This window comes from Eucyclogobius newberryi, unplaced genomic scaffold, assembly GCF_026437365.1.
Source record: "Eucyclogobius newberryi isolate DKJ021-1_F unplaced genomic scaffold, fEucNew1.0.hap1 SCAF_11, whole genome shotgun sequence".
NCBI classification, from domain to species: Eukaryota; Metazoa; Chordata; class Actinopteri; order Gobiiformes; family Gobiidae; genus Eucyclogobius; species Eucyclogobius newberryi.
This window is the reverse complement of record NW_027315735.1, coordinates 17,555,452-17,699,630: the sequence shown is the minus strand read 5'-3', so window position 1 is coordinate 17,699,630 and position 144,179 is coordinate 17,555,452. Positions and strand designations below refer to the sequence as shown.

The following is a 144,179-nucleotide window of genomic DNA, read 5'->3' as shown; positions in this document are numbered from 1 at the left end:
CCTCGGTAGAAGAAATGCCCTTTACCTTGGGGAAAAAAAGGAAGTTGGAGTGAAAAGTTTACCAATTAAAAATCTGCTGAATATCTAGTACCAGAGAGCCAAGCATTTATGAACAGGACACCAACTGCAATATTGTATCTCAACCCATTCAGAGTGACTCCTCCCTAAATACAAAAACATGTAATTGGTTTTATTTTAGATGTTGAAATGGCTTAGTAATGGTAGAAGGTGATGAGCGCATTACTCACCGATGGCATGGACAGTAAGTCGGTTGAAGTCACCACAACATCCTTACGAAGTTGCTGAAGTTGATTTTCACTTTCAGTGTGCATTTGAAAGAGCTGCAATAACAATGGAAAAGGTACCCATAATTTAATGTTTGTATCAGTTACTATTTACTTGTATTTGAAATAGCATTAAATTAACCCATAATTTATTGAATTATATGAATTACATGGACACATTTTGTCATAATGTGGCCACCTTGATGACCATGGATTCCACCTGTAGATTGTGTTGTAAATTATACATACTGCATCATTATTTGTGATTGTTTTTTTTAGAATTTGAGCAACTTGGTACGTACTTTTTGCATAGGTTTGATCAAGTTCAGGTCATACACCATGAAACCATCCACACCAGCTTTGATTTCCAATAATTTAAGTCTGTAAAAGAATGCCAAAGACTGGAAGATGCTGATTGCATGGATACCACAAATGTAAAATGTAGTTTGTACCTGGTGACAGTGTCCAACACGGTCTTGTAGGCCTGACTCTGTGTGTCGTGGGGCAGCAGCAGCGCAGCCATCCCGCCTGTGGCCAGAGCTCCACGTCTGTGACACGTCTGAACCAGCAAGTCCATGTAGCTCCGCAGAAAACGCTTCTCCATGTTCACATACTTACTGCGGTCGGGCAACATGAACGCCTTACGGTGACCTACAAAGGAATATGTGTGTGAAAACACATACCTTTATGATTTACCACTGGATGAACTCTGTCTAGATTAAAACATAAATAGAGTGGTTAGGGTAAACAAAGTGAACTGCACTTAATGCTAATCCTGTACATGTGATTTTGACATTTGACTTTTCTGGTTGAGCGTCTGCCACCTGCTTGTCTTTATATGGATGCTATTGCTTTGCTCGGAATGTTCCACAGTATGACATTAAACTTATCTATCTCCATGAAGCAGGCGACACCACAAGACCAGGTTACAGGTCAAATCAGTGGAGGGGCGAGCCCTACGAATGCATGTTTTTCAAGCATTCATTTTGGTCATTAAAACACCCGTCATTGCATTAAGGTAGATCAGTTTAATAATGGCATTCTAGTTACCACCAGAACAGTTACACAGCGCAGCTTTAACCTACCGGTATATTATATTTCATAGGTTACTTAATAACATAACACATGCTCGTTTATCCACCTACCAAACTTATTGACAAAAGAGGCAGAATAGTCCCAGATTCCGCAGTTGAGGCCAGCTGAATGCTCTCTCAGCTCATACACGATCTCCTCCATTTCAAAAGCAGCAAGTACATTCTCTATAAGGACTGTTGCTTTGATGGTGCCCACTGAAAGTCCAAGCTGCACAGAAAAACAACAAGATTAAATTCCTCAATTTTATAAACAATTTTACAGACTTTTTTTTGGTGTGTGAACCTTATGTTGAGTCCAAACAAATATCTTATTCCACAGTCTCGCTTCCATGAAACTCTCTACCTAAAAATATATAATAAATTAACTTTACACTGACAACACAGTGGTTCAACAGTGTCTGTTTGTATATCTTACTTTGGATAAATAGAAAAATGGACCACTTTTGTTTTCAAAAAGTGTCTTGCCAAAGTGAAACATAAGCAGTCCAAAGTCAAAGAGAGGCCCTGGAACTTGTCTTCCCTCCACCTAAGAAACACAAACAGCTAAATCACTATATTAAAGGTGCACTATGTCATTTTCTGATGGAAGGTGTGCCACCGGCTTGTCTCCATAATACACATTTAAAGTATTTTTTTTTCTATTTATAAAGATTTGAGACATAAAACTCCACCATCATGTTATGTTCCACCATGTTCCAGGCTCGTGGGCGGAGCATCAGGATTGGGGCCTTTGATATATGAGGAACATCTAAAGAAAATGTCAGACTGTTAATACAATTTCTAAGCATCATTGTGAATATGAGGGGGAAAACGCACTGGGAAACTGGTTGTGCACTGCCTTCCACACATTGTGAATGCCCTTGATCTGGTTGTGGAAAGTTGGGCAGTTTCCATCATCAAAGTCTACCTGTAATAATAATCATAATTCAGAATCTGCTCTGTGTGTGTTTTTACAAGAGACTGCATGGCACAAACAATTTGTTTCTCATTGGCTGGATAGTATTACTCAAATATTTGTGAAGTCAGAGATCCCATTTATTCGATGCAATAACATGTTCTTATTCTTCGTATCATGGTCCAAACCTGTATGCCTTGTGCTGGAGACTGCAGAGCCTTAATAAAACGCTGGCTGTCACATGGAGCTAAATCTCCGATGTCCACGTGTCTTTTCTGGAGCCGTGGGGGGACAGGGGGCACAGTCCAGTTTGGGTCACTCCTAATGTGGGCTGTGTCCTGTCTGAAACCTGGCAGTTCTCCTGTCTGATCCAAGTGGGCTTTTTTTGACACTCGTAAACTAAGGACCTGTCAGAGCAAATAGAAAGAGTGAGAAGCCGTTACAATGTTTTAGATGTTTTGAAGTTACAATTTAGCATACTACCTGATCAACTTCTCCCTCAAATGTGGAGATAAACTGATGGAGGAAATGTAGGCAGTCAGAGGTGAAAAGTGTCTCATATTCTGCTTTCAAATCAGAGGGAGGTGGGCACAGCTCCAGGCCTAAATGATCCTGCAAAAGAAAATGTCACCAGTACCAGCAATTAAGCATTCATGGTGTAAAGTAATCAATGTTGACTTAATTAGGGTATTTTATAAAATATAACAAGAATAAAATAGATGTAGAAATAATATAGACTTAAATACAGTGCAAACAAGGTCAGTTCAAGTCCAGGACAGTTTAGGTTTATGTCAACACAAATATATTCAAATTAATCAACAGCATAAAATAACTATTAATATTACTATTATTAGTTAATGTCTAACACATTAGGAATTAGAACAATCCATGTTAAGCTCCTGTACTCACAGACATGGTGTTTCAACCTCACTTCACCCAGCACTGTTGGACTTTGGTAGTACACAAACTGTAAGTGAACAGAACAGTGTTTACTTACGAGCAGAAAGAGTTGTTATTGTTGTAGAAATTACACTTTAATAGTTGTAGTACACTAATAAAACATTTAACCGTACAGTATTGATGAAATAATTTGAAATAGTTTTATTTAGTACACAAATGGGAAAATAACACAAACTCCATGAGACAGCTTTGGCTTTTAATGTGAAATGACAGAGAATCGGTCTGATTTCACTTCCTCTTCCGCCCTCTCCTGTCTCACAGCGGTAATGCTGTAACTAGTGGTGAATGTGCTAAGATTTTACAATTAAAAAAGACATGGACGACAAAACGCAGATACAAGAAGCTATCAAAACCCAGGGTGAAGTGGTCCGGAAGCTGAAGACGGAGAAGGCGAGCAAAGATCAGGTCGGTCTATTATCCCTGGGCACTTTAAACATGTGCTGCTGCAAATAAAAGGCATTGCTAGCTTCTAGCACTGCGCCATTCATTCAGTCTATGCAGACGATACATTTTATCTTACATCTGGGCTCGTTACATACTTACCAGGTGGGAAAGGGATCTTTATTCTCCTGACATGAGACTGATGCAACACCATCATCTTACTGTCAGCTGCACTGGCTAGGACGTGACTCACTCACTCACAACTACAAATGTTGGCCTGAACCAAAGGGAAGTTTGAGCAGATACAACTTTAGTAATTCACAATACAAACAACAGAGTTTAAAAAAATGAACCTTTCCCGATTAACAGAAATGCAAATGTAATGGCCTACTGTCTGAAATTCATATATGAAATGATTGGAAAATAAGTATTGACTGTATGAATATATTTGAGCAACTATGTTACCATTCTGTTCAGTTATAACCATTGTGATGCTTACTACTTACTAACATCTGTGAACACCAGAATACATTGAGTCAGGAGCAGTGTTTTATGTTGTTCTGGAAGGCCTCTTTGATTGACCTGGTACGTTTCATGTTCTATCCTCCACGCTGTGCTGATGGCGCATCATGCCTCGTCCCTCCCTAGTGCTAGGGTTGCTTACAATTTTCTCCTGTTCTTCCTGCCTGATCTGGATGACCATCGGCTGTGTGGACCTGCATCACCGTCCTCTTCACTTGTGGGGGATCTGAACTGTTCTGGAACGGTCACTTCCTGCCTCAATACCCATGATCCTCGGCTGACTCCCAATACAAATGGATGCTAATTATCGTCTTGAATGACATATTTGTTTGAAACGCCTCTTTTGCTGTGAACAACATGCTGGCCATGTTTGGTGTCCGTGTATGCTGTGGCTTATTGGGTTTGGGGACTGTGTCACGGGTCCGACTCCTGCGTTCTCTCTCTGGGATAACTGTTGCTCAGGTTTGCTCACACACATCCTTTTTCATGTTTGTACAGAACAGACTTATTTTACATTTGTCATTTTCCTCTGCATTACAGATTGATGAGGAAGTAGCAAAACTCCTGGAGCTGAAAGCTAAATTAGGAGGAGATGATGGCAAACATCAGTTTGTACTCAAGACACCAAAGGTAAACACCAAAGGTCCTTCTTCAATAAGTATCAGTGATCTTTAATGTCCTTATGGTTCATTGTGTTCCAAGGCTTTGTTTTGATGTGGTTGTGGGTTTCACAGTCACTATTTATACAATGCTTTCTATCCACATTCATTCACCTTGGAGAAAAAAAGATTAAATTTGTAGAATCGGTGTAACCAACTAACGAGTTTCCTTTTCCAGGGAACTCGGGATTACAATCCCAAACAGATGGCCATCAGAGAGAAGGTCTTTCACACCATCATCCACTGCTTCAAACGCCATGGAGCTGAGACCATTGATACTCCTGTTTTTGAACTGAAGGTAAATGTGTGTGTTTTTTATGTATGAGCAATGTAGTGCAATTATTAATGGTCTTCATGTGCAGGAAACATTGACTGGGAAATATGGAGAAGACTCGAAGCTCATCTACGACTTGAAAGATCAGGGAGGAGAGCTGCTGTCCCTCAGATATGACCTCACTGTATCCTTGTTATCAATACTTCCTTGAAACATGTTACTTTAGCAAAAATCCATATTCCTGATTGGTCAAAATATTACAAATACTATTCCACTGCTTGCACATTGGAGCCAAGCAGGCCACATGGTTTCCTTAATTGTTACTCAGGTCCCGTTTGCTCGTTATCTGGCCATGAACAAAATAACCAACATAAAGCGTTATCACATTGCAAAAGTCTATCGTCGGGACAACCCCGCCATGACCCGAGGGCGCTACAGGGAGTTTTACCAGTGTGTAAGTGCCACTTTAATATCCCCTCCACCTGCATACTGGGATTTATTTCTGATGACTAACTACTTATGTCCTCACAGGATTTTGACATTGCAGGGCAGTATGACGCCATGATCCCAGATGCTGAATGCCTGAAAATTGTCTATGAAATCCTTAGTGAACTGGACCTTGGAGACTTTCGCATTAAGGTCAATCATATTGCTTTGTCTTATACGTAGAGTTCTGTTGGCTTTAACTTATGACTTACATTTTGTTTCAATCCTCTTATTTTAGGTCAATGACAGACGAATCCTCGATGGAATGTTTTCAGTCTGTGGCGTTCCAGATGATAAATTCCGCACAATTTGTTCCACTGTGGACAAACTGGACAAGGTATAAGATAAGATAAGATATTCCTTTATTGTCCCACATAGGGAAATTTCATTGATGCAACAGTACTGTGGGGACCCAAGCAGAGAGCTTCTTTGAGTCAATAACAAGAGTGGACCATTTTTATATGGAAGACCTCTCTTTTCAAATACTAAAGTTTAATTCAGGGCAAACCTCCTGACTCCTGAGTACCTGCACTCAGTGAAGCTATTTAATAGTTCTCACATGTTTGTTTTGATATGAGACCGCCTATAATTTTCTCTTGATTGGCTGGGGGTCTGGCCTGGCCACAATAATGCCACAAATGTGTCTTTGTGCAGATGCTTTGGCAGGATGTGAAGAAGGAGATGGTGAATGAAAAGGGCCTGTCTGAGGAGGCTGCAGACCAGATTGGGGCTTATGTCAGTATGCAGGGTAAGACATGCTAGCTCCTTTGTCTTTCATGTACATTTGAACACCATGGATTTTTTTATGGGCTTGGTCTAGAAAGATATTTGTGTTGTAGGAGGAATGGACCTTGCTGAGCGACTTCTGCAGGATCCCAAAATGTCTCAGAGTAAGCAGGCCTGTGCTGGTCTGACCGACATAAAGCTGCTCTTCAGTTACCTGCAGCTCTTCCAGATCACAGACAAAGTGAGACATAACATTTTATAGAAATTAAGGAATCATTTAGTACATGTATCTTATTATTTGACAAGGCCCCTGTGCACATATTAATAATTCATTATCATATTGATAAAATCATGTGTGTAGTCTTTCAAGTTGTCTTTGTTTTTAAAATCCTCTCATATATAAACATTGGCTATATTAATTTGCAACTTTTAGGTCTTCTCTGTCTTGGTTCTATTTTTAGGTACATATTTCCATTGTTTCATATGAAAGGCAAAATGTCATCCTTCGTTGCAGGTGGTGTTTGACCTGAGTCTAGCTCGTGGCTTGGACTATTACACAGGGATTATCTATGAAGCAGTGCTGACACAGGCAGGAGTTTCCCCAGTGGTTGTTGAGGCTCAGAACGGGGCTCCGGGCTCCACAGAGGAGAGTGTGAGTGTGGGCAGTGTGGCAGGAGGAGGACGGTACGATGGACTGGTGGGCATGTTCGACCCCAAGGGAAGGAAAGTGCCTTGTGTCGGCGTCAGCATCGGCATAGAGCGGGTCTTCTCCATCATGGAACAGAAAGCCGAGGTAAGGCAGCAGTGTGGTCCCAACTTGTGTTATGGTGTACCATGATTAGATACTATCATGTTGTTTTAGGCCTGTGCAGAGAAAGTTCGTACCACAGAGGTGCAGGTCATGGTGGCCTCTGCACAGAAGAACCTGCTGGAGGAAAGACTCAAACTTGTCACTGAGCTCTGGAATGCTGGCATTAAAGTACAGTATATTTGTAATCTGGTTCAATAATTGTGAACTCAAACCCTTTTCATTTGGAAGTTAATGCATATTCATGTACATTCTTGTGTAAAACAGTCTCCACTACTTTCTACCATAGAACGCATCAGACAACCATCCAATCACAGCCAGATTTGAATCTGATCTGACAATGAATGTGCCTCTTTAACGCTGAAGACGTCTCCTTTTCAAATATACAAAAATAAACTCCGATTTGCAGATTAGTGCTATTTGTGTTGTTGCATAAATATTTTGACACAAACAGACCATGCATTTCTCTAATTAGTTAAGTCCCCTGTCAATCATGCCTATTGGAAATCGGGAAGATGGCATATGGCACCAAACCATACAAACATACAAATTATTTTAAAAGTGTGGGGTCTTGGCTGGACAGGCAATTTATCACCATGTTTAATTGCACATGTATTTCAAGGTGTTAAAATTGGACACTAGAACCTGATATAGTAAACTAGCCATTGTTTTTTTCAGGCAGAGGTGATGTACAAGAAGAATCCCAAGCTTCTGAGTCAGTTACAACACTGCGAGGAGTCTGGGATCCCCCTAGTGGCCATACTGGGAGAACAGGAGCTAAAGGACGGAGTGGTCAAACTTCGAGTTGTTGCCAATAGAGAAGAGGTACATTCACTGCAAGTACTTTTCTGAACCTTCATTATTTGTATACCTTTATTTTAAAACTATGTATACATTTCTCTGCAGGTGGACATCTCCAGAGGTGACCTAGTTGAAGAAATTAAAAGAAGAGCCTCATAAGACTATCTGGGTTGGAGACATTCTGCAAATGATATAAGAACTCTTAAGATCATGACAGATACACACTTGGCCAAGAAAAATAATTATAACCCTGGGCTCAGTTTTTCAGACAAAACAGAGCTCAAATTCTGTATCTGGTATAATCAATCAAATGTTGCAAAGCCAAGTCAAGCTTATGAATGACAATTAAGTAATTTCCGCTTGTACCATGTCTTTTTTTGTCCAAGAATCCAAATAAAAATGTTTTGAGTTTAAATGTGAAATGTAAGTGTTTTTAGGCCACACCAAGTGACTTTATTTAATTAGCATTTTTATAACATCAAACCAAATGAATAAGTTGCCTAGCTCAAGAGTAGGGAATTTCAGGGTGAAATGATTTAGTTTATATGGTTTATGTTGATTAAAGTAGGAATGTATTTGAACAGCAGTCAAGTACATATATTCTCCCTACGCGCCAGGATTAATTCAAGATACAATTATTCCCAGGGCCAATAAAACATACATTTTCTTAAAAAAAGACTTGCTAAAACTAGGCAGTTTTTATTAATTCTTAAACAACCATCTTTTTAAATCTTTTCACAAATATAACCACTTTTCACCAATGGCGTGAATATTTTTTTGCCTGCCTGGTTTACAGAAAGAACTACATAAAACATCTTAATAAAACAAAGTGTGTAGATATTTGAATAAGTACAAAGCTGCATCATTACAAATGTTATTTTAATTAAAAAGGAACACACAATGAAAGCCATGCAAAGGAACACAATCAAAAACATGCACAGGAGAGAAACAAAACCAACAAACATGACAAACGCATGCATCAGAAAAACAAGACAAAATACTGATAAAAACAACTACAGAATAACTTTTTTTTTAAACAATGATAAATGTAAGCCGTAATCAGCTCATGAACTGGAGGTTCTTTAGTGGTAGAGCGGCAGACGGTCTAATAGAGGAGGATGGGGAAGAGAGAAGAAACCAGGGGGCAGTGGGATCTGGAGCTGGGCAGTAGGACCTCCTACTGTCCGGCAGAACCCTGGAGGGATGGACGGAGTGTAGCGATACTGAGAGGGCAGAGAGGGGGGCTGCTGCCGGGCCAGCAGACGAGGAGGCTTCATGGGAGAGGTAGAGTAAACTTTCTGAGCGACCATAGGCTCATTTGGACTCGGCTTTCCTGACGATTGCCACCTGATTGAAATTGACACGGCAAAGTGCTTCTTGAATGCTGGAGAAAGACAAAAGAGTCAAATTACAGGGGAGGTAATTCATGCCATTATTGGATGACATAAAATGGTGCCAGTGTTCAGTGCTGCTACATCTGCTCTTGTCTTTGCGACTGACTCTTTTGCAACATGAACTGCAGTCTTGTTTACTCGAGTAACTTGCACGAGTTCCCTTCTCAAAATGTTCAGCTGGATTTTATCATAAAGGAATTAAGAGTACACCGGTTTCATCAAACATTAACATAGGCCTTTTTGGGTGAAATTACAGTGAAACTAACTAAAAGTATCTGGCATTGATCAAGTTCTAAACATGGAAATAACAAACAATGTTGAGGCTTTGACCACTGCCCTCCTTGCATGAAATATGGTGCATTAAAAAGGAGGGCCACCTCACCTTCAACCAACACTTTTTTGGCCATGGAGGCAGCATGATGCGATGTGAAGCCCACAATGGCAGACACACCTTCTATACCAGGTCCAGCTTTCAGAGAGACCCTCTCCACACCCTCAACCATTCCCTGGAGAACCTTAGCCAATGACACATGAAGCAGAGGGTAATCAGAAGTCAGAAGTCATTAGTGCAGGATATAGGTGAAGTTATAAAGCCTCACACAGTACCTGCAGAAGCTTCTCTTGCGGGGTGACCGGGGGCAGACCTCCAATGCACAGTTGCCTCTTCTCAGTGCTGCGTCTGACGGACAGGCAGCAGTCTGGCTCCAGCATGTAGCCGTTAAGGGTGCGGATGGCCTCAGTGGCTACAGTTGCGGATCCATATTTGGCATATGCAAATCCTCGATTCTGTCCACTGAAGTTCATCATGAGGCGGAACTCCCACAGCGGGCCCACCGAGCTGAACAGGGGGATAAGCAAGTCCTCATACACGTCCCGGGGAATTTGGTTGATGAATACCTCACAGCGATCTCCGGGCATGGGGCCATCCCAGCCTGAAAGTGCACGAGAAAGAACTTTTCTATCTTGTTCTATCATCGGTAATCTAGAACATCACGATACAATCACAAATAGGATGTACTCACCTTCAGGTGGCCCTCCATACCTCCTCTGGCCATTGACCTGTGTCAGTTGGATGTTGGTTTGCTTCACCCAGGTCTCCAGAGCCTGGACACGCACCGGGTTCAGCACCTGCAGAGAAACCAATAATAAATTCTATATGACAATACTTTTGATCCATGATAAAAGCCTCATTTTAAAGTAACTAGGCCTTAAGTGTAATGGTGTGCATCACTCTACACAGGCAGCCCACACTGTATTTAGAGGAACAGCTACATCTGTATCACATTTGAAGAAAGTAGACCCATGTTAAATCATTTAGCATGGATTTGAGTTGCCTTCTATTTTTAGACTCTGTGAAGGTTGGGCCTGAAAAAAAAAAATCAACAAATCAAAGTGAAACGATGTGATCATTGTGCAATAAGTTGTACAGCGCCTGCAGCAGAACAAAGGCCGTAGTTCAGAGAAAGTGTTTACTAAAGTCACACTTAAGTAAACAGTTACAAAATAAGGCGCCGCGAGTCGCGGGCGCCATCGCTGCTCCGCCGAGGATCAGCTCAACTCTGCATTTTCATCCCCAGAGTTTTCCCTTGACGCTTCACGGGTAAATGTGACACACTTAGACACATCTGTCTGAGGAAAGTGATTTTACCTGACTCCGTTCGCAATCCATGTTGTCGTCCGCTAGTTCGTGTTCGCGGGCAGTGACGCCACAATGAGGCCGGGCTCGCACCTGAGCTCCGCTCCTGCTCCACCGCTGCTCCACCTGCTCCACCCGCCGCAGGGGCGCCATGTGGGCCAAGGCCAGGGAGTTAGGACCACACCAACTGGAACCACTCATCATTTAGGGACATTAAGAGATTAATGATCGTGTCTTTTAGCCTACCACATGGCTCCTGAGATTGTAGGCCTTGACCTGGACCTTGTGAGTGCAAAGTGCTCTAGGATATGGAAATTATGAAAGCATCTTTTCTCTCTAAATGCCCTTTAAATTCTAATTACAGTTTGTCCAAATTTGATTCAGACCCATCGAACCTTTCATAGTCCTCAATCCAGACAGAAGTCCCCTACATGGAAATGACAGTGACTGTGGTTTTATAGAGTTAAGATCTAATAGAAGGAGTAGGCCTACATATTTCTTTGTTCTGAAAGTGTTATGCTTGCCCTGTTGATACAACAGGATGTTGTGACCGTAGGCCTAGGTTAAATAGGTTATTTTTCCAGACCTACTGACTATAGTCTAGACATATTACACTACTGAATCATTATCTAGATAAGACAATGTCAGGAGAGTCTACAAAATACAAAACAAGAGACACAAAATGGAATAAAACGACTTAACAACACTTGATGGAGCTGGTCTGTCTAGAGGAGGTAAAACACATTCTTGACAATTTCAGCCCAGAAACGTTAAGTGAGCGGCTCTTTGTCTAGAGCCACTGCTCTCACTGCCTCCACTGTGTTTAATGACTTTACTCACGCACTGTTATTACAGGTTATTGGTCATCCAAGTACAATTCTAATTCAAATAGTGATTTAACCTAAACTAGGTTTATTAGAAGGCATACATGCCTCTATATAGCCACGGCCAAATTCTAAAGAGTACACACATTAAACTAAATGTCTATTGTCATACATTTCATGCAGTTATTGGGAAATCCCATTGTTTTAGTTGGCCAGCTAGTTTCTAAAATATTCTGTTTGTACTACTTACTAACAAATTGACCAAAGACCTAAAATGAACTGAAAACACAAAAAAATGCAAATTAAAAACGTAGTCTTTGGTAAAAACTGAAAACAGTAATAATTCATTTATATGACACAATTTACATTGTGTCATATTATCATCATGTCTTTAAATTTGTGGCTGAAGGTCCTTTACCTGTGATTCATTGTCAAATCCACAAGGTGTCACTGTTGTATTGTGCATGTTTCCTTTACAGCAGTAGAGCAGTTGTACATGTACACCTAACCATCATTTTATTACTTTTATTGTTTTGAGTTTTGATTCATTTATTATGTATTTTATGTTATGTCTCTGTGTGCAGTTACTGTAGGCTTTTTGACAACATTGATTCAAGCAGTAATTTAAAATATCTGTTTCACATAAACACATACTTTGACAATCTTTGGGCTGAGGATGCATTATTCCCAAAGACAAACCTGTAAGTGTTGTGGCGCCTGTCGCTTGTTACAGTCCAGGTCTGGTGCACGGATGGGCTGCTTTGTCAGCATGGCTAACATTAGTTTCTCAATGCAAAATGCTGAATTACACAGTGGCTTATGGGAAAGTGAAATGCATTTGGATAACGCTGACTTTGATTTTTACTGAAGCTATTTGTTTTAGTTACAGGCTGGAACCCCACATGTGTCTCCCTGCTCAGTCTGGAACAGTGAGCACTGGAAGTCCGGCTTATCTGATACAAGAGCCAGGACTGCATGAGGAAGAGGACCTCCACAGGGTACAGTTCATCTTATGATGGTTAATGACTTTGTCTGCAAAGTTTGGATTTGAGGGTACTTCACTCTTTGCACATGCATCACATTTATGATTCTGAAACTATTCGAATAGTGAACTACTATCACTACAGAACTAAACCTGGTCTTACCCATGTAAATCAGGACTAAACCAGGTGCACAACTAGAACTAAATTCCAAACCCTGAATACCAAGTATACTTAGAGATATAAAATAACAATAATACATTTTATTTATGTATTTATGTGTTAACCTTTATTTCATTTGTATTCTAATTATAAATGATGTAAGAAAACCCGGATAAATATTAGTTTTTCAAGGGTGACCTGGCCAAAGGATCATAAAAACATTTACACACAAGCACTAAAAAAAAACCTGTAGGTGAGTAATAGGACTGCATTTAAAAGCACAGACCAAGTTCTTTGCTTTTTTAAAATAGAGCAAAAAACATTATTATTTAAAAACAAAACAAAGAACAAGAACCCTATGAACATTGTCTGTGCTTTTAAATGTTGTCCTGTTTGAATGTACTTTTCAGGCAAAGAGATGTACTTCAATCCTACTTTCCATTTGCTTCCGCTTGATCCGATGTAACAAGCCAGAATAACCCCGGGTATAGTTTGGCCAAGGATAAACTGTACTCGGGGGGTAAACTGTCCTAAAACAAATTATACCAGGGGTGATAAATTAGCCTAGGCCAAACTAAATCCCTCTGGGCCAGAGTATACTCCTCAGTTTGCCAAATGTATTATTTATTTATTTACACACACGCACACGCAGGTCATCATAATTATTATATAATTTAAATGGACTTTGGCTCTTGTTTACGATCTGGTTGCTTAGTAACAGTTGTGGGATTACCTCTGTCTACGTCATTTGCTGACCATGTCAAACCAGGAAGTAACATTATAAACATCATCAAAATTGCCAAATTTGAGAAAAAAAGGCAAAATGTTTGGTAAAATCTTAAACATAATCATATTCCCTTTGTTCTACTGAAAAAGTGTAGTCGAATGTGTCATATAGACTTTAATAATGCAATAAACCCATATGAGCTGCTATGATGTGTCCTCAGTTTGTCAGTTCACATCCCAGGTTCAATTATGACGGCATTGTCATTTCATACCACTAGGAGCCCTGATTACAGCAATTAAGTTAGCTTACCAGAACAAACTTGGCTCAGGAACAAGTGTGACTCAGAGGTCATGATCATAAAGGTGAGAGTAGGAATGTAGGTGACTGAAAAACTGGAACATAATTTCTGATCCGTCCGTCAGTCTTACTCTCCATCTTTTCCTCAAGAACAAGACTCGAGGCAGCGTACCTCTTAATAGTGTTGTCATTATACTAAAATATATAATTTGATTTCAATACTAAGGAATATACTTGATTCTCGTTACCAATTTTGATACCAGGATAAGACACTTTTTTTCTTTTTTAGTGAATGTTTCAGACAATGAACTGACACAAAATCATAATACTTTCTTTATGTTATCATGTTTTCTTGTTCTGGTTTTGATATAGTTCTTCCCAAAAAAAAATAAGGAAAGTTCAAATTTGTCCTGTTTATAAGATATTTTTCTATATTTATACTTGCTCAAATGAGTATCTAGTTACCATACAATTATTTGTATCAATTGGTATCTGATTTTCAGTACTTTTAGCAACCTTACCTCAGAGAGAGAGAGAAACCAGCCTATTGAAAATTTGACCAGCCTGATGTAACTTTAATTCATTCAAAATGCATAACGTTTTATGCAGCACGTCTTATTGTTTACATTGTATGCACAGCAATGCACAATAACCACACTGAACAGAAATTGATTATACTATATATATATAGTTGATGCTGGCTTAGTATACAAATTTAGTTCTTTAAAAAAAACCTCCCCCATTACAAACACCAATTTCAAGTGCCAAATGCATTCACTTTAGTGGCACAATGTCATAACTGAAACGCTTTGTCAGTGTGATACATTTCTATGCACCATAACATCCCAGCTGTGCTCTACTCTTTCAGCTCTTACTGCAATGTGATAATGAATGTTAGTGATGCCACGCCATTTCAGCTTAAGCGTGGGACGATCCCCTTTTAAATGTACAGGAGCGCTGTTTCCTAGTGATGTAAGCACAGGACTCTCTCACATAATGGAGACACTTGGTAGAGGGAACCAATCTGCTTTGAATGCTCCTGAAAGGATGGTGCATGCCAACGTGGCCGGCAGGAGGATGTCATTCATTTGGCTTCTGCGCTCAGAGAGATGACTGTGTGTCGTCAGCTCAGAGTGCACCGGCACGAGCAGCTGCACTCAGGTGAACCTTAAACTTGAACTTCTACAGTTACTTTCAGCGAGTTCTGTTAAAGTTACCAATCGGACCTGCAGTGTGGGGGCGCCCCAGGGCACTGTCCTCGCGCCCTTTCTCTTCACCCTTTACACTGCAGACTTCAGACATGACACGGACAGCTGTGTCCTGCAGAAGTTCTCTGATGACTCTGCTATCATCGGACTCATCACGGACGACGATGACGAGGAGTACAGAGGACTGGAGCAGGACTTTGTGGACTGGTGTCAGCGGAACCACCTCCTCATCAACGCGGGGAAGACCAAGGAGATGGTGGTGGATTTCCGCAGACGCCACCCCACTGCCCCCTCACCAGTGAACATCCAGGGACGGGACATTGAGAGAGTGGACTCATACAAGTACCTGGGTGTTCATCTGAACCACAAACTGGACTGGACTCATAACACAGACGCACTGTACAGGAAGAGCCAGAGTCGGCTCTACCTCCTGAGGAGACTCAGGTCTTTTGGAGTGACAGGGCCACTCCTGAAGACCTTCTACGACTCTGTGGTGGCATCAGCCCTCCTGTACGGTGTGGCCTGCTGGAGCAGCAGCATCACAGAGAGGGAGAGGAAGAGGCTGGACAGAGTCATCAAGAAGTCCAGCTCCGTCCTGGGTTGTGCTCTGGACTCGGTGCAGGAGGTGGGGGACAGGAGGGTCCTGGCTAGATTCACATCTATGCTGGACCATGAGTGTCGCACCCTGCAGGACACTCTCTCCGCTCTGGAGAGCAGCTTCAGTGAGAGACTGATCCACCCTCGCTGTGTGAAGGAAAGGTTCCGTAGGTCTTTCCTTCCTGCTGCTGTCAGACTTTATAACAAAAACTGTTAGTACTGAACACTCGCAATACTGACCTAACCTAATACTGATGTGCAATTCTGTCATATGTGCAATTGCTGTTGGAATTCATGTGCAATTCATGTGCAATTACTGTGAAATTCATGTGCAATCTATGTGCTGTCGTGACACATATTCATGTGCAATTACTGTCGTGATCACATGCAATGGTATTTATGTATTTATTTATTTACTTATTTGTCTATGGGAGTTTTTATTTATTTATTTATAGGAGATCTTCTACTGAAAGTGTTTTTCAGACTTCCTATAAGTGATCTGTTCTTTTCTTCTGTATCTACCTCTGTATCTACCTGCGTTGCACCAATGAAATTTCCCCATGTGGGACAATAAAGGAATATCTTATCTTATCTTATCAGCGTCACACGACCAAGGACACAATGGCAGTAAAGTGAAAACACCTGGGTTTGAACCCTATCGACCTTACTACATGAGTAAGGATGTATGTATGTATGAACGATGATTAGAATAAGGAAACAAAATACAGAATAAAGAAAAGAGACCACAGACAAAAGTAAGAGCCAGGTTGGCCCAATCTCACAACTGTCATATGATCAAATGAATCTACCCAAAATTCTGTCTAACGCTTATGATATAAAGCTAAATGAAACCAGGATAATAGGTTTTGTTTAATATCTGCATTAAATAAAAACTCTCAAACAAGAGACCACAAGGAATTCCTAATTTACAAAAGTGATAGCACAAAAGAGGACAAGAGGAGAGGTGGTGTGAGTGAGAAACAATAGGATTGGAGGGCAGTTGACTCTGTGTGACATCAGAGTGAATAGAATAGCTGCATCTGGAGTGTAACTGCACACAGCGCCTTGAAGCACAGAGTTGAACTAGAAAATCTGCAATGGCTGAAGCCATTGCTGGAGTGCCTGCATCTCTCCCTCTCCCTCACTCTCTCCCTCTCTCCCCCCCTCTCTCTCTCTCTCTCTCTCTCGCTCTCCCCCCTCTCTCTCCCTCTCTCGCTCGACTGGCTCCGTCCCAAAATTCTAAAGAATAAAGCCTAAAGAATAAAGCCTAAAGAATAAAGGCTAAAGAATTCCGCTGACACTCATAATGCCCAAATTCATTTTAAAATATTTTCCATGATTTTCCATTTAGCCAGTTTCAACTCCTTAACGCTTCAACCGATTTCAACATGGTATACCTCATTGTGATCGCTTTCACAGTAGTACGTGTGCTATTACTTTTGACATTTGAACAACTTGTACTTTTTGCAGAATCTTCAAAAGTATTAGTACTTTTTCCCCATTTAATAATAAAAAATATGTGAAATACAAGAACATATAGTGCCTGCGTGACATCACGCAGACACTCAATGAGTCGCTGACCACGGCGACGCTCTGCATGGAAGGGGACCTCATGGCTCTTTTAACAGCTCTTTTCTCAGTGCAATCATTTGCTCTAGAATTCAGAACTTGAGGAGAGAACGCTCCCAGTATTTGTATAACATAGAAAAAGCGTAAAGCCTTGGCTAGCCAATCTAAGAGTTGGTGCTATCTACAGTCATGTCTATAGCTTTTTACAGACATATTCCCCTTGCCTTACTAGGACTTGCCGTGCTAGATGCTTCTAGAGAAGAAAATGCATCCATCAGACGTTGCCTAATAGCTTCAGTCAGATTCATTTGGTGACCTGACTTTGATAAAAGTGCTTGAATAATATTTGTTGGGGCTTAATATTTATCGTCTTAGCAACTGAGCTGCAGAGTGTTGAATATAAACATCTAGGCCTCTTTCATTCTTCCATTTATTTTAATGTAGCTCATATTTTTATACGGTTCATTTAAAATGGTTTAGCAGTATTATCCTGCTTTAAAGTTATTATGTCACTGACATTAAAGATGTACCGTGTAACTTTTCACCTAAATATGTGGGTTATATCGAGGTTTTTTGTTGTGTTTCTTTGAGCAATTATAAGGCCTCTCCCCTACAGAAAAACTGCCCTCGCAACTTTGCCAGAGCGCCCCGCTCCGTCACGTGACACTATGAAAACTCACAAACAATTTACCGACTTATAGGCCTACTGCAAGTACTGGATAACATCTAACGTTATAATCATTTCGAAGCCAAACTTTTGATGGTCATTTTGTGCAAAATGCCATTGCTCACGATCATTCATGCTCATGTAATTATATGCTTATTAGGCACTTTTACTTATTTGATTACTATTACAACAAGCCCTGACAAAATGTAAAAGAAACTGCAAAAAACTAACTAAGCAATAGTAACTTTATTGTGATATTTTCTACAGCAATATATTTGCCTGACCAGCCAAAACCACACACATTGACAATACTTTACAATGACTTATGGTCTGCCTCCCCAATCTCAAAAGGTAGTGACCAATGGCAGGATTAACCAATGAGAAAAACACATGGGCTGAAGATGTATTCTGCATTTGAGAGACACGTGCTACAAATTAGCGGCTGTGGTTGGATAATCCCAAGTTATCGCCATTCAAAATGTGACAGACACACAATCCCGTGCTCTCACAAACTGGGGTTGGTCTGTGAGGTAGTCCAGGATCCACTCTGCCAGGTCATACTCCACACCAGCCGTCTCCAGCTTGTCCCTCAGGAGCAGCGGCTGGATGGTGTTGAAGGCGCTGGAAAGATCGAAGAACAGAATCCTCACAGAGCTGCCAGGCTTTTCCAGGTGAGAGAGAGAGCGGTGCAGCAGGGAGATGACAGCGTCCTCCACTCCGATGCCAGACCGATATGCAAACTGCAGCGGGTCCATGGCTGAGCTCACGGTGGAGCGGAGGTGGTCCAGGACCAGCCGCTCCAGTGTCTTCATCAGGTGGGACGTGAGAGCCACTGGCCTGAAGCTGTTGAGGTCTTTGGGGCGCGGTGTCTTAGGCACAGGTACCAGACAGGAGGTCTTCCGGACCTGTGGTACCATCCTCAGCTTCAGGCTCATGTTGAAGACATGCTCCATAACTCCACACAGTTCATCTGCGCAGGACTTAAGGAGCCTGGGGCTGATGCAATCAGGTCCTGCTGCCTTCCTCACTTTAATCCTCTTCAGCTCACTCCTCACCTGTGCTGCTGTGACAGTCAGTGGTTGGCAGGGGGACCGTGTGCTGGGGGGATGGGTGAGTCCAGGCGAAGTGGGGAGCTGATGGTCCGGGGCAGATAAGCGAAGAGGAACAGATGCAGGGCATTGTCCAGCTGTGGAAGAGGGAGCATGCAGCTGTGCAGGGGGAGGGACGGGTGACCGATCAAACCTCAAGAAGTGAGCATTTAAATCATTCACCCACTGTAGATCCCCCTCTGTCTGGGCAGGGGGGATTTTGAAGCCCGAGATGGTTTTCAGGCTCCTCCACACTCCCTGAATGTTCTTTTGCTGCAGCTGCTCCTCCATCCTCCTCTTGTAGCCGGCCTCAGCCTGCCTGATCTTCCTCCTCAGCTCCTTCTGCACAGTCCTCAGCTCCTCCTTGTTCCCTGACCTGAAGGCTCTCTTCTTCTCCTTCAGCAGAGCCTTCAGTTCACGGTTAATCCATGGCTTGTTGTTTGGAAAACACCGCACCGGTCAGTCAGCCTCTAGCCCTTTGAAAAGCTTGTCATAATTGCAATGTCACTGCTAGACATTACTTTAGAATCAAGAAAAGTGAGGAAAAAGGGAACAGTGAAGGTCTCAGGACAGGGCCAAAGATGTTGAGTTTTTCTTTATTCACAAAAATAAATAAATAATATATAATAATATATAATTTGATAGTTTATACATTTTTACAATTGATTGCTGTGGTTGAGACAAAGTGGTAGAGAAAGAACCTAAAAAGATATTCAGTATTGAATGTGTGAACCAGGAAATCTATGAAAAGGTTTGTTAAATAAAGTAGGACAGCTCTGCTTTGATACAACAGATCAAAAGTGACCAAACTAGTTTACAAATTAGCTCATGAAGTTTGTAAAGCAGAATATAAAGGGCGTTGTCTAACACTTGCATGAGATGAAGAGGCTGAAGTTGCGGGTTTAAAATAGGGCCTTCACACCCAGATAATTGCCCCTCTGCACGTTTTGACATTTTGCACAGCCCCTTTTTATCATCAGATGATTTGTCGAAGTGTAGCCTTGAACAACCTCCAGAGCTAGTTCAGTGGAAGAGCACCCAGAAGACCCATCAGTGGGAGAGATGTGTAAATGCTGTTCACATACAACCACCACAGGTTTATTCTACAGCAGGGCTATTCAAACCCGGCTCCCTAAGCGATACCTGGCAAACACATAATGGCCTACAGAGAAAAGCAGCAGAGATGCCACTATTTCTGCCCATCATGGTAAAATGGAGGCCTGACCTTATTGCTTGGTAAGCGGAGTTTGTTGCTCTGTTTGCTCTGTTACTGAGTATCCTACTGTACTATGCTTTTAACATCAATTTAATCAGATGTTGTAATGCCATTAATATTCAAGATCTAATAGTCCTGGTTCAGATTCTGTGGTCTAGTCTTTCAAACAATAGCCCTGCGAAAAATCTGGCCCCATTGAAAATATAACTGAATAGCCCTGTTCTAAAGGATTTGAATTATGAAGTGCATATGACACTTATTCAAATATATATTTTTGTGCAAATGTGTTGCATAACTAGAAAGTATACAGTTTATTTTATCCATTAAAAAAGGGTTACGCTCTTAGCTTGTTCTGCAGTCATTTTTACCTCCCTTGACAATTGAAGGTATTTCTAACTTTTAACAGTTAATCAGGGATTTTAACCAACATGAAGAAAACCAACTTAAATGTGACTGTGACTGGATTTAAATTAATATTTAGGAATCTTGCTAGTCCCTTGAAAGCTTCTATTTAGGGAAAAATCCAAGTCTTATTTTAAATAAGTTCACAAGCTATTAGATGCCAGTTGTTGTCACATACAGCTAGATTGAAAAAAGCTTTTGCTTCACAGCAAGAAGGTCCTGGGATCGATACCTGGGAGGTGCGGGGCCTTTCTGTGTGGAGTCTGCATATTATTCCCGTGCCTGTGTTGGTTTCCCCTACCACTAAAAATATGTCCAATAGACTCCACTCCTCTCCTTGAGATTCTTGCAACTGGCCTATACGATCAACCACTGAGAAGGTTTAGTATCTGGCATTTTTTGTTTTGGTGCACCGTCAGTTTGAACAAATGTTTGTTCCAAACTGATTTCTCCCATAGATAGTTTTAACACTTGTGTAATTTATAGATTCTCTTTTATGCCGCCTTTTCTAGCATCAATACTCAAAGATATTTTCACCTCTAAATCTGCCTCTGAATGTTTGTGATGAGCAGCCCAATGTCACACATTTGCTGCAGCCTATTCACCTCCCCACGACACCCACACCTTGTCGATTTGGATTTAACACTCCAAACTGTGGGATTGATTACAAATTTGACCTCTTCTTCTGTAATCTTAATTTTTAATGAATCATGAGCTGTTTCGTTATTATGTCATTTATCTGCCTTGCTTAAGAAAACAAAAAATGTTGTTAACGATTCAAACTGAAAGAGATACTCACTACAAACAAAACATTTTTGAAGTTATTTGGTGACGAATATCACAAATATGTTTTATATGAGTGTATAAAACATTTCTAAAGTCATCAAAAGTGGTCCAATCGGAACAAAACTCTCTACAGAGATGGTACAGTCCAATGAGGCTTTGGCTCAAAAATAAATTATGTCTGTATTGGATTTTTGGGGATAATGCTTTACCTGCAGAATCTGTTCCCCAAAGTTCAGTGAGTGGCACTTAAACGGCAGGCATGGAGATAGAAAAAACACAATTTGGAGAAAATAATTTTCCTGCACACTGTGAAAAATATTTTGGAATAAGTTACTGAAAAGATAGTAAATAGCAAATGTTTTTCCACATTTTAATCTTGACTCTAAAGTTTTAACGCATTCCCCATTTTAATTTAAATTCGAATATATTCCTTTTAACATAAATGCCACTACAGACCACACAGACTCAATAGTCACAACTTTAATCTGTGGCACATTACTAATTCATTACTGAAGGCCTCACTATGACATGTGGTGTCTTTGTAATGTCTTTGTAAATTATTTGCGATGGTTATGTTTAATTCATTAATTCTTCATTTTCTACCGCTTGTTCCGGTTGGTGACGAGCCTATCCCAGTGACTTTGGGCCTTAGGCGGGGGACACCGTGGACCGGGGCCAGCTCATTGCAGGGTTAACATTCACTCTCACATTTATTCAGTAATCACATTTCACTTCACATTTATTTAGAGTTGCCATTTTTGCCTGACATATGCATGTGTTTGGACGGTGGGAAGAAGCAATATTTGAGAGAAATTGGTCTTATGTTTGTATAGAAAAAGTTTAATATTTTTTAATTCAGCTCATGAAACATGGCAGCAAAAAGTGTTGTTTAAACACTTTTTGGACAAAGGTTAAAAGTCAAACCGTGTTAATAATTCTGTGTGTGGAGTTTAGGGGATATTTTTACCAGGCCATATTGAGTTGGGAATCCTCTGCCCCTTTTGCACAGGCTTGTCTTGTTGTTTTGTTCCCAGCAGAGGATTTTATCTCAAGTATCCTGGATCTAAGTGAATTACTGTTGGCCATCTCCAGCACACAGATAAGCTAGTCCGGGGGCCACTCTCAGGACAATCTGATCAACATCAAGGTCCCGGGGCCGTTTTATTGAGCAATGGGTCAATGGAGGGTCCCCAGCGGAGTTAATATAAAGCTAGATTTACCTATATGGCTTCGTGCATGTTTGATTCTGCCTCTTTTCAGATTGTTACCAAGTTACTCCTGGTATGACCTTGTATCAACACCTTTTATTGCAGCTTGTATGCGCATGGCCAGACAAACATGAATGCCCTGCGTTCAGTGACCCTGTAATTCACCATAAGAGGGGCCCGTCAGTGAATGGAGGGTTTGATGTTGGTCAAGTGTGTGTCTGGCCTATTGAATGTCTGTTTATGGCCTTGGTGATGGAGAGGTAAAAGAGGACCACAATCCAAGTGAAGTAGATTTTAAAAAAAGAAGATTAGACAAAAACATATCCACAAGGGCGTTCCTTGGAGTGTCTCAAGGTTGTTCTGTAGATTTGTTCAGTTTGATTGGTGAGGACGTTAAAAGCGGTGTAACTCCACTCTTCATAATATTATGCTGTCCTAATCAAGAAACATATCTAAGTTGTATTATGTTTGTTCAAGTCAAACATGTTTGAGTAAACCATCAAATTTAAGCTGCCTTTCTTTTGAGAACATAAGACAATCAAGAAGTGTCCATCACTTCACCAGACTTTCACCAGACTGACTGTGTCAAATCCATTTCTTGCTGTTATTTTTGTCTGATCAGGTGGAGTCTGTCCATCATCATTTGGCCACAACAAAACGTGTATGTTTAAAATTCTTTTGCTTTTACTTATTTAAGACCATGGTTTTCAAAAGTAATTCTAAAAGCTTGAACAATGCATGATACAACACATTCAATTCCAATTCAGTTCTATTTATTTTTGTAAGGTCCAAAATCACAACAACGGTTGCCTCTGAGGGCCACAGTGAGAAATGAATCAACAATGTCTGTGGTGGCGATGGAGTCAAACAATGTCTGTGGTGGCGAGGGACGATGTCCCAGAGTCCTCTGTCCGTAGACCCTCCTTCTCGGCCAGGAAAAACTACAAAAAACCTCCTTGGGAAAAAGTAGAAACCTGGAGGAGTTCCAGAGTGAAGGAGAGATCCGACTCTCACAGACGGACAGACGGACGCGAGGGAGACTGGAGCTGGACCCACTCTTCAGGCAGATGAGGGACCGTCTGAGTCGAGCTGGACCCACTCTTCAGGCAGATGAGGGACCGTCTGAGTCGAGCTGGACCCACTCCTCAGGCAGATGAGGGACCGTCTGAGTCGAGCTGGACCCACTCTTCAGGCAGATGAGGGACCGTCCATACGGGGCAGGGACCACTTCACCAGGAGAGGGGCATCTGGGTCCACAGGTCCTCAGGAGTGAGAAAAAGAAAAAGAAGGCGGTCAACAGTTTGCAAGTGGAATTAAAAATTAAATATTGTTAGATAGAATAAGTAGTCAGAAGAAGAGGATAGTGCTCAAGCTGCCATACTTCCCCCAGCACAGTTGCTCCTAGGGCAGCATAGCTAAAGCTGTGGGTTTATATTTCTGTTCCTAACTGGTCTGACCATAAGCGATTTCAAAGAGGAACATTTTAAGCCTGGACTTAAATGAAGAGACTGTGTCAGCTAATTTAACATGGGTCGGGAGCTGATTCCATAACACAGGAGCTTGGTAGCTAAACACTCTACCTCCTACAATACTTTTAGAGACTCTTGGGACTACCAGAAGGCCGGCATTCTGAGAGCGAAGAGCTCTGTTTGGATGATATGGTTCTATAGCATCTTTGAGGTAGGATGGGGCCATGTCATTTATGGCTTTGTAGGTCAGGAGTAAAATTTTAAATTTGATTCTAGACTCGACGGGGAGCCAGTGAAGAGACTCCAGCACTGGCGTGATGTGCTTCACATCTTATCCAATAAACAAGACAAGAGAGCAGATAAACCTTTGACGCATCTAGCTTCCAAGTAAAAATGGTAACTGCTTCTACTGTATTTTGCAAACTATACATTTGTGATCTATCATCTAACCATATGCATCATAACTCTTACCATAACCCCTATCCTTACAGAGGCAGGGTCATAGATCAAAGTTTTTGCACGTCTCTTCTTCAACACGTCTCACACTTTGTTTTTATAGGCTGGTGGTAACTGCCTCAAGTGGTTCAATTATTGCTCCATTGTTATCTGACTTTAAGTGCTCATAGGATAGACATATAATTATATACATTTGGAGCTATCTAATATTTAGACCACAACCAGAAACATGCAACATGTAAGGCATTACAATAGATCTTATTAATGCTCATTATAGCACTCTTACTTGCCATATATTCTTAAACCTGGAGAGAGCTGCTTTTCATTTGTTTAAGTTGATTTGACTAATAAATTGCACCAAACATCTGGGAAACTTTGAAGTGAGCTGGATTGTTACACACATTTCATATCAGGAGACAGTAGCTGTCCCTAAAATAACATCTAAGTCTAAATGTGTCAAGTGGCTGCGTTTGTCATGATTTTTGTCAAAAAGCGTGATCACACCACATAGCATATCATTGCTTGCATTTTGACGACTTACTCTGTCCCTTCACCTTTTTTCCCTCCACTGACAGCATATGAAAAGTTTTGGTGAGTATCTTTGGAATTTGTTTGTGAAAAAAATCTGTCAGTCTATTGCTGAGAAGTGTCAGCTGCTTAGCGACAGCAGATCCAAAGCCGCAGGCCCTATTCTGACAAACACACGCACACACCCCTCTCTCGCACAAATACAGGATCGACATAGGCACACTTGTGTACATGCGGCAGCTGTGGCCCCGCCCCTCCAGCCCCAGATGTCAGCGGGGGCGGCGTGTCTTTCCTCCGTCTCACCTGAGGGCCGACCGTGAGCACTTGCCAATCTGTCGTCTGTCACTCTCTATCATGTATCCAGCCCTCGGTTCACGCGGCTTCACACAACTCCTTAAACTTTACTCCAACAGCTGTTTACTAATGAATCAGAATCAAGAGATTGTGCTCCTACCCTGCGTCTTCTCACTTTTTTTATTCTTGACATTGTCACCTTTGTACAAATAAAAAGTATGTATTGTTTTTGTAGAAGTTGGATGTGATATGTGGCATACCTGTGGAGCTCAGCTGTGGTGTGGGGAAACACAGCAGTGGAGCGGGAAGATTTGTGACAGATCATTGTGCAGCTGGAAAGAACCATTAAGGGCAACGAGGGGGCTTTTCATTCAATTCTGGCTTTGTATGCAAATTGTACCTGTGTTAATTAGGACAGTGATGTGCTAAGAACAGTATGGTTTTGTCCCGAGGTAGTTTTTCGGTATTTTCTGTAGCAACACACTCGTTCCCCTTCAGGTTGTGCACAAAGGTAAACCCAAATCAGACCAATGACAGGGTCAGCACAGTGACCTTTCCTGTGGGGACTAAAAACCTTACACCCATGTGAAGGGCAGATTCAGGCTGAATATCATGGCATGCAGCATTTATGTCATTATTTGTAGAGATGGATGATATATCGGTTCAAGATATAAAACTCTGATATTTTTTGTTTCAATGTGTCATTCCTAGATTGTCGTTTTGAACACACTAATAAGTAAAAATGGAAAAAGAAGAGCAATTAAGCTAAAGTTTGTTAATATGTTTGTAGCTAAGAATTGTTTATCCCCGACATTCTGTTTATTTTTACTAAACTTAAAAAATGATGATTTCTGGTTTTGGTTATCGATTTTAAAATGTAAATATCGGAATCTGCAAATATCAAATATCAGCCACAACAAGCTGCCAAATATCGGATATTAGTATCTGTTAAAAGAAAAATGCATATCGGACCATCCCCAATGTTTTTTTTGTTAATGTTATTTCCTCCTTTCCTCAAAGAACTGTGCAGCAGACGTTACAGATTGTGCCCACGCCATTCTCAAATAAACATTGTGCTCTTTGTACATTAATCTGTACCTATATGTGTAAAGAACATAGAGAGCATTTTTTTGAAAGCAAGTCTTATCTCTGCAAGGTGCCCTTTCCAATCCCTGTGGTTTTCCTACGCTTTTAAATACATAAAAGTCAAGTGTTTCAACGAATCCTGCGTCTCTCTGATCTCATTAGGTACCCTCCATTTGATTTCAGGAAATGCTAAATTGGCTTTTGTTTCCCTTCTAACGTAATTAGTTCAATCTTTTAAAATACAATTACGCGGCACACTCCAAGGGTGCTTGACTTCTCCTTATTACCAATGTCTGAAATAATGGCCCACCGCATAAATCAGTGACCGAGGCTTATCTGTATTTCCCCCGTGAAACACAACACTGAAATCCGCAAATATCCTGGACTGTTTTTGATCAATACAGGCAAAATGCCGAGAGGTCACACCACATTTTTGCTTTTTGATGCTAGAGTGACTTTTCAATACAACAAAGATTTGCTGTGGGAATTGATGGCTAATTCCCACACCATGCAGCATATTTGTACCCCTGCAGTTGTACTTCTTTGTGGCCTCAGTTAACTTGTGCCTTCTCTCTGATTTGTTTGTCTTTGGAATTACGCATGTCTTGCTTGAAACTGCTCTGTTCAATTAGCAGTGGTAATAAGCTCCACTCAGGGGACTTGGTGTCTCTGCATACTAACGCAAGCAAAATGAGAATTTCGCTGGCTTGATGTCTTTAGTAGAAGGATGATTTATCTCCTTTTCAGATATAATCGCTTAGTTCTCTATAATACCCTTGCAGTGATTTATAGTGAATGATTTGCCAGCTTTCTGTCACCACAAATGTTGATTGGACCCTTCTTTCTTTGAACCAATATAATAGATGATGACTCGTGACTCGACTGGACTTAAACACATACTTGACAAGTTCAAGTACTTATACTGCCGACCTCTGCATATATGCTGTTATGAACATGTTTTTAAAGGATGGTTTTAAGTTCAAAGCTTGTTTAAAATTGTTGGAATTCACAGTAGGGAATGTGCCCTGAGAGTGAAATAGTGACAAACTCTTCTCGACTTGACTCAGACTCAGACTTGGGCTGAGACTCAAAAAGGTTTAACTCTACTACATCCTTGATTAGCGATGTAACAATAACTGAAATATTGTGATATTGTCACTAGTCATAATCTATTGAAATTGAGCTTCTTTGTTTAAATGCATTGTTTGGTTTCAGCAACAGTAAAACTACACAGACTGTGATCGTTTGCTCAATTTCAGTGCAGACAACATCAAGAAATAACTGTAATTAAGCACTTTTATATCTTAATTTTTGGTAATATGACAGTAATGATTCACACCAAAGGCTTGTCAAGGCATTTTAAAAGGAAAATGTATCAATTCTCCAAACCTCTCCACAATATTGCAACAAATAGCGTATTGTAAAATTAATATCATATGATGCTATGATTTTGCATATTGTTACATACCTCATTGAACCCATGACCTCCTGCACTGCTGCACCAGGGTCCTGTCTTGCAACAAGAAGGCTTTAAATTCTCACACCGTGTAGTTTGGAGTTTGGATTCCCACAATTCAAGTTCCAGGACTGCACTGTGTTTCTGCCCCTTTGCCACGATGCCACTTTTATATTATTATAAATTTGTATAATTATATTATAACAATGTAAAGACTATTACAATAATCCTAGTTATTTTTTAAATAATTTAAATTATTCAATAAATAATGTACCAATTAATTATATTTTATATCAAACAGTCTAATTATTGTTTTAAAATGAATTTAAAGTTTTATTGCTAATTTATACGTTGATTTTCGGTAGAATATAACGCTGACATGAGATGTGGAGCAGAAGTCTGCTTTTGTTCTGATCAGAACATACCACACGGGACTCTAACTTTACTCAGCACAAAAAAAAATGCTGAAAAGTTAAGTGTTGCAAAGTGAACTCCTTCATCAGTCAGGGCTGCACTTCTTTATTCTTTAGTCGGAATAAAACAGACTTCATAAATCAAGTTTGATCACCGGCAGTGTAAAAATGTTCTCACAATGCCTGGTGATGCACGGTGACTAGAGTCCACTTTTAAGTGACCTGGGATCATAAGTTATTATACATTTTTTAATGAATGTTCTCTCCCATCAATATTTCGGCTCATCTCTACCAAGACATTGCAACACACATTGGGAGAAATTTTAAACTTCAGTGCAAGATTTTATGGCCTAACACAAAGCCTTAAATTAGACCTTGTGCACATTGCCACTCCCTGAGCATATTTTATGGTGTTATTGACAAATCTGACTCAAGTTTATGTTGCACATTTCTGTTATTACCCTCTCTGTTTATGCCAGATTTATACAACTACTATTATCTTGTCCCGCTCATGTTTAGACTCGCTTCAGTGACTTTCAATAGTTACCAACCCAACCTGAACATCTACTGTGTGCAGGAAACAGCCCACGTCAGTCTGAGTGATGAAATATACCACTATTAAATATAGTGTAACAAAGAGAAAAGTTTTTTCTTGTTTCTGTTTGAAGTTAGTTTGGTAGCAGTTTTGCAACCATAATTGTCCATGAATTTTATATGTTGTCATTCATTTACACTTTTTTTACTAAGGTCTTATAGTGTATAATGCAGAACTGACTTTTGGTTTTACTTTTCTACTTTCCTACTGTTATTCTGTTTCCTACTCTGTTAGTAATACACCTTATGTATTGGTAACTGTGTCGCACTGGAACCTATAACTAGAACCAGGAAGTACCATCACATTAGTCCTGTTCTCAGGTCTCTGCACTGGCTCCTGTGGCTCAGAGAATAGACTTTAAAGCAGCTCTGCTTGTGTGCAAGTCTCTCCATGGCCTAGCACCAAAGTACATCTCGGACATGGGGACCGGCCTCCTGCTGGTGCCAGAGTCAGGACTAAACATGGACCGGCCTCCTGGTGGTGCCAGAGTCAGGACTAAACATGGACCGGCCTCCTGGTGGTGCCAGAGTCAGGACTAAACATGGACCGGCCTCCTGCTGGTGCCAGAGTCAGGACTAAACATGGACCGGCCTCCTGCTGGTGCCAGAGTCAGGACTAAACATGGACCGGCCTCCTGCTGGTGCCAGAGTCAGGACTAAACATGGACCGGCCTCCTGCTGGTGCCAGAGTCAGGACTAAACATGGACCGGCCTCCTGCTGGTGCCAGAGTCAGGACTAAACATGAACCGGCCTCCTGCTGGTGCCAGAGTCAGGACTAAACATGGACCGGCCTCCTGCTGGTGCCAGAGTCAGGACTAAATATGGACCGGCTTCCTGCTGGTGCCAGAGTCAGGACTAAACATGGACCGGCCTCCTGCTGGTGCCAGAGTCAGGACTAAACATGGACCGGCCTCCTGCTGGTGCCAGAGTCAGGACTAAACATGGGGAATCTGCGTTTCAGTTTTATGCAGCTAAAATCTGGAACAGTCTTCCTGAAGATGTGAGACAGGCTTCTATACTGACAATGTTCAAATCTAAGCTAAAAAGTTTTGTTTAGCTGTGCATATGACTGAAAGGATTTTCTTTGCACTCTTCTCTTTTATTTCTGTTTTGTAATTTCTGTCATGTCTTTGTGATTTTACTACTTTTTACTACTACAGAAAATAGCACCTTTAAATGTCTTTAAGTTAAAAGGTATCTTTGGAGAAATTCTTTACAATTCTAAAAGTGCTCTTTAGACACAATTACAGTTGAACATGTAAATAATTCCGCTGGACACAATAGTCCATTGTGCCGGTGTCCAAGTGCAGCTGCATAGCAGGAGCCTGGGGAGAGGGTCAGAACACACGCTGGTCAGATTGTCAGTCGGCACCTACCCACTGATCAAGCGCCAGTTTTAACACTAAAAGCTTTGGTCAAATTAGTTTAGCGAAAGCTAAATCTAGGGAGGGGGCAGACGAGTTGGGTCCGTCGTTAAAGATACAAAAGCGTCACACATAAGGTGTGGGTCTCGTAGACGAGAGAGTCGTTGTAAAAGATGGATACGCTCAGCACAGACGTGTGCAGAGGCAGATAGCGCATTGACGTCTAGGGACGGTCAAACATGGGAAAGAATCAATCTAAAAGTGATGTGTCCATCCCGGAGTCACGCTGGCAATGTCAAATAAATATGGGAAAGAGTGTCAGGAGTGTCTGCCAGTGTGGTCCAATAGATTTGGTTTTCCATCTGGCGGATCGCTAAGCACGGACAAAATGTATGATTCATGTCAGCAACACTGTTATTTTTTTTTCCTGTTGCGTGAAGCACTTTGAATTGCCTTGTATACGAATTGTGCTCTACAAATAAACTTGCCTTGCCTTTAGAATTGGTGCTCAAATTCAACTCAAATATCAACTTCTATGCCAGGTGCCATGCTTTTAGCCTAAGTAGAATGCTTCACTCTTCAGTGCAACAGGGCTGTAGTCGAGCCTCGAGTTTTTGAGTCTGAGTGACACCAAAGTCCTCATTGTTTGAGTCCAAGTCTGAGTCACTTAGGACTAGTCCAAATCTTGTTCATGTGAAGTCCTTAGGTCTCCCAGTGTCCAAAAGTCCAAATCCATGTCCTTGTTCGATTCATTCACATTAGGTTTCAGTACGAGTCATTATCATCTAAACCGAGCACAGGTTTAGTTACTGGAATGTCACTCAGTGTGTCCTCCTGTGAATACTCACAGCTTTGGACTGAATGGGGACTTTAAAATATATATATTTTTAAAAAACAGATATACAGAGGTTGGCAGTATAAGGACTTGAGTTGGAACTACGAGTCCAAGTCCCGATGTGTAAAGCTCAAGTCAAGTCTCTGCAATCACAAACTCACAAGTCAAGTCCCAAATCATCAGTCATTATGGTCATGTCCCGAGTCCCGAGTCCAGAGTCCCTGTCGAATGTGTTTCTTCAGCAGAAACGAGTCAACCTGCTGTGATACTTGTGACTTGTTTCTGCTGAAGTTTCAAAGATGCAAATGTAGCTTATTTTACTTAACTTTTACTTTAAATTCATCATTCATCAATCATTCCTTTTAAGTTATATTATGACTAAGGTGTTCAAAAGTTCAAAATTATTGTTTACAAAGTCTGAACAGTAAATAATTTAAGAGCTTCATTTATTCCAACTTTTACTGTAGTTTTCATTGAAAGGATTGTTTCTTCTCATGCCAGATAATCCTCATTTTACCCAAAACAACAAGCACCTAAACCTTGAAACTCATATCTTTAAGTTCAGAAAGCACATTGTTTTTCCGCCTCCCTACGTTCCTTTTCCGCCTTGTGTGTTCGCAGTCACTCTGACAGGCTGAGGGTAATTGGTACAGGTGATAAGGCATGTCAGTGGGCTTTTGTGTGCTCGCTGTTGGCACTGTTGCTTAATTCAACCGCCTGCCTGCTGCAGGTCAATATTAGTTTTGCGGCGAGAGACAGACTCAAAGGCACATGTTTGTTCACGGAGCTCCATAGAAAATAAACACGCTTCCGACACGCGCTGGAGTCACATAACAGCGAGGGCCAATAGGTTGAAGCAGATGGTGAGAAAGAAAAGGAGGAGGGGAGGAGGAGGAGGAGGAGGTGCAGCTGTGTTTTTACATCTGACCTTTTTAAATGACGAGAATTACACCTGACTCATAGACCATAAACCAAACTAGTCTTACTGTGATTTTGCTAGTTCTTCTGCGTAAAACATTCATCATTAAATGTGGAGGGTTGGTCAGCTTGATTATGGAAAAAATAGAAAAATACAATCCGTGAGCCCCTTTGCTCTGTGTTTGAGCTTTCATGCACATGGTCTAATTAACACCATTCCTTATAAATAACTTTTCTTCTAGTATGTGACCAGCTTTGTAAAATAAAACTTTCTAAATGAAAAAGTTCAGTTTTTGTGACTTATGTCTATGTAAGGTGCTATACAAATAAAATGTACTTACTTACTTACTTACATACACTGACAGATAAACAAAAAACAAGACACTTTACATTAGGTTTACTAAACTATTCTGAAGTGTGTTGAAGTGAAGTGTTGAATTTCAAATTACTTTTTTTTTTGCTTTTAAAATTGTCACAATTCTATTTTTTTAATTTTGGATAATTAAGATGATCAATTAACTGAATAATCTTGACATCTCTAGTTGTGACATCTACGAAAGTTGTCTCTGGGCACAAACAGCTACAGAGGTGAACTGAGCAGAGCAGGTTAATCTACATAAGACTATGGTTTTATGACATCATAAAACTGTAAGAGGCAGGACAGACTGTGTTATCAGCTGATTTATATTGTGGGTTTGGGATAGAGAGTCCCTTTCAGCTGCTGTCATCCCATCTGCATCCAACTCTTTACTGACACCACTTTCTCTATGTGGGCTTGAGATTGACACAAGATGGGGCAGTTGGTAAATGTGTATTTATAATCTTATTTTCTTGTTAGTCAATAGATAAATCAGTAAAATATATACCGGTGTGTGTGTACATACATATTTATTATCTTATTTTATTATTAGTTGGTGTTTTCTTCTATTCATCTCCTTGCTACTGCTACTGTTAGTAATCTACATGTTTCCTTGCCTTTTTCCCGCCACCATCTTGTATCTTTTATTGCATCGCTGTAGACCAGAGAGGGAAAAAAAAAAAAAATTAAAAACACAGCACCATTTGGCAGGACAGGTGATAATAATTGTACTGTATAAGAATAATAGGGTAGAACACGCCCGGTGGTCGAGTGGTTAAAGGACAACACACTTATACCAGGCTCCAAGTGCAGCCGGCTGCAGTGTCGTGATTTTGAGTCCCGACTTTGATGTCCTCCCTTCTCTCTTATCCCCATTTCACGCTCTCCTCTCCTGTCTAATAAAGCCTACGGGCAACAAAAAAAGAATAAAAGGAAACTGTTATATATATTGTATATTGTCACCCTTTTTAACAAAGTAATTGGCTTCACCTGTTAATTAATATATAAAATTTGTTAAAAATTAATCACAGCAGAAGCAAAGTGTTTTAGGCTTCATTACACCGAAATGGTAAAGGAAACAGCCATTGTTCCACACGGTTACTCATTTTCATCTAGTTCCTTCAGCACAGTGTAAATGAAGTGCCTCGCACTGCATTTGTGAGTGGAAACCCTGAACACAGCGAGCGATCAAAGAACGTCCACAGGAAAATGGCCCTGAATGATTTTGCTTCTCAGTGTCTAAATCCTAGATGAGGATTTATTGTGGGCAGACGGGGGCGGCACCGTGCCCCTGTTACCACTCATATCCTGTTTGCTTTGGACTCGGCGGCACGACAGGAACAGCAAGGTAGCGGCTGACTGCCTTTAAATTGTTTGTCATTTGGCATTTGAAGTGGAACTAACAAGCCTTTAAAACGGTAACGAGAAAAAAGAAAATTCAGGGGGAGGGTTTGAAAAGATTGGTGGGGGTTTTGAAGAGGAGAGAAAGATGCAAGTGATGAAAGAAGTAGAGAGGCTCCTCATGGAATTCTTTGTGGGATTTGGTGACAGTATATGGTTATTTAAAGCTTTTATAGGCATAAGTCCCCTTCACCTACAATCACGGTTATTTTTATGTTACAGTTGGAACTTACAAGAATGTGGTTTGAATGAAATTGAAAAAATACACAGAGTTAGTGTCATACTTTCTTAAATTGTTTGCAAGAATGTGAGCAGACCTATGAATATGTTGTAGTGCAACTGCCCATTTAAGTGTCCTCTACTCTCCTCTTTTAGACACAGGGGAAGATATTTGCCCACATCTACCACACTACCTACATTACATTGCAGACAGTGTCTTTTTTAGTTTGCTGCTATAGCAACGCAATGCATTTAGGCACTGGAGCCTGCAATTTGATCTATTGTAATCTTTCTTGTTTATTACGGTTTGGATATTGTGAAATCCAAGTCATTCTTTTGTCACCAGTGGTAGAAATGGGAGTGGTTACAGAATGGCAGCTACAATTTAGTCAAGCAATGTATATACTGTATGTATGTGTGACAGAACTCTGTGTCTATAATGCACAATATTTAGACTTCTCACAGGTCATGAGAGTTCATACTGAGTTCATCCGGGTGAAGACTAAAGCACTGTGGGAAAATCATATGTTAGAAATGGATGAGTCAACTATGGAGGTGTGCAGAAGGCAAGATAAAAGTGTAGGTAATTCATATGCAAGTTTTAGATACATCTCAAACTTTAAACCAAACATACAAATGCGATTTAATTCTAACCCCCATAAATTGTATTTATTAGCAAGTTGGAAATCTGTGTAAAACCAGTGAATGCCACTATTTTTGGATTCTGTTGAAAGGACACAGGCTGACATTACAAAATACAAAAACCCTAATCCATTTCTAAAGACTCACTTTAGTTTGGGCTGTTTTATGAACCGGCAGAACCTTTATAAGAAATGTTACCTCTCATATAGGGCTTATGAAGACTAATGTGTAAAAGCAGTATTTGTAAAATATTGGAGTATTATTATCAGAACAGCATCCATTTCTCTGGCGTGACATGTTTGGAAGAGGTGTGTCTAAATGCCCAGAATAGATTAATTTCTTTATAGCAGCTGCAAAAGCAACAGCGAAATACAAATACACTTTCGTAATGTGTCTTTTCATTCAAACAAAGGACATAAAATATTCTATCACGCACAATAGATTACATTTCAGCCTCTAGCGCAAAAGGAGTGTGATGGCTGTCAAAAACTATATTTTTAACTCAAGGTGACCCATTTGGTTCCTTTGCTCCAGACTCTAATGTGCTGACAGGACATGGGGTTGTGGAATTAAAAACGTGCTAGTTTAAACTGCTGAGAATTTAGATAACATTAAGTAATTTTAGTGTGAGCCGGGCGATTGAGGTTTGTAATGCCAGACGAGGCAGACGACAGATGTTCTATAAATTGTGTAGTCACTTTGACATTTCTCCCTCAGCTCTTTTAATCAAGTTGCTTTTATAATTGGAACAATGTAACAATTTTGCCGATATTGTGGTAAAAAGGTTCTTGCAGCTCAGATGAAAGACGACTTATGATTAATATTGTATTCAAGTACAATTATTGACAAAATGAACTGAATCCTGACAATTCCTCTACTCTCCTGATTTGCTCTTTTAATATCTTGTACCTTTTAATTATTTATTTCACAAAAACAGAACCAAACAGAACCAAAGAGAGCAAGATATAAGGAAATTGCATAAGATGAATATTAAGGGATAATATCCAAATTTAAAGTCTCATTTCGTCCAAAGTTTTTCCACATTTTTAAATGAACGTTTTGTCTACAGTCCTCAAATTTCAGTCCAGTCCTTGGTTGTTGTTGCATCCACTTTTTCGTGATGGCCTTCTACCCCTCCAAGGATGGTCCAAAGGTAGCCATTCGTATTGTCCATGGCAGGAGTTTTGAGGCCCAAAGTGTTGCTTTATTTAATTTTTTGATTGTAATAACTTCTTACTTGTAAACAAAAAATATTAACAAAGCTTTTCTTCAGATTTTCTTCTACAATATGGTAAAAAAAAAAAATTATGTTAAAAAAAAAAACAAAAAAAAACAGTGGTCTACAACAACAGACTTGACCATTAAAAGCAAATCTGAAAAATCTAAGTATCTTAAAAGGAGTGTTGATTACATTTGAGCATCATTTCTTTATTTCATATAGAAATCAAACATAACATGCTTGTTGTATCTTGTTGAATTGAGTGAAATAAGATTGTATGATTATAATATTTACCAAATGCATATATCCAGGTCACAGCTGCAGCTCTGCCCATGCACATTATGGATGACCTCAGGTGGAAGTAAAGGACGTCTTAAAGAACTACACTTCACATCTGTCACTTATAACTCTTTTTTATGTGTTATTTTTTTCTTTCTCTGCCTACACATTTGATTGTATCCTTACTCGTGACTGACAACTCATCATTTTAATGAAGAAAGAAATGTCTTTTGTCCTCTCCTTGAAATTGATCTTAATAGGTCAGCTTGTTCCATTAGATTTCATTGTTGTAAGATGTTTAAGTGAATCCAATACCAGCATGGGGCTTTGAATAAAAAACAAAACAAAAAACTCCACAAGGATTATCACAGTATCCCATTTCTGACAACCAATTTCTGCAAAATTAATGTGAACCTATTATAAACAGGAACAGAGTATTTGAAGTCAATAGAATTTTTAAATTAGGCCTATCACTTTGAAAGTCTGATACACAAAGACAGTAAGACCCAATGGGTGATTGTGTCTGTTGGTTTTAAGGGAATGAAAAAGAGTGCATGATTTATGAATTAAGTGCAAGATAAATATTTGTTACGAAGATTGTTGGCAAAGTTGGTATGTATTCATATAAAAAAGAAAAGATGTATAACACGTTGGTGTGCTAGCCGTAAAGAAAGTGGCATGTATTATATAAAAACACATATGAATGTTCAAGTGTTGTGCCTTTGGGGTCAAGTCAGATTCATTTTTCAGTAGCTGTATTTCTCAAAGGACTAATTATGCCTAATTTATTTTTGCCCTCACAAATGGATGACTGTATAATGAGATTGATGATTAGCTCACGTTAGCATGTTAAGTAGAGAGCAGCATTCAGAATTGGTACCATCTAACTCACATTCACACTACAAAGCACTACTTAAAGAATATGTGTAACCAACAGTAATTGGCAACTTTTAGCCATGTTAAATTCCTCCATCATTCTTATTTCAACTACTTTTCAGCTATTTGTCATGGGTTTGCTGTGTAGCCTGTCACTTATTCATGCATGCTGTGTATGCAGTCATGCGTTTCCTTTGTCAACACCTGCCAAACCCATGGCTATTGTTGGCTTATAGCTCAATATTTGTCAAGAATAACAAAACATAATTAGAATTTCTAGCTATGGATAATTTATTAACTTTGTTTGCAGGGTAATGTGCCCCGCAGGGATGACTTCCTATGTGGAACAAAGAACATTCTGGCTTGTAGACTTGTGTTGTGCACCCTGGACCCCTCTCTGTTTGTCACTGATCTTAAAGAAGACTAGAATTTTGCCTTTGCTCTCTTTGACAACCCTTACTTTTTTCACCCTCAGTGCAGAAGGTTGCCAGTTCAGTCCTCACTGGAGGCAGAGGCTAATGTAAGACGATGGTTGGACGCTTTACCCCAGTGAAAGGCTTGTTGCAACAGGAAGGACATCTGGCATAAAACTCTGCCTGAAAAAGTGAACAGCTGGATGAAAAACTTATTATAAAAAATTAAATATTCTTAATGTAATGTACTGATTTGGCTTGCTATTTTGCCAAAGAACACGTGTCCCTCATATGGAGATAAGAAAACATTGTTTGTTAAAAACTGCCACATTACCACTCATACTGCCATTTCTAATTCGACAATAAATTTAATATTCAAACACCTTTAGTCTGTTGCTTTTTTTATAACATGTGCTGAAATATACAAATGAAAATAAAATACAGTGAAACGGTGACAGCCAAGAAATACAGCTGCCACTTGCAAGTGTGCCAAGACGTGTTATTTAGTCAAATCCTGCACTTTGCATATTGTATGCTTCAGAAACAGAAGTTGGACAGCCATGGTGCCAGTGCTCATCAACAAAATGTATGAGTGTGATTTATGAAGGATGCCTCTCTTTTATGTGAGTGGGCCGAGGGACAATTTCCTCAGCCTTCTCCATTCTGCAGTATTAATCAAGTCTTGTTGTTATGAAATATGATTAATTTGGAATACACTATTTAAGAGATGTGTAAAATGCTGTTTTTTCTGGTTAAACATAGTCAATTTTGTTTCTCTGAATATGTAGGTGGTTTAATCACAGATTCTGACCAGTGTACACTGTGTAAATGCAGAATGACTGGAAATAATCCCATGGCTATGATCTTGTTCTATTAATGTGCTTGTTCTATATGTGCTGTAATATATGCATATACATATATACAATAACATAATATTGATAGCAATAATGATAATAATTAATTACTAATATGAATTACTAACACAATAATTAATTACTAATGTTAATTAATAATTACTAATAATAATAATGCCCATTCATTTTAGCCCATTCATTTTAGAAAAAAAAATACATTAAATCTAACACTTATAAATTATATTTTCATTTAAGATGTACTATGTAACTTTTATGGTGGAGGGTCTTCCACCTGCTTGTCTCCATGGAGATGATATTGCTTTGCCTGAAATGTACCTCATTATGACATTAATCACACCGATCTCCATAGCAACATCAATAAAGGTTTTTTCATGGCTAATGTCGATTTCAACATTAGAATACACAACAGGTGATGTAGAACTGACTTAATTGTCTCCAAAAATACATGATTTTACATCCACAACCCTGTTTTACTCATAAGGAAGTAGTGTAGTAACCTTTCGTGCAATGATGTATTACTACAGTGTTAAAATCTTTCATTTAAGCATTTTAGCATATCAAAAAGCTGATGTGCTAAAAAGTGCAAATATGGCCCGATATATCAGTCTATTTCTGTATCTTCATCGAGAGAAACAGGAGACACACCAAGTAAAGTTACAGGTCAGATTTATTCAACAATGTAGTTTAAAAGTAGGATATATTTGACCACGAAAAACTCTAGTAATTGAATAAATGCATGCTAAATAGGTTTGATATCACAGTGTGGAACATTCCAGGCAAAGCAATAACATCTCTATGGTGGCGAACCCCAAATGGTGAAGTTACATATTGTATCACATCAAACATCTCACCAAATATTTCCATTCTGGCCTATCATTGGGCTTACTCCTGTCAGTTGTTCATTGCCCGGGAAGCACCACTTAAATCACTCCAATTCAGTTAGCTGTGGACCTCCAGTGTGGAGCCAGATGTACCCACAAAGCCCCCCACTTTGCCATTGCAAGGCCGTATAGTGATGTGTGGCTCTGTGATGTCACCATATGGCGGTCCCTGGAGAGAGAAGCCTCTTCACTGATTAGCTGAACAGCTTGTTGCCCAACAGGCCGTGAGGGTGAATGACCTCTGGGGGTGAACAAACGGCCATGTAATCTGCAGGATGGAGACACTTCTGTCCGTGTGTGTGTCTACATATGGGGGTGATGTGCATATCGTTATCAAGCACACTGTTGCTTTGCTTTCATTTGGGGAAAACTTGTATGTACTTCATGTAAATGGTGAGATGCTGGTCTTAAAACTCGACTTTATACAAATACTTGAACGTAGTTTCTCAGCCCATTCCCACAGATTGAAAAATGGACCCCTAACCCAAAATTTGAATGGAAGTCGATGGATCGCTTCTGGACATAATGAGGGATCACCGAGTTCAAGGAGTGATCTGTATAAATATATATCTTTATTTTCACTACACTAGTCGATCCGGACCAATTTGAGTATGTATTTCGTATCATCTCCAGTAAATTCTGGATACCATTATCTGGGGCAGGTGATAATGACAGAAATTTACATGTCAATATTGTCTATATATATACATATTTTGATGTTCCCGATTTACAATTTACAATATATCGATACTATTTTTGTAATACATCAGAAGTGTGCTAAATGTGCTTCATGTCTTGGTTGAAGTTCCAATATCACACTTGTTTTTATAGACAATTTTGCATATGTGCAATTCAATTTGTTTAAATTGTAGATTAAATATCACCAATTTATACCACTTATATTTTACACGTTGCAGGAAGGTTTTTTTTTGGAAATGCTTGACAAAAAGCGTAGCGCTTCAACGGGCTAACTGTCTAGTGATTTGTAACCTGAGCAGGAATAAGGTGTTAATTTATGGAACAAAGGCAACCTGATTGTTTCTTTGTGTCTCTCCAGCCCTGGCTTTTTGCTCCACTGTCTATAAATCTGCCTAATCTCATGCTTGTGATTCTGTGTAGAACAAAACCAGATAGTTTGCTCGACACCCTAATTCCATTATCATGTTTCTCCTGTTGTCACTGAGACTAATCTGTGACATCCAGGCATTAGCAATTTTGCACAAGCTTGCCCATAAAACAACACAGTCCCATCCCAGCTGCTTTCATCACCAATTATGGGAATTGCATGTGAGGAAATTTAAGCGCAAGCGATGGCAGTCCCAGTACATTTGTGGTATTTATGGTTGGCTGGCCATAAAACTGTGTCCTCCAGCTCCTCTCTTCCATTTATGCAATCATCCAACCCAACAGTGCATCCAACCCTAAACCTGTTCCATGGACTAGTGGCAAAGAAGGACCACAAACAGCTGTTTACATGAATGAGGATCTTTGACTAGAACCAAGACCCCATTTGCGGAATTGTTGTGGCAGCAATTAGCGCTCTCGCTTTACTGCAAGAAAGACCTGGGTTTGAATCCTGAGCGGCGTGAGGCCTTTCTGTGTGGAGTTTGCCTGTTCTCCCCGTGCCTGCATACATTTCCTTTGGGAGCTCCGTTTGCCCTTGTTAAAACATTCCTCTGGGTCCAGGACCCCCCTGAAAATGAGATCCCAAATCTCAGTGGCATTATTCTGGTTAAAAACATTTAGGACCCAAAGGCAACATGGCAAGGCAAATAGTGAAAACTGCTCATATAGAACCCAAACCTTATCCTGCAAGATTTTAATTCAACGTATTTTAAGTAAATGTCAAGTGGAACAAACTCTTTACTACCTCACCATGTGCAGTGCCTTTCTGTCATGATGTGAGAACTGGGATGCGTTTATGAACCAGAATGAGCACAGGATTAGAATCAGTGCTCTGTGAACAAGGATGATGGATAATCATGTTGTTATGGACTATACCAGCACCAATATCAGTAGCAGACCTCTGCATTGACTGAACTCTGAAAAAAAAAACAGTTCTCCATGACCCAGAATAAACTCTGGACAGCAGTATCAGAGCATGAAATGTATGAATGCCATAAGCACCAGCATGTGCCACTGTCAACTGATCTGCCGAGTTTACACAAGCTGTTAAATTACTGCACAAATGACTCAGACATCTGCCCATTTTTAAAATTACACTTCAGTTCATATGCTACTGGTGTTAAAGTGAAGTGTCAGACGTGTGTGTGTGTGTGTGTATGTGTATGTGTATGTATGTATATATGTATATATATATATATATATATATATATATATATATATATATATATATATATATATATATATATATATATATATATATATATATAGGGGCTGTAAAATGCTGGCAGGGACAGCATCTTGGCCTGGAGACCCCAAGGACAAAGTGGGAAACACTCTCAAAGGTGGTGGAGAATGCCCGAGCCAAGCCCCTTTGGGACTTCCAGATACAGACAGACAGAACGGTAATGACGAACCAACTGGACATAATGGTGGTTGACAAGGGGTAGTGGTGGTGGACATTGCAGAACCATGGGATGGTAACATCCCGAAAAAGAAACATGAGAAACTAGAGAAATACCAAGGCTGGAGAAGGCCTGGAGCGTGAAGGTATCAGTGGTGCCCGTAGTGATCGGAGCACTTGGGGCAGTGACCCCCAAACTGGAGGAATAGCTAGAGCAGATCCCAGGAAAAACATCTGACACTCAGTTCAGAAGTGCAGTGCAGTGCAGTGCTCCCAGGCCTCTGATAGAGGACCCGAGCTTTATTTATATATACATATAGACCATCCTCAGCTACAACTGCAACGGCTCATAGTCAATAATAATGGTTTTCTCTTAACCTCAATTGACCAATAATGGCAAGTACAGTAGCTTTTTGTGATCCTTAACAAACAAAAATGAAATGTTGATTGTGTTTGTGTCAACCATGCACATAACCCATCCTATGGCTGTTATGCATTTGGGCATTCATAATTTGCTGTAATGTGCATGTGCAGGTAAATGGGGATGATAAAACGCAACACTTTTGCTATAAATAGAGTTCCTTGTCAAAAAACAAAAAAAAAGTGAAAATTGCAGACCAAATTGTTGGTAATTAAACCGGCAATTAAAATGTGTGACATTTGGATTGTGTTAGGATATGGCAGTCTCTCTGCTATGAAGGTTGTTAAAATACATTTAAATCATTCTCAGGGGATTTAATAAAATAAAATATAATCAAGAGAAGTTTGCAGAGCAGTCCAAAATTACATGCCCATTATAAAGACAGATGGAGCCCTGGTGATTTCTGTTGTTTTGCTAGAGGCTATAACAGCGTTATTGCCTTTTGCTTTTCTGTGCAAATGATATGAGTTTAATGCTACAGCACTTTAACCAGTGAAGCAGTCTGTCCCTATAACCCCACGGTTATACCTCTGCTTTTAGACAGCAGATGACTTTGTAAGACTGAAAGCATGGCAAAATGATATAAACATACAGTTCTGCTCTGTGCCTTTATTGTCAGTCACTAGTGGCTATGGCTGTGCATTTGACATGTGATTTTGTAGATCAGTCCCTATAAAGGTTCAGCATTCTTTTTTTTTCATGTTATAAGATACGTTATAAAATATTCAAATAATTATTTTAAACACATTGTATATATATATATATATATATATATATATATATATTGATGATTATATATAATCATTTTTATTTATTTTTTCAAAACAAAAAACACACTAAAGAAAGGCAAAGAAAGGAAAAGTTAAGGAAAGGAGTAAAATGATAGAATTTAATTTCAGACCTGGTACATTCTTCAACACTAATGTCTGAAGTTAGTACAAAATCATGACTAAAAAACGGACACGCTCCCTGACTGGTCCAAGTGTTTAAAAAGAAGCAAAGAGGGCAATGAGGAGGACCAAAAGAACAGAAAAGCTGTGGAGAGCATTGCTAAGGCCCAGCAGTTTCAGGAGCTGCGGTACGGCCATATAGCCTCATGGCTAACCCTGACCCTGACCCTAACCCTAACCCTAACCCTAACCCTGACCCTAACCCTAACCCTGACCCTAACCCTAACCCTAACCCTGACCCTAACCCTGACCCTGACCCTAACCCTGACCATAACCCTGACCCTGACCCTAACCCTAACCCTAACCCTAACCCTGACCCTGACCCTAACCCTAACCCTAACCCTGACCCTGACCCTGACCCTAACCCTAACCCTAACCCTGACCCTAACCCTAACCCTAACCCTAACCCTAACCCTGACCCTGACCCTAACCCTGACCCTGACCCTAACCCTAACCCTGACCCTAACTCTAACCCTGACCCTGACCCTGACCCTGACCCTGACCCTGACCCTAACCCTAACCCTGACCCTAACTCTAACCCTAACCCTGACCCTAACCCTAACCCTAACTCTAACCCTAACCCTGACCCTAACCCTAATCCTAACCCGGCACGGTCTAACTCGGCGCGGTCAAATAGCCCAGCAGTTTCAGGAGCCGCGGCACGAAATAGCCCAGCAGTTTCGGCCGCCGCGCCGCGGCTATATAGCCACTTCGAAGGAAAACGGAACAACAGTTGACGATGCTTGGAAGAAAAGAGAATGCTTTGTGCTACTCAGTGGCGAGTGGATGGCGCGCATTTTCTCCATGTGAACAGACCTGAGCCTCTTTAATTTGAATTTGACTTTGACAATTTGCTGCATGTCTTTCCCAAGTCTTATCCTAATTTCATGCTGCATGGTCCTGTCTAATAAAGCCTGAGGGCCAAAACAATCCTTAACACTTAATCCAGCAGCAGCCTAAAACTCAGAGGTTTGTGCCTGGTGAACCACAGACACGGTATTTGTCTCATTTGAGTCCCGAAAACATTTCTCAGTTATTATGACTAGTTCGTTTTGAAATTGCTTAACTCAGTTGATCTGGTTAGGATATGCTGACAGTAGCAAGAAGAATGAGGTTTTGCTTTGCGTCATGTCTGAGTGGGGATGACCTCACCGTGGGCTGATCCGCGCGCCCCGTGGGCCACTGCCCCCGCGGAGGCTCTAGATGCTCATCTCAAGAGGAGGTAAAGGAGGAGGGATATCACCAGTTAATAGCCGCTGTCTGTCTGCGTCATGAGCCGCGCACTGCGCACCGCGTGGACGGTGTGTTTCTCCTGGAGTCGGACCTGCAGCAGCGACGCGTCGTCATGAGCGTCCACAGTCTCCACAGACGCGCTCACGAGTGACTCCAGCGCCTCTGTTCACACTCAACCCAGCCGTGCGCCGCGTGCATTTTGGCACAGACATTTACTGAGTGATCGCCGTGCGCTCTTCAGTCTCATTTTTGGATTTGTAAAACTTGCGGGACTTTACCATCGCTCGTGGGAACAAAAGTGGCACGGGGAGGACGTTCTCACCGGCTTGTGTCGGTGAATGTAGCGGGAGGCTGCCGTCTCTCTGCGGGGCGCACAGTGGTGTGTGGACACTGAACCATCCCCGTGTTTCCCAGCTGTCCCAACACGGACACCATGGCTCTCTTGGCACTGCTGCTCGCTCTGTCTTTCCAAGGTAATAATAGTATACTAACCGTGACTCTGTGACTCATAAAGCTGATAGACTGACCAAGCTTTATGAAGTGCTTTGGTTGTGCTGTGTTTTAAGTTCGGGAAAATTAAGCGAAAGCAATTAATGGAAGAATAAACCCCAATGAGTTGTCTGTTTTATTCAGTGAGTCCAGTGCAGTTTTAGGTCAATTTCACACTGCCAAAACCGAGAACACTAACTGGAGATCACCTATTTTCACGCTTAAACTTTTCCAGCTACGCACGGATTGCCCTCACTGGCAGATGCTTTTCTCTATCTCGTGCGTAAAAGTGACATTTCTATTCAATTGTATTTTTATTCAAAGCAAAATCCCGTGCGTGTGTCTGTGATATTTTTCAATCCAAACGTCATGGCGACGCCCTTCCAGCGTTTATTCCACACATTTAACTTCGTAAGTGCTGCGACTGACACATGTCAAATCTCCTGAGACGCGCTGGGTTTACTGTCATGGTTTGCCCTACATTCAGAAATGAGTTCATCGCGTCATTACACACGCCACATTCCCTCAAATAATCTGGAAAGTTGTTTAGTTTTACTATTTCAAAAGTGTATTTTTTTCTCTGTAAATAACAAACTGTAATTTAGACAACAATGGTGTAAAATGAGCCGGGATCACAGTTCATGCAGAACGTGGCTGTGCCCTATTTAGAAGTGACATAAAGGTTTGGAATGATTATAGGAACTGCCTGTGATACAACAAGTGGAAAAGGAAGATCTCTCCTTATCTGGGCCATAAAAAGATTTACAAAGCATATAGTTAATGTTTAATGGTAATGAGGGCTGTTCTTGTGTCTGTTTACTTATAATGATGATGCAGAATGAGAACATAGAATGTGAATGGATTAGATTTGGACACAAATGAAATTAGGAATTCTTGTGGGACCCTTCGACTTCTGCCAAATAAAGTCCTGACTGCTTTCCAATTCAAACCTGTCAAGGTATAGAATTGTTTCTGCCAAGGAAAGTAAGTGCAGCGTTTGGAAAGGGAAAAGTACGATGTGCAAGATGCTGTTGGTATTTTACTTGCTGTTTCTTCATATCAGATTGATATTTGAAATGTCACTCGCTGTACTCGAGAGTTTAGAGGACAATCAGTTCAATAAGTTCTAGAAGATTGTTGCAAATATTTGAAAAGGAAGTGATTTTTACAATGTAGGCTTTTTTTCCCCTGCGTAATGTAAAAAAAAAAAATCCATATTCTCGTTGCTTTTTTATTTTTTTATTGTATTCTAGGTAAACATTTGTTGTAGATTCCTAGGATTATTTCTGAACTTAAAATTCTAATCTTGCTAAAAACAACAACAATAGTTTTGACTTTGTTTTCTTTGGAAATCTAATATATAATATTTCATACTGTGTTTAAAAGACTCCTCATGTAATGGCTACTATAGTTTTTGCTGAGATTAGACTGTAGATTGCATTATTTTTTCACAGCATTATTTAAACACCATTTGGTCTTTTCTTTATATATTTTTTATTTGCACAATTGTCAAATAGGACTATATGAAAGAAGTACTACTTAATATATAAAAAACATTTACCGAATGCAGCAATATTGTGTTTTATTGGTTTTGCTTGCTTTTTATCATAACTCTGTACTCATATATCATACCTCACAATGTTCTTAATTCAAGTTCTATTTATATTGCAAGCAAACAAAAAACAAGCAAACAAATAATGAAACAAAACATCGCCTCCCATACAAGACAGTCATGTTCAAACATATGCTGTGACTTCAGTTATTCCCCACTGTCCGTGAGTAAGATATTCTCTCAAACTGTGCATCTGTCCCAGTGTCATCAACTCTAGAATCCATGAAGAGCCAGAAACACAAATGAAATCTGTCTTTGCAGCACAGATACTTTCTCCAAAGGGCTATTTACTGCACCATAAAGGGCCGCGGTGTGATCCAAGTCTAAACACCCGTGTTATTGGCGTAATGGGCGCCCAAGTGCCGGTGATCAGAGACAGGTGCGCGGCTCCAGAGCTAATCATTTTCATCTTCACTTCATTTAGCAGATAAAGAAGGCTTAATTAGAGGAGAGAGGTTTTTTTTACAGGGTGTGCTGTGTCTGTGTGCGGAGGTGCGTCACAAATCACTGGAGCACACTGTGGGCTTCTGTGCAGAAAACACACCCAAACACAGGTTTCTAAGTCATGGGCTTTTGTAGTGGATAAGAGACATCACAATGAATGACTGTAGGAGCTGCATGCAATGATTCTGAAGAGACTTTTCCTCTGCCACAAGGGGGCACTAGACAGTAGCTTTGTGGAGACGTTTGACCACTAACTCAAAGGTTGCGTGCTTGATCGCTGCCTGTCAAATTGCATACTGTTTTGTGTCTTTGGGCAAGACACTTCATCCTCTACACTAAAGTAGTGGCAGCAAAAGTTCAATTACAGAGTGTGACTAATGAGAGCAAAAGTGAGAGCACGCCAGCTGGGACAAGCAGCAGTGTTATCAGCGAGGGCATCTGACATAGATAACACATATGTGCAACATTAAGCATTTAGTTTGTGATGAAGACAATGAAGACCTTCACTTTTTACAGATTATCTGCGATGATGTTCTGACAATAAAAGGCAACAAGCAGCCCATATTTTTTTTTATCATGAGCAAGAATTAAGGACCATGTATGTTAGACCATGACGTTTGTCACTGTCATTGTATTTTACTGATGCTCATTGTACTTGTCAAAACTTTCCTCTCACACGCAAATTATAACAAAGGTCCCAATTCACAATTCGGAACATCTTACCTAAAAAGTTTTCTATTGTTTCTGTTTCTATTGTATTGTATTGTATTTTGTTTGTTCATTTTGTTTGTTCACGATTTACACATATTAGAAATACATATGTAGTACATAATATATGTTACATTGTCTATGCTTAAACTTGTAGAAATTGAAGTGTGACAACGGAGGCAGGCAATTAAATAAACTTCAATTAATTTAATCTAATTGATAATTTTAACACTATAATTGGACAGCACCAATTTGTCAATATACATCTATGCTTTCAGTCTTATTTTTAGTATGACCAATCTTTGGATTTGTTGAATGAGCACCCTAATCCCAGCATGCACAATTGTGGCAACAATGGCCATTAAAATCACTCTTCTAACTGGCTGATCTGGGTGGCCCTGGTGGGTGGCCGTCCACCTCCAGCATTGAGTTCAGAGTTCTGGGTCTGGAATCTGTGCAGGTCCTGACTAAGGGTGAGTGTGGAACTAAAAATGGTGCAGCATTGACAGGTGTTGAACCAGCTTGACAACCTCATCCGAATCGTGCATTCGTTTTGTATGGGTCAGACACTTAATGACTTTTTCAGCCCTGTTTTACACTGATTTAACAGAGGACACCTGTATTTAGGACAGACAAGTCCAGCGAGCAGCCGCGGGTCCAGACGTGGCACAGGCTGAGACCTCGAATAACCCGATTATAACAGTGCATTAATGATCTGATTCTTTTGACAGCCCTAAAATTTCAGACTTACAACCCAAAATATAGAAATGACAAGATTGCTTTTATGGGAGACTGAATAAGTGGTTGAGAGGTGAAAATGAGAGGCTGTGATTGGCTGACACTGGATGAAATTTGTTGAATGTGGAACAGATAAATTAATAAATGATGCTGACTCTTAAGCCTGAATTGTTCATTAGTCTTCCTTGATTTGGGAATAACCAAATACATTTGAAATTTGAAATTGACTATTTTGTGTGTCATTAATTTCATGTATTATATTATTATCTACACATCTGCATTGGCATGTTTGATTGTGACATTACTTTTCGAATGTTTAGCATGTAATTATGTAAACCCACTGCACCAGCTCGATGCAATCATTACCATAGAGTACGTTTATTATCTTACTGCATGCATCATCAGTATTATGTCGTCTTCCTTGACTTCTAAGGACATGTTGCTATAATTGTGTCACCGTGTGTTCTCTTTGGTGCTGCAGGCGAACAGACAGGCCTGATAAACAGTGAAGACATTTTGAGTGGCGTTACCATTTCAACTCCCTTGTAGTGGTTGTATCCCAAAGCCGGGCGTGTCTAGTTGTTTAAATTGGATATGGTGGAGTGACATCTTATTCTGTGCGCTGTTATGGCATCTTCGCTCATAGTTTATTGGCAACTGAGGCAAGACTCAGATCAACCAAATGTTAGAGCAAACTGGCAATATTCAACTGACCATATTTTGTCGACCATCTGTTGCTGGAGTAAAGGCGAGCGCAACTGAGGACACTGAATAGCGTGTTGCATTTCAAACCCGTAACAAATATCAAGTGAAGTATGTCTTCTGTACATATCAAAGTATTTTTCTAACATTTTGGTCAGTTTAATGTACACGTTTTGTTAAGCAGTTTAAATTACTCTGTGGGAATTGTGGTTTACCAATAAACTTTCCTTTCTTTTGAAAATCCCCTGCTTTATGTTTTTTAGCATGATGCATATATTTTATTCCAGACAGCAGAAGTTTAATAATCGCAGCTACAATAAAACTGTTTCCCTTTCTCTGTACACATTTCACATTTCACTTCAATAATTGGATCTTTACCTTATACACTGCATTTTGGGTGCAATTTAGTCATGGCTAGTACATAGAACACATCACATGAACCAGTGTTTACTTCTCAAATGAAATCAGCATTTTCAATGTTTTTCAAATTAACCCAAGCCACTTCTCAGTCCTTCCATGTTCTGCTTGTGATATGCGCTCGAGTGGACATCTCAGGATTGTTTGCTGCACTTCCAATGACATTCCTTTACATTGGTTTGGCAAAGCGCTTCCTTCGCCTCGCTTGTGTTCATTAGCCTTGTTAATGACAGTCCGGCTTGTTGCAACACTGTAATGTTGACTGGCAGACTCATATATTTAGCTGTCTCTCTTTCTCAGGTTTCTCCATATACTTACTCAAGGCTGATTTTTTCCCGCTCCTTTTTCCCCTCTCAATCTAAATTCCCCCTTGGATTCAGTGGCGCGTCAGAATAAATTGTTGGGAGTGGTTGAATGAGGAAGTGCAGTGAACCAAAGCGGGTGTGCAAACACATTTGGAGCGGCGGCAGTTGACGTCTTATTGGTGTACGGGCAGGTGTATGTGTTTGTGTGTTTTGTGGCCGGGCGAGGTGCGGGGCAAGGAGAAAACTGAAGAGATAGAACTAGCGGGGTTTTTGAGACTCTCCTGCAGACTGACAGTGATACTTTGTGGGTTTTACAGATTTCACTAGAATAGTAACTGTATCCTTTGTGAGCAGGGTTAAAGTCTGGTGGAAATTAATTTTATAAACAAACATTTCCTCAAGTTGGCCCCAGTCCGCTGCGATAGGCAGAGGAGACTACAAATCAACATATTGTCACAATATTGGGAAATGTTAACGTTACATTACCCTACATTCCAGCTCTAGATTAGTTGAAATTTACTTGTTGCAGTACTTTCACATCAAAAGTTAAAGTATGTTAGAAACTTTCGTAGCACGACTGTTGAACGCTAACTACGGGTAATAACAAAAATATCTCTATTTTGTGATCATCCTGAAAACAATATAATGTCAAACTTACGGAAATATGTTAAAACATGTCTCTGACAGGTCGGATGACTCATTGAACTAAAATGTAGTTAAGTTTTGTAAATTTAAAATGCTGCATAAAATTATTAAAATGTTATCCCAGAATAGCTTTTTTAGGTTTATAATTTCACCCAGCAAACCCTTAGAAAAAACTTATCTAATGGTAAAAAATGATAAAATATGAGAGTGACTTTATTTTGTTGAATTATGTGTAATTTATGCAACCACAGTGTCATAAAAATATAATAGGTGGCTAATATACTGTAATGAATATAATTGAATATAATGAATGTTGTTTTAAAGACGTGCCAAATTTTCATGTAGAGTATAGAGTTTATAGGAAAAAAATGCTACAAAAAGCTGATTTGAAGAAAAAAATAGTGTATATATATAGAGAGAGTTTTGTTGTAGGTGATATTACTATTTTACGGACATTTCACATTTGTCTGATAATTAAACTTCAACTAATACATTTAAAGATGTGTTTTAACAAATTTCTGTTCTGAAATAATACCGTCTAAAAATATTGACATCCTTTTCTGTCAGTATTGCCAACCGCTAAACATAAAAAAGAAAACAACACACTACACACTATAACGTAACTACCCAGTAATAACACAAACATGAATTAAGCAGCATTTCAAATAGTAAATACTTCTATAGCATTGTGTAATGACCTTCCTTTTTTCCTTATCCCTTCACTGAGTTGATGTTGCCACTGCAAACCAGTCACACTGGGATTTGGCTCAATTTCTCTCCAATTGCCATTCCTTTCACAACCAGTTGCACGTATTGTGACTGATGTAAATGGGTGAAGTGTCTTGCTCAGAGCACAACAGCAGCATTCAGAGGAGGCTTAGACTGTTTCTCCACTGGTGGGTACGGAAATAAATGCCTCCTCAAATTGACATAATCCAAGTTGTCATTTAGTGTCTATTGTCTAACCTCTTTTGGATGATTCCAGGCCACTGCAGTGAGTATGTGTGCATGTTTCGAACCGCAGACATCTTACCTCCACTGTAGACTGTAGACAGTATGTGTTGGTGTGTGTGTGTGTGTGTGTGTATCTGTGTTGGTGTGTGTCTGTGTGTCTGTGTTGGTGTGTGTCTGCCTGTGTGTGTGAGAGATAGAGATAGAGGGGGAAGAAGACTTATCTGTATTGATCTGCAGTGACAGACCATGACGTCTATGAAGAGCAATGGGGCCAGAGAAATGAGGCTCATAAAGCTGCTCTGGTGAAGGGTGTAAAAGCAGAGGTCCGATTGGAGAGGCAGTGTCCCGGGACAGAGGCCGTGTGTGAGGGAATGGACTGCTGAATGAACTAAAGGATATTCACCTACTTAGTTTAGTCACATATAGAAATACTGTTATGGTTTGTACTTTAGCTGATCTCATTTATATGATTGTGGGAATAGTATAGTTTACACACACAAGTTTAAATGGCCATCTTAATATTAATGTGTCTGCGTTATTCAGTCAATGTTTAAGGGTCTGGACGTAATAAACGAGCAAACTGAAAACATCCACCCAAGTGTATCACTAAACAAACATTTTGTTTTGGGCTTGTCCCCATCATTGATATGGTCTTCCATGCAGCAAACAAGTTGTTTAGTCACACATTTTGGACCCCCCCTCCTCATTCTAGAACCCACAGGGCAATTTAAATGACAATGCTAGTCTGAAAGTCACACATTAAAAGAGGTCAGAGCTGATAAATTTCACTAAGGACTTAGAAATGTATTAATGATAGCTAAATATGCCACGCTTATGGTAGTTTGATCACAGCTCCAGCAATTTGCTATATGTTCTTTGCTCTCTCATCCCCATTTCACGCTACTCTGTCCTGTCCTGCCTACTGGACAAAAAATCCTTGTGAAAGATCAACCATCTACCAAATAACAATCCATCAGACTTGACACAGACTCTGTGCACTTTAAAATCATACCAGTACTTGTCATTAAATCTGGGCAAAATGGAACTATACGAGACTGTCTGAACATGCCCCAAAATGAACTGAAACAGTGCTTCTCAAAAAGAGTGCTCTGTCCCTGGGGTGGATGAGATGGTTGGGAGGTCCTCTATGTGTTTTGTTGATAAGTTGCATTTGGAAGTCCTACACAGGAGCAGCAGATGTTGTGTTGGCTCTACTCCTGTTGCAGCGTTGCAGAGACAGTATGTGTTTTCATGTGTCCTTTCCCAACACACTGACCAACAGTACGCAGCCATCCCCAAAGGTACAGACAGTGTGGACCAGGGCTGATCCCAGGTCAGTGCATCTGTTACTATGGTGACAGATGTGTCAGACTCTGTTAGCAAATTTGGGCCAAGATCTTCAGACATTTCTCCCTTTTGGCAATTAATACTCAGCCAGACATTTAATTTGTCTGGCTGAAAAGCTTCAAATTTTCATTCAGTTTTCTATACGTTGAACATGTTTTGGGGTTGTAATCCCCATTAAACAATTCTCCACCAGACTGCACATATTTGACAACTGAAAAAGTACCCATTTGTGACCTTGTTTTAATTTGTCAATGTTTGAACAATTCTCTTATCTTGTTCATTCTTACTGCAGAATGGAGAATTAGTCAGACAATGTGCCGGGCTAGGTCTATTGTTGGCTTAATTATTGCAAAGCTGTTTGTACTGTGGCACATTCAAGTGGCAATTGTATCGTATTGTAAAACATGGTACGTGACCACTTCAAGTTGAAACTTAGAATTGGTGATTTCAATGTATTTTTTTTGAAGAAAACATCATAAGAACATAATGCAAGTAGTATATAAAGAAACAGTGATTCTAGGATGGTTTTGAATCATTATATAATATATGTTTCCCCAAGGGGCAAAAATTGATATTGGAATTTCAAAGCAGAGCTTTTTTAAGGTGTATCTCCATCAAGATATATGCAGGCCAAAGAAGGGTCTGGAATCAGACCACAAAGGGCCCCAAAAAAACTCTCTTAACTTGGGACGGTCTAACCACAGCTGCTAATTTGTAGCACATATTTCTCAAATGCAAAAGATATATGAACATATGAACTGGTTTACAGAGTTTTAGTGATGTTGATTCACTAAAACTCTGTGTTATTTTTTTCAGCTTTTTCCCCCTAAACTGCCGTGTTTGTTTAGACACAAATAGACCATGTGTTTCTCTGATTTGTTAATCCATCTGTCAATCATGGCCATCAGAAATTGGGAGACAGGATATGATTCCATACTAAAATGTATTTGTAAAGTATTGTCAAAGCGTGTGGCTGGTCAAGCAATAGTAATAAAAGTAAACTGGATTCAAGCTGGATTCAAACCTTCGACATTAAGTTGCACCATTAACAATAATTCACAATGGCAAGATGGTTGTAGAGTTAAGATCTGGCCCACAAAAATCCAACCTGACCTAGCCCGAGCATGCAAATGTACTGTCCAAACTAGTCCATGTACTATAAATATGGTCCCAAGCCATGTACTTTATCAAAAAAGAGTTTCATTGACAGAACAGGCGCAACAATAAACAATAAAAGACACTGTTATAAAAATTAGTATAATAATTACCATGCCACCATGTTATGTTTGACCCTTCGCACCTAACATCACAAAACAGTGATGTGTAGAAGATGTGGATGGATCTTTGGCTGCCTGCCTGGTAGATGAATCAATAGTGAGAAAGTAATGGCAAGAAACAGCTCCTCCTTTTCTCCAAACGCCACAGCCAGTGGAGCCTGCTCACAGCACAATGCCACAGCAGGAGAGCCTCTGCAAAAGTATAAAGAGGCAAATGGGAGGCATTCATCACTGTCTGAGACCTTTGCAACAATTCCTATTATTTTGCACTTTGATCATAATTGCACTAATTATACCCCCTCTGTTACCACGGCTTTTCATAAACAAGGACGTGAGGTGGAGAGGGTTCAGAGGAGGGTTTGTGATTAGCACAGGTGACATTCTGACAGAGTGGTTAGTAGACAAAAGTATCAATACCCATATACTAATTCGTTCTAAAACTAGTATTGACAATATCTAGTCTAAGAACATATGGTAATATTTAAGAAACTAATAATTATTTGTGTTGAAAATTAAATTCTGGGTTCCTGGATGTTGGCCGCTTAGCTTAGTCTGTCGGGCTGTGGCCAAATCTGTTGAATTTATGCATCTGTATTAACAGACATTTAATGACCTTGGACACTTACTTCGGGAATATGTTTAAGAAACTGAACAGAACAAGAACCACGCCACAGAGAACAGGGCTAGCCATGCTTCACCTAAGCTTGCTAGTCCTGCCAAAGCGCCGGCCTCCACCTCCACTGGTACTGGGACTGGACCCGGTGCAGCACCAGAGGAGTGAAATAGACCCAGTGATTATGGGGGCTCTGCGGGAGATAACTGATAACATTACAAAGACAGTAGATGCAAGAATAGATGCAACCCTGGGAGAAATGCATGATTTAAAGATTTAAAGAGTACCAAACTGGAAAGCCGCATCACAGCAGCCAAAAATGAAATCTCTGATTTGAAAGACACGGTCTCTACCCTCAAATCAGGTACATGTCCTAAACACGTGGACGACCTGGAGAATTATAATCGCAGAAGTAAGGGTCTTCCAGGGGACACTGAAAGACGTGGTCAAGTTTATGGAGGCTTGGATCCCTGAATATCTAGAACTTCTAACAAAAGTTGTGAAAATAAAGCACATCGCTCTTTGGCTCCCAAGCCTGCTCCAAACCATCCTCCAAGACCCATTATAATGAAGTTCTATAAGTTCAGTGATAAACAATGTGTTATGGCTGCATGTAGCCATCTTGCAGACTCAACCAGACTAAACGAGTTCCACGTCTCATTCTTTAATGATTACTCTGCGAGAGTGGTCAAGAAAAGCAAAGCATTTGAAGTGAAGTCTCACTCTTTAATTTTAATGGCATATTGAGTCTAAATAAACCATCAAAAGTACTAACAACATGACATGAGAAACAAATTAACACAAAAAAATTAATATATTATACCTGTCCATATTGATCTCAAGCAGAATAGCCTTTGAACAGTTTTCAACACAAAAATAAAGATTGTGTCTTGTTTAAAGGAACTAATAATGCAGGTGTGTTTACCCCCCCTGGCTTCCCTAGGACACAACCTCACTTTTTATTAGTCATAGATCTGATTGCAAACCACTCTGAGGGAACCCTTGTCTGTGGCAGTGACTGGAAGTTGCATGTTCAGTTGATATTCTCAAAACTCACAAAGTACTGGTAAATCTATAAATAAATACAAATTTAAAATTAGTATAGGGTTAATTGATATCTTGGGAGAAATGAATCCTAATGTCCAGCATTATACACATTGTTCCAACCCACATAAGAGCTATACTAAAATAGACAACTACTCAACAAAGCTAAATCAAAAATGACAGAGGTAGACACAAGTACAAAAGATCTAATTGATCATGATGCTATTTACATCCCTGTAGAGATTTAATGCTAGTCTACCCAATGACCCTCAATTTATAAAAACAATGTCAAATGACATTGAGTCTTGTGTAGAAGAAAATGACAATGGTGAAATTTCTCCACACATTCTCTGGGATGCAGCTAAGCTTTTGAGTGGCAGGGTAATTGCTGTCGCTTCTGCCAAAAAGAAACAAAGATTGAAAAAACAACTAAAGATGTTGGAAGCTAAACATACCGAAAACAAAGATCCTAGATTACGACAAGAAACAAAAAAGATAAGAGGTGAAATTAATGACCTGGCCTAACAAGAAATTATTTCAAAAATGCTCTTCACCAAACCATATTATGAAAATGGTTCAAAATTCTCAAAATTATTAGCTTGGAAGATTAGAAATCAACAGGCAGAGAGAAAGTTTTTTTAAAAAATGAGATAGGCAGAATAATGTAATTTTTTCTGGATAATCTCAATTATTACTACCGGTACCATTACCGAAGAGCAAAACAAAATTAAAGCCGCAAGCGGCATCCAACGGCCCTCACGGGCCGCCGGCCTTCCGACTCTGCACTTTCGACTTGATAAAGATGGCGCCCTTATTGTGTGTTGAATTAAAAAAGAACTTGACAGACGGCGACACATTGGACATGGCCAATCCAGTGCAAATGAACACAAGTGTCAGTCAAATGTGCTGCTCCGCCACACAGAGACCGTAGCACTTGGAATATAAATGTGGATAACTTTTGATGCCCCGCTTGTGTAGATGATATTCCCCAAAGTAAAGCTTGATCGAGCTATTGCCAACGGAGGAGTTTGTTAAAGTGTGAGGCGTAAATGTGAACATTTCATAGATTTAGCGCTTTTCCCATTTGTGACAGTATATTTGCAGCTCCACGGCACAGAGACCGTACCACTTAAAATCAAAATATGGATAACTTTTGATGCCCCGTTTGTGTAGATGATTTTCCCCAAATATGAACTTGATCGGGTATTCGCCCTAGGAGGAGTTTGTTAAAGTGTGAAGCGTAAAAATGTGTTGATTTGAGCGATTTTCCTATAAGGATAACATGGGATGTTTCTGTCATCGCTACGGTTACGCCGTAAAAATATGACTTTGGCTGTCATCCTTTTATGATCAGGATGGCAAATTAGAATTTTGTGCAAAATGTCATGTTATTTGGAAAAACTCTATTGTTTATAGGCCACTCTGAAGGCCAAATAGTCAGAATTCTGGGAAACGTTTGCGGCTCCGTCGCACAGAAACCGTAAAAGTTATCCTTAAAATTTGGATAACTTTAGATGCACCACTTGTCTAGAGGACGTACACCGATTTTGAAGTCAGTGGGCAAAACGCACTAGGAGGAGTTCGTTAAAGTGTACCTAACCTAAAAATGTGGTAATTTGAGAGATTTTGCGGTTTTCCCATAGGGATAACATGGGAGGTTTCTGTCATCGCTACGACTACGCCGTAAAAATTTAGGCATTTTTGTGATTGGCTTTTGTGATCGGGACGGCAAAATAGAATTTTGGGTAAAGTTTAGAACATTTTGGTAAAACTAATTTTTGACCTTCAATGTTAATTTAAAGGTCACTCTGTAGGGGGCGCTATCGCGCCCATTTCAATTTTGTCATACTAAACTGGTCCAAACTGGAAAGTTTAACAACTGATTCAAATTTGGTCCAAATCGGACTCGTTTTGATCAAATGGGAGCAATGTTTAGATTAGCAATATCCCAAAATAAGTTGTCCAACTTTGTGGCTGCGCCGCACGTAGACCGTAAAAGGTATCCCAAAAATTTGGATAACTTTAGATGCCCCACTTGTCAGTGGGCAAAACGCCCTAGGAGGAGTTCGTCAAAGTTTGACGTGAACAAAATGGCTAACTCAGCGTGTTTTCATTTTCAAAGGAAGATGGCGGGCATAGGGTAAGTCTGGGGGCGTGGCCACAATCATATTTTTTTTGTTGTCCTCACAAGAGGAATGCGTGTTCCGAATTTCGTAGCTCTACGACAAAGTTGACCTCGGGGCGTCTCCCATAGGCGCAATGTATTTTGACTTTTGTCGGTGGCGCTGTCGCGCCATTTTTTAACGAAAAAAAAATGGCCCAGAAAAAATCTAATTTTTCGCCTATTCTGAATTTTGGGCAAAGTTTGGTGAGTTTTTGAGCATGTTCAGGGGGTCAAATTAGAGCTCAAAAAGCAGAAGAACAAGAAAAATAATAATAAATATAGCCGCAAGCGGCAATGATCGGCCCTCGCCACGCCGCCGCCACGCCGCAAGAGGAGGGGGCGCTAACGCGCCCCAATTGTCCTTTTATTACGCCTACTGCTGAATCTGAATCTTCTCCCCTTTGTTTTACCATCAAAAAGCTATTTTATTTTGAATTCTTGGCAAAATGTGCGGCTTTGCCGCACAGACACCGTGACTCTTTGAATGAAAATGTGGATAACTTTTGATGGTCCACACCTGAAGATGAGTCTCACCAAATTTCAGGTTAATAGGGCTGACGCCCTGGGAGGAGTTTGTGAAAGTCTAAAGTGTAAACATGTTCTGGCGATTTCCCCATTGGAATAACATGGAAGGTTTCGGTCATCGTTATGGCAACGCCATAACAATTATGACATGGGTCTCATTGACTTTTTTGATGGGGATGCTAAAATTGAGTTGTGTGTCAAATTTCATATAATTTCGCAAAACTAAACATTTAACCTCCATATAAAATCTGTAGGGGGCGCTGTGGCGCCAAATGAATTTATTTCACTTCAAGTAGGTTTAGGGCAAAGAGTTTAACAACTGATTCTAATTTGACGCAATTCGGACTTTATCCGCGCAAACGGCAGAAATTTTAAATATGGGAGATTTCTGAAATTCTAGCTACAGTTTGCGGCTTCGCCGCACAGAGACCGTGAGAGGTATCAATGTAATTTGGATAACTTTTGATGTCCCACTCCTCAGTAGCATTTTCACCAAATTTCAGCTTTTTAGGGCCAACGCCCTGGGAGGAGTTCGTAAAAGTACGACGTTTGGAAAAACTCCAAAATCATGTTTAGCCATTTTTGAAGCCATTTTTTTACTTCTCTTGTCACCATCTACCTCTGCGCCAAATTTCATGATTCTACGATCAGATTTTTTTTGGGTCATTTCCCATCTCTCAATGCATTTTTGGTACATTTGGGGGCGCTGACGCGCCAATTTTTTTTTATTTTAGAAAAGGGAAATAGCCAGAATGTAGAGAGGCACGATTTTTAGAGGTGTGCAAATTTTTGTGACTTTTCGTCAATGTTCACTGGGTGAAAAATAGGGGGGTTGGTCCCGAGAAGAAGAAGAAGAAGAAGAATTAAAGCCGCAAGCGGCATCCAACGGCCCTCGCGGGCCGCCGGCCTTCCGACTCTGCTCTCTGCATTTTACAGAGATGGCGCTAACGCAATTGTCTAAGAACTAAGACAGTGACACATTGGACATGTTCAATGCTGTGCTTAACCAGTGCAAATGAACACAAATATCGGTCGAATGTGCAGCTCCAGCGCACAGAGACCATGACACTTGGAATAAAAATATGGATAACTTTTGATGCTCCGCTTGTGTAGATTATTTTCCCAAAATATGAGCTTGATCGAGCTATTGCCCACAGAGGAGTTCATTAAAGTGTGAAGCATAAATGTGAACATTTCAAGGATTTGGCGTTTTTCCCATTTGTGACATATATTTGCGGCTCTACCGCACAGAGACCCTAGTACTTAAAATCAAAATATGGATAAATTTTGATGCCCCGCTTGTGTAGATGATTCTCCCCAAATATGAACTTGATCGGGTAATCGCCCTAGGAGGAGTTTGTTAAAGTGTGAAGTGTAAAAATGTGGTCATTTTAGAGATTTTGCGGTTTCCCCATAGTTATAACATGGGTTGTTTCTGTCATCGCTACGGCTACGCTTTACCAAATATGACTTTGGCTCCCATACTTTTATTTTGGGGATGGCAAATGAGAATTGTGTGCAAAATGTCATGTCATTTGGAAAAACTCTTGTTTATAGGCCACTCTGAAGGCCAAATAGTCCAAATTCTGCGAAAAGTTTGCGGCTCAGCTGCACAGAGACCGTAAATGTTATCCATAAAATTTGAATAACTTTTGATGCCCCACTTGTATAGAGGAGGTACACCGATTTTGAGATCGGTGGGCCAAACGCACTAGGAGGAGTTTGTTAAAGTGTGAAGCGTAAATGTGAACATTTCAAGGATTTGGCGTTTTTCCCATTTGTGACAGTATATTTGCAGCTCCACGGCACAGAGACCGTACCACTTAAAATCAAAATATGGATAACTTTTGATGCCCCGTTTGTGTAGATGATTTTCCCCAAATATGAGCTTGATCGGGCAATCGCCCTGGGAGGAGTTCGTTAAAGTGTGAAGCGTAAAAATGTGGTCATTTTAGAGATTTAGCTGTTTTCCCATTTCTGACATATATTTGCGGGTCCGCCACACAGAGACCGTAGCACTTAGAATCAAAATATGGATACGTTTTGATGCCCCGCTTGTGTAGATGATATTCTCCAAATATGAACTTGATCGGACAATCGCCCTAGGAGGAGTTCGTTAAAGTGTGAAGCGTAAAAATGTGGTGATTTGAGCGATTCTACGATTTTCCCATAAGGATAACATGGGATGTTTCTGTCATCGCTACGGTTACGCCGTACAAAATATGACTTTGGCTCTCATACTTTCATGATCAGGATGGCAAATTAGAATTTTGTTCAAAATATCATGTCATTTGGAAAAACTCTATTGCTTATAGGCCACTCTGAAGGCCAAATAGTCAGAATTCTGGGAAACGTTTGCGGCTCCGTCGCACAGAGACCGTAAAAGCTATCCTTAAAATGTGGATAACTTTAGATGCCCCACTTGTCTAGAGGACGTACACCGATTTTGAGGTTGGTGGGCAAAACGCACTAGGAGGAGTTCGTTAAAGTGTGAAACAGAAAAATGTTGATATTCGAGAGATTTAGCGGTATTCCCATAGGGATAACATGGGAAGTTTATGTCATCGCTACGACTACGCCGTAAAAATTAAGGCATTTGTCTGATTGGCTTTTTTGATCGGGACGCCAAAATAGAATTTTGGGTAAAGTTTAGAACATTTAGGTAAAACAAATTTTTGACCTTCAATGTTAATTTAAAGGTCACTCTGTAGGGGGCGCTATCGCGCCCATTTAAATGTTGTCATCATAAACTGGTCCAAACTAGAAAGTTGAACAACTGATTCAAATTTGGTCATAATCAGACTGGTTTTGATCAAATGGGAGCAATTTTTAGACCTGCAATATTCCAAAATAAGTTGTCCAACTTTGCGGCTGCGCCGCACACAGACCGTAAAAGGTATCTCAAAAAATTGGATAACTTTAGATGCCCCACTTGTCCAGAGGACGTACGCCAATTTTGAAGTTGGTGGGCAAAACGCCCTAGGAGGAGTTCGTCAAAGTTTGACGTGAACAAAATGGCTAACACAGCGTGTTTTCATTTTCAAAGGAAGATGGCGGCCATAGGGTAAGTCTGGGGGCGTGGTCACAATGATTTTTTTTTTTTTGTCCTCACGAGAGGAATAAGTGTCCCGAATTTCGTAGCTTTACGACAAAGTTGACCTCGGGGCGTCTCCCTTAGGCGCAATGTATTTTGACTTTTGTCTGTGGCGCTGTCGCGCCATTTTTTGACGAAAAAAAAAATGGCCCAGAAAAAACAAAATTTTTCGCCGATTCTGAATTTTGGGCAAAGTTTGGTGAGTTTTTGAGCATGTTCAGGGGGTCAAATTAGAGATCAAAGCGCTGAAGAAGAACAAGAAAAATAATAATAAATATAGCCGCAAGCGGCAATGATCGGCCCTCGCCACGCCGCCGCCACACCGCCGCCACGCCGCAAGAGGAGGGGGCGCTAACGCGCCCCAATTGTCCTTTTATTACGCCTACTGCTGAATCTGTGACGCTGTCACATCTTCTCCCCTTTGTTTTACCATCAAAAAGCCATTTTATTTTGAATTCTTGGCAAAATGTGCGGCTTTGCCGCACAGACACCGTGACTCTTTGAATGAAAATGTGGATAACTTTTGATGGTCCTGAAGATGAGTCTCACCAAATTTCATGTTGATAGGGCTAACGCCCTAAGAGGAGTTTGTGAAAGTCTAAAGTGTAAACATGTTCTGGCGATTTCCCCATTGGAATAACGTTACGGCAACGCCATAACAATTATGACATGGGTCTCATTGACTTTTTTGATGGGGATGCCAAAATTGAGTCATTTAACCTCCATATAAAATCTGTAGGGGGCGCTGTGGTGCCAAATGAATTTATTTCACTTCAAGTAGGTTTAGGGCAAAGAGTTTAACAACTGATTCTAATTTGACGCAATTCGGACTTTATCTGCGCAAACGGCAGAAATTTTAAATATGGGAGATTTCTGAAATTCTAGCTACAGTTTGCGGCTTCGCCGCACCGAGACCGTGAGAGGTATCAATGTAATTTGGATAACTTTTGATGTCCCACTCCTCAGTAGCATTTTCACCAAATTTCAGCTTTTTAGGGCCAACGCCCTGGGAGGAGTTCGTAAAAGTACGACGTTTGGAAAAACTCCGAAGTCATGTTTAGCCATTTTTGAAGCAATATGGCCGACATTTGGTTGGGCGGACGGCGTTGCCGTAATAATATTTTTTACTTCTCTTGTCACCATCTACCTCTGCGCCAAATTTCATGATTCTACGATCAGATTTTTTTTGGGTCATTTCCCATCTCTCAATGCATTTTTGGTACATTTGGGGGCGCTGACGCGCCAATTTTTTTTATTTTAGAAAAGGGAAATAGCCAGAATGTAGAGAGGCACGATTTTTAGAGGTGTGAACATTTTTGTGACTTTTTCGTCAACGTTCACTGGGTGAAAAATAGGGGGGTTGGTCCCGAGAAGAAGAAGAAGAAGAAGAAGAAGAAGAAGAAGAAGAAGAAGAAGAAGAAGAAGAAGAAGAAGAAGAAGAAGAAGAAGAAGAAGAAGAAGAAGAAGAAGAAGAAGAAGAAGAAGAAGAAGAAGAAGAAGAAGAAGAAGAAGAAGAAGAAGAAGAAGAAGAAGAAGAAGAAGAAAGAATAATATTCCGATGCGAAAACAATGTTTCCCATTTTTCAAATATCATAAACTATACATTTTCGGAAAGCGCTCGCGCTTTCCTACCTCATGGTGTGGGTCCCTGGTCACTGACGGGTACTTTCGTTAATTTTGAGTGGGCTCCGCCCACTTTGTGTTTTTGGCCCTCTATACAGTAATAATGTTCAAATTTGCATTACATGCTTATATGCACGGAACATGCAAGAGATGGGGAACGTATTCGTGAGCTACTTAGCGCAAATGAGTGCTTTATATGGGGATGAAGACCGCTTCGCGGTCGTCATCTCAATGTAAAGTGCTCGTTTAGTGCGCACTTTTGCACGGGCTTCGCCCGTTTACAACGGTAATGTTCCATTTTCCTACTACTAATTAGTATGCACGGGGCGTGCATGAGTGAAGGAGTGCGTTAGTGAGTGTTTGGAAGTGGGCGAGCGCTTCGCGCTCGATTTCGTGCGCACTACGTGCGCACTTTCGCAGCCGTGCTTCGCACGGCCTTACGAGATTAATAGGCCTCTCGCCAGCTTGTGGCGCTCGGGCCTAATAATATTTTTAGCAAATCAATATAGCCGTTTCCACTATAACAACAAATTATACATCGTTTGAAAGCTCTAAGCCTTCCCCATGCCGCCATGGGGTGGAATCATCATTACGAGCGCTTACGCGCTTGTCACTCCCTTTCCCGTCGGGGTGCCCCACCCACTCCCCATAGACTTCCATTGATTTGAGCAGATACAAGCATGGCCCATGCCTGCGGCATGGATTCTCGCGTACGGGACAATGCCAGGAGTGATTTTGGAGGAATGCAGCGCTTCGCTCTGCTGTTGTAAACAATGAGTGAATGGGCTACGCCCATTCACTCATTGTTGACTATTTCTGTCATAGCAGGAGTAAGTATGCATGATCCATGCCTTCGGCATGGGCTAGTTCACTGTACTTGCCAGGGGCGACGGGGTACCCCTGGCAAGTTTGGTCAGAAAGTTGCAACGCTGCCTTCGGCAGCGTTGCGGGAGCAATAGGCCCTCCGCCCTGCTGGGGCTCGGGCCTAAAAATTGGTGTTGAAATAAAAATGACAGAAATTATTAAAAGATTCAAAAAACAAAATGTCCTGGGAGTGATGGGTTCACCTCAGAGTGGTATAATGCTTGAAAAAGACACACCTACTCCTTTGCTTTTATCAACTTTTAACTGGACCCTTGAAAAATCTCACATTTCACACCATCATACTTAATACCTAAAGAAGGGAAGGATCAACTTGACCTGCCTAATATAGACCAATCTCTTTTTGGCTCGTAAGCTTTATTAGACAGGACAGCTTAGCATGAAGTGGGGATGAGAGAGATGGGGCGACACGCGGAACTGTTGGTATTAAAACTCAAAGCCGTATTCAAATTCATGACAGCCCATTGAGTCCGGCATGTGTGCTGCCTCCTTAACCTCTCGACCACCAGGCAGCACCATATAGACCAATGTCAGTTCTGAATGTGGACTATTGTATATGCACCTCAATTATATCCAAAAGAATGGAACAAATACTCCCAAATTGAATTCACAATGACAGGATTTTTTAACAAACAAAAAGACGATCTTTACACATAATGAACCATATACAAAAACAACAAAACCATGTTGTAATAATGAGTCTAGAAGCAGAGAAAGCTTTTGATTTTCTTAGCTGGCCTTATTAATTTAAAGTGCTGAGCAAATTTAAAATAGATCATCTAATACTGAAAAAATATTGGGACTCTTTACGACAAAATTGACAGGGTCTTGACAAATCCACTAAATTTGGAAAGAAGGGTGAGGTAGGGCTAAGTTTGGTCCCCCTGTTGTTCGCTTTGTATTTGGTACCATTTGTCCTGTATATTAGACAATTGGATACAATTTATGTTGTCTCAATTGATGGGACAGAACATAAAATTGCCTGCTATGGAGATGATGTCCTACTATATCTGACGAAACCAGACAATTCCATACCTAATGTGTTGCCTTTCCTTCATGATATCAGTCCAATGTCTGGATACAAACTAAATGTACAAAAAGTCTTTTAGAAAAACCTACCCCCTTAAATGGCAAACAGATTCTCTTAACTATACAGGTGTACTTTTCTCCACTATAAATAAAGATCTTGAAAGATTGACTGATCCCATACTAATAAACTAATTCAAAGGATGGAAACTATAAAAATGAATGTTTCACGCAGATTCCTCTATCTATTCCAGACTCTCAGAATTTCCATTCACAACCGGCTGTTTGATGAGTGAAATAAAACAATCTCAAGATTTGACAAAAAATGACTTGAATCCGATTCAAAACTCTAACTCTAACTAACTCTAAACTATCAAAATAAAAAGGGGTTGGTTTGAGGTTTACCTTGTCTGAAAAAATACTTTATTTCAGCTCAAACCAGAGCGTTGCTGTACTGGTGTTATCCAGAATATGAAGCTCAGTGGAAAAATATTGAGAGTGATGTTGTGCCTGGGGTTCCTGTACAGGGCTTACTGGCAGATGACACACGATTGAGTTATTTGGAAGCAGTTAAGAATCCCTGGGTAAAATCTGTGCTTACAACATGGAAGGAGATAATAAAACTACTTGTTGGCTTAAGACCAATGTTTTTTACCAAATAGTACTGACCTGAGATTCAAGGTCTGGATTACAAAAGGTCTACACTTTTTTAACCAGATTGTAAAAGACACCATGTGAAAGTGCCCAATTATTCACAAGGAAATTCAAACTGTAGAAGAAACGGTGGCAGTCAGGAGGCAAACCACTATCATATGTTTTGGGAATGTCCTGTTACTCAAAGATATTGGACTGAAATTAACAATGCACTGCAGATTGTTTTTGACATTGCCATCCCAGAAGAAATGTATATTCTGTTGTGTAAAAAATGAAAATGTATATCAAGAATCAAGCTTTTTCCTTAGTATCGAGTATGTGTTACTGTGACAAGACTTGTGGTTAGCGCTGTACTTGTTTTAATTTTTTTTAAATGTAGGTTATTCATTTCATTATACAATTTGTTCATCTAAATGTTTTGATGTAATTTTATATAACAAGGAAAACTCACTTAACTATATGAAATGCTTTTATTACTACGTGTGTCACTATGTGAGAGTAAATATGTATGGCATTCATTGTTCACTGTAACCTCTCCAGGCTTTTAGTCTATCCTTGTGATGCAGAACAAATTTTTCCCATATGATAATGTTTAAGCTCTGTTAAAAGGTCACACTCACTGCCAATTTCTGCCCTATAAACTTCCACTAAAACTTCAAATGGAAGGAGCGACACTTGTGCTCGGATGTTGAGATGTCCTCTAGCCGGGCTGTATCCACTCTGCTCCAATCTGTTCACTCCCAAAGCTTTCGGGCAAAAGTGAGAGACGCTGCCTGACACTGAGGCGTACACAATTAGAGCTAAATGATGCTAACTTCGCTCGTATTGGCACGAACAGGGTGCTACAATGGCCAAAGCAAACTTCCATGCTTGGATTTAACAAATATCATGACTGATTCTACAATGATATAGGGGCATATAGTTTAAAAAGAATCAGTGGAAGTTTTATTACATTTTTTTATCATTCAAGCTTTTCTTGGATTGTGGTGTCAGGTACGTGTGTGTGTTCTTGAGTCCTGATTAAACAAGTACTGATAGGCTTTAATTTTAAATGAACGAATTGTGTTTAGATACAGCAATGTGCCATTGACACAGGAACATAACATTTTATTCATTTGCTGCTGCCTGAATCTTTTAATTGACATCGTAACATTCTGTCAGCCAATAAGATCTAATACAGCTGATACCTTCAGGCTCCAGGCCTTCCCCAGCTCCTCTCTGAGGCCTTTGTGTTTCTCTAGTTCCTTTTTCCGGATGTTACCATCCCACAGCTTTCCTCTGCCCTTATTTATATTCCGCCTCTTCATAGAGGCATTTCATTGTAAAGCAGCACATTTTATTTTATATGTTATATTTTTTAGATATGGCTGTGACATGTTAGACAATTCTTAATTTACAAAATATAGAAATGTGCAGGGATAGGGGACAGGTTTGAGCCTCAGTTACAGGACAATACAGGATTATTCAAACATGCATGAACCAATCAAAAACATAACTTTTGAGTAAACTAACGTTCAATAAAGTTGATTTTGCAGAATATGTATCCTTTAAAGTAAATCTTAATTATCTTGAGTATCTAAAAGTATTGCATTGTTATTGCAAATCCTGCTCTCAGCTCTTGAAATGTGTGTGTTTTGCCATCTGTGGGTGACCCCTGAGAAATGCCTTGCCCGTAGTGTTCCCCATGTTCACTGTTGATGTGTATACTCTGCTATCTCTCCTTTGCCTGTTCATTCAGCTGTGGTCGCTATCACTTGTTCTAACCAACCAGTTACTCCCCTCCCTGCCATCCACGCCAAACCGAAATGTGAAACGCATCACTTCCATTTCTCATCACAGTGGTTGCAATAGTTTCACCAGCAGACTCACTTTATTCTTGCTTCCTTTTTGTTCTCAATAGAACACTAAATATTTTCTGAAAAAGGCAGATAAAAGCAGATAAACATGATGTACCCAACCTGTGTGCATGTAATCTCATTTTAATCCGGTAGTTCTAAAAGTGCTGGTTTTTCAGGGACTTAATTTTAGTATTTGATTTTGTTTTTCTTTGCTTGAATCAATGCTATAAGAGAAAACATGTAAAATGTATTAGTCATCTATAGTGCCTTTGTTGCTGTACAATATTGTGTATTATTTATCCGCTCCCCATACTCTGTGGTTGTTAGCGGCTGCTAATCTGGATTTAGTGTCTTGCTCAAAGACATGATAATCGCACTCTGTAGACTGGTCTGAGCTGCCCACCTTTAGGACACTCTATAGCCACTGAGCTTCTTCTGTCTTTAACCATGTGGAACAGGGATGTTAGGATTACTGTCAGTCTGAGGGAGTCTGATCTCTCCTTCACTGTGGAACTCCTCCAGGTTTCTCAAAGAGGTAGTTTTTCCTGGCCAAAAGGAGAGTCTAAGGACAGGGGACCCTGGGACATTGCCAAGTCCCAATGAACATTGTTTAATCTGTCGCCCTCCAACTTTTTGAGCACCAGTACTTGGCTTTATAACATTTCGAAACAGAACATGTCTGCATGATAAGCTCAATTTAATATTATTTTATGTCAATCGTGTGATTCAGTAGTGTTGATTGAATGAATGTGCATTTAGAAGTTGTAAACTATCTGTAGTTAGGCTACCCCAAATAAACTGTCTGCTGTAATCCAGCATTGACCCAACATTTTTCAAGTGGGTCGGACGGTAGGCAAATTCTTATTTTTTTTACTTTAAAGGCAAAAAAAAGATCAAAATGTTGCCATTTTTTTACTCAGAGTGACCGCCAGGGGTCAGGCTTTCAACAGTCAATAACGGAAAACGTCTCTATCGATCCAATCGGGAGACCAAATCTCCCGTTTTTAAGATATTTCAATCGACCTTTTGTACGCGGGGGACACGGGCACCGCCATGTTCCCGCCAGGTTCATTGGGATGACGCTGCTCGGCGTGTTTCAATTCCAGAATGCATTGCGTAAGTCAAATTTAAATCAAGTCACACCGTGATAGAGAGTGACATGTACTATGGCCACTTCAGTGGCGCCGACAGAGGCAAACCACCTTGTAAAAGGCAATATACTTACCGTTCTGCGCGTGCTGTTTTTTCAACAAAATGTTGATACATTTTTAGTTTCACACCGGGTCGGTCGGGTTAGGGCAAACAGACGTATTATTTTGCTCAGCCTTTTACGTATAGATATATTTATATTTATAAATATAACTACCAACTTAGTATAACTATACACAAAACAAAAGGCTAACTAGGCTAAACTTCAAATATGGAACTATGATTAGTTGCGATGAGTTGGCCACTGTCCAGGGTGTACCCCGCCTAAGGCCCAAAGTCACTGGGATCGGCTCCAGTCACCACCCGGTAGAAAATGAAATGATTAATAAAATAGCCAATCTGTTAAACTTTTACAACTTTCAAATGTGTATATGATCCCAATACGTAGGGGAAATACAGGTGCCCATGCTCATTGTAAATCAGGGGTGCCCATGCTCATTGTAAATCAGGGGTGTCAAACATCCGGACCCCCAGACCCCCTAACATTTCTTATTTATATTTACTGATTTCCAATAGATTACAGCTTTTTAGCGCTAGAAGTGCAAGTCCCACAGTCCTTTGCTGCAGCCGTCCCTCGCCTGTGTTGCTCAGCGCTGCTGTGTGTGCTGCTGACTCGAGTGCCGACGCGCGTCATGCACTTTACAGACTTGAGCAGAGATCTGAGAGGTAAAGAGACGTGTGGTTTTTGGAAACACGTGGAAGAAAGAAAGGTGGATTTGTGGATGTTTGAGCTGTGCTAAATGCAGCGCTAATGTTGAGCTAACAACAAGAAATCAAACTTCTGTCACGTCAGCAATGTGAGGAAAACATCCAAACCAGTGCAAACCTGGTCAGATCAGGAGCCACAGGTAAAAAAACACAGGTCAGAGTTAAATATAGTATGAACATTACAGCGTGAAGCTGCTGTGAGCTCTGACTGTGTCCACACTAATGTGACTGAATACCAACACAAAGCACTCACTCATTCACTCATATGAAAAATTTGTCACTAAGATAAACTAGGCTATTTATTTGTTATATTTATATTGTTTAATTTTTTTACATTATGTTCAGCCCACAACCAGCCTGAGCATCGAAATTCGGCCCGCAGCCCAAAATAAGTTTGACACCCCTGTTGTAAATCCAATGTGCCCTTTACTTTAAGTCTTTGAAATAGGCTTAATGAATTGATCTAAATTGCACTATAAGCCAGCATAAAGGCCAGCATGAGTGCAGGTGTTTGTTTGTGTAATGATATTAGCACTGAGAATGAATGTGCTAATGATTTATCGATGTTGAACTGTTCCACATGGTTCCATTATGGGATGATGAGTCTGGTTTGTAACTGCTACCTGTGATAGCGCCCATAGCTTCAGGCCAGGGTGTATTGACCAAACCATTTCACACAGAGGCGGGGGAGCAGCTGATTGATTCGTTTATATCTGATATCTTCTAATATAGCTATTGATGACATTGGTATTTTCTATAGTGGGTCATCATTTATACCTGGAGCTGTTTGCTCCCATAAATGAACGCAACCAGCTGTGCTGGTTATGCTCATATAACTCAATTGTTTGAGGTCACAGCACTGTCCCAAATTAAAAGTCTTGACACAACACAACTGCAGACCACCTCCATCATGATAACTGCTAATATCTGAACATAAACCAATAAAGAAATTCAGTTCTTAGTACTTTTGCCCACCAGTGTACGAAGCTTGTGTAATTTTTGTGTGGTGTATCCCAAGAACAATGGAAAGAGTGTCTGGTATAAAAGCAGTGCTAAATGTAAATCAAAGGTTTATAATTTATGTGACTTGTAAGGAGGAGGAAAGAAGAAAAAATGTGCCTGTTTCAGCCTATAGCCGGCTGAAGCAGGCAGCTGTCCTCTCAGAGTTCTGCTCGAGGTGGACACTTGTTAAAAAGTAGTTGCCACTGTCGCCCAGAGCATGCCTAAACACAACAAGGAGATTCTCTTTCCAACAAAAAGCTAAACCCTTTGTAAAGTGGACTTGACAATGTTGTTGTGGGTTAGACTGAATTGTATGAAGTATTGAAGCAGGTCACTGTCATTCACACGGTCACACGTGTGCATTATACCGTGAGTATACACTGTTTTGATATATACATTTTTATGTGCCAGATTCCCTCCCTGATTGTGGCAAAATCAAACTATTCTTTTGCAAGACAAATAGGATAACTTGGCTCACATTTTGCTATTATCAAGCTGCTTTTAGGCACATGATCTTAATTTCCTTATTGGTAATGAAGAAACAACACTCTAAATGGAAGTTTATAACTTTTTATCCCCTCGGATAATAAAACATTTAGCATTAAATTCAGCTGGTAATCATTTACATTTGGCCATTGGAGAGTTGATTCTTATGCTTCAATGTTTTTCCAGCCCTGGAGACTGCTTCTCTGGGACAACTGCAGCAATTACACTAAAGTTAGTAATTGGTATGGGGACCTGGGTTCAGTGCGCCCCTTTCTTGGTCATTAACTTGGCTCACAACACATCAGGATCATTAGCTCTTAGTGTTATTAGCCCATCCACAGCTTCCTTGTCTTGTGCCCCTGGAAACAGTCCAAACTGTCACGCTTAATGTTTATCTCTATCATTGCTATGTTTAGCTTTTAGCCTTTAGCATGAATCATTAGCCGACATTTGAATGTAATTTACAACTGATTTATTTATTATTAAATACTGCTAACGTTTTGATGTTGGGTCATGGTTATGTGGTCGTAAAGTCTCTCAACGCAGGCCTGTGCGCCCAAACAAATCTTGGAAGACCTGGCATTTTCTGCACAATTTCAAAGATTCACCTCATAACCCGCAAAGCAGTCCAAATGTAGAATTGTGATGCTAAAGCTCGAAGATGCTCTTCTCAAAGCTGTTCTCAGAAAAGATTCCGATAAGTGCACAATGATGCACAATGAAGCATTTTGAAAGAGTTGGAAGTAGCCGTGTCAAACGCTTTGCGTAAGGCATTTCCGCTTCCCCAACAATGGCTGTATGTGGCTGGCAATGAGCTTTTATCGTTTGCAAGTATAAACTGGTTTCTTTTCTTTATACCGGTATGTTCACTTTTCCAAACAAAACTAACCAAGTGAAAGCAGTGAATAGTGCAGTTCTACATATGGAAATGGAAAAAAGCGGTGAAAGAGCGTTCATCTAACAGAAACCCTTTCATAAAGCCCTAACCCATAAATAAATAGACTTGATTAAATATAACCAAAGCATTCTTGTAACAAAGTGCCTATTTTGAGCCATAAAATCTGATGCCATGCTGGTTAGCCATAGGAAATAGGTCAACATTACATTTGAATTGAAGCCAGTTGAGTGGTGGATAGCTTTGCCAAGGCCAGTCTGGCTTGTAGGTTCTTTAGTGGTAATATGTTTTGAACAATGAATCAAACCTTTCATAAGGACCAAATCTATACAACAATAAGTAACTTGCTTGTCATATGATTGGTCGTCCAATAAATTACAAAAAAAAAATATTAAACCGGTAGTATGGTCTAGATCAATGTAACTATTTAGCTTGTGCAATTCTGACTATACATTGAATTTGCAGTCATGGTCACAGGCCCTCCTCCTGTAAAGTCCTCCAAGGTATATGTACACATCTACACAAATACAATATAGCATTCCATATTAATGTTGGAACATTTGGCCAGAAAGTAAGAGCTGTTCAAATGGCTGACTTGTGCCAGCGCAGCGCCGCAATCTGTGTGGTGATGTGCAGCAGATGGTGGATTGGATATTTATTGTTTTAAACAGAAAAACAATGATAAACTCTACCAGCGCTGATGGAGAGCCTGTCTGCTGCCTCCAGACACAGCGTGGCACCAAACTTGTATCACCCTTCTGCTCGACTTGTCGATGAAAAACGTTTAGAGAATTATATCAAATAGAACCAAACATACATGCGTTTATCAACTCAAACGTGTTGTTCTCCTTCAGGGGAAATAAATTAGTGACAATTTTGTTTTTAAGGAAAAGGGCCAACTGCCAAACCTGGGTTTAGCTTTGCTGTTTACTTCCTTTCCTGGCTGTGTTTGTAGTCAGTTGTTGCCTTTTTCTTGGCATCTTGCAGAGTGAAGCTGAGACTTCCTGTGGGAACATCTTTGTTGAAAAGGTCTTTGGACTTTGACAATAGGCGCCCTCCAAACACAAACGCAAGCTGTCAAACAAGGACAACCTCATTCATGTCCAGGAGACCTTTGTCTACAGGTCTGTGGGAGGGTATGACGTACACGTAATCTTTGAATTTCAAAATATATTGGAGCTATTTCTTTCCAGTAGGTAATGTATACGTGATATTAGGTCTCAAGTTTGCTGTATGCGGTAGCTTCCTTCTTGATGTTACTCTTCTGTAAAATCAAATAACTTACAAAATATACATCTCCACAATTATGATTGTTATTATTTTTATTATTATTCTTATAGGATTTATTTTGTATGCAAAGCAAATGTAACATGTAACAAATGCTGCTGTTTTAACCACTCAACCACCAGCAGGGATTGGTGCTAAGAAGTCATGTGGCGGTAACAAGGGACGTGCCCTCCAGTCCGGCCTATGCAATAAACACAATAATGCAAACTATAAAACACATATAAAAGGAAAAATTTAAAATAAAACAATAAAAGATGTAACTTAAAAGCACCATTCCACTTGTACAAGCTGACACTTATCTATACAAAATATTAGAATCACCTTTCACATGTGTCTAATGTGGAAAAAATACTAATATAAATTGTGGTTCAGTTTTTTATTGGGTACTTGTGCTGCTGTTCTGTCAGTGACAGAAGTTTCTTTCATGTCTAGTTTGTTGAAGCAGACTGTCAGGAAAGGTTACCTAACATCACAGAATTCTTGATGTGGTAATAGAACGCCTAGCACTCCTCAGTGACTCCACTATTTTTGACACATCTTATACATGTGAAATTTAGCTTTGTAGGAGACACGGCATCTATTGACTAAATTACACCAGGGAAACAAGTTTAGGAGTATTTTATGAAGTGCAAATGGAGTGTGCGTGTGTGGTTTGCGGAGCGGGACAGATCAAACCGCTTGGTCAGAGCGCTGTAAACTAAGTGTGTCGTGGCTCTACGTTTGGGAAGTGGTGCCCCACAAAGCCAGTTTGTTCATCTAACAATGTTTTATGTATGTGGTTAGTCTTTCATCAACACACTCAGTATTCAATTTACATACTGTCTACTGATCCGGCGCTGAATGTTAAGCTGTTTATGCTCTCTCAGCCACTTTATTCCGACACCGCCATGTGTGTACAAGTGTATGTGTGCGTCTTGGACAGATTGCTTTGCCCCTGCGCCCCCTTCCCTGTGGTGGTGCAGTGTTGTGTTGTGGTAATAATGATGGGTTCTGTGCTCCCAGTCTTACTCCCAGCAGGGCACACACATAAAAGGGTCCTTCTCCGTCCGGCCCAGAGCGCTGTGTACGTGTGTGTGTGTGTGTGAAACATTTTTGTGTGATTCTAAGAACATCATTTTCGGCGATGCATGCTGATTGTACCTCATACTGCGCGCGTGTCCAACCCATCACGGTTCACATTGGAGTGCTCGTTCTCTGTCTCACAGCCGCTGTCTCTCACTCTCCACCTCTCCCCTTTCTCATCTATGTTTCCGTTCCCCTATTTTTTCTTCCCATATGACATTTTCTGTTGTCCTCAGAAAACTTGAGTGCACTTCAACTATTGGATTTTACCAGGGGAGCCTCTCTCTATTGCAAATCGAAGCAGCTGCACTTCCGAAAACAACAGTTCTTTTCAGAGAAACTTCAAGTAACACGTAAAGTAAATGAAAATAAGCTCTCTGGAGAACTTTATCCAGACTGGCTCTGTGTCTTGGCACAGGAGCATTGTCTGCAGTCTGTTACGGAAGTCTAATCCACAATATGTCTGTACTTTTTGGTACTATGGAAGATAAAGGCTCAATCATGCCAAAATTATATGATTCTGCTGCTTACACGTGCCAACAGATGTATTTCTGCAAGTTAAATTTGAAGTTGGGAGGTTGCTTCCGTAGATTTTTTTGTGTCAAGGCCTACAATGAAAAGGCATCGTAAAATGCACTTATACTCGTACTTAACTTAATCATACTTAATGTGTCCTTTCTTTCCCTCTCAGGAGCATCTCTGGAATCCTTCCCCTTCCCTCCCGCTCCGGCTGACTGTGTGGAGGCCCAGCGCGTGTGCTCGGCTGACCCTCAGTGTGAGGCCTTGTACAGGGGCTTGGAGCTGTGTGCGGCCGACGCTGCTGTGGGTCCTATGGTGGAACAGGTGGCCTCTGAGTGTCTGGAGCGTCAGGACACTCTGCTCAGCAAACACCCGGCTCTGCTGGTCTGCAAGTGCCAACGTGGCTTCCGCAAAGAAGAGCAGTGTCTGCGGGTCTATTGGACCGTCCGGCTGCTCCCAGGTCAGTCACCACACAGAACACACATATACATACACAAGTATGTATTCACACCAGTGGAGTGGTGTAGAATTACTATTAATACTACACCACTCCACCACCAGGTTCTTCTGTAGCACAGCTGCCCTGGGGCAGACAGACGGAAGTGAGGCTGCCAATCCGCGCTATCATTGACCATTCGCACGCGCACACACACACACACACACACACACACACTTTCATACTTGGCAAGGTGGATAAAGTATCTTGCCTAAGTACACAACAACAGAACTTGGCAATCAATCCTCTGACCTTCAGATTTGTAGACGAGTGCTCTAACCACTGAGCCACTGTCGTTGTCCCACTTGTAAGACTGTAGGTTGCTATTTAAGTTTCTACTTTTACCTTTTCCTACCTCTTCCTTCAGTCGGTTGTATTTGGCCAAGACACTTTAATTTAGAGGCTTCAATTCAAGTTAATTACACACAACATTTAAGTATCTCGAGGGGCATTGTTTTCTTCTATGTTAACTTCTTTCTGTTTGAATGGTGTAAAGGATGAGAGCAGCCTGGCTCACACACAGTCCTGTAGACACTGGGCGTCATGCTCCTCATCCCCTGTGGCCCATTATTCAGCCGAGCATTAGTGTAATTACACTCTTCAGTTCCTAATGTTGCGAGGCTGCTCTTGCATGCCATTACATGCATATTCATTATATATATATATATATATATATATATATATATATATATATATATATATATATATATATATATATATATATATATATATACATACATACATATACATATACATATACATATACATATACATATACATATATACACATAGGCAAGAAAAGTTTATTTGTAGAGCACATTTCATACACAAGGCAATTCAACGTGCTTCACATAGCCGGAAAAATGCATTCAAATCATGAAGAAATTACAGAAACAGAAATACAATAAAATTAACTAAATAAAACATTAAATAAAAAACACCTAGCCACAAAGAGTAACGTGTTTTCGGAGTCCAACTCCTTTTTAAATCAATCCAACTGAAATCACAAACAAAAGAGAAGAGTGCAAAGAAAAATCCTTTCAGTCATATGCGCAGCTAAACAAAACTGTTTTTAGCTTAGATTTGAACATTGTCAGAGTAGAAGCCTGTCTCACATCTTCAGGAAGACTGTTCCAGATTTTATCAGCCTAAAACTGAAACAGATTCCCCATGTTTAGTCCTGACTCTGGCATCAGCAGGAGGCTGGTCCATGTTTAGTCCTGACTCTGGCACCAGCAGGAGGCCGGTCCCTGAGGTCCTTAGAGTTCGAGATGGTTCATATGGCACTAACATATCCAAGATGTACTTTGGTGCTAGGCCATGGAGAGACTTGTACACAAGCAGAGCTGCTTTAAAGTCTATTCTCTGAGCCACAGGGAGCCAGTGCAGAGACCTGAGAACAGGACTAATGTGATGGTACTTCCTGGTTCTAGTCAGGACCCGAGCAGCAGCGTTCTGGATGTACTGCAGCTGTTTTACAGCTCGTTTGGAGAGGCCAGTGAGCAGGCCGTTACAGTCTAATCTACTGGAGACAAACGCATGGATAAGTCTCTCCAAGTCTTTTTTGACACTATATTTTTGATTTTGGCAATGTTTTTTAGATGGTAAAAAGCTGCTGATGGTATTGATTTGATGTGGCTGTTAAAGTTCAAGTCTGAGTCCATTATTACCCCCAGATTTCTAACTTGGTTTGTAGGTTTTAGAGCGAGACTCTGGAGATGACCGCTAACACTTTCTCTTTGTTTCTGTGGGCCAAAAACGATTATTTCAGTCTTGTCTGAGTTCAGCTGGAGAAAGTTGTTTTGCATCCACAAACTGATCTGTTGGATGCAGTGACAGAGTGAATCCACTGGTCCATAGTCACCTGCCGATAGTGAAACATAGATCTGAGTGTCGTCTGCATAATTGTGATAGGACTCATTTTCACTGCGTATCAACTGACCTAACGGCAGCATGTAGAGGTTGAACAGAAGGGGACCCAGGACTGACCCTTGGGGCACTCCACAGGTCAGGGTCATGTGGTCTGAGACACAGCTACCAATTTCAACAAAGTACTTCCTGTCTTCCAGATAGGACCCTAGCCAGTTTACCACATACATACATACATACATATATATATATATATATATATATATATATATATATAGAGAGAGAGAGAGAGAGAGAGAGAGAGAGAGAGAGAGAGAGAGAGAGAGAGAGAGAGAGAGAGAGAGAGAGAGAGAGAGAGAGAGATTTTGCAGTCTGCACACTCCCCCGTGCAGACTGATACAACACACACGTGCGCAACGGAGCGCATCGCATCTCTCGTCTCCCGAAGATTTCTGTCCACTTCTGCGTCAGCTCGAACTGTCTTCATTTTGCCCCGTACACTGAGGGAACCATATTATGATAGATCCATGCGCTTAGGCACGCGGAAACGTGGGGACGAGCCTGACGCGGCTGCAGGTGAGCGATAGGTGCGTTTTATGATTGATACGTGGCAGGACAAATGATTTATCCACGCCACGAGGAAATATGATAAAAAATGTGCTGAAAAAAATCGTCCATACCACCTTTAATAAATAGATGGAAGAAGCCAGTGTAATATGTTTTGTCCTGTGTCTAGGTGAGGATGAGCTGGAGGTGTCTCCTTATGATGACACACAGATGGACAGTCGGATGGCGTCTTTAGTTGCAGGTACAGCACACAGAGCTACACACATACGTCTGAATTTCATTATGTCAAACACAATAGAGACGTCACTCAATGAATCACTAAACCTCAAACACAAACATCCATAAGAGAATCAATTACGGTAATATTGACTGTTCAATGAAAGGGAAATACAGGTTCATCAGTTTGGTCCCATAACAACAATTGCTTGCTGTTCTGATCAAAAGATAAAAGATAAATCAAAACAAAAAGCCCTAGATTTTAGTGTACAAACATTGTACAAACCAAGTAAATGTTTAATTGTACTTTTCCAGTAGACATGAAACAAATGCCTCTTGTTATTGGCAACGATTGTTTGTCACTTTCAAATAATCACCTGTGTAATTTTAAGTCATTAGCTCTCCACAAAATATTACCAAAAGCCTCTTTTGTTAAGACTTAAAAGTGCAAGTGCATCAATAGCATCTCAGAGTTCCCCCTTGTCTGACATTTAACTGATTATCAAATACTAAATGGCAGTGAACCAGAAGGTTAATTACTTTTACACCCATTGAATGACTGTTTTCACATCAAATAAATCATTACACTCGTTTCCTACGCAGGTTAACCATTATAACTTCAAAAAATAATGAGACCGTTTTCATTTCTATTGGATTGTCTAACTTTTGCTTCTGTCAGCATCATCTTATATGCAACTGGACGGAGAGAACCAGTGTCTGAAAGCGGCGCAGGACTGTGGCCTGTATGAGAAGTGTGGGTCCCTGCGCTCTGAGTACGTCTTGGCCTGCACCAAACGGATGCCTGGCACCAGCCGTTGCAACCAGCACAAGTGCCACCGGGCCCTGCGCCGCTTCCTGGAGAGAGTTCCGGAAGAGTACAGCCTGGGGGTGCTCTTCTGCCCCTGCACCAACACTCTGTGTGGAGAGAGGAAGAGAAAGACCATAGTGCCCTCCTGTTCCTACCAGGAGATGGACGGACTGCAGCCCAACTGTCTACACCAACAGAGCTTCTGTCGTCGGGACAACCTCTGCAGGTAACTAATGCATTACATCATCATGTAGGTTTTTAGATGGAGCAGAGTATCTGTAAATTATTATTGTTAATCTGCAGTTTATGTGGTAGCGAGTGGTTGAGTAAATGTAGCAAAATTGTGGTCACTAATAACGTCGGTGTAATCCCTCATTCGTCCAGGCGTGTTCCATAGTAGAAAAAGCTTCAGTTGTAGTCATCTGGACTCAGTTTGAAAAAATAGACGTTTCGACTCTCATCCAAGAGTCATTGTCAATAAAAGAATTTAGATCGAGAACTCCGATATTAATACTGTTCTGTGGTAAGACCCGCCCATTGGGAGGAGCCTTCCTGAAGTAGAAGGAGTTGTTTGTTTCAACAGAAACTCCCCCCTTGTATCTACCGAGCTAGCCTATTCAAAATCTTAATGGGCTATTAGAATCCTCTTTGTCTTTGTGAGACCCTGGCTCAACCACCCTGAGTACCTGATTAGCATCTAAATGTCCTGGTCCTGGTCCTCTACCTTTCCAGGTGTTCAGTAACCCATTATAAATAACAGGAAGATTGAATCTTAGCCCTCCATTTCTGTTTAAACAAGGTCTTTCTTTTTTAACAAAAATAGCTTCCTTGACTCCTCTTTCAAACCATCTTTTCTCCTGCTTAAAACCTTCACCTCACCGTCTTCAAACGAGTTATTAGAGGCTTCAAGATGGAGATGCACGGCACTCTGAGGTCCTGAACTTGTATTTCTTCTGTGCTGATAGAGCCTCTTGTGTAGAGGCTGTTTCGTCTCACCTATGTAACGTTCTTTACAGCTTTCTTCACTGCATTGGATCGAATAAACTACATTGCTCTGTTTTTGAGTCGGCAACTTGTCCTTTTTCTACTATGTCACTAATAACATTCATAAAATTATTAGATCATGAAAATACCATGTAATAAAACATGAATGTCTTGTCAGCAATCAATACCAAATCACCTGAGTCACCTGTATTTTTTAAAAGAGTTTTGGGACTGTAAGCTTTATTGGACAGGAAATCTTAGCGTGAAATGGGGATAAGAGAGCAGAGAGGATATGCTGTAAACTCTCAGAGTCGGGATGCGAACCCACAACACTGCGGCCGTCTGCACGTGGCATGTGTGCTGCTGCCTTAGCAGACCACAATGTATTTTTGGGAAGAGTAAAGTGCATGACAGGTTTTCATGTTTTTCTAATAATCATTACATTCATGGGATAATATTTGTGGTAAATATAAATCCTAGTGGCAAACTAGGGAAAACTAAACAAGAAATTTGATAAGGTAAAATTTGTTTTTTGCAGTGAAGGGCTACATTTAAAAATCCAAACAAAGTAAAACGGGCTATGAAACTAGCACATAAAATCAGGCTTTGGCATTCACACTGAAATTGCATATCCATCTGCTTTTAGTTAAGTTGGAAAGATAATCAAAAGAAATATTTCAAAACAACAAACAAAGCTAAATGTACAAGTCCAAAATTGTGTCAACAGCACTTTGTAAAAAACACTGAGCTTAAGCCTGACAGTCTACTAGATACATCCTACTCCACTTCTTCTACCCACTTCTGCTGTTTGATGTGGGGTTGTTGTCTGTGTGGTTGCCAAGGTCCAGACTGGCTGATTTCCTCCAGAACTGCCAGCCCTCCTCTCTGACGGCCAGTGGTTGCCTGAAGGACTCCCCGGGCCTGTGTCTGCGAGCGTACGCCGGACTTATTGGTACGGGACCCTTGCATCTCACTTAGAAAGTGCATTTTTCTTAAAACAACTCTTAAAATAACAATATTGTCCCCAATGCATATTTAAAAGCTCCAATAATGCACAAGAAACGCAGAAATTAACAAAAAATACATAATAATATATCTCTGCTAATTTTTAAAAGGGACACATCATGAAAAATCGACTTTAATTGGCTTTCAACCTTACAACAGTGTTCAGATCAGTTTAGTCAAAGTTGTGTTTTGATTGATTCTGCAATTGAGGCTCGAGTGCTCAGAAAAATCCTGTTTTGACCTTTCACTGCACACATCCCTGTACTTAGCTGTGTTTATTAAATGAAGCCTCAGCGTGATACATGTAGGGTTAAAAAGTGTCACATAGCCACTTCAAAAATAAAACTTGTAAATAAAAATCTGCTGCTTGTTACAGTGAGATGCCACAATGAAGAGGTGGAGCTTATCAGTTCGGTATTTTCAACAGGAAGTCAATGTTTCTATTACCAAGCCATTTTATATATATATATATATATATATATATATATATATATATATATATATATATATATATATATATATATATATATATATATATATATATATATATATATATCAATATTGCAGTTGAACAAAATGTAAAATAATGATCTACTTATGTTAGTTCAATATTAAGCACCTGTAAAAAACACAGTACAATTTTCCTCTAAGGCATGATAAAATATGACAGAAATGGGTAACACAGGTGCAGGCAAATCTAAAGCAAGTCGAGGAGACTCAAGAGTTAAGTGCGTTCTGTGACAGTGATGGATAACTTCTTCATGGAGCTCATATTTTTTTCTGAAGACACAACCTTTAGAGTGCTCATGTACGGCCGAGATTCAATATCATCAGCAATTATGTGTTTCAAGCAGCTGTACAGCCTTTAAAAGCGCTGGCGGCAGGCCGTAGTACAGTATGATTGACAGCCGTCCTTCAGATTATATTAAGTTACAACGTTCAGGTATTAGTTGACATACAAATACCATGTGTCCATGAGAACAAGACGAAATGTGCATTTTTGTCATCATATTACATCATTTTCTATATCATTACTTGTTGTTTATGAATAGCAAGACAAATTGTTATTAAGATTATTCCATTCTTCAGAAACATTAAGTGTATTTATTGCACCTTGATTGCAAAAAACAAAAGAAACAAAACAGAAACAGGGATGAGAAATGTCTTTGTGAGATTGGTGTCCCATGTGTTCATCTTGCATCGTGTTGTGTATTGTTAACAAGCCAGTCTTTTTAACCTATAGGAACCATCATGACTCCAAACTACATTAGTAACAGCTCCTCGGATGTGTCTCTGTGGTGTAACTGTGAGGGCAGCGGGAACCAGTGGCAGGACTGTCTGAGGCTGCAGCACATGTTTACCCACAACACCTGTCTGCGTGAGTATTCTCTACACCTGCTAGATTTTGTCTCGTTGTCTGCCTGAAGTAGAATAACTTTTGCAGGTTTGACCAATAAAAAGTATTTACATTTCGAATCCAACTTATTTGACTTATTTCAGTGTATTCTAAACTCAGAAAAGGACTCCAGGAAGAGGAGCTCGGCTAACGGGGATCCTAATAATAAACATTTCAAGAAACTTTACAGCATACACAAATTAAAGTTCTTTTGTTCAGCATACAGGGGAATTATAGAATCACAGAAGTCCATAGATTTACATAAAGGTTTTATACATTTCTGTGAAACGTGTAACCAGTTGTGTGTCAGAGTCGTGTAGTGTGTGCTCTCATGATCTCAGTTGTAAGTGTGGACCTCAGACTCTCTATGATCAGTTCAGTTGTGTAATGTGGACCCCTTCATCATTCTAAAACTCTCACAACTGGGAAAGAATGTAGTGTGTTCCCAGCTTTACTTACAAGCGTCACCTGCTTGTCTCCCTGAAGACTGCCAAGTTTTATGACATTTTGAGAAAAGCCAAACCAACCATCTCCCGTTACAAAAAACACCCAAAACATTAAGCTGTACAGAAGAAGACAATAAACTACCATCTGAGAACTTACTGAATTAAGGGCAAATCCTTCCAACGTAAGATTAAAAAATAATTCTAAAATATTCGTCGATAAATTTTATATAATATAAGTCGGTGGTTTGTCTTTAGAAATACTGCCTTTTTTGTGTTAATGATCAATACTGAAAAATGTCAGTAAATTTGTATAAGGAGTTATGGTAATCAATAATCGTTTGATAAAGCAACAAATAAATGGATAAATGGTGTAAATTTAATTGACTTGAAAATGTTATTTAGTGTGTTCTTTGCCCACAGTTATGTCAAAAAGTGGTGATATAACATTATTAATTTCAAAAATAAAAGCGAGATCACTGTGTGGTGCTTTTAGCTCGTTATAATGTGCACTGCATAACCAGCAACAGTGATGTGTGTCCAAAATAAGAGTCCGATTTAGTCCAGATTTAATCAACTTCTGTCCGTGTCCAAGTTGAGTCCGTGTGTGATTTTCTTCCATTGTCCATAATATGTCAGTGACGTGAATCCAGTCGTTAGTCGTCATTGCAGTTTGTGTACAATAAGACCGTTTTTCAACTCAACACGGGTATCCGTTATACTGCACTTGTTTTAAATAAAGCATCTCATATATAGGAATGATCAGAAAGCCTCCATCAAAGAAGCCACGTGAAGCCAATGAAGAGGAACAAATGAAAAAGTGGCTGTGTGTGTGTCTGGACTGGTGCTTCCTGCTGTTCTCAGTGTGAAGTCATTTCCTCTTTACGTGTTGAAGTTACCCAGAGCCTTCGTCTTCACGGGGCCCCTGTAGGTGGGGTAAAAGGACGCGCACAACAGAGCCTGTGGGTGAGGACGTCCAGGAACCACTCAATCACCACAGCTTCAATACTCGTGTCAATACACAACGAGTCAGTATGTCCAAACACAAAAACCCGGGCCAATGCGTCAACGTGCGCCCCATAAAACCCAGTGATTTATCGAACCGTCGACAGGTGTAACAATAAAGCTGCCAAGTAGATATGTTGGTTCACGCCCACTGAAGACCCACCCATGCACTTCAAGAAGGAATATCTATTATTTACTTGAGTTAATATGGCAAAAAAAAGCAAAAGTATGTCAATGTGGTAAATAAAATGAAGAGTTTGATCGATTTGAATCCCATCCCAGTGATTTGTCTATGTGCACTCGCAGGTAACTCAATCAGCTGGATGGGGAACCCTGGATCTCTGCCCGCGGACTTCACCCCCCCGCCCGCCCCCCGGCCCTCCCCGCTGGTTCAGGAGGACGAGGTACTGAGCAACAACCACCTGCCGGAGAACAGCAACAATGTGAGTGCAGCCAGCTCATTTGACATTATTAGCTGCACAGTGTGGGCCCCGCGGCTGTTTCGGCTCCTCCTGTCCCGTCACTGTTTATTTATTGTGTTGGTTTTATCTACTCCCCTTAAGTCCTTCATCTTTTGTCAGGAGTTTGGCGTGGTATTTTCAAGCTCAATTTCTCTTTGTTTCCTGACAGAATTAAGATTAAGCATGTGCCAACGTTTATGGGAAGTGTCCATCATTTCAAATGTCAAGTAATGCACAGACTTTTTCTTTTTTTAGTATATGAAGGATTGTGTAATAAATATGATCTGTGTCCACTGTCCTTTGATCAGGAGTAAACAGGTTCAAGTCAAATATTGATTTGACTAAAACAATTTATTAAAAAAATTATAACAATTGTGCTTTTGATTTATTCACAATTAAAAATAAATTACACCACTTCAGTCTCAAAATGGGCTTAAAAAAATCTTCAAATCCTCAGTATATCACAGCTAATGACATACCAGACTTAGTTGTGACATGTGATTTTTTTTCTGTTTGTGCAAGTTTTAAGAGCCTTTAAGACTGCTTGTACTAAGCGAGCTTGGCCTATTTAGAGTTAATTAAACTTCTACCAAGCATTTGACCTTGTCTTTAGGGGTTATATGAGGGCACAGAATATGACAAATGTTCAGATTGAGTATTTTTACCCAGCAAACGTTTCGGGTATCTTTGGTTCTATTTCATCCCTACTGACAGCTAGATGCGTAGGGATTCATTCAGTGCTTCATCCGGGATGAAATAGAACCGTAGCTACATTCATAACTTTTGTTTTATTCCAAACACTGTCAATTTACTGTCTCCCCGTAACAGTTTCTAGATCAGTAGTTCTTTAAAACCTGTACATTTGCTGACATCCACTAGACTTGACTGAACATTTACAGAAATAGTGTTTGAAAATGGAAATACGTCATTAATCATATGTGCTGTCAAAGAACATGCTTTTTTTAATCTAAATGATACTTTATTGATGTGTAGTGTTGTGAAGGTCATAAACAGTACATTTTAAAATGACAGGGAAACTATTGTCAGAACAAAAGATGCTAAATGTGCTGTGTTCAGTAAAGGCTTGATTCCTGTAGTGGTTCAGGGAGAAGGTCACACCTCTTTAGAGTTTGAACACCAGTGAGTCAGCGGTGATGCAAGGATCAAAGGAGCAGCTCAGGGCAAATAGATATCAAAGCACTTTGGCAAAGCATCAAAAGATGCTCCACAGTATGTAGTATGCACCAGGAGCAGAGTGTAAGAGTGCGAAAGTCCATAAGGCTTGACACTGCCAGAGAAGCTCACGCACCTCTTCAGAAAACTCAAGTATACGCTACAATTTCCAACAGGTCTTTAACCCCTGTGGTTCCGAAGGGAAAATGGCTATCAATGCGTGTTTAGATTTGACACATTGCACAAAGTTTGAAGAGTTAACTGTCTCAGTTTGGTAAAGTAGACTGTGGCTGCAGCCGACTTTGCTTTTGCAGTGAGACTGATAGTGCTTCATGCACCTGTTGCCGCGAGGCACTTAAACCTTTCATCTCAGTTCTAAAATGTGCCTAAAATTGTATTTAAAAGGGGAGACTGCTGCACACTATTGTGGCAGAGGATTAAAACAGGTGAGGAATGTGCTTCATGCGTAACAATCTCTTCTATTATGCTTTGTCATTCTGAAGAAACTGAGGTTTAGCTTCTTCCTGTGTAGGTGTTTTCCTGCAGATGATAATATGACCCAAAAAGGCATATACGGAACATACTGTCTGTAAGTTTTAAATGTAATGTTGCAAAATAAAATGTTAGGGTGAAAAATATACTGATTAAATTGAGGTAAATAGCGGATAATGCATTTGTAATATTATGTGTGAAAGATCCATCTTGGCCTGGTAAGGATTGCTATTATAGAGCTTTCCTTTTGGAGCATATCTTTCTGTGCCATGTTGTGTCTCCCTCATGTGTGGCCAGGGACCATTAGCAGACAAATGTGCTAAGTGTCTGAATTCAGAGCGTTTGATGTGTTCCAACAGCCAATCACAAACGACATAGCGACAACTGTAGCCTGCAGTGTTTTGACTTGAGTCCCCGTAAAAGTGAGCCAACGCTGGAGCACAGAGAGGTGCCCGGACGAGCTGAGAACACATATGTTTTCAGAAGAAGCGCTCCTGGCTGCCCTTGTCCCGCACTGACCGTTAATGTTATCCAATCCAATCAGGGGCCTGGCTACTCTAACTTTGGCTGCAGCACAAACTGCCACGGCTGTGGCTCTCTGGCTCCCAGCATCCCTCCCCTCCTGAGATAATCTGAGCCGCCAGACAAGAGCAGATTCCAGCTCCAGTTTTCCTGGGCGGCCTTCGTCTCTCTGCGCTGTGTCCATCTGCAAGTCTTTCCCATGAGCCGATTAGATGAGGTGCTGCTTGGAAGCGCTGCATCAGTCAGGCTTCATTAGTATGAATATATTCAGACCCATATGTCTCTCTCATTCTGCTCTTCCTCAAACTCTGTCACTCCCTCCATCCACTCCTGTAAGTCCCTCACTCTTGCCTGTTCCATTCACTTCTCTTCTGCCTGCTGCAGCTGCCCCTCTCTTCTCTTGGAGGAGCTTTGCACTTGTTTCTCTAAAGTGGATTTTCTCCACATTTGAAAGGTTTCACTTCAAAAAGCCAAGGATCCGCTCTGCTGTAGAAAAAGACAGAAATGTCACCTGATGTTTAGCTCAACATTTCAGACCCAGATGTGCGCTCTTTGTCTGAAATGTTACATTTTCACTAGAAATGCAGAGGGCTTTTGGTCAGATGGATTTGAATATTATCTGGGACCGGATTGTCCTCATAGTCTTATCATTGAGCTCTTTACATAATCCATAGTAACAGTACACAAACAGAAAGTGTCAGTATCATGGGTTTCAGAGTGATGGAAAATCATAACCTTTACATAACAATAAACAATTACAATTTAAATATTCTTCTGAATGGTCAAATATAATCTTTGTCTAACAAGAAACTGAGGAGACATTTTGTTACAGTCACAAGCCACTACATAATCCCACAGTAGATGTATTCTATTGATCTGCATATTTGTAGTATGTATTCTATTGATCTGCATGTTTTTGTTTTTTTGAATCTCCTGGTGTGGTCTAGCTGAGAATCTCTGAGGCATTCTAAATATTTTTTGGAGCTCATCTCCCTGGAGTTGCTTTGAAGTGGATGTTTTTGTAGTCACATTGCATTTTTATATGCCATACCATCTGCCATACCATCTACATACAGATGACATGTTGAAAGGTAATGGATGATGGAAAGTGGAAATGGGTATGCATTTGAACTTTCCGGGACATAACATCCCTAAAAACTTCTTTAACAATTATTTTCTAAGAAATATGAATTTTGTTTTTGAAGCTTCTGGGTCTCACAGATGTGTTCTGGGACAGATCAAAGGAAAGGTCACTAGACTCTTAGTTATGGATTGAAGTGACTAAGAAAAGCAAAAAGTTTGAAGGTCGAGGTGGATGCCTTTTTATAACTCACCTTAATTCATTGTCAAAGTCCCTATGCAAACAACATGAACAGAAAAATCACATCAGCACAGAAGTGGAAAGAAGTATTGTGTCGCCTGGAGGAGAGATCCATTAGTGGATAAAAGTTGAGCTGTAAATAAAGAACTCCAAAGTCTAAACTCCATAAAGAAGACAGGTATCGTTGGCAGTAATTCAATGGAATGATGCAGCGGCGCATTATTCTAAGTAGAGAAGCAATGGGCACACCGTCACAGAGTGCGGGCCCTGGGCGCCTCCAGATGTTTTGTGCATATCATCGTGATAAACAGCTGGGCTTCTTATTGTTGCTCCGAATCTATTTTACATCAACAGCTTTAAAGCTTTAAATCAAGACTGGGACTTCTTCTAATCAACAGCAGCATTTAGTTTAAGTCATTCTATTTTTTACCTTAAGTATTATTATGTTGTCAAAAGCACTGGTGGTGAGTCCAACCACATGTACTGAAAGGCCTTTGAGATCTTTAGGGATTGTAAAAATAGTTATTAAAACTTCACAGAGGATTACAAGGTTAGAAATGTAATTTCCCCACATATTTTTTTATCTGTGTGTCACCCTTTTGTTCATGTTGATTTTAAGATGACAGTGACGCTTGTTGTTTTCTGTTATGTTTTATATTATTTTATATATATATTTTTTCTTGTTCTTTACAATCTTAATAAAATGAAATAAAAATTATGACACTGTGTTTTAGTGAAATTGGGACAGATAACACTAAACGAATAAAATAAGTACAAATAAGCGTCATTTTAAAAGGTTTACAACTTGAAATGATTACAGACGTCTATCTCTTTTTACTGTGGGGGTCCCAAATCGGTTATATAGTTATTTTGAGAGTCAAGGCCCATAAAGTATATATATTTTGTTATACCTTGAATAAATACTGCCATAAAAGTGTGTTTAATATATTCAAAATACATGACTGTGTTGAAAGGAATTATAATTATAGTATGTAAGATTTCCCTCAATATTGCATATGGCCCCTTTATTTGGACTGTAGGACCTGAAAGTAACTTGATCCAAAAAATCAACAACAATAAGGCTGAACCTTTAATAAGTGTTCAGTTCAGAAACAATCATTTACTTGAAGAAAAAACAATGACAACTCGACATAATTTGATTAACACTAATTCACTGTCCTGTAATTGGTGTTAGCCCTACCAGTTGATAAGGTCCCTATTTCATCCACACTCACTGTGATCGTCTGTGATAGGAGACACCTCTATAATTAGCATTTTTATGATCAAATCCATGAGTCCAATGAGTGACCAGGAAACATGGTTTCTATCGTCTTGGTAATTATGTGGAAACAGGGATGTGTAGACTGGGTTGTTTGGGAACCCAACCCATATGAAACCCTCTGCGGGTGGTGAACCCACAGGGGGGCGGACCCACATCGTCCTTTCAGGCTGATTCTGGCTGCCCGGCCCCCTTGAGCGAAGACTTGACCACCAGGCAATCACATTCGAGCCCCAATCGCAGGCCTGGATCCAAGGTGGGGCCATACTGGGTGACTGGGTCACAGTCTTTGATATTGTACTGCTCATAGTGGTATAGTGCACCTCCTTAAGAGGTGTTTCGTGCATGTCCCACCTGACAAGGGGGGAAAAGCATGCTGGACACGCTGGAGGGACTATGTCTCTTGGCTAGCCTTGCACCGCTCTCGTGCTCGAGAAGAGCTGGGGTTTGTGTGGAAAAGGAAGTTGAAAATGGATGTTACCATACTATTTCTATCCTATTACCAATTCAATTCAATTTATTTTTGTAACACACAATATCACAACAGCGGTTGTCTTGTAGGGTGACAGTGAAAAGCGAATTGACACTGTTCATAGGGACTTGGCAATATCCCAGGGTCCCCTGTCCTTAGACCCTCCTTCTCAGCCAGGAAAAACTACAAAACCTCCTTGGGAAAAAGTCGAAACCTGGAGGAGTTCCAGAGTGAAGGAGAGATCAGACTCCCTCAGACGGACAGGCAGATGCGAGTTGGATAGTGGAGCTGGAGCCACTCAGGAGGAGAACCAGTTCTTCCAGACAGATGAAGAACCGTTCATATGGAGTAGAGACCGCTTCTCCAGGGACTCGAGGATTACCTGGGTCCACAGGTCATCGATGTGCCTGGGAAAAGAATAAGAAAAGGCAATGAACAGATTGCAAGTGAAATTAAATATTAAATATTTAATAATAATATTTTAAATATTAATACCATGCAATTACTGTGCTTCTAATGTGTGAACATTTTATTTTTGTAACTATTTGCAAATCTATCTTCAGGCTACATTTTTTTTAATCAAGATGGAACTTCAAGTGCAGGGTGAAGTTAATTTTACTTCTCCCAAAATGGGATGAAGTGTTCAAGATTAACAGTTGTATTATATTTGATGTTTGAGTCAATTGCAAATGGGCTGAAACACTTGAAGAAATCAAAGAACTGCATTAAAGGTCCCATATCATGCAAAATTGACTTCTCAGAGCTTTTAACCTCATATATGTGCCCAAGTTTTTTTTTTATTCATTCATGCAGTCTTTAGCTTGAGAACAGTCTCTATCCTCCTCGGATGAGCAGATGAACGGGGGCTAACCGTGCAGCACGCTGCTTCAGGCCATCCACCAGGAAGCACTCTGTACCTGCAACATTAAGTCAATGTGGATGATGATGGAAAGATTTTGTAAATGGTTGAAATAACAAAAGCTGGGTCAGCTATAAACACTCCTAGACCTAACATTTTGTGCTACCGAAAATCGATGTGATCGTCTATAAAATGTTTGCATAAAGGTTGGTAATTACAAGCCCTATTTCTCAGCTGCAGATGCAAAATAGTGTTTTCAAACAGAAAGTCATTTACCTACTGCAGGGCACATGTTTAATTGATTCCCCCATTTAAATTTCAGGCACTCCAAGGCGGCGTTTTCAAAATATCAGCTATCAGATTGTTTTAAACATCTGCCCTCCAACCAGATTGGGATGGAACCGCTCAATTTGAAATTCTGTTTGAAATTCCTGTCAGAAATTGCCTCTCTTTTCCTAACTATGCCGCTATGCTCTCTTTTAGGTTGTGGTGGAGAGCGAGGAGGAGGAGGACCTAAGACACCCCAATGAGGACGTAGATGAAGGCGGGCAGTTCAACGTCATTCCCATGTACTCGGAACGAGCCACCATCTCCAACCTGGGCTCCTCTGGGACGGGAGGGGCTGCGTCACCCGTTTCCACCCCACCCATTCCCATTCTCCTGGTGCTGCTGCTGATATCTGCGTCGCTCAGCTGGGGGTAGACTGCAGATAGTACAGCGAAGACACGCACACACACATACACACTCACAGAAACATTGGACTGCCGAACACTGGACTTATCTGTGTACAATGAAATAAATAGTGGAGAAATGGACTTCACGTTCGTGTCAGTAGCGCCCTCCTCCTTTCCTATTCCTGGCTTTTTCCTGCTTCTTTTATGTGGCACGTTTTTTATCATTTGGTCTGATTGTACCTGCAGGGGGTGTTCCAGTCCGATGACAATTAGCAGTTGTATAAAGCTGCTAATAACCAATGAGTGTTGAGTATGTGGCGCTGCTTTGACAGGTCGAGAAATGTGGCTCGGGTACTGAAGGCATTAGTATTAGGTGTCCGCAGGCGGTTAATTGATATAATATTTTACACAGACGAGCCAAATAGTGAGATCATTTCATACATGTGCATTATAGTTCAACTTTAACATACCATTTTTATGGATCTAATATGTAAATTAGCAAAATGAACAGAAGTAACATTCAGACTTTTATCCTTGCAGAGAAGATGCGCACTAATAAAAGGGCCAAGTAGCTAAGACAAGCCTTGCTTATATTGTCTTTTATTTTCTATTTGAATGTAAAATGTATGTCTGTTTATGTTAGAGTCATCTAACCAAAATTGTCCTTGTTGACTTACTCTTGGCCCACTGAAAAAGATCACGCCACACATAACTTAAGCAGTGCTATAACGTTTACCACAATCAAATGATTTGCCAGTTTAACAATTTGTAAAATATGTTCCTAATTACAGCTGTGCCTGTTTTGTTTATATCTGTGTATATAATATGTTTTCATCAGTCCACGTGCTGCTGCAGAAGTTTTTTAATTAGGTGTTTGCAGAAAAATGATGGAAAACAAAATTTTGATTAAGCTAATTTTGAATTTGTGACAACTACTTGTTAGTAGATTAGATCAGGCCAAAAAGCACTTTAACTCTACTATTTATTCTGTGCAACCACCTTTGGAAAGCCAAAATGTGAAAACAGTTGTATAAATAAAAATAAAAGAGGCTTTGAAGATTTTGCCTTTGAAAAGTGTTAAATACTGAAATACCTCCACCAGCTGCAGTCAGACCATCTCGTGTTGTACTGAGAGCTGAGGACTTCTTCACGTGTGTGTGGGTCACCTGAGACCAGCCTCATGCAGAGCTCTACCTGTTTCATCTGTCACAGCTTTGGTTCATGACAAATGACACATTAGACCATTGCTAATTAACGTGTGATGTTTTGGTGCAAGCAGGCAGAGGGAAGAAAATGTAGCTTTTCTTTTTTATATTTCAACTCTATTTTGCATTGCTCATTTTCTCTCTTTATTGCTCTACGGCCGCTCCCCACCTTTCTGGCCCGAACCCAAAGCTGCCACGGGCAGCCATATGAATAAAACCAACATAAAAACAACACGGCAGAAACAATATGAGCTCTTAAATGGCAGAACAAATCAAATAGCTCCCAGCAGCAAAAAACAGAGCACTCGTGACACGCCAATGAAGAGAGCGGTAGACGGATGTATGGAGGAGAAAAATGTAGTGCACAAAAAAGAAGGCTAAGTCTCTGTGTGGTCTTCGTGCATTTGAGGTTTTACTTGTTTTTAGTTTGGGAGGCTGATAATCAGTCCCTGACAACGTCTCTTTATCATCTGACAGGCTCCTGGGGGGTGGTGTGTGTTAGGGGTAGGCGGGGGAGGGGGGGACGAGGCTGTGATGGAAATAGTGCACTATAGAAAGAACCCTGGAGCACAAACATAGCACACTGAATTGTGCTCTTGATTTTCTATGTCTTATAAATCTTTTGCTGACACATCCCCTATTTCAATTGTTTTTGTTTTCCCATTTTTCAGAGTAGGTGTAAAATTAACTTCCATCTGTGGAGACGCCACTGGGTTAAGGAGGAAAAGAACGCGGAAGATGACAACCGAGATAGGGAGAGTTAGGTCGTGTTCGGAGAAAAGGGGCAAGGAAATCACCTTTAAAGGAGACGTACTGGTTTCTGCAAAGTCTTTTTTGTTTCTTTCCCCCCAATAACATAAAACACTTGACAGCAAGAACAAAAAAATAAACGATATCAGAGAGAACGTAGGCGATAAAAATAAAAACATTACAAACATTACAATAAAAGATATCCTAAAAAACTACAAAGTCCAAGATAAATGTCCCATTTGGTCCAAAGTCAGTCAAATTTGTCCAATTTTAAATTTAATCTAAATTTTAACCTCTCCATTTTCTGTATGTCAATTATAAATAGGTCCAGTCCTTAATTGTATGTGCTGTTCATGTCATCAATTTTTTTGCTGATTGCTTTTTCCGTACTGCCAGAAGTGTGTTCCGGAGATATTCATTGTGTCCATGGCAGGAGTTTAGAGGCCCAAATACATAGATCTAAAATTGATGCAGGGCCTTGTTAATTTCAGTGGAATATTTTTGAACAACAGGACACTCCCATAACACATGATAATGGTGTGCCTCCTGGTAACCACATTTAGAATTTCCCTTTGAATATATGAAATAATGGAAGACATTCTTCTAACAGAATTCTTTCCAAACGTGATGTACATATATTCTCCCATTCTTCATCAGTCAAAACAAAAATAACCGTCTCTATCCCATTTATTTTTAATATGTTTATTAGAGTGTCTGTCCAGATTATTAATGCAATTATTTGATCAAGAGTACTATGCAAAAAATAATTAGTTTACGCAGAGCTACATTTTGATTGATGTTCTCAGTAGGCTGAGAAAATGTCAGTTCTCACTTGTTATCTATCCCCCCACGGCCAAAATCCAGACTCTGAGTCATACATGTGTTCAAAAATATTGCAAACAAAAACCCTGTAATTGAGTCTCTGCTGCTCGAGAGACTAAAATGCCACTGAAGAGGTGAGGCCAACAGCAGAGCAATGAACCTGCTTCTATCATGACATTGTTTCAAACCACATACAGTTTACAATGAACAAAATGTAAAATAATGGTCGTATTACGTATGTGATAGTTTATTATGAAATACCTGACCCGTGTCTTGTCAAAAAATATCTGAAGAAGACAACTTAAAATGAATACATCTATACTTTCTATCCACATAATTGGCTTAAACGATAAAACAATTATGTAACACTGCAAAGTATTATAAATACTGAGATGACTGAAGTTGAAGCTGTGTTTATGCTGCAACTATTATTCTGTAATTAATATTTTTCTGTGGAAAAAAAAACAAAAACTGAACAAATGTCTAGTGTTAAAGGTGATGAATGTGTTTTATCATGTGAAATTCCAAAACGCTACATAAAATATGTCTTACAAACATTTGACCAAAAACATCCTGAGAACTAACCATGTGGTAGTAGACAACGTCCCCCCTCCATCCTTTATCTAATCAGGAGTACATAATAAATCACTATTAAGATCATTTCAATGAGGAGGAGATCAGATCTAAAACAGATTCAAAGTAAGACAAGCCCATTCACAATCAACATCAACTGTGGACTATGCGATCGATCAGTCAGGACGAGCTTTAATGCCAGGTCTGAAGAAGCATGGAAAGAACTGAGGGAGAAAAGAGGATATAAATGAGATAGGGGAAATGTGGGTTTCTTTGTAAAGACAAGAGAACTATCAGAAGGATGCGCCAGGAGATAGAATGAGGCCTGCGATCTACTTTAACCTCTGCATTCCCCTGAGCGCGTCCCTTTCCTGTGTACCGAAAAAACCCACTTCCACTCAATGTGAAAGGAGTCTCGATCTGGGCTCACACAAAGCCCCTGTCAATCAGCGCCTCGCGATAAGATACAGATAAGAGTGAAGGTGCACCTCAGACACTTAACATGCACAAACTCACCGCCTCCGTTACAATAAGAATATGTCATAAACAGCAATCAGCCACAACCATCCAACACGGGATACTGATTATAATGGAACATCGGCCTTCATTGTAATTGCATGCTAAACCATGGTGCTTTTATTAATGCACGTACCGAGAGTGGAGGGTGGGCATAGAGGGGGGTTCAAGTTAACATCCAGAATGACTTAAGTACAATGTTGTGCATGAATGTTGTTGCACTTTCATTAGTGCTTAGGGTAATCATCTAATCAGACGTGCGGTGGCTGACAGTGGGATCATAGTCTCTTTAGTTAGAGGTCAACAATGATGCTAAACGCTAAAAAAGTTATAGAGATTTTAATAGACTATTTACTAGTCTGGAGACAAAAAGTGAGAACCGGTCCGGACAGTTCAGTTGTATCATCAAAACTAATCGGAAAAAATATACATTCCAAATAATACATTTTGTTACTTAAGTAAAAGTAGATATAGGAGCAAAAAAATGAATAAATATACTCAAAAAGTATCACATAAAACAATCTGAAGTGGACCCTTAAAAATAAAAGTAACGAACTAAAAAAGTGATCATTGGTCCTCAGAAGCTATTTTCGTGGTCATTTTTAAAACTTAAAGGCGGTATGGACGATTTTTCGGCGATTTGGGAACGCAGGCGGAAGTGCCCATGCGCACTCCCCCGTGCGGACTGATACAACACACACGTGCGTTTGTTTATTAGCGCAACGGAGCGCATCGCATCACTCGTCTCCCGTAGATTTCTGTCCACTTCTGCGTCAGCTCAACTGTCTTTCTCCGTCTTCATTTTGCCCCGTACACTGAGGGAACTATATTATGATAGATCCATGTGCTTAGGCACGCGGAAACGTGGGGACAAGCCTGACGCGGCTGCAGGTGAGCGGTAGGTGCGTTTTATGATTGATACGTGGCAGGACTAATGATTTATCCACGCCACGAGGAAATATGATCAAAAATTGCTGAAAAAAATCGTCCATACCACCTTTAATTTTGTTTGGTCAGGTCTAAAACCATGAGAAAATACTTTTTTTTTAACTTTTAAGTCCAGTTCAAAGTAGTTCAGTATAAAGTATAGAATCCTGGTCTCAAATGTAGTGAAGTAAAAGTAAAATGTAAAGTACAGATACCTATCAGTACTGTTATATTTGTTCTTTGTTACTTACCACCACTGCATCCCTAAAGGACTTCAGGTGAAAGTTGTGCAGCTATGTTAAAGTTGCACTGCGTAACTTTTCTGGTGGAGGTTCCGCCATGTGCTTGTCTCCATGGAGATGTTACTGTTCCAGAGTATGGCACTAAAATGTCATTACCAGAATTATACAGTATGGTGTTATTACATCCGACGCTGACATTCAACATCATGTCATGTAGATGATTTTGATTTGGAGAAGTTTGAGGAGTGAACAAAGATTGAATGACAAGAAGAAAACAAGAAAAAAATGTATCCAGGTGCCCATTCTGTACATTTGAGGACAAAGTTTTTCGATCGGGAAGTCTTTTTGTTGGTTTCACTCCCTCTTATGCTGTATATTGCTCAGTGATAGCAGAAATCAGAACAGCATTTTTGTCTTTTTCCTCCTTCACAAAATTCAAATTTAAAATTAGCATTTACCAAGCCACTGGGCACCCCCTAGTCATAACAATTATATGCAACCGACTTATGAAATGCAGGCGAACATTTGATCTGGGTGAGCCAAAAAGAAGAAAACAAAAAAAAATTACAGTAAAAATATTCAATTAAATGCTGATCTACAATGAAGTCAGAAGTGAAATATTTAAATGGAGCTGAGCAAAGTCTAACTCAGTCTAAAGAGTAAGTTCCATACTGCCCCTTAACAGACACTGCCTCCATGTCCTTGACAGAAAGTTATACCATTTCCACATTCATATACTGTCCCTTTCTCAAAATAAGTCCAGGTTTATGCCCTGTTCAGAATATAGGGTCGAGTGAATTATTGCAAGCGCACACTTCTCCTTCTTCCTGTGCCCTTGGTCCACAGCGCTGTGCTCTACATAGATTAGATAGAGCTGGGTCGCCCTGTAGCTGTAGTGGCGGGGGTTAATTGAGAGCAGCAGGGGAGGCCGGGGGTCTGATTGACGTGGCCGAGGGGGGTGTGGTGCGTGGCGACTGAGCCCTCTTGTTCCTTTTTAATTGTTGTCAGGGCTTTTGGCGTCGCAGGGGCCGACACCCGGGTGGCAGGACGACAGGAGCGGGACAGGAGCGGAGGCAGCTCAAAGAGAGAGAAGAGAGGGGACTGGACAGCGTTGATTTATATTAATATGTAGTGAAATAAACAAGCAGAGAAGCCATGCGTTAAATAAAGAGCGAAAGAGCACTAGAGGAGAAGTGTGAGAGGAGAGAGGAACACCACTCCTTTTATTGTTCTATTACCATGCGCACGCACACACACACACATACACACACACGCACGCACGCACACACACACACACACGCGCACCCACACGCACACACACACATGTCAGATTTGAATGTCTGCACTTTCTCTCCTGACTATTTTAGTATTCTAATCCATCATTGGCCTGACACAGGGTAGGGATGCTGTTGTCTGTCGCTCTGTGCCACTGCACATACACGGCATCCCGGCGCAAGATAAAGCCAGAGCGGCCGGAAAAACAAACTCGGCAGTGGGGAGGGCTTTATCCCGATAAAGTGCTGGTACAAAGCGCAGACGGAGAGATAGGAAGGGAGGAAGAGAAGAGAGGGGGAATGAGGAAGTGGGAAAAAGGAGGGGAAGTCACTCCGGTTGGGAGAGCAAAGGGATGTGGTGAAGCTTGAACCTCCCTGCTCCATTTCACACGGTCCTGGTGCATCACAGCCGGCACATTTATAGGCTATTTATCTATTTAGGTTACTTATCCAGCATCTATGTACTGCTTTCCTTTTGCACAGTACACATGCATCTGGTTTTGATCCTGCACTTGTGTATCTGTCCTTTACCGTAGTAATTTATAATGGATACACTTTACAACATTTGAGAGCACATATCTGTACCTCTACTCCCCTGCATTTTTAACAGGACTAAAAAGTAAAAAGTCCTTTTCTTTACTGGTTGAGACCTCTGAGGGGTTAACGCTCCGACTCTGAGCAAACAAAAACATACAAATTTAAAAAATGCCTATAAAGATCAGGAAAATTCATTCAGTTGAAATAAAATGTATTTAAAAACAAACAACAATCCAGAAAACTAGATTTGACACTTTTATTATTCATTCGTTCATTATTTTCCTTCAGTAACATGCTTTTACTTCACCAGTATCCTGTATCTGTACTTTTACTTACAGTTTACTGCAAGTTTACTTTGACCCATTGACCCACTTTAGCATTTTGAAAGTTGTTTTGTGCACAGAGAAAACAATATTGGCTAAAAGTAATTCCTGATTATTAATATTATACTCTTTTGACAATGTTTGTTTTCAACCTGACCATTACTTTGTCCTAAAATTCTCGAGGCCATATCCTCTGAAATTCCACTCCTCCATCTCTGTCTTCTCCCTTCTCTGTCCCCTTAAATTAGTTTTCTGATTGTAGTAACCTCTAAACAGTTTGTGAGCTTTAGTGATCTCAGAATTGTGTAGCATCGATGTTTCTTCCTGACGCGCTGCCCTGATGGCTGACTGCTGCTCTGGAGAATATATCAGAGGGGCACAGAGGCGAGGCAGGCCCACAAAGAGCTGATTCCACTGGAAAAGTTAATTACTACACATCACACTGCACCTAAATGTACTGAATGCTATTGAATGATGTGCATTTTAAAAGGCTGGCCGTGAGCACATTTTCTTCTCTCTGAGGTCGTCTAACAATGTCCTGAAGTTCACCCAAATGACAAAACAATACTTGATGATAGACCTTAGAAAAGGTGGCACTACTGAGTCTGTTTGCTTTAAATTTGTGTATTTACAGTTTAGAAAAGTATTTGAAAAATCTAATTCTTAAACTGACCAAGCAGCTTTTGAGTTGGCACAGGCTGATGATTAGTAAGTTGTAGTAGAACACAATGAATTATTTTTTACAGAGGCTGTACCTGATTTCTTTCCATATAATTAAGGGAATCTGTATACACATATATAAATATATATACATGTATATATACACATACATATATACACACACACATACCGGTATATATATTGGACTACCGCAAACAGTTTCAAATAAACTATTTTTGTTTCCCCATTTTCAAATAAAATTCAGGTACAGCACCTTAAATATTTGATGGGCATTAATTCTATTCCTCTGTAAATGTGAAACTGTTGACATGATTCTGCATATGCTTTGCAAATTTTCTAACTTGTTTCTAATTTAATTTGCACTTAATTTCTACTTGTAATATCTATTACAATATTTATGAAGGGAAGTATAAACAACTTTTTGACAAGTTAATGTTTTTGACAAAAGCGTCAACTTGAAATAAGCACAAAAGTCAAGCCGTCACCTGTTGGATTTACCATGTTCAGGTTTTGGAAGATTAGGTTTTCAAGGAATTCTTGCCACTTGATTTGCATTGTTGCTATAAATGCTCTGTAAACCATTTTGCACTGTTTCTATCGTGTCTGCTTCCTGTTGGTTTAAGTTGTGTGCAATGAAATTCATGGAAAATGACTTTGTTGGACCTTTCCTCTCCAATTCAATTTGCTCTTATTGCCCTCTCCACTGTTCCCTAGATGACTATTTCTGCAAAGTGTTCCTGTCTTCGAACCAAATGTTGTTTTCTTCCTTCTAAACTGTCACAGATGCCGTCCGTGTTGGCATGCGTTTCCTCGGTAACCCAGGTCTCACCTGTGGCGCTGACTCCCCAGGTGATCCCTGAAAGGTAAATGGAGCTGAATGATTTTGAGATGCGGGATTCTTTTCAATCGAGCAACACCTGGAGAGGACGCCATGTTTTTTTTTCGTTTTTTTCTCGTGCCTCTGCTTGACTGAGTGACTGAATTCCCCCCCACGCTCCACCGCCACTCTCCCCCCTCCCCTCACCCCCGCCTCTTATCGCGGCGGGTGCCTGGCTCTATGGGACATCATCGCCGCTGAGACAGAGGCAATGACACGGGCACACACACACATACACACATACACACACATACACACATACACACGCACACACACCAACAAGGATGTTCCCCCCTTCTTCTTTGTGAGGGTTGACTCGATGAAAAGTTGTCTCTCAGTGGAGGGAGACAGCCGCATGGATTGAGCTGTCAGTCTGGGTGTAGGACTCTTGACTGGCTCTTTTCAGCCCCCTACAAAATGGATGGACGGCTCGTTTCTCTTTCACTTTGTCAAACGTAAACCTTTTCCTTGTGGGTGATTCTAAACTAAAGCCGTGACGCGGAGAACAGGTGGAGATAAATGTACTCCATTTAAAAAACATGGCGCGGGGCCAGGACCGCTCTCCTCTGCTCTCCTGTCTGTCTGTCTGCAGCATGTCAGTGTACAGTGGGGAAAACACAGCAACTATTCAGCCCCAATCATTTTACTGTGCGCTCGCTGCAGCTCCTATTGTCTACTGTGGACTCTCGGATTGGTCATTATGAAAAAATAAAAACCCAAGTCGATTGCGATGGTGGATTGGTCCTGACGTGTGTTGGTGAATTATGATGTATGTCTGGGGGGCATGTACGTACATGGCCTTCGCATGAAACATTTCTCTGCGATCACTGGTTTGACATTCTGCCCCGCTGAATGTGACCCCAAGGGGAAGTAAATGCCTCTGCTGTGTTCACCTGTGAATAATAAATAAATGTACAAGCTGACATTTCCCTACCTCCTACTCTGTCCAGTTATTTTGTTTCCTCCTTCAACTCTGTGATAATTATTTTGTACTTTTGTTGAGCAGATTTACAGTTTAAATTAATTTAAATGATTTGTTTTAAAAGGTTTAACTTGCCTTAAAAATGACATACTGTTGTGTGTATGTTGTTCAATGGAAAAATATTGAATGCAATATTACAAGGCAGATGAACAGTTGGATTGTGAGGAGGGAATAGAAAATCCCTGGGTGAAATCTGTTTGATCTGGGAAGAGCTAATCAAAATATACAAACTTAACAAATATATTAACATCTCAAACTGGTTTTCTTATGATCAACCTTTTGTATCAAACAGCCCAGACCCTTTTTGCTAAGTGATTTAGCACCACTTCTCTTTTCACTCTTTTCAGTGTCATGTTTTATGTTTGTTTTGTTTTATATATATATATATATATATATATATATATATATATATATATATATATATATATATATATATATATATATATAAATACAAATAAGCGTGTTGAATAAAAAAAATTGCAAAGTACAAAGTATTGTTGTTGTTGTTTTATGGCGGTTGGCATCCAATTGTTGCATTACCGCCAGACTTTATTCCTCAGACTTTTCGTAGTCCTCTGACTGTCGTAGTCCGTAAAAGAACTCCTTCCATTGCTTTGGTGTTACAAAGCCCATGAGGTCATGATATGTCTTTGTGACTAGAATAGTTGTTGTTGTTGTTGTTGTTGTTGTTGTTGTTGTTGTTGTTGTTGTTTTATGGCGGTTGGCATCCAAGTGTTGCATTACCGCCAGACTTTATTCCTCAGACTTTGTCGTAGTCCTCAGACTCTGTCGTAGTCCGTAAAAGTACTCCTTCCATTGCTTCAGAGACCGACCGGCTTTATTCCAGGGAGACTCTTCTTCATCTTCCTCTCCTTCTTTGACGTTCGGTGCTTCCACCGTACAGCTTTATTCTTTAGGCTTCATTCTATAGGCTTTAATATGTCCACTGATGTCGCTGCTTGGTAGCCGTGCGTCTACGAGACTGGGCGAGGACAGGAGACCACCCCCACCCCCATCTCGTCACTCTGATCACTCTGACTCCCCAAAAGCAGACCCCCATCACTCCGACTCCCATTTAGCGCCTTTAGCCTGTTTTCTATATCTGCCCAATCAAGCTCCTTTGTTCCAAGGAATCTCCCTGCAGCTTTAGCAATGATCCTGATCCTTTCAGTTCTGCTTTGAGTCTGAGCAGCACAGTTTACAACATCCACCATAAAGAGTACAAAATCCTCTCTATCCACAACCAGGGTATTCTCATTAATTCTGGAACCTGCACACTTGGGACCTCCACTCTTGAAACCTTCACACTTCTTGGGAGCCACGCTGGCCTTTCTCATTTCGCCCTGGCTGGGAGCAGCGCTGGCTCCTCTCTCTGTATTTACTCTAAACTCGTTACTTGAAACTTTCTTGACTGCATCTGCATAGGATATACCTTGAGAGACCTTTATTTTCTGCACCTCAGCAGCTCTTTTGCTAAACCTGCATCCCCCATAGGCAGAGCTATGTTCTTCCCCACAGTTACAGCACTTCAGTTTTGCTCCCACGTCACACTTCCCATACTCGTGATCTCCTGCACATTTACCACATCTTTGCCTCCCTCTACAGACCGCTGCAATATGCCAAAAGCGCTGGCACTTAAAGCAACGCAGGGGCGGTGGAACATATGGCCTAACGTCATGGCACATGAACCCAATGAACACCTTACTAGGCAGGCACCTCCCTTCAAGTGTTACCATTACCGACAAGCTGTCACATCTTACCCCAGACCGGGTCACCTTCAACCGCCTAGCGTCCACCACCGTAGCTCCAGTCAAATTCTCCTTAACTTCATCCACAGACGTCGCCGTAGGGACACCTACGATAACTCCTCTGACCGTGTTTCTTTCAGCATCAGACACAAGAATGTCCTTTCCACCCAGACGTTTAGTTCCAATCGCCTTCCGTTGCTGAGCCGCGTCCTTGCACACGACCAGCAGCGAGCCATCTCTAAGGACACTCGCACTCTTGATCACTCCCACAGCTACAGTTAGGCTCTTTGACAATGCCACTGAATTCCACTCCTTAAAGGATGCACTATCCTGTGCAAGCTTTATGATCACCTTACAGTCTCTGCTCTCACTCCGGATATCAATTGCTTCAGCCTCATCCTGCTGCTCATTCCCAGAACCCTCGGATGAGCTAAGGGACTTTTTACGTTTCCGGGCACGTGCAGCAAGAAAAGGCTGCTCCTCCACGCCGTCCAGAACGTCTTCGACCACCGATCCACTCTCCTCCGCCATCTCCCGTCTCTCCAGACCGGAGACTAGCTCTTCTTCTTGTTGTTGTTGTTGTTGTTGTTGTTGTTGTTGTTGTTTTATGGCGGTTGGCATCCAATTGTTGCATTACCGCCAGACTTTATTCCTCAGCTTTGTGATGTAAATCACAGACACATTTTGTTTTATGGCAGTCGACAGCCGAGTGTCGCATTACCGCCAGACTTTATTCCCCAGACTTTGTCGTAGTCCTAAAAGTTGTTCTTCCAGTGCTTTGACCTCCAGTGCTTTGAACAAAGTGTGAATAAACTGCTTTGAACACCAAAGAAGAATCTATTCATTCATTAACCTTTATTTAACCAGATAAAACCCGTGTAACACATGAAAAAGTCTGGCGGTAATGCGACAGGACTACGATAAAACACCAAAGAAGAAGAAGAAGAAGAAGAAGAAGAAGAAGAGCTAGTCTCCGGTCTGGAGAGACGGGAGATGGCGGAGGAGAGTGGATCGGTGGTCGAAGACGTTCTGGACGGCGTGGAGGAGCAGCCTTTTCTGGCTGCACGTGCCCGGAAACGTAAAAAGTCCCTTAGCTCGTCGGAGGGTTCTGGGAATGAGCAGCAGGATGAGGCTGAAGCTATTGATATCCGGAGTGAGAGCAGAGACTGTAAGGTGATCATAAAGCTTGCACAGGATAGTGCATCCTTTAAGGAGTGGAATTCAGTGGCATTGTCAAAGAGCCTAACTGTAGCTGTGGGAGTGATCAAGAGTGCGAGTGTCCTTAGAGATGGCTCACTGCTGGTCGTGTGCAAGGACGCGGCTCAGCAACGGAAGGCGATTGGAACTAAATGTCTGGGTGGAAAGGACATTCTTGTGTCTGATGCTGAAAGAAACACAGAGGAGTTATCGTAGGTGTCCCTACGGCGACGTCTGTGGATGAAGTTAAGGAGAATTTGACTGGAGTTACGGTGGTGGACGCTAGGCGTTTGAAGGTGACCCGGTTTGGGGTAAGATGTGACAGCTTGTCGGTAATGGTAACACTTGAAGGGAGGTGCCTGCCTAGTAAGGTGTTCATTGGGTACATGTGCTATTGCGTCAGGCCATATGTTCCGCCGCCCCTGCGTTGCTTTAAGTGCCAGCGCTTTGGGCATATTGCAGCGGTCTGTAGAGGGAAGCAAAGATGTGGTAAATGTGCAGGAGACCACGAGTATGGGAAGTGTGACGTGGGTGCAAAACTGAAGTGCTGTAACTGTGGGGAAGAACATAGCTCTGCCTTCGGGGGATGCAGGTTTAGCAAAAGAGCTGCTGAGGTGCAGAAAATAAAGGTCTCTCAAGGTATATCCTATGCAGATGCAGTCAAGAAAGTTTCAAGTAACGAGTTTAGAGTAAATACAGAGAGGGGAGCCAGCGCTGCTCCCAGCCAGGGCGAAATGAGAAAGGCCAGCGTGGCTCCCAAGAAGTGTGAAGGTTTCAAGAGTGGAGGTCCCAAGTGTGCAGGTTCCAGACTTAATGAGAATACCCTGGTTGTGGATAGAGAGGATTTTGTACTATTTATGGTGGATGTTGTAAACTGTGCTGCTCAGACTCAAAGCAGAACTGAAAGGATCAGGATCATTGCTAAAGCTGCAGGGAGATTCCTTGGAACAAAGGAGCTTGATTGGGCAGATATAGAAAACAGGCTAAAGGCGCTAAATGGGAGTCGGAGTGATGGGGGTCTGCTTGTGGGGAGTCAGAGTGGTCAGAGTGACGAGATGGGGGTGGTCTCCTGTCCTCGCCCAGTCTCGTAGACGCACGGCTACCAAGCAGCGACATCAGTGGACATATTAAAGCCTATAGAATGAAGCCTAAAGAATAAAGCTGTACGGTGGAAGCACCGAACGTCAAAGAAGGAGAGGAAGATGAAGAAGAGTCTCCCTGGAATAAAGCCGGTTGGTCTCTGAAACAACAACAACTATTCTAGTCACAAAGACATATCATGACCTCATGGGCTTTGTAACACCAAAGCAATGGAAGGAGTACTTTTACGGACTACGACAGAGTCTGAGGACTACGACAAAGTCTGAGGAATAAAGTCTGGCGGTAATGCAACACTTGGATGCCAACCGCCATAAAACAACAACAACAACAACAACAACAACCGGCTTCATGCTGACGATGGTGCTCTATGGGTGAGAGGGAGGAATCTCCGGTTTTACGAGGCGGAACTGCAAAGGGCAATACAGCAGGTGGAGCAGTGGACCCTGAAGTGGGGGTTTAAACTGTCCGTACGGAAGTCTAAAGTGATCTGTTTCTTCAATGGGCATAGGGACGTCTCCCTTCGACTGCATGGGCAGGTGCTCGAACAGGTCAGGGAGGTGAGGTTCTTGGGGGTCACCTTTGACGAGAGGCTTAGTTGGCATCAGCACATTGATGAGGTCAGTGGTAAATGCAAAAGGGTGAATAACTTGCTTCGTTGTCTATCCGGCCAGGACTGGGGGGCCAGCAGAAGGTCGCTCCTGGGTATTTATCGGGCCGTCATGAGGGCGGCTATTGATTATGGCTGTATAGCCTACATGTCTGCGGCTGAGACTAACTTAAAGAAGCTTGATGTGGAGCAAGCCCAGGCCTTGCGCATCTGCTGTAGGGCTTTTAGGACCTCCCCTGTCTCGGCGCTGCAGGTTGAGTTGGGGGAATTGCCGTTACGGCTCCGGAGGCTAGAACTTCTGTTGGCTTACTGGGTGAATGTGCAAGGTCATACGAGCTCTCACCCGGTGAGGGACTTTCTCAGGGTTGATGGGGGGCAGAGTGAGGCTGGCGGTATGGTTTTTAGCCAGGTAGGAAATGCGAAGGCGCGGCTTGCGGGGGTTGGTGATCTGCGTGTGAGCCCGTCGGTGGCTTTGTCTGCTATAGCTCCGTGGAAATTTGTCCCGGCTCCTGTTGATGTTAGCTTGCATGGCAAGCTTAGAGGAGTCGCTGGGAGGGCACCGCAGTTTGCCGTTCAAGCGCTCATCGATAAGCACTCAGGTGATGTGTTTATTTATACCGACGGGTCTAGGGATCCTGAGAGTGGGCGTACTGGTGCCGCTTATTTTGTGCCTGACCTGGGGCTGGCGGTCAAGAAGAGGTTGACAGATCGCCTTTCTGTTTTCACATCGGAACTCATAGCGATACGGTTGGCATTGGAATGGGCGGAATCTGCTTTGCAGTGTTGCGGCATTGTGGTGGCCTCTGACAGCCTTTCTGCATTGCAAAGCATTAAATCTGGGAAATCGGATTGCAGACAGGATGTGTTGAATGGCATCTTCTGTCTGATGCTCTCCCTGTCCAGGAAGGATGTGAGGGTTTCCTTCTTTTGGGTCCCTGCGCATGTGGGGGTGGATGGTAACGAAATGGCTGATGCACTGGCTAAACGTTCCCTTAGGCGGCCATCAATTGATGTGGCTGTTGAGTTAAGCAAATCTGAAATCAAGCCCGTTATCAAGAGTCATGTGGTCGGCCTTTGGCAGGAATTTTGGAGCCACTGTGTTACTGGACGGCATCTCTATCACATACAGGGTAGTGTGGGTCCTTGCGGGTCTATGGGCAGGAACGCGTGGGAGGAAAGAGCCTTCGCCCGCATGAGGATTGGCCATACTGGACTCAATTGGTCACTGAGTAGGATAGGCAAACATCCGACCGGTCTGTGTGGTCACTGTCGGGTGCCAGAGACTGTCGAGCATGTGCTGATTTGCTGTGAGGCTTACGATAGGGAAAGGGCCGGGTTGGCCTTGTGGTTTCGGAATAATGGGCGGGAGTTCAATCTGCGGAACGTTCTGGCGATCCAGTCACAGGGTTTGTGTCAGGCTGTGGTTGCTTACTTATGTAGCACAGGGCTGGGTAAACGTTTATAGAGGTGGGGGGTGTTGGAGACTGAGCCGAGGATGAGGAGCAAGAGGATGTTCTAACGCGCTTGGACTTCATGGGCCTAGAAACGCCAAAGTGATGGAAGAAGGACTTCTAAAGGATAAAACGACAAAGACGTCCCATGACCTCATGGGCTTTGTAAAACAACAAAGATGTCCCATGATCTCATGGGCTTTGTTCTTCCAAAGCACCGAACGTCAAAGAGGGCGAGGAAGGTGAAGAAGAGTCTCCCTGGAATAAAGCCGGTTGGTCTCTGACACAACAACTATTCTAGTCACAAAAACACATCATGACCTCATGGGCTTTGTAACGCCAAAGCAATGGAAGGTGTACTTTTACGGACTACGACAGAGTCTGAGGACTACGAAACGTCTGAGGAATAAAGTCTGGCGGTAATGCAACACTCGGATGCCAACCGCCATAAAACAACAACAACAACAACAACCGGCTTTATTCCAGGGAGACCCTTCTTCATCTTCCTCTCCTTCTTTGACGTTCGGTGCTTCCACCGTACAGCTTTATTCTTTAGGCTTCATTCTATAGGCTTTAATATTTCCACTGATGTCGCTGCTTGGTAGCCGTGCGTCTACGAGACTGGGCGAGGACAGGAGAACACCCCCACCCCCATCTTGTCACTCTGATCACTCTGACTCCCCAAAAGCAGACCCCCATCACTCCGACTCCCATTTAGCGCCTTTAGCCTGTTTTCTATATCTGCCCAATCAAGCTCCTTTGTTCCAAGGAATCTCCCTGCAGCTTTAGCAATGATCCTGATCCTTTCAGTTCTGCTTTGAGTCTGAGCAGCACAGTTTACAACATCCACCATAAAGAGTACAAAATCCTCTCTATCCACAACCAGGGTATTCTCATTAATTCTGGAACCTGCACACTTGGGACCTCCACTCTTGAAACCTTCACACTTCTTGGGAGCCACGCTGGCCTTTCTCATTTCGCCCTGGCTGGGAGCAGCACTGGCTCCTCTCTCTGTATTTACTCTAAACTTGTTACTTGAAACTTTCTTGACTGCATCTGCATAGGATATACCTTGAGAGACCTTTATTTTATGCACCCCAGCAGCTTTTTTGCTAAACCTGCATCCCCCGTCGGCAGAGCTATGTTCTTCCCCACAGTTACAGCACTTCAGTTTTGCTCCCACGTCACACTTCCCATACTCGTGATCTCCTGCACATTTACCACATCTTTGCCTCCCTCTACAGACCACTGCAATATGCCCAAAGCGCTGGCACTTAAAGCAACGCAGGGGCGGTGGAACATATGGCCTAACGTCATGGCACATGAACCCAATGAACACCTTACTAGGCAGGCACCTCCCTTCAAGTGTTACCATTACCGACAAGCTGTCACGTCTTACCCCAGACCGGGTCACCTTCAACCGCCTAGCGTCCACCACCGTAGCGCCAGTCAAATTCTCCTTAACTTCATCCACAGACGTCGCCGTAGGGACGCCTACGATAACTCCTCTGACCGTGTTTCTTTCAGCATCAGACACAAGAATGTCCTTTCCACCCAGACGTTTAGTTCCAATCGCCTTCCGTTGCTGAGCCGCGTCCTTGCACACGACCAGCAGCGAGCCATCTCTAAGGACACTCGCACTCTTGATCACTCCCACAGCTACAGTTAGGCTCTTTGACAATGCCACTGAATTCCACTCCTTAAAGGATGCACTATCCTGTGCAAGCTTTATGATCACCTTACAGTCTCTGCTCTCACCCCGGATATCAATAGCTTCAGCCTCATCCTGCTGCTCATTCCCAGAACCCTCGGACGAGCTAAGGAACTTTTTACGTTTCCGGGCACGTGCAGGCAGAAAAGGCTGCTCCTCCACGCCGTCCAGAACGTCTTCGACCACCGATCCACTCTCCTCCGCCATCTCCGGTTGCCGGTTGGTCTCTGAAATAACAACAACTATTCTAGTCACAAAGACATATCATGACCTCATGGGCTTTGTAACACCAAAGCAATGGAAGGAGTACTTTTACGGACTACGACAGTCTGAGGAATAAAGTCTGGCGGTAATGCAACAATTGGATGCCAACCGCCATAAAACAACAACAACAACAACAACAACAACAACAATCCTTTGGGACATTCAGAATTTGTCATAAAAGGGCCAAAAACGACAACATTCCATTCTTTCTATTTTTAGGACCCTAACAACTGTTAATTCACGCCTGACTTTATTTCACTTCTTCAAAGCATCAATTAGCACATTAAGTTTCAAACACTTCATCCTCTTTTGCATTAGTCTTAAATTTGTTTCCTAACACTCAACACTTGATGTCTGCCACATCATTTACTGCTTTGCAATGACAAAACTGCATCCTCAAAACTTTCCATGCATTTTCCTTGGTCTCTATTGATCACGCTACACATTTCTACGGGGGCCCGAGCGAGGGCATTGGGTGGAACATATGGCCACAGTAATAAACATGCACATACGCTACAGAACGAGCAGAGTGCCACATGCACGGAGGGATGTAATTTGAATCAACACTCAAGCCTGGTTGACAGGGCCGGCCCAGCCTATAAGCGAACTAAGCAGCCGCGTAGGGCCCCGAGGCGTTAATAGGGCCCCCAATCTGGCAACCCGTCTTATGAGAAGTGCAAGCGCAGCGTGCGCCACTAGTGTAGTAGCGCTGCTGGCGCTGCTGGCGCGGCAGCGCACACAGCGGTAACATATAACGCACAAACCGCATTTATTTGTAATGACAATCTGGCAACCAAGACACCAAACCTGCGCTGATTGGGCAACTTCATTGTGCGCGAGCAGAACGAGAGCAAAACATAAACACAACAGAACGTGGTCCTCATGTCCAGAGGAATATATCCCGGTGCCAAAAAACGAAAGAAGAAACTTCTTGACGATGTAAAGAAACTGCAAACTCAACAACACTCTCCAGGTATTGAACTTATCTCACAAAGAGACGGTTAATGCTGCTGTTTGAAACAACACGATTCTGTCACGTTAGTTCGCTCAGGCTGGAGGCGACGAGAGCTCTGCCCCGCGCACAATAATATGTGTCTGAATGAAAGATAATAAGCTTCACATTTACACCAGCCCCGTAGTGTTAGCTGCAGGTGAGGCCGGTGAGGGGCCTCTATGCCCCGGGTCACTAAGAGGCGGAGATCCGGTCCGGACGAGCGCCGTCTCGTCCAGAACCTCTGACGTGAAACTTTGGAGTGAACAGTGTGCGGCCCCTGTCCCGGGCCCCTGTCCCGGGCCCCTGTGCAGCCTCAGTCAGAGATGAGCGGTTTGAGTTTGCGTTCCTCTCTCTCACATCACCATGCGTGAGATCAATCGTGACTCGTGATGTCTGTTTGACTTTGACTTCTTAACGTGGAATGAGAGGAACGTAAAGGTGCAGGAGTCCAGTGTGTGGTGTTCTGATCAGAACAAACATTTATATTGTAATTAACCTTTAATAGAGCAATAAAACATTTCAATTCATTTAAAAAGCATCATTAGACTATTTGTTATAAATTATAATAAATTGATAGTGAAACATAACCAGACATATTATGATTACGTCTGTTATAGAATAATACTATATATTTTTATACAAAAGTGGCAAAGCTGCAGAAACGCAGTCTCTTAACTATAGCTAGGTTTGGACCTTCACTTCTAGTTCTGGTCATTCTCTGGGAATAATATGTTTGCACTGTTTTATCAGTGTTAATTGTTAATCAAGCAATGCTTATGCCATTTGTTTAATTTAATATAACTTGTTTTGTCACTTTGGCAAGAAGATAAATTAGTAAGGATAACTATTACTTTTACATTTTCAGTTAAAATGAATCAATTTGACCATAATTATTTTTCATAGCCAATATTGTATTGAGTAATTAAGTACACTAATGTATTAATAACTGGCTTTAGTCATTTTCTCCTGGCACAGTTTCATCACATCATCATTTTATAGCATTACAACCTCAACATTTTACTCTTACTTTAGCCGGCTGGATCACATTAAAATGCACCAGAAGACCCAAAAAAGTTCATTCATTTAAACTGCTAATGTGGCTGTCGACCCTTAACGCCCACAAATGCGCCCAAAAACATATCTGGGACGTGTGTTATTTGTACAGGGAGTAGAGGTGATGTCAGCGGAATACCAAGTTGCAATGTGGGATTTAAGTTAGCAATATTTGAGCTTGTGAGGTGTTGAGAATAAACTAACTGGCAAACGGATGCCCTGGAGTTTTGGTGCGCTTTGTTTGCATTGAAGAAAGTTCCCATATGTGAATTGTTCACTGACAATGGCAATAAAACTGATTCTGATGACGTGGTGAGGGGCCCCCAAAAATGTTTTCGCTTAGGGTCCCCTGAAGGCTTGGGCCGGCCCTGCTCGTTGATTTCCCTTCAGGCCTTCTTTTTAACCACAGGTACATAAATGTCCAACTTTCACAGTAATTGCACATATCAGGATAGCCACTATATACCATATACTTTCATGGGCCTAAAAAAATATTTTTTTTTATCATTATTTGCTAGAGATTTGGTCCATATTAAGCTTATAGTGTTTAATGTGGACAGGCCCAGTAATTACACAGACAATAAAAAAACTATTTATTTTGAAAGATGTTTTTTGCCCATAGGCTTTATTAGACAGGAAACGACAGTGTGAAATGGGGATGAGAGAGAAGGGAGGACATGCAGTAAACTGTCGGAGTCGGGATTCGAACAGCACAAAAAAAAAACTATTTAATTTTACTGAACGATTTCTCTTTTTTTACCTGTCCTCCAGCTTAAGTTCTAGAATGTTATGATGTGAACACAGCCCCTTTCTCCACCCGAGCAGTAAAACCATCAGCCTTCTCATCCTCTCCACCTCCACCAGTGTCTGGAGAGAGAATTATGTCCCATTACAAATCCATCATGTTGTGCTTTTTTCCTAATTCTGTACCTGCTGAAGTTTAATCATCCATCATTTATGTCTGTTTAGTTTTTTTCTGTCTAAGGTCAGCCTATGTTGATATTTAGTAAATGTTGCCAGTGCTGTCACTATGGCCTGGAAATGTGTAGAGACAAATACCAAATATCAAATAGACGGTAAAATTCACTAGACCAAAAATAGTGATAAAATTAGGCATCTTCCTCACAATTCACACAGTAGAAAGAGTACAGTATGTTGCTAATCTTCCCCACACTCACATTCACACGCTCACAAGTGGTTAATTAGCTTTAAATAATTAAATGTTCCAGATGCTAATTTGAATTAAGAGGGGGTAGGACTTTCCCCTCTTCATCCCACTCTTTTGAGCACTGTAACCATGCACATGAAACTATATTTCACAAAAAGCTCACACAAACATAAAAATCATATGAAATGAACAATATAACTAAAGTTTTATCACAATTATTCAGAATAAAATTTGCCCTTACATTTTTATATTGCATTTTGGGGATATTTTTGGGATGTCCAATAAATGTATCTTGTGGATCATTAAAGCCTTCTACGGATGAAGTAAAAGTATTTCACAAAGGCCATGTACCTGGTCCCCTAGTGTCCTGGTTCCTACTGTGTGAATGTGAATGTGCATCAAAAGGGGGCTGGTACTGAACAAGTAACAGGAACTGAAAAAGATTCCTCCAGTGTTAAAATCCAAATTAAAAACAATGAAAATGTGTTTGAAATAACATTAGCTGGTATTACACTTGTCAAGAACACAATCTCAACAAGACTTCAAATAGGCTTGGCTTGAAATAACAAACTGTTAAACAATAAAACACATATGCACAATGGGCTAATCCCTCAAAACTGCTTTTCAATGGTTGAATGAAGAGAACCATTTCCCTTTACGTCCAATAAAGTTTTCTGAAAACCCCACTGCGGCAAAATACAATAAAAAGTTATTAGTTATTGAATTGTGTGAAGTTGCGTTGAGCATTTGTTTTTCAAAAGGCAGGTTTGACAGTTGATTTGTTTATTAGTCTCAGCGTGTCATTACAGAACACCTGTTAACTGTCAATCCTCTTTTCTCTGTGCACTGCATGGTAAAAGTTGCTCAGAAAGTTTCATACCCTGATGTTTTAGTTCATGTGTAAATGCTCGATCCAATCAGCCACAAAGCATCACATTTCCCATCTGTATACGGATCATTTATTACTTTACTTGAATTCTTTTTTTAACAGAAGTAGAGAGTCCAAGAAGAACTCTGTGATGATGTCCTCTTTGAAATTTGCAGAAAGATATCACATGTTTTAGGGCTTTTTTATTATTCATAACTGGACTGAGATTAACAAAGTACTGCAGATTGTTTTCAATTGTATCTGGGCGTCCAAACTCCTGCCATGGACACGATACATTTGGAGCATGGCAGCAGGAAAAGCCGGGAAAAAATGGATATCAAACATGATAAAAAAAAAGAAATAATAATAATAATAATAATAATAATAATTGTGACTTAAAATTGAAAAAAAGCAGGTCGTTTTTTAAAACTAGTTTCTAGCTCTCACGAACCCCAAACAGTGTTAATATTCACAGGGATTAATTGAGTAATTTAGACACAAGCACCGTTTTAGAAGAGATTTTTCAGTTAGTGAAGTGAAACTGGGGTGCAGAGCATTGCTTTTGGCTTTTACTTCCAGCTTAACAAGAAATACAATATTTTATTATTACATGCAGACAGCGTGCAGGGATGTAATTTAGTCACAAAGTACTGCTTTTACAACATACTCTGGGGAAAGGACTAAATTACAAAAGAATACAAAAAATAAACATTCTTTGGAACAAATGGAATGACTACAAGGGTCTACATGTTTAATGTTTGTATGATAGTATGTTTATGTAAAATGTTTGTATGATAGTATGTTTATGTAAAATGTTTGTATGATAGTATGCTTATGTAAAATATTTGTATGATAGTATGTTTGTGTAAAATGTTTGTATGATAGTATGTTTATGTAAAATGTTTGTATGATAGTATGTTTATGTAAAATGTTTGTATGATAGTATGTTTATGTAAAATGTTTGTATGATAGTATGTTTATGTAAAATGTTTGTATGATAGTATGCTTATGTAAAATATTTGTATGATAGTATGTTTGTGTAAAATGTTTGTATGATAGTATGTTTATATAAAATGTTTGTATGATAGTATGCTTATGTAAAATATTTGTATGATAGTATGTTTGTGTAAAATGTTTGTATGATAGTATGTTTATATAAAATGTTTGTATGATAGTATGTTTGTGTAAAATGTTTGTATGATAGTATGTTTGTGTAAAATGTTTGTATGATAGTATGTTTGTGTAAAATGTTTGTATGATAGTATGTTTATATAAAATGTTTGTATGATAGTATGTTTGTGTAAAATGTTTGTATGATAGTATGTTTGTGTAAAATGTTTGTATGATAGTATGTTTGTGTAAAATGTTTGTATGATAGCATGTTTATATAAAATATTTGTATGATAGTATGTTTGTGTAAAATGTTTGTATGATAGTATGCTTATGTAAAATATTTGTATGATAGTATGTTTGTGTAAAATGTTTGTATGATAGTATGTTTATATAAAATGTTTGTATGATAGTATGTTTATGTAAAATGTTTGTATGATAGTATGTTTGTGTAAAATGTTTGTATGATAGTATGTTTATATAAAATGTTTGTATGATAGTATGTTTATGTAAAATGTTTGTATGATAGTATGTTTGTGTAAAATGTTTGTATGATAGTATGTTTATGTAAAATGTTTGTATGATAGTATGTTTATATAAAATGTTTGTATGATAGTATGTTTGTGTAAAATATTTGTATGATAGTATGTTTGTGTAAAATGTTTGTATGATAGTATGTTTATGTAAAATGTTTGTATGATAGTATGTTTGTGTAAAATGTTTGTATGATAGTATGTTTGTGTAAAATGTTTGTATGATAGTATGTTTATGTAAAATGTTTGTATGATAGTATGCTTATGTAAAATGTTTGTATGATAGTATGTTTATGTAAAATGTTTGTATGATAGTATGTTTATGTAAAATGTTTGTATGATAGTATGTTTATGTAAAATGTTTGTATGATAGTATGTTTGTGTAAAATGTTTGTATGATAGTATGTTTGTGTAAAATGTTTGTATGATAGTATGTTTATGTCAAATGTTTGTATGATAGTATGTTTGTGTAAAATGTTTGTATGATAGTATGTTTATGTAAAATGTTTGTATGATAGTATGCTTATGTAAAATGTTTGTATGATAGTATGTTTATGTAAAATGTTTGTATGATAGTATGTTTATGTAAAATGTTTGTATGATAGTATGTTTATATAAAATGTTTGTATGATAGTATGTTTATGTAAAATGTTTGTATGATAGTATGTTTATGTAAAATGTTTGTATGATAGTATGTTTGTGTAAAATGTTTGTATGATAGTATGTTTATATAAAATGTTTGTATGATAGTATGTTTATGTAAAATGTTTGTATGATAGTATGTTTGTGTAAAATGTTTGTATGATAGTATGTTTATATAAAATGTTTGTATGATAGTATGTTTGTGTAAAATGTTTGTATGATAGTATGTTTATATAAAATGTTTGTATGATAGTATGTTTATGTAAAATGTTTGTATGATAGTATGTTTGTGTAAAATGTTTGTATGATAGTATGTTTATATAAAATGTTTGTATGATAGTATGTTTATGTAAAATGTTTGTATGATAGTATGTTTGTGTAAAATGTTTGTATGATAGTATGTTTATATAAAATGTTTGTATGATAGTATGTTTATGTAAAATGTTTGTATGATAGTATGTTTGTGTAAAATGTTTGTATGATAGTATGTTTATATAAAATGTTTGTATGATAGTATGTTTATGTAAAATGTTTGTATGATAGTATGTTTGTGTAAAATGTTTGTATGATAGTATGTTTGTGTAAAATGTTTGTATGATAGTATGTTTGTGTAAAATGTTTGTATGATAGTATGTTTGTGTAAAATGTTTGTATGATAGTATGTTTATGTAAAATGTTTGTATGATAGTATGTTTGTGTAAAATGTTTGTATGATAGTATGTTTGTGTAAAATGTTTGTATGATAGTGTGTTTATGTAAAATGTTTGTATGATAGTATGTTTATGTAAAATGTTTGTATGATAGTATGTTTGTGTAAAATGTTTGTATGATAGTATGTTTGTGTAAAATGTTTGTATGATAGTATGCTTATGTAAAATGTTTGTATGATAGTATGTTTATGTAAAATGTTTGTATGATAGTATGTTTATGTAAAATGTTTGTATGATAGTATGTTTGTGTAAAATGTTTGTATGATAGTATGTTTATGTAAAATGTTTGTATGATAGTATGTTTATGTAAAATGTTTGTATGATAGTATATTTATGTAAAATTTTTGTATGATAGTATGTTTATGTAAAATGTTTGTATGATAGTATGTTTATGTAAAATGTTTGTATGATAGTATGTTTATATAAAATGTTTGTGTGATAGTATGCTTATGTAAAATGTTTGTATGATAGTATGCTTATGTAAAATGTTTGTATGATAGTATGTTTGTGTAAAATGTTTGTATGATAGTATGTTTGTGTAAAATGTTTGTATGATAGTATGTTTATGTAAAATGTTTGTATGATAGTATGCTTATGTAAAATGTTTGTATGATAGTATGTTTATGTAAAATGTTTGTATGATAGTATGTTTGTGTAAAATGTTTGTATGATAGTATGTTTGTGTAAAATGTTTGTATGATAGTATGTTTGTGTAAAATGTTTGTATGATAGTATGCTTATGTAAAATGTTTGTATGATAGTATGTTTGTGTAAAATGTTTGTATGATAGTATGTTTATGTAAAATGTTTGTATGATAGTGTGTTTATGTAAAATGTTTGTATGATAGTATGTTTATGTAAAATGTTTGTATGATAGTATGTTTGTGTAAAATGTTTGTATGATAGTATGTTTGTGTAAAATGTTTGTATGATAGTATGCTTATGTAAAATGTTTGTATGATAGTATGTTTGTGTAAAATGTTTGTATGATAGTATGTTTGTGTAAAATGTTTGTATGATAGTATGTTTATGTAAAATGTTTGTATGATAGTATGTTTATGTAAAATGTTTGTATGATAGTATGTTTGTGTAAAATGTTTGTATGATAGTATGCTTATGTAAAATGTTTGTATGATAGTATGTTTATGTAAAATGTTTGTATGATAGTATGTTTATGTAAAATGTTTGTATGATAGTATGTTTATGTAAAATGTTTGTATGATAGTATGCTTATGTAAAATGTTTGTATGATAGTATGTTTATGTAAAATGTTTGTATGATAGTATGTTTATGTAAAATGTTTGTATGATAGTATGCTTATGTAAAATGTTTGTATGATAGTATGTTTATGTAAAATGTTTGTATGATAGTATGTTTATGTAAAATGATAGTATGCTTGCAGAGCGAACATTCTTGGTGTCGTTCAACAAGAATCTCCAGGGTTTGAACACAAGGAACATTGAGGACAACAAAGTCACCCTAAGGTTTCAACAACATGAATTATAGTGCGTTGAGCTGATTCTCCATTTTGCCTTGTTGTACATTGTCAAGCCACTTCTCATTTTGTCAAATAGCAATCACACTGCTAACCACTCTGCCACGGTGACAACAGAGACACATAATGAGGCCAGTATGATCAGTAAAATATGGGAAAACCCGCCCAAAACAATCCATTATCATTCTTTTCTTTTCTATATAAAACATGATAAGAATGTCAGTAACATTTAGTACACACAGACTCATGGCTTTTATAGAGTTATATCCATTACACGTTAACAGTGGACTGAGCCTAATTGATTGAAGCCACACTGGAGTGAGGACTGTCTGCTCTCCATATTGCCAGGGGAATTACTCCTGACAAACTGTGATGAGAATGCGTCCGAGGCTGTTTTTAATAGAGCTTGTCAGTGAGGGGCTGATGAAAACACACTGATATCCAAAAACTCATTTGATTTTGGCACGCACTGAGCGCACACATCCACGTACAAGCAAACGGCCTTGGCACTGTTTTACTACGAACTCTTTTGGAGGGATTTTTTACCAAACTATCTCCGCTGGCGCTGGGGAAAGGATCTATCTGGTGTAAGGAGCGAGGCAACTTTGAAAGTGCCAGCAATCTGATAAATGAGAGGTACGATGGCACTGAAGACATGAGTGATGAGGAGAGCTTCACTCAGCCCTGAAATGCTCTGACAAAGATTAGCTGGCATTGGATTGTGGTTATTTGTCGAGACATAAATGACTGATATTGTATTGCAAATTGCCGGTATTTTGCATAGTTGAGTACGTACTTTCTACACTTCAGTAATAGCACCACATTATACAAAGTCATAGAAGTACCTTGTCCCAGGACACAACAGCAGAATGGAGTGCCATTGGTGCCAAAAGGTGTTGAACTCGCTTGTCTGAATGTGGGACTGTGATTGGTGGAGGTTAGAAAGGCTGTTCAAATTGGAAGCAATGTTTTCAGTCAACGTCAGGACTGTTGTGGCTGCAGATGGAGTTTATCCTCACCAAGGTTTGATAAATGAATGAAAATTATAAAGTAAATGCCCTGAAAGGTTTTATATAAATCCAATGCATTATTTTTGGTCGTAGTTGTACTTTTTCTTGCAATGACACAAAGGTATCGGAAAAAAAAATCAAGGTTTTTCAAACTCACACCAAGTGATCCAGCATCACTGTAGTTTAGGGAGCACATTATAATTGCTATTAAGTGCTAATGGGCGTACTAAGTAATCACTAAAACCATACTTCAGAACATTCTCCATGCAGGTAGATACGTTTCAAATACTGTAGCATATTATAGCTAAAGGAACTACATTTCCATAGAAACAGGAGGTGACCCTCCTCCAGGTCAAGTCAGGTTTGTGGAGATGCAAGCATACTCACAGTGAGGATTCATGTTTTTTTATACTATATTTTTATTATTATATTTCATATATTTTTAGTGCCATAAAAACAGATCCGATGCTACACAATTAGCATTATATGGATGTGATTGTACAATACCTTAACTATGCCTTAATATTCATTAGTAAGTGCTTCATAAACACTACCTAATTAGCATTTCATATATTGTTCTTAAAGTGTTACCAATGACCCAGCGTGCTAACTTATTTTACCATAATGCAGTGGTATATGTTACTGTTAAGACTAAAAAATCATGGGATTAGCCTGAATGCCACATTCACTCACATCCACATGAACAAGAATCAGTTACATAGAGACAATCAAACTGGCTTGCAAGTAAAAATAGTGACGCTGAGTGAGATTAACACATAAAACTGTGCAGTTTAGCAAGGATAAAGATAGCTTTGATTTTGCCAGTGGGAAAGGAGAAAACTGATTATTTAATTGGCCCCATGTTGGCCCTTGTGTAGTTTATGTGTTTCCAGGAATCCCTATCCCTGCAAGGACTCGCTCGTCTCTATTTGCATATTTAGAATTTCATCTATGGGGTTTTAATTAATTGAATCACTATCAACACAAATAAATGCATATTCCTATTCATTGCCACGACTGACTCCAGTGGCAGTTCCACACACACGCTTGAGCTGATGAAGTGTTTTAGATCTGCCTTTTCGATGACTGCAGGCTCTATTGTTGTGAGTCAGTGGAGCAGGCACAGGAGCGGGGTGAGACCCGTTGATTTGTGGTAATTTTTGTAGCCTGGGGGTGCACAGAGTAACTGCTTCCAATAGCAAACAGTGGCAATAGCAGGAAAGCATTAATACCACTAGTGGTGATGAGCGGCCATTATAAGTCCTTTTGTGCAAGTGCACCATTACAGCAGAGTGGGCTCATTTGACAAAGTTGTACCAAGTGTCATTATGAAGAGGTGTTGAGATATCGCTGTAATTTACATTACAATAACAGTAATGTGGGTTTCAATTGCGCTCTGTAACACTGGCCTCGGGTGCAGAAGAAACATATCTTTACTTAAGAATGCATCTGTTTAGAAGAGCTTTTCTATTAAGAGTGTTTATTTTTTTAAAGCTTTCTATGAGTCATCTGTTCTTTTACTTCTGTGCCTACTTGCATTGGAACAGCAAAATTTCCCCATTATGTGGACAAATAAAGGCTATCTTATCTTATCTTAATATTTATCCCTGTTTCACAATGCTCCATTTTGTGTTTCTGTGCTGGTTCTCACAAGACACGAGCATTCTAAGAGACACTCAACCAAGTCAACAACAGCCAATTGGAACAACTGTTATTGAGTTAATGAATTTGGGTTCCTCTTTCCCCTCATCAGAATCCGAATCAGAAAAGGTTTATTGCCATTGTCAATGAACATAATTCACAAACATAGGAACTTGCTTTGGTGATTCAGTGCAACATAAAACAATGAACAATGGAAAGAGAATGGTGCAGATTGGCACTCTTGCTTCAGTCAGTCTGCCCCATGGCAACTGTGGCTTCAATAGTACCTTAACACTAGCAGGTACGTTTTTAGTGTCCTCAAGGTTCAAGGTCACTCAAGTTTATCAGAGAATTACAGTCCTCAGTCGCAACCTCATAACCATTGGAATTTGCCAACACTTAAAAGATCCTATTGTCTAATAATAATATAATTTAATCACAAGTCACAATGAATCTCTTGTTTGTCTCATTTTCCATAAAAAATGTCTCTAATGTACACTAGCTGTAAACACAAACTGGTGTCCACTGGTCTATATCCTTTGGTCAATATTGCTACAATTTGACCCGACTTAAGGGAAATTCAGGAGTCTGTAAATAAACTCTTCCGTGTGTTACATCCTTCATCACTACTACTACCGACATGGACCAATCCCCTGGGCCATGACCAACTAACACTTACAGTACCAAGATGCTACGCTAAGAGAAGATGAGTAGTAGCGCAGGAAACAAGGTAAGCTTTTAATCTGTAAATGGAGAAGGCTAATGGTCATTTAAGCATTAAGATACCTCTCCTCTCGGTTCCCCTAATGCCCCCTTAAACATTTATGAAGGCTGATAACAAAAGAGAGGGCCGTAACCACACTGAGTAATCAAATCACTGCCGCGCACAGGGCCCTACTCGGAATAGACGGGAGGAAGAGAGGAAGAATCTGAGGTGGTGAACAAGGAGTGAGAAATAGAGATAGAACAACATATCAACAACAAAATGGTTTGTACAAATAAATGGTTATTACAGAGTATAAAAGCCCGGTGTCATGTAACGGAGTTATGTTTTGGTCAAAATAAAACAAATATGTTTGTAAAAAGTGGTATTTTTTGTCCTGATTTGTGGATTTTTACATATGAATGTGTATGATTTTTTTTCTATGTAACCTGGTGCTAATTTGGTTCTTTTACAATTATGGGCATGATGTTTTTGCAACACAAAGTTCTAGTGGGTATTCTATTGTTGTTAAGTCAGCTGGCACTAAGGAGGCAAAAAGTAAATGTTACAGCTAATAATTCAAATGAACATGACATTTAATGCTAGACTTAAAGGGCCAGTATGAACATGAGTGAAACTGTCTTTCTATCACAATTTTCTGAGATGTGTGACACAAAAGCTAATGGAAAGTTTATGATTTGCTCATTATACGCTTTGACTTCAAAATGTATCTCTGTATTTCAAACAAGTTCTTCTAAGATTCTATCACAACATTATACTTACATTATTATAATGTATTTTGCAGCCCGTGGCTGTACTCACATCCATGCATTGTATAACACAGCTCTTTTCTTTTTGGGAGCAGTTACATTTGCTTATGAATGATCACTTGTGCGTGACTAATGTTTAATCACCCACATTCCCTGGAATATTAATCTGGTTTGAATATGGCAGCTGACAGTGTGGGCCCCCCATCTCATTACATTTGAACCGGCATGCAGCCATACCACGAAAGAAGCAATAGACTTACAACTACATTTTCTAAATGTATGGAAATATTGTAACATGATTATTCATTTTAATTTGTGCGGTTTACCCATAGAAGTTAAAAAAATAAGATAAGAACAAGAGCTCAAAGGTTGGGTTGTCTATATTTCAAAATTGAGTCAGCGTTTCTAGATAATCTTAAAATCTGAATTATTTGCTTTGGATCTGCATACAGAATAAGATAGAAAAGGTTGACAATATATATCTAGATAGGGTCAACATTTAATTTTATAAGTGGCATTTAGATAACAAAGTATTCAAATGTTTTGTTTTTCTTCGTTTCTGAAGTTAAATCAACATGCTGCAGTGGCATTACAGGTTCATCCATCATCAAAAAAGATTCAGTTGTAGTCATTCGGATACTGTTTTAAAAAAAAATAAAAAAATTCAAACCTTCACAACCTCATTTTGTACCTTTTTATTTTAAATGTATGTATCTTTTTGGATTGCACACATAATGCTTTGATGGTTCTAATTCTACCTCTAGTCTCCTTCTCTCGATCCTCAACTGGTCTCCTCCATCCCTCCATTTGAAGCACTGATTGCTTTTTATATTGTGCTGATTCACCAGAGATGTGGCTGAGCCAGCATCATGCTCAGGTAATGGGTCAGACCAGATTGAGATGAGTTCTTCTTCTAAATCTGCGTGAGATGGTGGATATACACCACTTTAAGATGGCGTAGAGGTACCCTGTGTTGCACCTATAACTGCCGAGAGGAAGAACCCAAAATTGTAGGTAGAGGAGACGATGGGGTGGGCGGGTGGGGGGGGGTTATCTGGGGTTAAATGGAGCCAATCACAGACAGAAAAACAGAATTACACACCACATTAAGCATCATCTTAGCTCTCTCTCTCTCTCGTGCTATGTCTGTTGCACCGTCTCCTTCACTCCAGGTGTGCAGCCAGCTGATAGCATTGCCTATTTGCACATTCACTTGAAATTCCCCAGAACTAATAGATCAGACCAGATTCGAGCCTAACTGAATAGTGCTGATCTGTCCACCTTATAACGGAGCGCCAACCTTATGGCCAAACTAGCCAATCGCTCAACCAGCAGACCATTGCAAATATAATATAGATATGAAGCTGGGGGAAAGTGATCTATAAAGTCCATGCTGTATTATTGTTTTACATTAAGCCAAGGCAATGCAAAAGGCTTAATAATATCTCGCGGATGGCTGGTTTGTTCAATTCAGTCCGTCTATAGAAAAGGGGATTAATCTGGGAGACTGCTGAGTGGGAGATGAAAGGAGGAAGTGAAAATTATGGTCAGGTGTGCAGTGGTGTCATTTGTAATGTACTCGATGAGGTGCTTGATTACAGTGTTTACAAGCCAGCACATGATTGGCCTGGAATATTCAGAAGAAATAGCATGCAGGATCACAGGCAGTGATTACACTGACGTTTAGCACAAAGACACATCATGCTGACCTTCTCATGCACCAGATGCCAGATGAAGATAATCTATGGAAAATATGGGTTGCAGAATGAATGTGGAGGATTATTCAAATTTGAATAGACAAGGGTTTTAACCCAGAAGGTAGCAGGTTTTCATTATTAAAATTCCGTTGTTTGTTTGTATCCCTGCAAAAAACATCCACTAAAGGACCTAATTAAATTTGTAATAGTGTTGCAATAACTGCAAAAAAACAGTAGAGACATGATGGGTATTGTTGTTTTATTTAGTGGATTAATTCAGTTTTTCCCCCCAACTGTTTAATTTGAGAAGTTGGTAATGAATAATCTTTGGCTACATATCCCAACTTTAAATGCAAACTTGTCACCATGATGATGCTACTTTGGGAATGTCCAATAAACATATCTATCATCCATTCCATTACAGGTAGTATTGCTTAAAAAATTAGTCTGAAATATGCATCGTTATTGTGAGGTTCTAGTTGTAGAACCTTCCAGGACAAGGAGCTGTTTCCATAACACAAGAGCTTAGTAGCTAAACGCTCTACCTCCTACTGTGCTTTTAGAAACTCTTGGGACCACCAGAAGTCCAGCATTTTGAGAGAAAAGTGTTCTGGATTATATGGTACAATGGAATATTTGAGGTAATTTATGGGTTTGTTAGTAAGTTAGATTCTAAACTGCAGCGCATTCATGGCACCTCGTTCACATCACCTACACGCGCTGATTGGTCTAGACGGTTACTGTTCTGAACAATCAGTGCAAGAGCTGGTGCTGAAGCTAACGGCTTTAAATGAAGAACGGCTGAAGAATTTTAACCTGAGAAAAAGTGAATGACTCAAAAATAGGTGAAAATTGCTGCTATAGCCGGCATTTCTGAAAGCTGTAGAGCAGGGTTTTTTTTCGTTACATTGCGCTCTATGGAAAAAAAGCTTTCTGGGTCGCAAAGTATTTTTTGCTGCCGTACCGATGGACTGGCCACTGTGGCCACTAGCGACATGTTTAAGATAGCATACAAATATTTAATAGATCCATGGTTACCCCCAATGCTGATCATGTCTATTTCAGAGTCACTGCTAGCCATTTGGGTTCCCTAAGCAGAAATGCTCAGTGGTTCCACCATATTCCCCCAATACCTAGGACTATTTCAGATTTTTTTTTTTAAATATATAGGTAATTTAATTTGATATTACTCACAATCCTAGGCCGGTCTAGGGATCATATAAAGTACTGTGCTGCTGCATTTTAGATATGATTATCATGAGGGTCCCCACAGTCCCTAAAAGTCTCCGGCTCTACTGCAGAACAGATCGAGGCATTAGAAAACACTACAGGCTGCAAACTATTGACACTTTCTGTTGCATTTATGAAAACATGATTTAGACACTTATAAGATGTTGAACCGCACGCTCCGGTGTCAGCTCTGCGGTCTGCCTCGCCAGCTGACCTCTCACCAAGTTTTTGCACGTCTTGTGTCATTTGCTTTTTTACACTGTTTCTAATGGAATATTTGGCCAATTTTTAACACCTAACGACCAATTTCTCCTTGTGGCTCGTCGAATACGTATGTGGAGTCAGAACCGTTCCCCAATGGATGGCCCCGTCATCTGTCTGTGGCTTGTACAGTGGAGCTGCCCCGGAGCCTGCAACTCTATTTGGAGAGAGAGAGAGAGAAGTAACACTCAAGTTTGAGAGTTAGTTTTGAAATTATTAAAAACCCAGTTCAATTGTAAATAGAACATTGCATCTGCTGCACATATAGTCTATTCATTCAGTCCAAACTCCATGAACAGCCCGGTGCCCCCGGAGGACTTGATGTGCTGCATGTTATATGCGTGGAGGGAGCGGCGGCACTGCTTGCCCCACACAGTAGATGGTTCATAATCTGTGTGGAACAGTGGAAACTCTCCGTTCATCTTGACAAATCAAGTTTATCTTATCATATCTGATCTAAAATGAAAGTCAAACAATAATAAACATGTCATCATTTTATTTGTTTTTGGGTTAATCTGAAGTTAATCCCTTGATTTTGATTGCCCAAGAGGACAACTACTGACTTAAAAAAAAAAAAAAAAAAAAAAAAAAAAAAATATATATATATATATATATATATATATATATATATATATATATATAGTTTCCATTATTTAAAGTCTAAAGCTATCAGCATGCATGGCTCACATCTGAACAGTGCATCTGTGTAGAGTGCACTTTCACTTTTGGCACAATAAAGATTGATTGGCATTTGTAGCTCCAAGTTGAGATTGCAGTGCTTTCTAAAGGTTGGCCAAAGTAATCCTCTGCTTTTATCAGCGCTAATGATTGATGGGTCTTGATGTAGCACCGATGACCAAGCAAGTCCAAAAAAATCCCACTTGCAGTATATACAATGTACTTGAGTTTATATCGGCGTCATACTGATAAAAAAGCAGGGAAGACAATCAACTCAAAACAATGGGACTTTCAATATTCTTAACAGCATAACTACATAAGGTATAATAGTGCATGGGTCTCTCACATGCACTATTGAAAAATCATGAAGTGTGGTAGAGTTTGAAAGGACATGGGTCTATAATGACGCAGAACTATCTGGACTCACCATCTTGCTTCTCATTTAATAGTCTGTGAGCATTTGTGCATTTTCATTATTTTTTACAAAGTTCCATCTGATCCACTTCATTTCACTGCCATTTGAACACAGCCAAACAATCCTCTTCCTGCAATCTTCACCATATGTGCAGTAAAACCAGTGTGGATGCCTAAACGGTTTGGACGGGCACTGCCAACACATTTGGCACCACAGAGCCACCGTATTGCTGGAGCACTGGGCCCATTGTAGAATATGTTCCCTGCACAAATATCAGCTTCATATTCTACCAGTGATGTCGTCGATCTCAAAGTCCAAGCAAATTTTAACTTTTACATTACTAAACGGGGCTTTATGAAATAATAAATTGACTATTTGTAATTAGGGGCAGCTATAATTTTTGTGTTCCCATGTGTTACATTTGTAATTACTTTGTCATTCTTATTCTGACCATGTCTTGTATTTTGTTATAGACCTATTGAAAAAAACAAAAACAAAACATAGGTCTGCTTAAAAAGATTTAAGAAAAAAATAAAATAAATAATGTTAATATTGTTATTAGCAAGACTATATATCTCTATCACCAAATTGTTAAAATGAGATAATTGCACCAATGAGTCTAACTTTACATGTCTTTGAAAAGTATTTCATTTAAGGGAAGCAAAAAAACAAAAACAAAGGCCTTTTTCCTGTTTTAGTTTGCAGACAATTTTTTTGGATGTAAACAGTCAATATCTTGTGTTAAAGAGTGCCACTTTTAAACTTCAACAAACTTGTCATGTGAGAAAATCCTTTATTAATAAATTGAATGTAGTGTTGCTTTCTTCTAACAGACAATGACATCCAACCTACTTTTTCTTAGCACTTTTTATGAATGTATATATATATATATATATATATATATATATTATATATATATATATATATAATATATATATATATATATATAATATATATATATATATATATATATATATATATATATATATATATATATATATATATATTTAAAAGCCTATACTTAGTTTTACTTGTATTCAGTGATATAAATTTCACTAAAATCTTAATGCAGTTTTAAAATAAAATCTTGTCAGCCTAGGGAGCACTTAAAAGACAACACACATAACACATCCTCATCATAATTGTATGTGTCTTTCTCTTAAATTGCAACCAATGGAATGGAGAAATGTTGTAAAAAGTAGCGGGCCCAAGTTGAGCCTTGGAGCACTCCTTTTTCTACTGCTTGGGTTCTGTTTGTAAGATAATTTTGGAGCCAATTACCTGCAGTATTGTCAAATCCACTCTAATGAGCTTGCAGTGACTGTATTGTATCAATTTGATATGCGACTAACTTTTCAAAGATTTCAGCTTGACAATTTAGACATTGGCCAAAAATTATTTAAATGTTTTGTTATCCTGCCTTTATGCAAGGGCAAGGATATGTGCAAATAAATAAAAAAGTATTAGAGGTTGAGCTATACATGAGGCAGTAAGTAATAAAGGTTTGTAATATAAGTCTTCTATGGGTCAATGGAGTGTAGTTACAATGTACCTACTATAAAATATGATTATGTGATCAAAATGTACCTGGGTTTTAAATGATCTTAACGTTACAGTATTGAACCCAAAACATCTTGTCAAAATGTGACTATTAAAAGTCTATATTTTCGTCCTAAACAATACTTGAGATGGAGTTGACACCACTTTTGTCACAACTTTACAGAGATTACTTGCATTAAAAAACACTTGACAGCCGGAGTGATTTAGCATCTCACAGCCCCAGGTGAGCATAAAATGTTTACTGAGAGCTATAATTTCCAGCTGAACAGCGTTTTAGTGTCATATTTAAGTGAATAAATATCACAAACACTTTTCCATGTCTGTCACACGTCGCTGATTTATCGTGTCTGATTTGAGCTGGGGCGTCCGAGTTGACAGTTGAAGCGAACAGAAGGCTGCCTCAGAATTGTTCAGTCTAATTGTACCTGTTCTTTGTACACAACTTCACGCACATTCGCCCTGATGGCTCGCGGCTATATTTGTAAACGGGGAGATGGACAGATGCAGCTGGGGGTTGCTATGGTGACGGTTGGCGGTGGGTTCAATGCATTGACCAAACATTTCCAGCTCTGTGTCACGTCACAGCTGGTCTGGACTGAAGTGAGTTTTTAAACATAAAGTATTACATATTTTTGAAGGAGTTAACTGCAAACAAGGAGCAACGGGTAGTAGGATAAAGTCAGTGGATTTGTCCTATTTAAATTGTTTTTGTAAAGGACTGGTCAAATGCAGAAGACTGGCCAGAAATCTCTCTCTAAAAATGTTTCTCTGTCAGTTACTATGTAGTTTGTACAGCAGAATCTTCCACTTAAAACACGTGTCAATCTTCTGTCATCACCAGAAACCCTTTGGGATTGACCATATTGTACAACTTCCTCAGCCCTTACACCTCCACTTTAGGGCCATTATGATAAATCTGCAGATACATTTGCATTAACTATGTGTTGTATTATATCCTCAGATCACTGTTAGGTCCACAATGCTGTGTTCATGATGCATTCTCAGATGATGGAATTATGGGCCTGATCAATCATACAAAATTGAATTATCATTAAATGTGAAGAGTTGAAAACTATCAACAAAATGTGAGTATATCATGGTGAAGCATTACCATCAATGCATATAAGCCAATGGTAGGTTTGTCTTTGTTGATGATCGATAAACGTATAGGTTTTGCCGCTCACATGATCATGTATGTATTGTAGTTTTGAGTTGCTTTTCCCATGCTAACCTTTGTTGAATTCCTAATAGTGATACCTTTGCAAACATAGCAGAGAGAAGGATTACACCTTGTAATAAACCTATGTAAGTAAACATAGTCCCTTGACACATCGCATTGGCCTGGAGAGCTCTTAAGAAGCGGAACCCTTCATTACGGAGCTGTTGTATCTATTATCTAATCAGAGAATATTCACAGCAGTGGACTAAGTGAGTGCTTTATGCTGATGATGACACACAATGGCTGTTGAAATGTTAATGTGACGCCATAATAAATGCTTGTTCATCAACTGTGTGCTCCAGTCAGTTAGTGCTTTTTATAGGCGAACTTGTAATGAAGGCAAACTCAAGGTTGATTAGAGCCAGCCAACACAAAAGCACATTATGGAAAATATCCATAATAATCCATAGTTTTTTGACAAATGAATAGGTCGGGTATCACTATTTTGACTTTTTAACCAAGCTCAACTCCATCCATCCATCCATTTTCTACCGCTTGTTCCCTTTCGGGGTCGCAGGTGACTGGAGCCTATCCCAGTGACTTCGGGCCTTAGGCGGGATACACCCTGGACAGTGGCCAACTTGTCGCAGGGCCAAGCTCAACTCCAATAATGCATATTGTCATTGTGACCATGGAACACTTGTGTGAGTGAGTGATTGATTTGTGACCATTCCTCCTTGAGAATGCCCAAACCCATCAGATCTTGAAAGTTAAGCCCAGGGTTGTGCCTGGCCTGGTTAGTACTTGGATAGGAGACCTCAGTGCCAGCATGGGGCAGCAGTGACTGTAGAGGACAAGGTTGTTGTGTCCTTGTGAATGCGGGACCGCTGATGGAAATTCGTCTATGGCTACAAACCGACGTGTTTTGTCAAGAATATTCATTAACATGCACTGTACCAACTAAATGTAAAAATGTAAAAAATAAATATTATGTTGACGCAGATTGGCAGACAAATTTCACCATGTCAGTTGAATACATGTTTTAATGGTAATGCATTACACAGGCTTGTTCTTGTCTAAACACTCAAAGTCGCAACTCGACTTTACAATGCCCTTTTCTTATATTTACAGTGTTTCTACATTGAGCGGTTTGGGAAAATTATCAATTCTATTATCTTATCATACATGTGTCTTCTGCCCATTTTGGCTGTGTTGAAAGCAAAGACACTATATCATCATGTCAATTTTGCATGTGGGAAAGAATTTGGAAGCAGCTACTATCAGGCGGTGACTTGTATGTCTTTAGTTTCCGATTTCTTGGCAGGACAGCTATGCATGATCTAGGACCTATAGCTTTAAGAACAATGTTCTATATCAGTGATTACCATTTTTTTTGGTCACAATTACACACTAAAATTTGTGCCATGTACTACTAACTAACTGGACTGTTTTTTAAAGGCAGAAGCAAATTTAACATTTTAATACAAAATATAAATACAAATATGCTATAGTACCATATCATCCAGAACACTTTTCTCTCAAAATGCTGGACTTCTGATGGTCCCAAGAGTCTCTAAAAGCACAGTAGGAGCTCCTGTGTTATGGAATCAGCTCCTGACCATGGTAAAGAGGCCGACACAGTTTCTTCATTTAAGGACAGGCTTAAAACATTCCTCCATGAAATTGTTCGTGATCAGGCCAGTTAGGAACCTACTCTGCCCTAGGAGCAACTATGCTGCGGGAAGTATGGCAGCTTGAGCACTATCCTCTGATCTTACTTTCCCTATCAACAATATTTAATATTTTAGTTCACCCGTAGTCTGTTCATTGCTGTTCACATCCTGTTCTCCTTCTTCCTCTCCCCGCGGGGAGAAGTACTGTTTCAGACACTGCCAGTTGCTGACCTGTAGATCCAGATGCTCCTCAACTGCCTGGAGGAACAGTCTCTACTCCAAATGAACAGTTCTTAATTTGCCTGGATGAACCGTCTTTCTAGATGAACCAACCTCTCTCCTCCTGAGTGGCTCTGACTCCCAAGTCTTATCTGCAAATTAATTAGCTAATTTCCTCACTGTCGCCCATCGCGGCAACTGCTATTTTAGGCAGTAGACCAGGCAGTAGGCCTAAAATAGGCTAAATGTTTTCCATCTCATTCCAAAATCATTCTACAAAACATTCTTCAAGTCAGAATTATAGTCCACTACCCACACAAAAAAGATGATCAAATAGTATGGGTAAAATAACATGAAAAATGATTCTTTGTGCATAACACTAATAACATTAAAGCCTTATTAAGATGACAACAATTTTCAAAATGAGACTATAGTTTTTCAACTGTCCAATTACATCCCTACTCCTGCTTGGACCCTTTTTCCTCCTCAGAAATTAAACACTTCTCACAGCTTCCTTTACCAAACATGCATCTCATTTTGAGATAGCATAGCATACATTAAGTTCAGTCAGCCATTTTTTCCACGCTGCTGATTCGTCGGGCACATAACAGTCACTCAGGCAAACAGTGTTATTAAGTTTTTCTACATTCAATCCAATTCTTCATAAAAAAACCACAATAATGTCCATGCTTTATGGATTCTTGTCAGGGTGCACACTCACATCCTTATCGCGCTTTCAATTCAGCTCATTAATTTTAGCGTAAAACACTCCTTGTGTGCTTGTGTGTTGCGTTCCTGTTTCCCTGTCTGCCGTACAGCTTTTGGTGTGTTCTGATCAGCTTTCCCCAGAGTGGCTTTGTGCTGTTTGCTGTATCAATATGTAATTAGAAGCCAGCATTCACTGCCACAGTCTGGGCTCTCAATTCCTTCTGTATGTGGCGTCATTATACTTATGAGCTATTCAGACAACAGGCCAGCAACCAATGAAGGTGACGCACACACAGGCCGGGATGGGGCGAGGCGTACGGGCGGTTTGCTGGTTAATGGGGCCCCTCTCTTCTTTAATGAGCGCTGTAGTCGCTGCTCCCTGTGCTGTCCCCCTCATTACCTCCATCTACACTTCTCTTCCTGCGTTGTCTTTTTAGTTCCTTTGTACCTGAGCGTCTCCACTGCAGATGCACCATTTCTTGGATGGTAGTTTGTGTGGACCACAATGTTGTAGGCAAGTTTAAATGGTTAAAGGTGCAACAGATGATGGGTAAAAGTTTGGGAACAAAGCAGTGTCTCAATTTGTATGGTGATTTATCCAGAAAGTGCTGCAAAGGTTCTGCAAAGGTCCCTGCTCTTTCCCCCAATGGTTTGGATATTAATCATGCATTTAGCAAAAATCTCATACAACAAAACTGCTGTTTAAACTTAAAGTTAAGTTAGTTTATTTATTTGAGACAGAGACAGTGTACAATAAACATGAATCTTATCAGGAGAGATGCTTTGTACCAGGTTGTAGCTCAAGTGCTAATTTCCACCTGTAGCCCCTGGGCAGGCTGATGTTATAAAGTCCCACTGAGGGGAGGAGCCTATTGTACATGTATTTAGTGGTAGGGGAAATCGGAGTACTTGTAAGAAACCTACGCGGTGAGAACATGAAAAGGCCACACAGGACGGCCCAACTCGGGAATCGATCCCAGGACCTTCTTGCTGTGTTTCAGATAAACTATACCGTATGTCAGTGCATATCTATAGCAGCGTAGTGTGGTTCTTCGAGTTGTGTTCATCTTGAAACCAAACATAAAGAGTAGGCTGCAGAGGTCCTTTATACAGACATTTTCCCTCACGTTAACGAGATCACTGCGGTGCATGTGAACAACGCATTCCTATGATATTCCCAATTCTACAAGAGTTGCACTGACAGAATAACTTCGGGCAAGGCCAGAGGCAATGTTAACACACAGTAACACAAAAGGGAGATATACAGAATCAGTTGTTCTCATTTTAGTTTGGTCTTGAGTAAATGAGGAGTCTGTCTGATTCTGTCACTCAATTGATGAGTCACACTGTATAAGTTAACTTTAACACATTCTATAGACGTGTCTGAGAGTTGTCCACTCAAATACCTGCTCAGAGGCTGTGCTGTAATTTGTTGCTTGGAAACAACAAATCATTTGAAGGATTAATTATGCATATAATAAACCAGGCAGTGAGTCACTGTAAAAAAACATCCATTCTAGACATCATTAGAACATTACAGCAGCTTTGTGCTTATGAAGACGTCTACTTTGAATAACACAGTGCAATACGGATATGTCTTCATAATGGGAGGACTCAGGAGTTATTAGCACTGGAAGCCTATTGGCTGCATTATGATCAATAAAGGCTTTAAATCTGCTGAAAACATGCAGGACAGAGAAAGTGGTGAATAGACAAATACTCAACAATTAAATGTACTGCAAATAGTTGAATGCCTAATATTTCAACAAAAAATAAAAAAATAAATAAAAAGGGCATGCATTAACTTGACATCTGGCGGCATGAGCGACAGAGCCATCCATAGTTTGGATAGTAAAGTCAGATGCCGGATGTATTATTCAGTCCAAACTTCTCCCAGTCCTTTGATGCCACTCTTTGTGATTTCCCCCAGAGGAAAGCATCTGCTGCTTCATCCTCACGGCTTAAATCAGAAGGCAATGTAAAGGCGTCATAATGGCAGGGGGCTTACAGGAGCTGACACGCACACCTTTAGCGCCTTTGTTTGTGCTGTGACAAGTAAATACTTCATTTGCAAAGATGTGTCAGAAATATGGCGTTGGAATAAATTTGTGGGCGAACTATGGCAAAAAACAATAAAGCGTTACCTAAAGAGTTCTATGTGACTAAGAGCAATCCATATTCTCAATATTGGCTGGGAAGAGGAGAGCAATTATGAATAACCCTTAAACTCTATGCAAAGTTGATATTTTCAGATGGTATTGAAGATATTTGCATTGGCATTACAATAAGAGTAAATAAGGAAAGCTTGTTTTTATACCACTGTGTGTTGGTGATGAGATTTTTGATAAGTGGTCAAGAGCAACCATTTCATAAGCACACACTCTTGTCAAATAAGGAAAGGAGAACTGAATATTTAAACAAAACACCTTTATTTAACAAAGAAATATATTAATTATAGAAAATAGAGTTGAAAGGTTCTAGGAGAGCTCAGTGTATATTTTGTTTTGCCGCCTGGGCCTCGATGGCTGATGTCATTCGCTCCATCAGTCCGATCACCGCGGTCATGTGAGTGTCCACGTTGTTGAGTAAAGCTTCATGCATTTCTCTGCTGTGTTGGAGGAATCTCTCCTGCATCCTTTCTAAACACTCCACCAGCTCTGAGCTCTCCTTCCTCTTGCGCTTCACTGTCAACAACAACAAAAACAAGAACAACAGTTAGTAGTGGCCAGGGAGTTGCTTTAAAATGTACATATTTTACATAAAGCTTTACAATCACAGCCATTCATCTGCATTTTCTCTAGGATTACAGAGTCTCTCTTTTAACTGTTACAAGGACAATAAGGGCCAGGATAGAAAGTACTTTTGGGTTTCAAATGGTAGAAGGCAGGGCTGGGCAAAGTAATAATAAGAAAATGAATCTTTTTTTTTCTTGTATTGATCGATTACAATTTCAAAAACAAATAAAAAATAATTTCAATATTAATTTCCAGACAGGCCACATGTTTTCAAGCTGGTCATTGACAATCAGAGATGACTGAATCTCCATTAAAATTGCACAGCCCCAGTAGAAGGGGTGTGACACAAAATTCTGGTCCTTGGATTGAAACCATCTTGGTGCCTGCATCTGTTTTCTGTACGATAAATGCCAATTACAGACTTTGTGAGCAGTGGGAACAAGGAAAATTGCAATATGTTTTTAGAATCTGAAAACAACAAATAGTCTGATCGTGTTTAAAGGGGCGGCAGCTAATATCCATGCAGCTTCCAAGTCTTCCATAATATGAAGAGTGATTAGAAAGAGCGTGATGTTTAAGTTCACCTGGTCGAGAGCGGAATGCCATACTTCTGACACCAGGACGAAAGGGGCTACTACTGGCCGCTCGACGCTGCTCTGCGCAAATAAACTGGCCGACACTCTTCTCAGGCTCTGGTGTGCTCTCTGACAAAATATGAACAAGATCTGCAAGTCAGCATTGAATCAGTTAATACAATATGACATGAACAATTGCAGGCCACTTACCTTCAGAGCTCTCAATGCACTCTACATGTTTCTTTGTGCAGACCGACTCGAGTTCTTCTCTGAATTGTGTGTTGTTTTCAGTGCATGTGGAGTCCATAAACTCCTCTGCAGAGTTCTCAGACGTGGGCGCACCGGTCCCTGAGTAAAAAGGATGCTGACCCAGGATGCTGTCCAGGATGTCGTACCATTTGCCTGTTTTGATCTCTGCACCACTCTGGTTGTTATAATCCTTGATCTTCTTATAGTCTTGTTTCAGTTTCTTTACCTTCTCTCTGCACTGTTTTGGAGTGTGGTGAACGCCGAAATGTTCCAGTTCCTTTGAGATACTGTCAAAGATTTTTGTATTCTTCTTTTGACCTTCAAAGTCCCCCTGCATCTTTGTTGCGGCGTAAACGCTGAGAAGAGCTTGGACCTCCGAATCAATCCACTTGTCGGTGCTCATTTTAAGCACTGCAAAAACAAACACAAAATAATGATAATTATTATTATATATATGGTTTACATAACACACACACACACACACACACACACACACACAGACAGACAGACAGAGACTATATAGATGTACATATTTTCATATACACCAATAACACACAAATAATACCACTTGATGGCTCCTATACTAACTGAAAAGACCTTGATTTTGAGAACGTAGGTCCCAGTCTCCTTCTCTTGAATGCACACAAACAAAAGTGCAGTGAGGCCTTACGTGGCCTGGGCAAAGGTAAAGAAGAGTAGGAGCTGCGGTCCTGTGCGTCTGACACAACATGGACATTTTTCTAAATCTGAGTTGCACAGAGCTAAGGAGACAAAAAATTAATAAATTCTGTGCAATATCCTTAAACTGTATAAGTCACACACCATTTATTTTACAATTTGTAAATAAAGTGAACATAAAGACTTGCCAGCATCAATGGATAGTTGTAACACAGCTTTACGATCAGGGTCAGGCACAATCTCTGAAAAAGTATAAACAAAAAAGATAGTCAGTTATTTTATACACCATTGTAGTTTTGTTTTGATTTTCCCAACATGTATCAGCAATTGTAATGTCATGACACGTGTTCCTGTGCTGGTGTTCGCTAGTGTTATCAGGTTAAAGGTAATTTGTTTTTCATTCCGTAGATTAAATGAAGCCTCGCACATAATGCTTTGTGTAAACTGCTCATTTGCACATTAATTGCCACTGTGGGGATGGGTACTGAAACCAAAGCCACTGGTGCCACTATGTGAGGGTAATATGTTCATTCTCCCGTTCACATATTATGCTCATCTGAATTTGTACGACTTTGATGTTGAAATGACTGATTTTCACCTGAAACCTGTGGTCCCTCAGGGTTTCCTCTCGACTCAACATCGTTTTCTGTGCAGACCGACTCGAGTTCTTCTCTAAACTGTGTGTTGTTTTCAGTGCATGTGGAGTCCATAAACTCCTCAGCAGAGTTCTCAGACGTGGGCGCACCGGTCCCCGAGTAAAAAGGATGCTGACCCAGGATGCTGTCCAGGATGTCGTACCATTTGCCTGTTTTGATCTCTGCACCATTCAGGTTGTTATAATCCTTGATCTTCTTATAGTCTTGTTTCAGTTTCTTTATCTTCTCCCTGCACTGTTTTGGAGTGTGGTGAACGCCAAAATGTTCCAGTTCCTTTGAGATACTGTCAAAGATTTTATTGTTCGTTTTGTGGCCCTCAGAATGCCGCTGCATCTTTGTTGCGGCGTAAACGCTGAGAAGAGCGTGGACCTCCGAATCAATCCACTTCTCGCTGTTCATTTTTTGCACTTGGAAAAAGAGCAGAAGCAAAATACAGAGCTTAATACAAACCTTGATACAGAACATTTCCTACACATCCCTGACACTATCCTATACTTTTAAGCAACGCTTCCTTGTCCCATGCATCACACTAACTCTATCCTCAATTGGTTTTAAGAAAAAAGCAGACCCTATGATCCAACAGTCTTACTTGGTCTAAGTGGTGGTCTAGAGTGGAATGACCTGCAATCTGATGCTTCTGACACCATTTTCAAATCAGAGCTGCACAGAGCTATGAACACACAAATTATAATAGTGTTAGCATAAGCTCGTTCCATCCAGGACTTCCTAAACATACACTATAGAGTGAAATATGGATTTACCAGGATCAATAGCCAGCTGTATTGGAGCGTTATACTCCATAGGTTCCATTTTCATTGTGTCCATGTCCTGTTCTGCTGATAACACTGGGTCACAGCTGGAGGAGGGCAGACCTATGAAAATAATTATATTGAAGGTTTTAAAGACTTGGTCATTAACTTACACAAAGACCCTGAAAGGTAATTCTGTGGCTCTATGAATGATTTGACGACCATAAAATAGATTAATTTATTGTACTGTGTAGAAAAGAGGATGGGCTAACTCCTCAGCCACTTCTGCCGTGAGTAAGAACAGCTAAGTATACCACCACGGTTGAGAAATGCCCCACTAAGTCCATTATTTCTCACAATTATTAACAGTTCACATATTACTTAAATGAGATTCTTTACAGTTTAAGTGAATTTAAAAGAGCAACAACAAGAGGACTCTGACTCACCAGTGTTTGCGGATGAGTTCACCAATGCAACGTCTTCTGTTGTCTCCGTCTTAACCGTGTCTGTGGTCTGAAGCATACATTCATCTTTGTCTCCCAGGATAAAGTCCACTACATCCAAGTCTATTTTGGGCCACAGACAGTTCCCTGCCTCTTGATCTGGGTATTTCTTTTGAGCCATGTACTCTGTCTTTAAAGTTTTTAATTTGTCTAGAATCTGTTCAGAGGTCAGGTCATAGCCTTGCACGCTCATCTCCTTTAGGATGTCCTCAATGATGTCTTGGGAGGTGCTTGATGAGTCCAGTCTTTGGTGTAACTTAGCAGCAGCAGCAGCAGCAATCTTCAGTAAACAGTCGGTCTCCTGCATTGACAATGACGCCCTCCATGTTTCCATGTCTAAGTGGGGGAAAAAACTGTTAAAATTATCATTGAAGATTGTGAGTGACATTTTAAACATTATATATTAAGTCATATAAAGGATGTGTTGAGTGAGCAAAAAGCGCCATCAAAGGTTGGATGTACTATTACTATTATCAATAACAGTATGCCTCAAAAAAATGTCTTTAAAATGTATAAATGCATAAAGCAAAAAGGGAAGTAAAATATGTAATCTGGAAATTTGATGAAGTAAAACTGGAGGTAACTGTAATCCCAGCTCAATAAAATAGCAATAACTACTTATTTCAAATACTACAAATACTCTGTTGCTTACAAACTGTATGAGTGTAATAATTCACACAATTCTAGATATCCACACAATAAACTGGTACTCTCATGTCCGAGGAATGCTGTTTTGTGATCAGAGAAACCCTCACTGCCTCACTGGGCAGAGCAAGAACCTCCTCCCTCCTTTCTCCTCCATGCACACAGGAACTCTAGTCTCTCTCCCTCCTGCTCCCGCCACACTCGCAGACACACAGCATTTAAACACCTCTCCACAATCACAGAAACTTGCCATCATCTGCAGAAGACGGAAGTAAAAAGTAGTCCTCTAGCTGCATTGACTGCTCCTCTCCGCTGCCAAAGACACACTCCAGAACCTCAAAGTACGGGTTCTTCTGGACCCAGTAGTCCCTGCTTTGCTTGGAGTGGTATTTCTGCTCCTTAAACTCCATCTTCAACTTCTTGATTTTATTAACTATCTGCTCAACCCCGCGGTCATGTCCTTGTGCAGCCAGCTCTCTTTGGATCTGCTCATATTGCTCCTTAGTTCGGGTAGCTCCTTTGTGCGGCTGCCTGGGCTCTGAAGAGGACCAGATTTCCAGCAGACATATGGTTTCGGCGACAGACCAGTACTGCTTACTCCTGCCCATATCGCAGCTCCTTTTGTGCCGAGCTATTGTGAGAAGCTCTGAGTTCTTTGCTGTGTCTGAGTCTGGCTGGAACCAGTTTCCACCGCCGTCAGCCAGTTCTAGTTCCCGTTCCGCCCCTCCTCCACCCGTGTGTGTGTGCTGAGGGAGGGAGGGAGAAGCAATGAGGGCTGGTACAAGAACTGTGGCTTCCTCTTTTAGTTACTGTAACCAGATAAACAGGAATGCCAAGTCAGAATTACAGGTTTATCTGCACATTGCCTACAGAGGTGGACAGAAACCAAAGTTAAAATGAATAGTTGTAGTTTATGGGTTTTTGGTTCCTGTTATTATGCAAATTTTTCAGGATTTTTTCCACATCTAAAACTAGGGATATAATACTCTGTTTTAAATTGTTAATGCGGCAATGTGATGTCTCATCATTGTGCAAGGTAATTTCATATAATTGTGAAACCAATAGGCTACAAATAATATAATCGGATAAATACCAGACAAAGTTCAACTATGCTCAACTCGGGTATTTAGTGGTTTATACTTTTAAACAATAACTAGTAACTCAGCCTATTGTAACGTCTCTCTTTTCAGTATTGAATGCAAGTTTAGTGCTCACAAGTTGTCACTTTCTTTCCAGAACAGAATTGGTTGCTGTCGGCTGTATCCACGCCAATAGAACTTTCAAAACAGGAAAATATGCTAAAACCTGGTCTCCACAGCCCGCTCTCTTAGCCCCGCACCAGAGATCACAGTCCCATCTCAAACACAGGCCCAGCCCCTCCCCCCGAAACTTGTAACCAATCTGTAATGACCTGAACCTCACAAAATAACAATGTATTGATAACAGTAGTGTGACAGGAACATTCAACAAGATCATGTTTTAACATTAGGGGTGCTATACTATAAACGAAACACCTTACTCTTGATCGCTAAACAGGTACTAGTTGTGAGCTGAATCAGAGCTGGTTCTGTGCTGGTTCTGTGCTGGTTCTGTGCTGGTCGGCCTGTCGTGAGACCCGCTAGTTTCATCCTACTGATGTTGTGTTGTTACAACAGTATAAGCTCAGTCTCCCACCAAATAAGGGCTACAGTCTGTTGCCATTGCATTTTTTTTGCCTTCTCCATTATTGACTTTTACAAAGTGTTGATTATAACATGTAAGTTTCATGTTTAAAATGCAGTTATTTTCTAACCCAGTAGTAACTGGTGCAGAAACCTCCAGTTTTCAGCAGCAGGAGACTGCATTTTTGGAGTGGAAAATGGCTGGATCGGTTCTAAAAGGCCATCTTGGTGGTCACACCAAGCTAGATTTAGTGATGGCCGTATTGAAGGGTTTTGGCAGTTTCGAAAACTTAAAGTGCATGCGCTTCGAAACACTGCTCTGAAACATGAGGATTCAAAGTGCTGATCGTCTTCTTTCTTCTTCTTCTTCGTTGGTGTATTATGGCAGTTGGTATCCATAAAGTGTTACATTATCGCCACCTACTGTAGTACGTCTTCAAAATATGTGTTTTCTGCTATAGCATAAAAAAGAGAAAGAGAGAGAAAAAGAGAGAAAGAGCGCCAAGAGTCACCTCTGCGCGGTCCTGTGACCTAGATGGTTCATGAAGCTTGACATGCGACTCAGACGGTTCATGAACTGCTGTGTAGTCTTCATATTTTGAAGACTAGGGGCCTTTAACAGACAGGGATTGAAACGAACCACAGAACAAGGAGCCTGTCTCAAACTTATGACTCCATAAAGTCTCAATCCGCTCCCACAAAGCTTAAATAAAAGGTGTTTGCTCGTCGGACCCAAGTTGACTATTTGTGAAAAGCGAGATAAGTAATAATTAGAAATTACAATTAAATTTTCATTACACTAAGCACAATACGTGTCCCTCCACATTCTTGTGACTGTCTCCGCTCACTACAAACACTCTCGCCACACATTCAAGACCTCATTTTGTGTTTTACTTAAACACAAAATTATCATGAAGAAGGGAAAGTTAAATATATAGTTAACTTATTTATTTTGCTTGGGAAATATTATTTACACATCCAAATTCTCCAATAGCAAACCTCTTATGTTAAATATGTATATAAATATACTATTAAAATATTAACCATAGAACTCAAAGCATATGCTCAATCTCTAAACAATATCTCACATAATAAAGCCACTAAAATAATTCATATCATGCAACAGTTGCATTTATTACAGTAATCATCTCTTTCTCACGAGGAAAGGAAGTTCTCAGTTCTCACTCTGTGGTGACGTCAGTACAAATCTGAACACTGATTGGACAAATGGCTCAGCCGGGCTGACGTATGGACTCGAATGTAAAGCGTTAGGGTTTCGCACGTTTGCATTTAGTCAAACAACCACGTCCATAACATCATGTATAACTACTTACATAAACGTCAGCGTGTATGAGGATGGCCACAGATCGCCACAAGCTCTATAAGTCCGCGCCACAGGAAGTAAACAGGAACATCACTTCCTCTAACGTTCAGCACTCGCGCTCATCTCCCTGAACAGCGCTGTAATCTGGCCAAACGTGTGTACTGCACCTACTGCGTGATTTCAAAGACTTGTTTCTTCTTCTGTTACTTTTAATGACAAAAAGGTCAAAAGATATATTTACCGCCCCTTACTGGATCGGAGTGTAAGAACGAGATAAGTGTTTAGAACCGACTGGCCTCGCGGTGGGACACTGCAGTTTGACCACACGTTTCAATAAAATGTAATGAACAATATTATATTTCAGATGTTACCAAACATTGTTGTCTCCAGTTTTACCATTTCTATAAAGTTTATAATGTTGCTTCCTGGTTGGACATAAGTAGCAAAATTACATAGGTAGAGGTAATTCAACAACTGTTACCTAGCAACCATATAACCAGAAATAGGGCCAACATCCAAATCCATTTATGTATAAAGTAACTGTTAAGATTTGTCAATACATTTCACCTGGTACCGCCATTATTTTGTTGAATGATCATTTAAACTCAGTCAGTTGTGTTTAAATTGTTTTCAATGGCACATCACATATGGATGACATAATATATTCCAGTTTAGAACCCAGCAGTCCTGTCGTTTTAAAGTTTATTTTTCAAAATGTCTTCACAAACTGCAACATCTCAGATTTATTATGATCAACATTTACCAAGGGATAAATTGTATACCACTAAACTAAAACCTGTCATATATACTTTAAATAAGGAGCTGTAAGCTTGTATAACTTTTGTGAAGGATTTATGAGAAAACTCAGCAAATGAGCAATGATTGGAACGAGATGTGAAGGGGATCTGTGTGAACCTTTGTAGTCTGGTATGAGATGCCGTCCTGTATCAAAGATTCCAAACATCCATGCCAAAGTTTGCATAGGGCGCTTAATAAAAGGTTTGGCTTCATTTCCACTAGCACATCAATTGACGATAGGGAGTTTTTAACTAGCAAATGGCAAGGCAAGTTTATTTGTAGAGCACAATTTGTGCAGAAGGCAATTCAAAGTGCTTCACTCAACAGGAAAAAAATTATCGTACGGACATGACAGAAATCACAAAACAGTTTAAGACATAAAAGTGCAAAGAAAATCCTTTCAGTCATATGCACAGCTAAACAAAACTGTTTTTAGCTTAGATTTGAACATTGTCAGAGTAGAAGCCTGTCTCACATCTTCAGGAAGAATGTTCCAGATTTTAGCTGCATAAAACTGAAAAGCAGATTCCCCATGTTTAGTCCTGACTCTGGCACCAGCAGGAGGCCGGTCCATGTTTAGTCCTGACTCTGGCACCAGCAGGAGGCCGGTCCATGTTTAGTCCTGACTCTGGCACCAGCAGGAGGCCGGTCCATGTTTAGTCCTGACTCTGGCACCAGCAGGAGGCCGGTCCATGTTTAGTCCTGACTCTGGGCACCAGCAGGAGGCCGGTCCATGTTTAGTCCTGACTCTGGCACCAGCAGGAGGCCGGTCCATGTTTAGTCGTGACTCCGGCACCAGCAGGAGGCCGGTCCATGTTTAGTCCTGACTCTGGCACCAGCAGGAGGCCGGTCCATGTTTAGTCCTGACTCTGGCACCAGCAGGAGGCCGGTCCATGTTTAGTCCTGACTCTGGCACCAGCAGGAGGCCGGTCCATGTTTAGTCCTGACTCTGGCACCAGCAGGAGGCCGGTCCATGTTTAGTCCTGACTCTGGCACCAGCAGGAGGCCGGTCCATGTTTAGTCCTGACTCTGGGCACCAGCAGGAGGCCGGTCCATGTTTAGTCCTGACTCTGGCACCAGCAGGAGGCCGGTCCATGTTTAGTCCTGACTCTGGCACCAGCAGGAGGCCGGTCCATGTTTAGTCCTGACTCTGGCACCAGCAGGAGGCCGGTCCATGTTTAGTCCTGACTCTGGCACCAGCAGGAGGCCGGTCCATGTTTAGTCCTGACTCTGGGCACCAGCAGGAGGCCGGTCCATGTTTAGTCCTGACTCTGGCACCAGCAGGAGGCCGGTCCATGTTTAGTCGTGACTCCGGCACCAGCAGGAGGCCGGTCCATGTTTAGTCCTGACTCTGGGCACCAGCAGGAGGCCGGTCCATGTTTAGTCCTGACTCTGGGCACCAGCAGGAGGCTGGTCCATGTTTAGTCCTGACTCCGGCACAAGCAGGAGGCCGGTCCATGTTTAGTCCTGACTCTGGCACTAGCAGGAGGCTGGTCCATGTTTAGTCCTGACTCTGGCACCAGCAGGAGGCTGGTCCATGTTTAGTCCTGACTCTGGCACCAGCAGGAGGCTGGTCCATGTTTAGTCCTGACTCTGGCACCAGCAGGAGGCTGGTCCATGTTTAGTCCTGACTCTGGACACCAGCAGGAGGCCGGTCCATGTTTAATCCATGAGTCCATTATTACCCCCAGATTTCTAATTATAATAATTAATTTGTAGGTTTAGAGCGAGAATCTGTACAATCAACAATCACAATTTAATTTCCCCCCACCCCAACCTGGGCAGGAACTCAAAGGAAGGAGACTCTCACCTTTCTGCTGGACAGAGAGAAAATCAAACAGAAGATGTTGTATAGAATATCTTTTTTACAATCAGATTTGACTGATGTTATACTTTGTAGTGCAGAACGCCTGTCAGAAGCTATCACAATGTCAGAGAGACGGTCTTAACCACTATTTCAAGGGCAGAAATGAAAAAGGAAGCACCAGTGTGCCCACTCTCAGTTCTATAGATCCATCAGTAAAGACAAACACACTATGGTTGAGCCAATGTGAAGCTCACTCAGTCCAGCAAGTTTTGCCTTTGCATTTCCAATCCAACACTTTCAGAATGTCACTGCATGTTATACTGGGGCTACAAAACAATGACCAGTGAAAAAAGAAAGAAAAATGAACTAAAAACAATCAGACTGACATCTGGCCACCCTAATTGACCTTTTGAACCAACGTAACACATACTGTAGGTACAGTGAACTAGCAGAAGCTCCTATGAGCACGGGTATAATGTCAAATGGAGAAAAGCAATATTAAGTTGAGGAGTCAAGCAGACGCAGCGCCGTGGAGCGAGTGATAAAATAAGAGCCCTCATCAGCACAGAAGAGGCTTTATGAATTATTTAAGGTTGGGAGCGATTTACAGTATATGCCAGCTGATTTAGCCTCCTCATCTCATTATTTACCCCTTGCTCTTTATGCCGTGCCTAATAATATTGTCCTCCTACTCTTTATCTCCTACTCACTTCCCATCCATCCGTTTGGCCCGGATTTGATTTAAAAGTTTCAGTTTTCTTTTTTTTGTTCTGTTATGTTGTTTCTTTGTGTTCCATTGTGTGTTCCCAGGCCCTCTTAAGATATCTGTAAGACCCCATGGCAGAACCGTTGATGCTCACTCTGAGCAAACGTGCTGACTGAAAATACAGTCATAACCCCAAAAAAAGACTAAAGAAAAAGACTATGATCAAACAATATACCTGATCTGCATAATTAGTCTGCAAACACTATAAGAGCATAGTTATGGATGAAACATCACAGATCCACAAGTACATCAAGGAAAAGGCCCCAAGAGGCCCCTCA

At 40.2% G+C, this 144,179-nt stretch overlaps 6 protein-coding genes across 7 annotated transcripts in view; 2 read left to right on the top strand and 4 right to left on the bottom strand.

The window, feature by feature from the left end:
- The window catches only part of ugl (ureidoglycolate lyase), a 4,704-nt gene extending 1,501 nt beyond the window's left edge, over positions 1-3,203 (bottom strand). Inside the window, exons 1-13 of the mRNA XM_072436233.1 lie at positions 3,183-3,203; positions 2,757-2,885; positions 2,462-2,680; positions 2,195-2,285; positions 2,050-2,126; positions 1,794-1,904; positions 1,662-1,721; positions 1,430-1,586; positions 737-935; positions 587-665; positions 249-341; positions 92-164; positions 1-25 (exon numbers count right to left, since the gene is read on the bottom strand). The exon at positions 1-25 is cut by the window's left edge and continues 43 nt beyond it. Of these exons, the coding sequence (XP_072292334.1) occupies positions 1-25; positions 92-164; positions 249-341; positions 587-665; positions 737-935; positions 1,430-1,586; positions 1,662-1,721; positions 1,794-1,904; positions 2,050-2,126; positions 2,195-2,285; positions 2,462-2,680; positions 2,757-2,885; positions 3,183-3,188 (1,319 nt within the window). The 5' untranslated portion in view covers positions 3,189-3,203. The remainder of the gene's footprint in view (positions 26-91; positions 165-248; positions 342-586; positions 666-736; positions 936-1,429; positions 1,587-1,661; positions 1,722-1,793; positions 1,905-2,049; positions 2,127-2,194; positions 2,286-2,461; positions 2,681-2,756; positions 2,886-3,182) is intronic.
- A 243-nt stretch (positions 3,204-3,446) lies between these two features.
- On the top strand, positions 3,447-8,305 carry hars (histidyl-tRNA synthetase). 2 transcript variants are annotated; one of them, XM_072436247.1, is made up of 14 exons: positions 3,465-3,638; positions 4,263-4,598; positions 4,677-4,766; positions 4,974-5,093; positions 5,158-5,253; positions 5,398-5,523; positions 5,601-5,708; positions 5,794-5,892; positions 6,210-6,303; positions 6,395-6,522; positions 6,796-7,074; positions 7,144-7,260; positions 7,768-7,914; positions 7,996-8,305. In XM_072436247.1, the coding sequence occupies exons 2-14, from the start codon at positions 4,494-4,496 to the stop codon at positions 8,047-8,049; spliced, it is 1,563 nt and encodes a 520-aa protein (XP_072292348.1). In that variant the 5' UTR covers positions 3,465-3,638; positions 4,263-4,493; the 3' UTR covers positions 8,050-8,305. The 2 variants fall into 2 exon arrangements, with proteins under 2 accessions (XP_072292355.1, XP_072292348.1); XM_072436254.1 differs by lacking the exon at positions 4,263-4,598 and having other exon boundaries at positions 3,447-3,638.
- Positions 8,306-8,816: 511 nt separating this feature from the next.
- dnd1 (DND microRNA-mediated repression inhibitor 1) lies at positions 8,817-11,027 on the bottom strand. Its single transcript, XM_072436278.1, has 5 exons — positions 10,933-11,027; positions 10,307-10,412; positions 9,891-10,216; positions 9,667-9,799; positions 8,817-9,274 (listed from the first exon to the last, which is right to left on the bottom strand). The coding sequence occupies exons 1-5, from the start codon at positions 10,951-10,953 to the stop codon at positions 8,973-8,975; spliced, it is 888 nt and encodes a 295-aa protein (XP_072292379.1). The 5' UTR covers positions 10,954-11,027; the 3' UTR covers positions 8,817-8,972.
- Positions 11,028-44,314: 33,287 nt separating this feature from the next.
- On the top strand, positions 44,315-91,715 carry gfra3 (GDNF family receptor alpha 3). Its single transcript, XM_072436265.1, has 8 exons — positions 44,315-44,832; positions 74,801-75,088; positions 77,730-77,801; positions 78,456-78,810; positions 80,411-80,520; positions 81,817-81,951; positions 83,724-83,860; positions 90,480-91,715. Exons 1-8 carry the CDS (start codon positions 44,793-44,795, stop codon positions 90,696-90,698), a joined length of 1,356 nt encoding a protein of 451 aa, XP_072292366.1. The 5' UTR covers positions 44,315-44,792; the 3' UTR covers positions 90,699-91,715.
- A 41,450-nt stretch (positions 91,716-133,165) lies between these two features.
- Positions 133,166-138,370, bottom strand: LOC140345478 (zinc finger and SCAN domain-containing protein 29-like). Its single transcript, XM_072432261.1, has 5 exons — positions 137,786-138,370; positions 134,985-134,989; positions 134,276-134,725; positions 134,075-134,194; positions 133,166-133,439 (listed from the first exon to the last, which is right to left on the bottom strand). Exons 1-5 carry the CDS (start codon positions 138,151-138,153, stop codon positions 133,243-133,245), a joined length of 1,140 nt encoding a protein of 379 aa, XP_072288362.1. The 5' UTR covers positions 138,154-138,370; the 3' UTR covers positions 133,166-133,242.
- On the bottom strand, positions 135,125-137,236 carry LOC140350735 (uncharacterized). The gene is made up of 5 exons (XM_072436211.1): positions 136,844-137,236; positions 136,410-136,520; positions 136,238-136,318; positions 135,591-136,055; positions 135,125-135,234 (listed from the first exon to the last, which is right to left on the bottom strand). Exons 1-5 carry the CDS (start codon positions 137,232-137,234, stop codon positions 135,140-135,142), a joined length of 1,143 nt encoding a protein of 380 aa, XP_072292312.1. The 5' UTR covers positions 137,235-137,236; the 3' UTR covers positions 135,125-135,139.
- Positions 138,371-144,179: the final 5,809 nt, after the last annotated feature.

Coding starts and splice junctions, on each gene's coding strand:
- hars (XM_072436247.1), top strand. CDS start 4,494: ATGCTGGCCATGTTTGGTGTCCGTGTATGCTGTGGCTTATTGGGTTTG. Junction 5,094..5,157: donor CTCCTGTTTTTGAACTGAAG/GTAAATGTGTGT, acceptor CTTCATGTGCAG/GAAACATTGACTGGGAAATA. Junction 7,915..7,995: donor TTGTTGCCAATAGAGAAGAG/GTACATTCACTG, acceptor ATTTCTCTGCAG/GTGGACATCTCCAGAGGTGA.
- dnd1 (XM_072436278.1), bottom strand. CDS start 10,953: ATGGATTGCGAACGGAGTCAG. Junction 10,217..10,306: donor GTATGGAGGGCCACCTGAAG/GTGAGTACATCC, acceptor GTGCACTTTCAG/GCTGGGATGGCCCCATGCCC. Junction 9,275..9,666: donor CAAAAAAGTGTTGGTTGAAG/GTGAGGTGGCCC, acceptor GTCTTTCTCCAG/CATTCAAGAAGCACTTTGCC.
- gfra3 (XM_072436265.1), top strand. CDS start 44,793: ATGGCTCTCTTGGCACTGCTGCTCGCTCTGTCTTTCCAAG. Junction 77,802..78,455: donor GATGGCGTCTTTAGTTGCAG/GTACAGCACACA, acceptor TGCTTCTGTCAG/CATCATCTTATATGCAACTG. Junction 81,952..83,723: donor TACCCACAACACCTGTCTGC/GTGAGTATTCTC, acceptor GTGCACTCGCAG/GTAACTCAATCAGCTGGATG.
- LOC140350735 (XM_072436211.1), bottom strand. CDS start 137,234: ATGGAAACATGGAGGGCGTCATTGTCAATGCAGGAGACCGACTGTTTA. Junction 136,319..136,409: donor ACAGCTGGCTATTGATCCTG/GTAAATCCATAT, acceptor GTGTGTTCATAG/CTCTGTGCAGCTCTGATTTG. Junction 135,235..135,590: donor TGAGGGACCACAGGTTTCAG/GTGAAAATCAGT, acceptor ATACTTTTTCAG/AGATTGTGCCTGACCCTGAT.
- LOC140345478 (XM_072432261.1), bottom strand. CDS start 138,153: ATGGGCAGGAGTAAGCAGTACTGGTCTGTCGCCGAAACCATATGTCTG. Junction 134,195..134,275: donor GTGCATTGAGAGCTCTGAAG/GTAAGTGGCCTG, acceptor ATATTTTGTCAG/AGAGCACACCAGAGCCTGAG. Junction 133,440..134,074: donor GGCATTCCGCTCTCGACCAG/GTGAACTTAAAC, acceptor TGTTGTTGACAG/TGAAGCGCAAGAGGAAGGAG.